This window comes from Hypanus sabinus, chromosome 8, assembly GCF_030144855.1.
Source record: "Hypanus sabinus isolate sHypSab1 chromosome 8, sHypSab1.hap1, whole genome shotgun sequence".
In the NCBI taxonomy this organism is placed as follows: Eukaryota; Metazoa; Chordata; class Chondrichthyes; order Myliobatiformes; family Dasyatidae; genus Hypanus; species Hypanus sabinus.
In genome coordinates this window covers 70,474,086-70,618,264 of record NC_082713.1, presented here as the reverse complement: position 1 = coordinate 70,618,264, position 144,179 = coordinate 70,474,086, and positions in this window count along the sequence as shown.

Below are 144,179 nucleotides of genomic sequence, written 5' to 3'. Positions count from 1 at the left end.
TCCATGAAATAAGGGTGTATAAGATCGGGGTAATATGCTCATTTGGTGACTGGACAGAAAACAGTACAAATAAGCAGGACAAGTTGGTAAATTGGTTTATTATTATCTCGTGTACCCAGGTACAGAGAAAAATTGGTTTTGCTAGCCACCCATTCAGACCATTTCATCACATCAGTACATTAAGTAACTACAAGGGAAAAAGCTGTAACAAAATACAGAATGTACAGAGAAAATGCAATCCTGGCAGATAATAATGTTCCAGGTCACGATGAAGTAGATTGTGAAGGCAAGAGTTCATGCTATCATATTGGAGGTCTATTTATTAATCTTATAACAGTGGGAGAGAAGCTATTCTTGTGCCTGGTGGCAGACACTGTCAGACTTCTGCATTTTCTGCTCGAGAGAAGGGGTAGAAATAGGAAATACCAAGGTGGGTGGGGTCTTCGATTCTGTTGGCTGCTTTGCTGAGGCAGAGAGAATTTTCTGCAGGTTTTTTAAATCTTGCGCACAGTATTTGACTTACAAAGCTGTGCTTTGTCTGGATAGGGTGCTTTCTATGGTGCATTGTTAAAAATTAGTGATGGTCAAAGGGGACATGTTGAATTTCTCTAGCCCTCCACCTCCCACACCACAAGGAAGTAAAGTCAATGGTGGGCTTTCTTGGCCCTCCTCAATATGATGGGACCAGGGCAAGCTTTTGGTGATGTTCACTCCTTGGAACTTGATGCACTCAACCATTTTGGCCTCATCACTATTGATGAGTGGGGCTGGAGCATGTGCATCACCTCCTTTTCTGAAGTCAAAGTCCAACTTACTTGTTTTGCCGACATCAAGTCTGTTGCCATGATACCACTGTGGTGGGCCATAACTCAGATAACAGTGAGTCCAAGGACACTTCCTGCATTCTGACGTTGTTATTTGAAATATGACCCACTATATTGGCATCATCTTTAAACTTGTCAATGGAACCAGTGCAGAATCTGGCCACCCAGTCATAGGGAGAAGAGGATGCAGCCTCTTGGGGCACTATGTTGAGTATAATCATGGCCTATTCTTTCTGATTGTAGTTTGATAGTCAGGAAGTCAAGGATCCAGTTGCAAAGGGAGGTCTTGAGTCCCAGGTCCAGGAGATGAATCTGCTTGGATTTGTAGTATAGAAGGTGCTGCAGTAGCCAATAAACAATAGTCTACCATGGGTATCCTTACTATACATATACATCATGGGTGAGTGTAGGGCTAGAGAGAGGGTGTCTACCATAGAACTCTTTCAATGGTAGGTGAATTGACGTAGGTTGAGGTCGCCTAGGAGTCACAATTAAGGCACTTACCTTGTTTTTCTTTGGTACCCAAATGATAGTGGTCTTCTTAAAGCAGGTGGGGACCTCAGATTGAAGGAGAGACAGGTCAAAAATATCTGCCAAAGTTCAAAGTTCAAAATAAATTTATTATCAATGAACATATGTATCAGCATATACAACACTGAGATCCATTTATTTTCTTGCAGACATTCTTAGTAAATAGAAACACAACAGAATTAATGAAGAACTGTACATGACAGAAACAGACTGACACAAGGATCTCTTCCTGTGGTCAATAATCAGCTCTTTGGTTTTGCAGATATTGAATGGCATCATTCAACCAAATTCTCAATCTCCCTCCTACATACTGATATGTCATGAGTTTTGATTTGGCCTACCACAGTTCTGTCATTAGCAAACTTAACTATGGCATTGGAGCTGTACTTTGCTTCTCAGTTGTAAGTATAAATTAAGCAAAGTAGAATGATTAGCACACAAACCTGTGCTGCTGTTGATTGTGGAGGAGATGTTGTTGCCAATCTGAATGGACTGGTGTTTACAAGTGGGGCAGTTGTGGATCCAGTTGCATTCAGTATTCAGGGCTAGGTCTTGGAGCTTATTAATTAGTTTTGAGGGAATGATAATATTGAATGCAGAGCTGTAGTCAATGAAGAACATCCTTATGCATCTTCACTGTCCAGAAGTTTCAGAGTTGAGTGGAGAACTGATGAAGTGGCATCTGTGTTGACCTGTTGTATATTGGAGCATAACCAAGCAACTCTTCAAGCTGGAATTGACATGCTTCATCGTTAACTGTAAGAGCAAACTGAAAGATCACATGAAGTTTGTGTTTGAACTAACAGGCAATTTTTATTAAACTGAGCATGAATTTGGTAGAGCTTTTACATTTTCAGTTGTTGAGATTACCAGTGAGTCTACATTTTGATAACAGAATGGTGGCTACAGGAAGACTTAATTCAGTAACTGATCAGGTCCTGATTATAGAGTAAAATGACGGCCCACATGTCCAACAGTAAGTCCAATTTTCTATTACAACACCAGGTGCATGCTATAACATAACTAGCAAAGCTCCTGAACCTTGGACATCATCAGTTCCACATTCCATATCTTTACTTTTAGGCTTTGTCTGTGGTTCCATTGCCACATTAACACAGTCCACCTCCCTATTTACTAGTTACCACCCCTCACTGTTCTTTCCCCTGCAAAAGTCCTCTCCCCTCTAAAATGGCCAATAGAATTAGATCCCTAACAGTCCCCTTGTTTGGCCTACCAAATGACACTGCCCCTAACACCAATGCTTTGTCTGCCATAATAGTGCGTCCACTAATATAATAATGGTCATTAAAACAATCTCCTGTATAACATTAATAAAATTATAGATTAAGTTGAATGCAGGGGTGGATTTGTAGATTCAAAGCTCAATTCCAAATACTGTCCCAAATGGAGGGGTTCTTGAGAGCCACCTCATTTCCATTCTCATGATACATTATCCTTTTCGACAGTGCATCCCATTTCTCAATGACTTCCTTATCCTCTCAGATGATCTTTTCCCAATCCGTGGTGAAGTGCCAAATGGGTGGTAATTTTGTGGCTACACACGTGTGCAATCCTTTGTGTCACTACCATAATCAGTAAACTACAGCTCCTGCATCCCTTCTGCAGCTGGCTTAGGCAAGCTGCGCTCACAATCATGACTTCAGTTGAAATGTCACTGACTGCTATATTAAAGACAGTCAGACTGCATTGCCTCTGCCCTTTGTAATATTCCCTTGCTGGTATTGCGATATGGTAAATGTCGTTCATCCAAGTATACTTCAAAAGGGTTTTGTTATGAACTGGCAATATGGACATGGAACGATTATATGGTCAGGTGTCAGATCTCTCAGTGCAAAAGCATTTTGGAGATAGTGATCACAATTCTATCTCCTTTACCATAGCATTAGAGAAAGATAGGAACAGATGTAACACAAGCATTTAATTGGAGTAAGGGGAAATATGAGGCTATCAGGCATGAACTTGAAAGTATAAATTGGGAACAGATGTTCTCAGGAAACTGTATGGAAGAAATGTGGCAAATGTTCAAGGGATATTTCCGTGGATTTCTGCATAGGTACTTTCCAATGAAACGGGGGAAGGATGGTAGGGTACAGGAACCATGGTGTATAAAAGCTGTTGTAAATCTAGTCAAGAAGAAAAGAAAAGCTTACAAAAGTTTCAAAAAAACAGGTAATGATAGAGATCTAAAAGGTTATAAGGCGAGCAGGAAGGAGCTTAAGAATGAAATTAGGAGAGCCAGATGGGGCCATGAAAAGGCCTTGGTGGACAGGATTAAGGAAAACCCCAAGGCATTCTACAGTATGTGAAGAGCAAGAGGATAAGATGTGAGAGAATAGGACCAATCAAGTGTGACAGTGGAAAAGTGTGTATGGAAATGGAGATAGTAGAGGTACTTAATGTATACTTTGCTTCAGTATTCATTACGGAAAAGGATCTTGGTGATTGTAGGGATGACTTACAGCAGACTGAAAAGCTTGAGCATATAGATATTAAGAAAGAGGATGTGCTGGAGCTTTTGGAAAGCATCAAGTTGGATAAGTCACCAGGATTGGCCGGGACGTACCCTAGGCTACTGTCGGAGTTGAGAGAGGAAATTGCTGAGCCTCTGGCGATGATCTTTGCATCAAATGAGGACAGGAGAGTTTTCAGAAGATTGGAGAGTTACGGCTGTTGTTCCCGTATTCAAGAAAGGGAGTAAAGATAGCCCAGGAAATTATAGACCAGTGAGTCTTACTTCAGTGGTTATTAAGTTGACAGAAAAGATCCTGAGAAGAAGGATTTATGAACATTTGGAGAGGCATAGTATGATTAGGAACAGTCAGCATGGCTTTGTCAAAGGTAGGCCATGCCTTACAAACCTGATTGAATTTTTTGACGATGTGACTAAACATATTAATGACGGAAGGTAGTAGATGTAGTGTATATGGATTTCAGAAAGGCATTTGATAAGGTACCCCTTCCAAGGCTTATTGAGAAAGTAAGGAGGCATGGGATCCAAGGGGACATTGCTTTGTGGATCCAGAACTGATTTGCCCACATAAGGCAAAGAGTGGTTGTAGATGAGTCATATTCTGCATGGAGGTTGGTGATCAGTGGTGTGCCTCAGGGATCTGTTCTGGGACCCCTTCTCTTTGTGATTTTTTAAAATGACTTGAATGAGGAAGTGGAGGGATGAGTTAGTAAATTTGCTAATGACACAAAGTTGAGGATGTTGTGGATAGTGTGGGGAGCTGTCAGAGGTTACAGCGGGACATCATTAGTATGCAAAACTGGGCTGAGAAGTGGCAGATGGAGTTCAACCCAGATAAGTATGAAGTGGTTCATTTTGGTAGGTCAAATATGTTGGCAGAATATAGTATTAATGGTAAGATTCTAGGCAGTGTGGAGGATCAGAGGGATCTTGGGGTCCGAGTCCATCGGACGCTCAAAGCTGCTGCGCAGGTTGACTCTGTAGTTAAGAAAGCATATGGTGCATTGGCCTTCATCAATCGTGGGATTGAGTTTAAGAGCTGAGTGGTAATGTTGAAGCTATAGAGGACCCTGGTCAGACCCCACTTGGAGTACTGAGCTCAGTTCTGGTCACCTCACTACAGGTAGGATGTGGAAACCATAGAAAGGGTGCCAAGGAGATTTTCAAAGATGTTGCCTGGAATGGAGAGCAGGCCTTATGAGAATAGGTTGAGTGAACTTGACCTTTTCTCTTTGGAGCAATGGAGGATGAGAGGGGACCTGATAGAGTTGTAGAAGATGATGCGAGGTATTGATCGTCTGGATAGTCGGAGGCTTTTTCCCAGGGCTGAAATGGCTTACACGAGAGGGCTCAGGTTTAAGCTGGAGATACAGAGGAGATATCAGGGCTATGTTTTTTATGCAGGGAGTTGTGAGTGTGTGGAATGGGCTGCCGGTGACGGTGGTGGACGCAGATATAATAGGATTTTTTAAGAGACTCCTGGACACGTACATGGAGCTTAGAAAAATAGAGGGCTAGGTAATTTCTAAGGTATGGGCATGTTCGGTACAGTTCGGTGGGCCGAAGGGCCTGTATTGTGCTGTAGGTTTTCTATGTTTCTATATAGCAAAACCATATTCCATCAGGCTTCTTCACAACCTCTTCTGGACATTCCCAACGATTCCCACTTTGGAGACATTACATCAAGTTCACACTCCTCTTAGATTTGTGTAGGCCAGTGGGTTGCTTAGTTATCCAAGTTCCCTTATGGTATTTTCTGGCATTGTGTGATTGTCACCATGTTGGGGAATGTGGAGGAATGCTGCAACATACAGTGGGCTCATCTCATTTTCGCTGCCTCCCAGGACATGGTTAGCCAGAGTGAAGCCTTAAATGTGTCCCACGGGGGCATCTTCACCCATCTATTCTATTAGCTGGTTGTTTGTCATCTTGTCCGGGATTCTGTGGGTTTCTAACTGCAGAATGCTTGTCCAGACTACAGACTAAAGCCAGCAGCATTTGTGGTATGGACTGCATTTTTGTCACAGGGTGGATGTCATTGTTCATTCTATCAATAATCTCGTTAGTTATATCCTTTAATGGCTGCAGGATCTGGATAGCTTCCAGTTCCACTTCTGTCCCCTGATTCCCTATTCTAGCTTGCCCCAAGTCACCATAATTTTGTTTCCAATGCCCTTCAACTTCTACCAGAGAAACTGATTAACATATTTATTTCTGCCATATCTAAATTAAGATGGTGGAGACCCTCGCTGAATATCCTGCTCCTTACAACTGTATCAGATCTCTTTCCCTTCTCTGCCTTTCTGTCCTAAACTCACTAGGAATAACTTCCCTATGGAGTAAATGCAGTTTGGACATTCACTCAAAAGAAAAACTCAGGAGTCTTAAAGCAGTCAGGTTAAAGACTATGTGCATGTGTCTGTAGTCTGCTACTAGAGTAACCCTTTCACCCACATCTTCCAGTACTAACCCTATATCTCCCACCACTCATGTCTCTCAGGCCCTCGCTACGCTGCAGTGCTTTTGTGGTAACAGAGGCTCGCAGTGACTGATTCCAGAATGGAGCAGCTCTGTTGTGTCGTTACCATACAAGTTTCATTACCACACTTAAGTACCAAGAGCTCATTAGTCCAGTGCCTCAGGATGACAAATATAAAAGTGGGATCCCTTTCCCATGCATTCCCCCTCCCCACCATATATCCACTGAGCACTGTGCAGTTTTCAAATGTCCAGTTCACAGCACCACATGTCATTGCATCCCCCATGCCAAATCGCATACCATTGGTACACCCCACAGCCTCGTGCTCTTCACTATTCTCTCAGCTTACAGTCTGCACTTTGCCTGCTCTCACCAGATAGCTTAAAAGAATGGCACACTCAATTATCCAAAATCTTCTGAGCATAGTCTATTGGGTGCCATGTTTACCGTTCTTGTGGAAATATGACTGTATGGTTAAATCATTCCTACCCAAGGTATCTTTTCAGGTGGGATCACTTTGGCCCTTCCTTAGTTTCCACTAGGGCATATGTCACTTCAGTCAAGATTATCATAAATAGTCTCTTCCATCTGGGTTATAGTCCCAGGTTTGCTGCTACAAATTTAACCAGTCCATTACCTCCTGCTGGTAGGTCCCCCTTCACTTTGACATTCTCATGCTCCCAGTCCTGTACTCTCTGTCTATCGATGACTTTCCCTGCAAAAGAGGGCTAACAGTCGTAGAAACTGGGCAATCCTGTCCTTACCATTGCAACTCTGCGGTCCTCCTGTGATCACATCCTTTGGTAGTTGCATAGCCCATCCTGTCACTAATTCAAAAGAAGAAAATCCTGCCCCACAAGCAGGGCTCACTTGCAGTTTCATCAGACTGCTGGTAAGACCCTGGACCAATTTTCCCCACCCTCCAGTAGGTCCTCCATAAAAGGGTGAGGTTCATTCTCTCAGCCATGCAAGAGGTCTGAGATCAATATGGAATGTAAAACTTCTGTTTGACGCCCAGCACCATGCAACCTGTCTTGACTATATTCCTAACAAAGTGGGTCCACTGATCTGAATCAAGTCTGGCCAGTAATCCTCAACTGGGTACTTCGCCCTCAGCTAGCACAGGGGCTACCGTCTTGGTGGAGTACCTCCACCCAGCTGGTGAAGCTATCAGCGATCACTAAACAATGCTGTTTACCTCTAGACTAGTATAATGACCCTGTGAAACCCATCTGAAGTTGCTCCCTCGGAGCTTTAAGCTGTGGCCAGTGCCCTAGTTGGAACTAAACTGCTTTCCCTGTATCACACTGGACTCATGTTTATCCTGCTGGCAGAATTTAACAATACCCCTCCCCTTCCCCGACCACTGCCAGCATCCTGTTAGCTGGGTCCTGATCTTATCCCACCATATGTGACCTAAACCATGATAGGTTTTTAGCAATGTAAATTTGTTGCACTCTGGGGTTACCACACAATCACCTTCTCACCACATCCCATCTTTTTTTTGTACTGCTCTTGCCTGTTCCCAAATTTGCTTTTCCCTCTGAAGCCATCCCCTCTTATATCACTTTAAATCTTCCTCCTTAACCTCACTAATTGACACTATCTTTACTGGGACTGGACTAGATTCCTCCACAATGGCCTTAGTTGTCTGACAAGTGAAAGTATTTCCTTTTCCTCAGGAGTGTCCACCCTTCTGTGCATCTTAATCCTTATGATACCACTGCAGCTTCCTGGGGCAGTTTAGCAGTTTCAACTAACTCCTTCACCCTTTCTTCATGATGTACATCCTGATGAGGTTACATGCCATCACCTTGCCCAAGCTGCCATGTAATTAAATTCCAAGTGTGTATATGTTGTCTGTGAAAGTGTTGACCTCTGTCCCTCACCAAATTTAAGGGCCTCTGTTAGTCCTACCGCATCTGCTGACCTGTGGTCTGAGAATTTTCCTCTTGCTATTAAGTTCTCTCCTTTATCTACAACAGCTCATCCTGTTTGTAGACTACTGTCATAGTAGTTGTTTGACCCATCTACAAAACAGGTCAACACTTCACTCCTCTCTAAGAGTATTTCTCCTCCAATTGACTTGTCAGGTCATTGCAACAGCTCATAGACTCATGAGGGAGATCCATTCTGCCGTCGTTGAAGTGTCTGGGTTAATGAAACTATCCCTTATTATCTGTACCTGTTTGTCAGCACATAACAATACAGCCTCCCATTTCGCTCACCTGCTGTTATATATTGCCCATAGTTTCCCTGCCTCTACGAGAGTGAGATGTGTTCCAGACTATCTGACCCATCAGAGCAATAGCTTGCGTCACTTCAACAGCCCGAGTCACACAGTTTATTGCTTACGTACACCGATAGATTCCCACCTCGGGTCTCATGACAGAATAATATTCTGCAGGCCATAACTTGTCATATGTTCTTGACCTGCAATAGTTGTATAAAACTCCCTCTGGTTGTCACAAAAAAGATGGTGTTGTGGCGACCCATTTCCTGGCACATCCGAACCGGCTCACAATTAGCCAGCTTTCCGGCTAAGGCAGATAGCCTACGGGGGTGTGCGAGCACAGAGCTTTGGAGCCTCTGCGCCACGGGGGGCAGGTTGAGGGAGGCTTAAAAGTGAGGCTGAGGATTTCGAATAAAGTTTTTCCTTCGACTGCAGTTACCGACTCCATGTCGTAATTTTAGCGCTGCATGTAGCACACCGCTACAATTGGTGACCCCGACGGTCCAAACGATTTTTGGACCAGAAATGACCGACGCCGCCTCTGTTCATGCGGTTTCGTTGAAACTGCCGGGTTTCTGGACACAGCGCCCGGACCTATGGTTCCAGCAAGCCGAAGCCCAATTCCACGTTCGCCAGATCACCTCAGAAGACACCTGCTACTACTACGTGGTGAGCTCCCTCGACCAGGACACAGCGGCCCAGGTCGCGGAGTTTGTACAGTCGCACCCGGCAGACGGCAAGTACACGGAATTCAAAGCCCTGCTCCTCAGGACTTTCGGACTCTCACGGCGCGAGCGGGCTGCCCGGTTACTGTACCTGGATGGCTTGGGCGACAGACCTCCTTCGGCTTTAATGAATGAGATGTTGTCTCTGGCCGACGGACACACACCCTGCCTCCTGTTTGAGCAGGCATTCCTGGAGCAGCTGCCCGAGGACATACGCCTGCTGCTGTCTGACGCGGATTTCAGTGTCCCCCGGAAGGTGGCAGCCCGGGCGGACTTGCTGTGGAACGCCAAAAAGGTGAGTGGGGCGTCCACTGCACAGATCTCCCAGCCACGCAAACCAGCCCAGGCCCAGCCGCAGAGCCCGCCAACCCCCGGCCCAATGAACACTGGTGCTTCTACCACCAGCAGTGGGGTGCAGAAGCCCGCAGTTGTTGCCCGCCCTGCAAGTTCCCGGGAAACGCCAGGGCCAGCCGCCGCTGATGGCTACGGCGGCTGGCCATCGGGATAGCCTCCTGTATGTGTGGGACAGAAGGTCGGGACGCCGGTTTTTGGTCGACACTGGTGCCGAGATTAGCGTTTTACCTCTGACGAGTTACGACACCCGCAGCAGGGCACCGGGGTCCCCCCTAAGGGCCGTGAACAGCAGCACCTATGGCACCCGTCAGGTGAAGCTACAGTTCGGCTCCAGCCAGTTCATGTGGGACTTTACACTGGCCGCCGTAGCCCAACCGCTTCTGGGTGCGGATTTTTTGCGGGCTCACAGCCTACTGGTCGACCTGCCCAGGAAGAGACTGGTACACGCCGAGACCTTTCAGACGTTCTCCCTGGGTGCGGCCCAGTTGCCAGCCCCTCACCTCGGCTCCATCACGCTGTCCGACAACGACTTCACCAGGGTCCTGGCAGATTTCCCATCGGTTCTGGCACCGCAGTTCACAGCGGCCATGCCCCGACACGGCGTACAGCACCACATCCCGACCCAGGGACCACCCCTCCACGCCCGCGCTCGGCGGCTTCCCCCAGACAAGCTCCGACTGGCGAAGGAGGAGTTCCAGAGGATGGAGGAATTGGGGATCATCCGGCGGTTCGACAGCCCATGGGCCTCCCCCCTGCACATGGTGCCCAAAGCGACGGGAGGCTGGAGACCATGCAGCGACTACCGCAGGCTGAAGGAGGCTACCACACCGGACCTCTACCCTGTGCCACACATTCAGGACTTTGCAGCGAACCTGCACGGCACACGGATCTTCTCCAAGGTAGACCTCGTCCGAGGGTACCATCAAATCCCGATGCATCCTGACGACGTCCCCAAAACGGCTCTCATCACCCTGTTTGGCCTTTTTGAATTCCTCCGCATGCCGTTCGGCCTGAAGAATGCCGCACAGACGTTCCAGCGGTTAATGGACGCGGTGGGACAGGACCTGGACATTGCGTTCATCTATTTGGACGATATCCTCATAGCCAGCAGCAGTCGTCAGGAGCATCTGTCCCACCTCCGTCAACTCTGCGCCCGACTGAGTGAGTACGGTCTTACAATCAACCCCGCCAAATGCCAGTTCGGACTCAATACCATTGACTTCCTGGGCCACAGGATTACTAAAGACGGGGCAACCCCTCTGCCCGCTAAGGTAGATGCAGTCTGCCACTTCCCCCGACCCACCACAATCGAAGGCCTTCAGGAATTCGTAGGTATGGTCAATTACTACCACCGCTTCCTCCCTTCAGCTGCCCAGATCATGCGCCCCCTGTTCGCCCTGATGTCGGGTCCGAGCAAGGACATTACCTGGGACAAGGAGTCCGCCGCCGCTTTCGTTCAAACGAAGGAAGCTTTGGCGAACGCCGCAATGCTAGTACATCCCAGAATGGACGCCCCTACCACCCTCACAGTGGACGCATCTAACACGGCAGTCGGTGGGGTGCTGGAGCAGCTCATCGCAGGTCGCTGGCAACCCCTGGCGTTTTTCAGCAAACACCTGCGGCCACCCGAGCTCAAGTACAGTGCTTTCGACCGGGAACTGTTGGCGCTCTACCTGGCAATCCGGCATTTCAGGTACTTCCTAGAAGGTTGGACCTTCACCGCGTTCACGGACCACAAACCGCTTACCTTTGCGTTTACGAAAGCGTCCGACCCCTGGTCGTCCTGCCAGCAACGCCACCTGTCCTACATCTCTGAATACACGACGGATGTCCGGCACGTCTCAGGTAAGGACAATGTCATGGCCGATGCGCTCTCTCGCCCTACCGTTCATGCCCTTTCCCAAGGGGTAGACTTTGAGGCACTGGCAGAGGCACAGCAGGCAGATGAGGAGATTCCGAGTTACAGAACCGCAGTCTCCGGTTTGCAGCTCCAGGACCTCCCCGTAGGCCCGGGTGAGAGGACCCTACTCTGTGACGTCGCCACCGGCCAGCCCCGTCCCGTCGTCCTGACAGCCTGGCGGCGCTGTGTTTTTGACTCCATTCATAACTTGGCACATCCCTCCATCCGGACGACTATCCGGATGATTTCCAGCAGGTTCGTTTGGCACGGACTCCGCAAACAGGTCAGTGAATGGGCCAAAACGTGCATGCACTGCCAGACGGCCGAGGTGCAGCGGCACACCAAAGCCCCACCGCAGCAGTTCCATCCCGCCCACTGGTGTTTCGACCACATTCATGTGGATATCATGGGCCCCCTGCCAGTGTCACGCGGAGCGTGGCACCTCCTGACTATCGTGGACCAGTTCACAAGATGGCCAGAGGCAGTCCCGCTCACCGATACCACCTCCAAGTCTTGCGCCCGAGCCCTGATCACCACCTGGATATCTCGCTTTGGTGTACCGGCCCACATTACCTCTGACAGAGGCGCCCAGTTCACCTCCAGCCTGTGGTCAGCTATGGCCAGCCTTTTGGGGACTCAGCTGCACCACACAACTGCCTACCACCCACAGTCGAACGGGCTAGTGGAGCGTTTCCACCGTCACCTGAAGTCGGCCCTCATGGCCCGCCTGCGAGGAGCCAACTGGGCGGATGAGCTTCCCTGGGTCCTACTCGGCATCTGCACAGCGCCCAAAGACGACCTGCACACCTCGTCGGCCGAGTTGGTATACGGCGCGCCCCTGGTCGTCCCCGGGGAGTTCCTACCAGCCCCAAGGGGGCAAGAGTAAGAACCCGCAGCAGTCCTGGGCAGACTACGCGAGAAGCTCGGTAACCTGGCCCCCATACACACTTCACAGCATGGGCGGCACCCGACCTGCGTACCCAAAGACCTACAGAACTGTAAGTTTGTGTTTGTACGAAGGGGCGGGCATCGGCCGCCGCTGCAGCGGCCATACGAGGGGCCGTTTATGGTGCTCTGGAACAACGGGTCCACGTTCGTGCTGGACGTTGGGGGGAAAGAGGAGGTTTTCACGGTGGACCGCCTCAAACCGGCCCATGTGGACCTGGCGCAACCGGCCGAGTTTCCGGCACCTCGGCGCAGAGGCCGACCTCCCAAGCAGGTTCCGGCCCAGACTGTGGACATTGGGGGGTGTATCGCTGGTTCTGGGGGGGGGGGGGGGGTTTATGTGGCGACCCATTTCCTGGCACATCCGAACCGGCTCACAATTAGATAGCCTACGGGGGTTTGCGAGCACAGAGCTTTGGAGCCTCTGCGCCATGGGGGGCAGGTTGAGGGAGGCTTAAAAGTGAGGCTGAGGATTTCGAATAAAGTTTTTCCTTCGACTGCAGTTACCAACTCCGTGTCGTAATTTTAGCGCTGCATGTAGCACACCGCTATAGTGTGTTCATGTCCAGCAAGCCCAAAGCCAGTGCTGCAGCTAGGGTTTGCTTTGTGAAAAGGCCTGATCTAACTCTGGTGTCCATTCCACCTGTTCTTTCCCCTGTTTTCCTCCTCTTATGAGAACTTGCAGCGGTTTTGCGAACTCAGAATAATTTTCCACGAAACTGTGACATTAATTTAGGAGTCTTAAACTCTGGCAGATTCCCTTCACTGTGTATGTGCAGGGGAGTTTAAGAATTGCTTCTTTACATTCCTCAGGCATTACTTTCTCACCCTTTCTAATTTTGTATCCCAATTACACCACTTCATACTGTCCACATTGTACCTGGGGTGGGGGGGTTGCCTTCAGTCCCTCATTTTCAATCACCTGTAAAGCCCTCAAAACCACCTAAGTATGCTTTTTCTCTCCCAGAGGTGCAATTAGAATGCCATCCACAAATTGCTGAATACCACTACTGGCATCTGCCCAGGGAATAGGGGTGATTATTTTAGCCACACGTCGATGGAAAGTGATGGGACTATTATGGAAACCCAGAGGCAGCCTTGTCCAAGTATACTGCTGTCCTTGGAGGATAAAAGCTAACTTCTCCTGTCTATTGGGTTGTGCTGGAATTGCCCAAAAAACATTCACAATATCGACGACAGTAAAAATATCCTATTCCAGCCTCAGCCCATTCAAATTGACGGAGGGTTCACTACTCAGATATTCTCAAGTGGTGTATTTTTTCAGATAGGAATAATCAATGGTTATCCGGTTGGACTCATCTGGCTCCTGTACCGGCTGTAATGGGGAATTCATATAGAAAATGGTTTCTCAGATCACTCCTTGTTCCTGTAGTTCTGCGATTATCTTTACCACTGCAATCTCTGCTTTGAATTTAATGGGGTGTTGTCTGTCATGTGGGTGTGATGGGCCTTATATCTGAACAGGTATCACCTCAACAAGGCCACAGCCTTGTTTGTGAGTGGCCCACACCCAGGGATATGTTTTTGCAATAATACTGCTACCATCAAGGTTGTCCATTAAGTTCCTGACTCATGGTATATACAAATCATCACCAGTCCCCTTCTGCCACCAAGGGTGAGTCTTGACTCCTTCTGTCACATATGTCGCTTGATTTCATTTTGCATTCAAGCCCTCCCACAGCTGTCAAGCATCCTTGAGTGATTCAGCTTTGATCTGGAATTGCCACATTGCATGTGAGATGGCTTTCCAGAGGTCATACCTCTTCTATTTTACTTGGTCACAAGACCTGAACGCCACTAATCTGGCCCTCAGCAAATTATGTATCTCTCGGTTCATCCAGGGTTTCTGGTTCGGGAAGACTCTGAATGATTTTGTAGGGACACACTTGTCTACAACTGTTTTTATAAAGTTTGTGACAACCATGGCATATCATTCAGCACTCCCACAGCTGCTCCTCTACTTCCCCTGACCACCCCTCTGTTGTCCTTGTCTTTGGAGCCATGCTCTTTAGCATCTGCCTGGAGGTAGGAGGTCAGCCAGATGATCAGATTTTCCAGTATATAGTCTAGGGATTGAAGGTTAGGCATTCCTAATCCTAGTGGTGGAGTGTGTTGGGATCCCTGGTGCTGCAGGTAATACCCTAAAAGCTGATCTGCGCAGGAACTAAGGGCTTGTCTGGGGAGACCATCCAGAGCAGATGCTATCTGTGGGTCCGCTCAATATGAGGTTGGACTAGGACAGGCTCCTGTTGATGTTTACCATCACAAACCGGAAGCTGTTAACCATCTTGATCTCAGCTACTGTAGACAAGAGTGTGAGTACTGCCTTGCTTCCTGAAGTAGATGACCAGCAATCAGCAATGAGCAGCTTTTTTATTTCACTGATATTGAGGGAATTGTTTTTGTCATGACACCATACAACCCAAATGCTTCTCAATTCAAGGGATGGACATAGTGGTGTTCACAGGCAATGAAGTCATTATTATGTTGGTGGGCTGTGGCAATTGGAGCAATACAGTGATTGTCCTTGAGATCCCAGTTTTTCACAATTAAGTTTAATAATTTGTTTGAGCAGGGAAATGTTAGTGTATAATGATGTAGTGGTGGGTGTCTGTGTGGGTTGTAAGGAGAATGTAGAGAGGCCCCAGGGCGATAAAGGCAACTGAGTGAATGGGTAAGGATGTGGTAGGTTGCATACAAATGTGGAAAAATATGAACTCATGTACAATGGCAGGGGAAAAAACAAACAGAAAAATAGTTTTAAATTTGTGAAATACTTTGGTGTTCAGGTGAAATAGGATATTGTATAAGAAATCTTGGAATTTAACCTGCAGCAAGCAATCATCAGATTAACCAATATAGTATGTTGGTCTTTATAGAGTCATAGAGCACAGCACAGAAACAGGCCCTTTGGCCCATCTAGTTCATGCCAAAACTATTTAAACTGCCTAGTCCCATTGACCTCCATACACCCACCATCCATGTACCTATCCAAACTTCACTGAAATGTTGAAATCGAGGTTACATGCATCACATGTGCTGGAAGCTCATTCCACACTCTCATGACCCTCTGAGTGAAGAGGTTTCTCCTCATGTTCACCTTAAACTTTTCACCTTTCACCCTTACCCCTTGACCTCTAGTTGTTGTCCCACCCAACCTCAGGGTAAATGCAAGCTGGCTTTTTCATTATCTCCAGCCCTCATAATTTTGTATACCTCTGCCAAATCTCCCCTGAATCCTGAACATTCTAAGGAATTAAATCTTAACCTATCCAATCTTTCCTTATAACTTAGGTTCTCCAGTAGGCTGATCCAGATCCCACTACAAGCCATAACAAACTTCCTTGCTGTCCACTACGCCTGTAATCTTGGGGTCATCTGCAAATTTGCTGATCCAGTTGACCACATTATCAGCCTGATCGCTGATATTGATGACAAACAATAATGGACCCTGCACTAGTCACAGGCCTCCAGTCAGAGAGGCCTACTCTACTACCACTCTCTGGCTTTGCCCACAAAGCCAATATCTAATCCAATTTACTACCTCATCTTGAATGCCAAGTGACTGAACCTTCTTGAACAACATCCTATGCCTTGCTGAAGTCCAAGTAGACAACACCCACCACCTTGCCTTCATCTACTTTTCTGGTATCTTACTGGAAAAACTATAAGATTGGTTAAATGTGACCTATCACACACAAAGCTATGCTGAATATCTTTAACTAGTCCATGTCTATCTAAATGCTTATATATCTGTCCCCTTAGAATGCCTTCCAATAGCAATCCCACAACTGATGTCAGAATCACTGGCCTTTAACTTCCTGGTTATGTTTAGAGCCTTTCTTAAGCAATGGGACAACATTAGCTATCCTCCAATCCTCTGGTACCTTTCCTGTTGCGAAGGATACTTTTAATATCTGTACTAGGGTGCCACCAATTTCTACACTTGCCTCCCATAGGGTCCGAGTGAACACTTTGTCAGCCCTGGGGATTTATCCACCTTGATTTGTCTCAGGAGAGCAAACACTTCCTACTCTGTAATCTGTACAGGATTCATGAAGTTGATGCTGCTTTGTTTCACTTCTGTAGATACTGTGTTCTCCTCCAGAGTAAATACAGATGCAAAAAATATATATATTTAAGATCTGCTCCATCTGTTTTGTCTCCATACATGGACTACCATTCCGGTCTCCCTGAGGATCAATTTTGTCCATTCCAATCCTTTTTTTCGTAACACACCTGTAGAATCCCTTAGGATTCTCCTTCACATTGCCTCCTAGCGAATTCCATGCCTTCTTTCAGCCCTCCTGATTTATTTCTTGTAGTCTCTTACATTTCTTATACTCCATAAGCACCTCATTTGTTCCTACTTGTCTATAACTGCTCTGCAATTCCTTTTTCCTTAAATTTGGCCTCAATATCCCTTGAAAACCGAGGTTACTTATGCTTGTTTACCTTTTATTTTGAAAGACCTATACAAACTTTGCACTCTTAAAATATCACTTTTGAAGGCCTCCCACTTACCAAGTACATCTTTGCCAGAGAACAGCCTGTCCCAACCCACACCTGCCAGATCACTTCTGGTCAAAACTGGACTTTCTCCAAGTTAAAATCTCAACCCAGAAACAAGTCCTGTCTTTTTCGGTATTTATTTTGAAACTTATGGTGTTATGATAACTAGATGCAAAGTGCTCTCCTACTCAAACTTTTGTCACCTGCCCTGTCTCATTCCATAATACGAGGCAAACAATTGCACACTCTCGTGTTGGGACCTACACGCACTGATTAAGGAAACTCTCCCGAACATATTCAGATTCAGTTTATCGTCATTTAGAAACCACAAATGCAATGCAGTTAAAAAATGAGACAACATTCGCCCAGAATGATATCACAAAAGCATATGACAAAGCAGACTACACTAGAAAATCCACATAACATTTGGCAGTCCCCAATCCAGAGTCCGGAGAGGCTGCTGTGTATTAATATCACGCTACTGTCTCAGCGCGTTCCCAGGAAAGGCGCTCCAAATCCACCAGACAAAAACAAGACCAAAAACTAAAGCTACAAGACCTGCACAAAACCACATAATTACAATATATAGTTACAACAGTGCAAACAATAGCATAATTGATAAAAAACAGACTATGGGCACAGTAAAAATAGTCCAAGATGTTAAAGGACTGTAAGTTCAAAAGAAAAAACAAGTCCCCAGGGTCCCAACAGACTCGCCATCCCACGCCGGCGGCAGAAGGGAGTACCCCCGCTATGGACTTCCAAGGCACCGCCCGACTCAGCCTCGCAGACGCAGCACACAATGGAAGCTCCGTCGAAACCAGCCTCACAGACACAGCGCACACCGAAAGCGACCTTTGTCCGTCGAATCTCCGAGCCGACGACCATCCCCTCCGGCACAGCTTCTCCGAGCACCATCCTCTGCCGAGCGTATTAAGATGCCCCCTCAAACGGCCATCGGCAACGCAACCCCGAGGACTGGGGGCCTGTTCTTCCCAGCAGAGTCCCGGACCTCACAGCAGCAGCAGCAATGAAGGTCTTCCTGGAATTTCCCGATGTTTCACCATGCTTCCACGCCCATTTTCAATCGATTATGATTGCACACAGCACCCCACTTCACAAATAACAGATAATCAGTTCCGGAGTGGCCACTGCAAGCTGCGTCGCGCCGCCATTTTGGATTTATATTTGACAAACTCTATCCCATTTAGTTCTTTTACAGAATGGTAGTCCCAGTCAACATATGGAACATTAAATTTGCCTAGCATAGCAACATAATGTTTCTTGTAACAGTCGGTGAACTCTTTAATAATTTACTTCTCTAAATCCCACAGATTGTTGGGTGGTCTGTAGTATAGTCCCATTAACGTGATCATAGATTTCTATTCCTCAGTTCCACGCTAGATGAGTTCTCCATTCTGTTGTGATGGATACTGCCTTGACATTTTCCCTGACTAGTAACACTACCCCTCCTCCTTTAATCCCTCCAGCCCAAAACAAGGGAACCTTGGAATATGGAACAGCCAGTCCTGCTCCTCCTGCAGCCAAGTCTCACTAATGGCTACAATATCATAATTCTAGGTACTTATCCATCCATCCGCTGAGCTCATCTGCCTTTCCTACAATACTCCTTGCATTGAAATATACACAGCTCAGGACACTAGTCGCACCAGGTTCAACCTTTTGATTCCTGACTGTCTGAGGTCTTTGCGACATCTGTCTCCACAACCTCTCCATTAACTGCTCTGGCATTTTGGTTTCCATCCCTTGCAACTCTAGTTTAAACCCCACCATGCAGCATTAACAAATCTTCCTGCTAGATATTAATCTCCCTCTAGTTCTGGTGCAATCTGTTCCTTCTGTACAGGTCCCACTTTCCCTGGAAGAGAGCCCAATGATCCAAATATCCTGTGCCCTCCCTCCCACACCAACTCCTTTGCCATGTATTAAACTGTATAATCTACCTAGTTCTGGCCTCACTAGCACATAGCACAGGTAGCGATCCTGAGATCACAACCCTGGAGGTCCTGCCCTTGAAATCAGCGCCTAACTCCCTGAACTCCCTTTGCAGAACCTTATCATTCTTCCTATCTATGTCATTGGTACCACAACATCTGGCTATTCACCATCCCATTTAAGACTGCCAAGCAGACGTGGACCCTGGCACTAGGGTGGCAACATACCATTCATGATTGTTTTCACCCAAAAAAGCCTCCTTTCTTTTCCCCTAACTAACAAATCCCTGAACACCATAGTTTGTCTCTTCTCTCCTCTTCCTTTCTGAATTGCAAAGTCAGATTCAGTGCCAGAGACCCAGCCACTGTGACTTTCCTCTTCTGAGTCATACTCCCAACAGTATCCAATGTGAGGGGAATGGCCACAAGAGTACTTTGCACAGGCTGTTTAACCCTTTTTCTCTTCCTGACTGTCATCCAGTTTCCTGTGTCTGGTTTTACTATTATTAAAAAGAAAAGAATTTTCCACTCAGGAGCAATGATGTCCTATCTATCACCACCCTAGCCTCTCGAATAATCTGGAGTTTATCCAGTTCCAGCTTCAATTCCTTAACACAGATTGGTGGAAGCTGCAGCTGGATGTACTTCTCGCAGTTGTAGTTGTCCAGGACACTTGAGGTCTCCCTGCCTTCCCATATCCTGCAAGAGGAGCATTCCACTATCCTGCCTGGCATCTCGACTGTTCTAACTGAGCAAGTGTAAAAGGAGTTGGACACAGAAGGAAAGATCTTTCACTGGAACTTATTGCCCTGGTAAGTTGCAATGTTGCTTCCCTGCCTCAGAAAAGATATACAGTTGATTCTGGTTAATTGGGACACAATGGCACCAGTACATTTTGCCCTAATTGGGTGTCCCAATTAGCCAAAATTTCAAAGAAATAGTTAAAATGAAAAAAAAGACAAATTACTGCTTAACTGAGTAACAATTAATGCATTTAAATGAATTGCAGAGCAAATTAGAACACTGAGGAATAAGAGAGGTATGACCACGCTAATGGGTCTATATCAAAGTCCGCAGAATTTAATGGAACAGATTTGGAGAGAGATCACAGAACATTGCAAGAAACATAAATTTGATATAGTAGGTAATACTAATTTTCCATATTTTGACTGTAAATCTCATACTGTAAAGGCACTAGATGGGATAGAGTTTGTCAAATGTATTCAGCAATGTTTACTTAATCATTGTATAGAAATTCCAATGAGAGAGTGTACGATACCTGATCTGCGATTAGGGAATGAGATAGGGCAGGTGATAGAAGTTTGTGTAGGGAAACACTTTGCATCTAGTGATCATAATGCCATTTCCTTCAAAGTAAAATGGAAAAAGATAGGTTTGGTCTGCAGGTTGAGATTTTAATTTGTAATGTTATGATCCCAGCCCCCTCCTTTGTGAGAATCACAAGAGCACCCGTCGAAAGGGGGGGGGGGGTCAGTAGACCCAGTCGGAGAGAGAGAGAGAGACGTGCCAAATTGCAGGTACCACCAGGGATACAGAATAAAGACAACAGCGACTATTGTCTCATGGAGACCACGTGAAAAGCCCTCGGGCAAGGTGGGCTGGTTGAGAGAGAGATTGCATCATCACAACCTGATTGACACCTGCGACCCCGTGAGGAAGTATAAAGGAGAGTCTCAGGGGGACAGCCCCTCAGACGCACCCAGAAGACATGAGATTGTTCCTGCAGCAGCGGGAAGCCGTTCTGAAGGAAGCCATGTGCGTTAGATTCCGGGATTGGAATCTGTGGCTGGAATCACAGAAATCTGCTTTTAACTAACATCGGGGAGAGGAAACCAACGCTCCCCCGATTTCACGGAAGATTCATCGAGACTCGGCAAGTTCTTTCTCTTCTCCCCCAATCTCTCTCTCTCGGTCGCCCCACGTGAAACCCAGCGATTTTCAAAGGGCTGAGGCCTGCAGACTTTCAGAGTGACTTTTATATTTCCAACGGACAATCTATTAACCCCTAGACACCAGCAGAGCTCACTTCTTAATGATGATTATTACTATACCCGCGCTTTAGATTGAATGTTGACGATGTGCACTATCTGAATGTATGTATTAACCCTACTTTTGTGTCCCTTTATAAATAAAAACATTTGAAAATAGTGACAACAGACTTCAACAGACCTCTCTATTGTTGCTGGTAAGTTATCCAGTTACGGGATTCGTAACAGTAAAAAGGCCAATTTTGATGATATCACAATTAATCTAGCAACTATGGATTGGGACAGGCTGTTTTCTGGAAAATATGTGCTATACTTGGTAAGTGAGATGCCTTCCAAAGTGAAATTTTGAGAGTACAAGGCTTGCATGTGCCTGTCAGAATAAAAGGTAAAGGTAACAGATGTAGGGAACCTCGGTTTCCAAGAGATATTAAGGCCCTGATTAAGAAAAAAAAAAGTGCAAAATAGGTGTAGCAGGTATACATAGATAGGAACAAAAGAGAATAAGAATTGCAATAGAACAGTTCTGGTTGCACCACTGCAGGAAGGATGTTGAGGTTTTGGAGAGAGTGCAGAAGAGGTTTACCAGGATGCTGCCTGGTTTAGAGGGCACGTGCTACCACGAGAGGCTGGATACACATGAATTGTTTTCTCTAGAGTGGCAGAGACTGAGGGGAGATCTGATAGAGGTTTACAAAATTATCAGAGGTACAGATAGAGTGGACAGGAAGTTTCTGTTTCCTCGGATTGAAATGCCTAATATGAGAGGGAATGCATTGAAGGTGAGTGGGGTAGGTTCAAGTGGGATGTGAGGGGTAACATTTTGATATGAGAATCATGGATGCCTGGAATGTGCTGCCTGGTATGCTGGCAGAGGAAAATACTTCAGAGGTTTTTAAAAAGATGCTCAGATAGGCTCATGGATGTAAGGAGGATGGAGGGATATGGAAATTATGTAAGCAGGAGCAATTAGTGTTTGAGGTATTTTTGATTTGCTTCATAGCTGGTTCAGAGCAACATTGAGGACTGAATGGCCTCTTCCTGTGCTGTTCTGTTCTGTGTTCTGTCCTAAAGAAATCAGGAGGGCTAAAAGAAGTCATGGTGAAGGAGAATCCTAAGGGATTCTACAGATACGTTTAGAGCAAAAGGATTACAAGGGACAAAATAGGTCCTCTGGAAGATCAGAATAGGAAACAATGCGTGGAGCCAAATGAGATGGAGGGGATCTGAAATGGATTTCCTACGTCTGTATTTACTCAGGAGATGGACACAGCGTCTATAAAAATGAGGTAAAACAGCAGCAAGGTCATGGACCCTATACAGATGACAGAGGTCGAGGTATTTGCTGTCTTGAGGCAAATAAATGAGTTTGGATGAATTGCTAGGACCTGACAAGGAATTTCTTCAGACACTTTGGGAGGCAAGTACAGAAATTGTAGGGGGCTAGCAGAGATATTTAAATCATCCTTAGTGACAGCTGAGACACTGGAGGATTGGATGATAGCCAAAGTTGTTCTGGTGTTTAAAAAAGTCTCTGAAATAAACCAGAGAAAGATAGGCCCGTGACCCTGACACCAGTAGAAATATTATTTGAAATTATTGTAAGGGACTGGATATATGGGTATTTGGACAGGTACTCTTTAGAGTTTGTCAGCATGGTTTTGTGTGTGATAGATGGCGGCTAACTAATATTATAGAGATTTTCAAGGAAGTTATCAGGAAAGTTGATGAAGGCAAGGTAGCGTATTTGTCTACATGAACTTTAGCAAGACATTTGACAAGGTACTGCATGGGAAGTTGGTCAAGAAATTTCAGTCTCTTGGCATTCAAGATGAGGTAGTAAATTGGATTAGACATTGGTTTTGTGGGGAAAACTGGAGAGTGGTATTGGATGGTTGCCTTTTTGGAGGCCTATAACTAGTGGAGTGCCACAGGGATTAGTGTTGGGTCCTTTGTTATTTGTCATCTATATCAATGATTTGCATGATTGTGTTGTTAACTGGATGAGCAAGTTTGTCGATGACACCAAATTGGGGGTGTAGCAAACAGCGAGAAAGGCTATTAGAGCTTGCAGAGGATCTGGACCAGCTGGAAAAATGGCCTGAAAAATGGCAGCTGGAATTTAATGCAGACAAGTGTGAGATGTTGTACTTCACAGTTAATGGTAGGGCACTGTGGCACAGGTAGATAGGATTGTAAAGAAAGCTTTTGGCACATTGGCTTTCATAAATCAAAATACTGAGTACAGGAGATGGATTGTGATGTTGAAGTTGTGTAAGACGTTGGTGAGGCCTCATTTGGAGTATTGTGTGCAGATTTGGTCACCTACCTACAGGAAAGATGTAAGTAAAGTTGTAAGTGTACAAAGAAAATTTACAAGGATATTGCAGGGACTGGAGGACCTGTGCAATAGGGAAAGACTGAATAGTTTTGGACTTTATTTCTGGAATATAGAAGATATAAGGGAAATTTGACAGAGGAATACAAAATTATGAGAGGTATAGATAGGGTAAATGCAAGCAGCCTTTTTCCACAAAGGTTGGGTGAAGGATGAAAGGTGAAAAGTTTAAGAGGAATATGAGGGGAATTTTCTTCACTCAGAGGGTTGTTAGAGTGTGGAGTGAGCTGCCAGTACAAGTGGTGCATGTGTGTTTCATTTCAATGTTTAAGAGAAGTTTGGATAGGTACATGAATGGTAGGGGTATGGAGCTATAGTCCAGGTGCAGGTCGATGGGACTAGGCAGCTTAAATGCTTTGGCGTGGACTAGATGGGCTGAAGGGACTGTTACTGTGATGTAGTTTTCTATGACCCTATGACTACCAATATCTCAACTAAAAAACTGTGTATTAGTTCGTAAAAGTTATTGACAGAGGTATTCATCTCCAGTGTACCCTTGATTGACTGGAGATGAACCATGTCAGCACAAACACCTAGTGCAGATAATGGACTGCCTTCATACAATGTTTTAGATGACTGCATCCTCCAAATCATTTTCATTGTAACATTCAAGATGATTGTTGAAAACCTTCATAACTCCTAACTTGTTGAAGTAGTGAAATCATTTTACTTTAACTCCCTGTCATTACTGACATCCCTATGCCTGAATGATTGAAACTGCAGTGAGTGAAACAGTTCTGAATTGTCTTACTGCTTATTTCTCACCAACCATCACAAAGAAAAATCAGTACTTTTCGAACACAAACACACACAGTTGTTGCTATTTAAAAACTGATCGCCCTAAGCATAGATTAGTGTCTAACAGCCATACAAGTGCATGCGACTGATGCTAGTTCGAGACTGTTTAACAGCAGCCTCCTGCACCAATGAAGCAGCATAGTGTCCCAAATAAATGAAAGGAATCCCAGCTGTTCTCTTGATTTAGTTTTTGTTCTTTATGAATTGTCCCAAATTAACGGCTGCCACAACTAACTGATGGCCCAATTAACTGGACTCAAAGGTACTTGCAATCGATGGAGTGCAAAGAAACTATGCCAAGTTTATTCCTAGGATGATGGCTTTGTGTTGTGATGGGAGATTAAGCAGATTGAAGAGTGAAAGTTGAAGCCCAGGATTAAATACTATTGTATTTGGAAGAAGGAAAGGTGATTGTATTGAAGTATACAAAATTCTAATGTGCTGGACAGGAAAGATGGAGTGTGACTGGAATCAAGAATCACACTAGGAATAGAAATTAACCATGCAGGACAAAAATAGAAGAGATTGTGGAATTTTTGGAATTCCTTCCTCGTAGACCAGCAACAATTTTATTGAATTCTGAAGTGCACATGTGGTGTGAATGATCTATTCCTGCTCCTGCTCTATGTGTTCCTTCTCTTTTTCTTCTGGTAGTCTCCAGAACAATCTTGAAATCAGCACAATTCTGAAAATAAACAGCAATTCATTCAGAACAGTCATTTGAATAAAATAGTGACATATTTAGTATTCTTTATGTAAATATGTTTCAACAAGAAACATACACTCAAAAGCAGCAAAGCCAAAGAGCTGATTATCAACAGCATGAAGGTAAAACTGGAGGTCCATGAGCCAGTTTTCATTAGAGCAGGGGTTCCTAACTTATTTTATGCCATGGAGTAATGTCATTAAGTAAGCAGTCCGTGGACCACATGTTGGGAACCCCTGCATTAGAGGAACAGAGATGGAAAGGATCAATAGTTTTAAATTCTTTGACTTTAAAAAATCAGAGGACCTGTTCTGGGACCAGCATACAAGCACCATCACAAAGAATTCCCAACAGCACCTCTGCTTTCTTAGAAATTTGTGTAGAGTTGTCATGCCACCAAAATCTTCTATAGATGCACCTCTGCTCTTATTACAGCCTGGTATGGAAACACCAATGTCCAGGAATGGAAATGGCTACTGAAAATGGTGAATGCGGCCTAGTTCTCAGAAGCAAAGCCCTACCCAACATTGAGTCACTGACAATGCACACAAAATGCTGGTGGAGCACAGCAGGCCAGGCAGCATCTATAAGGAGGAGGAAGCAACCTCCATCATCAATGACTCCCACCATCCAGACCACCTTCTCTCTGCTACTATTGTAGCCTTAGGTCCCACACCACCAGGTTCGGGAACAGTTATTACCCTGCAACCAACAGCCTCCTGAACCAACTTGGACAACTTCAATCACCACAACTCTGAACTGATTCTAAATCCAACAGATTTACTTTCAAGGACTCTTTACGACTCTTGTTCTCAGTATTTTTTTATTTGCACAGTCTGTCTTCTTCCGAACATTGACTATTTGTCAGTCAGTGTCCATGTACATTTTGCTCTGTGAAGTTCTATTGTATTACTCTTGTTTCCTATAAATACCTATAGAAAATTTACCTTAAGACAGGAACATATACATGCATTACAATAAATTTACTTTAAATATTTAACATTGAAATGTATAATATTCCCTATCACTATAAGAGACGGAGTAACAAATTAAGAAATGTTGATTATATTACTGAACTGTATCCATTTGTGAGTGATATATTTCGTATTACTGCTTTGCTGTGTGCAATTGGACAGTTGAAACTTCGATTTTATTTTCATTCAAAGGTCTTACTACAGGCTGAAGGCTTCCTTCTGATAGTCAAAGGTATATGTAATACTAAATGTGGATTTGATGTCATTTACACAAAATGCTCTAATCTCAAAATTATTTTTATGACAAAATATCATAAGTTACGTCAGTGGCAGACGGCCTGGCTATCTGGCTGCAGACTTCTCTGCCAATTACTGGAAACACAGTGCAGTACTCTCATTCTTTATAACAAGGGTGACTGGTCAGGTTGATTGTATATTATTAACTGTTGTAATTCTTTTTTCTTCACCAAGTTAGAGAGATGATGGAATGAAAAATGAATCAAGGTTATGTAAGGCTTTTAACTCAAGATTCTGGAGCTGGTTAACACTTCAAAATCCTTAACGTGGAATTGAGGAGTGTGAGATCTTCACAGTCACCACCCTGTGAAGAGAATTAGAACAGTGTCATGTTTCTAGATTTTAAAATTGGCAATGGTGGAAGAAGACAATGGAAGGATAGGAAAACACCATTGTTGAAATTTATTTAAAGAATTCACAAATAACTTAGAAAGGATCAAAGACGTGGATGGATGTTGCGGCAGAAATCTGATTGTGATTGTGTAATATATTAAAAACATCAGCATTACAGTTTTGAAAATACACCTTGGAGGGAAATATGCTGCCTACTATCTTTAAGCCATACTGAATTTTTGTCGCGTACAGCCAGATACTTTCTGCTCTGTGAACTGCTGTTACAATTTGGCATGGTTTGAGTATTAAACGTGCCTAGCGACATCATACTGGAGCATAAAAAAGAAATAAATAAGCATCATCAAGCACATATGACCCAGGTCAAAGGTGGCTACATAACACTGCATCAGTCTGGAGTCTATGGTAGAAACAAGTCTGAGCCACCTGTCATAGCATCTGACATGACTGATGAGACCAATATTGGATCTGTAGAATGTGCTACTGCTAGGCTGGGCATCAGCTGCCCAAGTTTAATGGTGTGTTTGGGATATTATGTGCTTCTGCTGTCTGTACATGATCTCTGTGTAGTAGAGGCTTGAAGTAGTCAGTACCTTCTTGGAGGCTCCTTCTGCATTTAGAGCAGTTATAAGACCGGGATTTCCATGAATTGGTGAGGACATTACACTTTTCAAAGAGATTTTGAAAATGTTCTTGAAAGTACACTTTTAGCATGCATCTGAAACTTTCGTGCTGAAGTAGAAAAGATTGCTTGTTTCAAGAGTGTTGGTGTCAGGTATGTAGACAATAGGACATCCCCTGGGAGCTGTCTTAGCTATGGCAGAGTCTTGAAGCTGGATTTGTTGTTCTGTGAATGGGCACTAACATTATCCCTTCAGCCGATGGGGTGCTTACTGTGGACTATCCAAGTTTCAACAAGATGCCAGCTGTTTTATAAACCAGTTTTTGTCAGATTTGAGGTCTTGGTCTTCAAACACTCTCCCCCCTTGATCATCATGTGGCAGATCACAGGGAGGCTGTTTCATCATACCTGCTTTTGAACTTATCTTCATTCTGGAAGATAGTCACTTTACAACATATCTGAGATGAGTGAAGTGAAGACATGAATTCTCAACAGACATACTTTTTTCAACAATTGCCTTGGAAGTAGGTATGCTCCAGGGGCCTTTTTTTCTGCTTTCAACTTCTGTATGAACTTTCTTTCCTATTACTGGCCTGGGGCTAGATTCAGCAGATAACGTCCTATGCAATGAGTAAGGGATGCAGAAGGGCAGACATTCACTTTAAGAAGATCTTTGGAGTGTTCGCTCCTGCAAATAATGAGGTCTTGTCCAGTCTTGACACTCTGAAGGTTGGGTTGTTGGGTGCTTAGACTGTAGATGGTCTTGACAGCACAGTGGAATCTTCACATTTAAAAGAAAACTATTTTAAGGATACAGTGCAGAACAGGCTATTCCAGCTCACTTTGTTTAGCCACCTTCCTATTTAACCCCAGGACAATATCCAATGACCAATTAACCTACTAACCAGTATGTCTTTGGAGAAAACCAGAGCACTCAAAAAAACCCCACAAGCTCACGGGAATAACGTACAAACTTTCTTACAGATAATGCCAGAATGAACTCTGAACTCTGACGCCCTGTGCTGTAGTGGCATCATGCTAACCACTGTCCTACAGTGGCGCCAGCAGTCCTAATTGTAGACATTGACTAATTGTTAGATCTCCTGCCATCATTCTAGCTCTTGAGCTCAGGAGATTATTTTTGGGCAGCAGCCTTCAGATACTTGCAGTCCCAGAACAGCTTGTGTTCATGATAAATTAAGTGCTGGATTTCATTAGCATTCTCACTATGCAAGCCAGGAAAAGCCAGGAGTCTTTTTTCACAGGTGAGATTTCAGGGCTGACCAGGCACTGGGAACAATTTGCAGCTCTGGTTGGATGTCTGTGAGCTACAGATTTATCATTTTTGCAGGGTTTCTAAGTCTTTTGCCATTCCTCCTGTTTTCTCTTGCTGTTTCAGTTACATAGAAGGGTGATCGAGATGTCTGAAAGGAATTGTCTGTGGCCAGACAGCGGATATTGAAACCTGTGATGGTCATTCTGACTTGGACAATAATGACATCAAACAAGTACCGGTGCCTGCCATATGCCAAGTAACAACAGTGGGGAGAAAAGTGTGAGACCAATTAGAGAATTTAAAGAGCTGGTACAGCCAAAGCTGGAAACCTAATTGTAATTTTTATCTTCATTCCAAAGAAAGGATGTATACTTGCTTGTTAGCTTGTTGCTTGTTAAATAAGTTGATTTATTGAGCAAGAAGGAGACGTGAAAGAACATATGGGGGTAGTGGGAAAATCAAGGTCATTTTCACAGTGGCAAACTATGACTAGTGGATTCCACAGGGATTGTTCCTAGGCCTTCAGCTTTTCATAATTTATATTACTTACTTAGATTAAATTAATTACCTAATTAATTACTTGGATGAAAAGATATAGCCAAGTGTGCTGAGGATACAAAGATAGGTGTGAATGTGAGTTGTGAGGAGATAAAGAAGCTGCAGACATGTGGAAAGATTAAACTGACAGGCAAGGAAGTGTCAATTTGACTCTATTGAGGAAAAATGTGAGGTCAGATGATTTGATAGGAAGAATAAAAGATCAGATATTTTTCAGTGGCAAGAAAAAAAGTAAAGATTTTTGTATGGAACAATCTAAAATGTTGTTTCAAGAGATGCAGCAGTTAAGAAAGGAGGATGGCTAATGGTATTCTAGTCTTATTGAAAGAGCATTCAATTGTATAAGTGAGGAAGTTGGGCTGAGGTTGTTCTGGGATTTCACCTTTATTCCTGAAGGAAGATGTGCTTACATTGGAGTCACTGCAACTTAGCTTTACTTGGATGATTCCTGAGTTGAGGACTTGTCCTATGAGAAGAGGTTGAATGAATTCAGCTGGACTTTAGAAAAAAGAGAGGCCATCTCATTGAGACACAAGATTCTAAGAGGGATTAATGGGGCAAATGAATGATTGGAGGCTGGATTGTCTGAAATAAGGCATAATGTATTGATGAGGGAGAGAGGTAAAAGACCATTTAGGGGCTGAGATGAGAAGATTTTTCACACATCATGTTACAAATGTTCAGAATGCTTTGGGAGATTAGTCACAGTATATCCAGACCTAAGTTTGATTTTTTGATTCTGTATGAAGTACGGAATATAGAGAATGGATGATGGACTGACTGAGTCACAGGATCAGCTGTGATCTTGCTGTACATTGAAGGATCCCTTTTGTTGTAACGTGAGTATTATTAAAAGTAAGTTAATACTAATTGGGAAGCTGGTGGTAGCAAGAGGCGGGATCCGGGGTTGGTGGGGTCTTTACTTCCGCTCTTTTTACTCCCAGAATGCATTGTATATAGTTCCTCCACCCAGGCCGCACGAGGTACCTGGAAGCCTTGGTATTGTAAATCTCATTTGCCGTCCCAGATAAAGAGGCTCTTTTGGCCATCAAGTTGTCGAGTGGTCTTTTTGTAAAGTAGAAGTTACCATATATTTTTGGCGATGAGGTGAACTGGTTTTGTGGACGGGTTGGCCCCGTTTTCGATCAGGAGCTGTGAGCTGGCAAGGAGCCTCGTGTTTGGATGGCTGCGTTCAGAACGGTCGGTGTGTTCGAACAGCAAATCGAGGACTGGCTGGAGTACAAGGAAAGGTTGAGCCACTTTTTCTGTGCTAATGGAATTACTGAGGAGGCTAAGAAGCGCTCTATTCTCTTGAGTGTGTGTGGGGTAAAGACATACAAGCTGATATGGAACTTAGCTACACCGCGGAAACCGGGAGAAATTCCATACCATATAACCATATAACAATCACAGCACGGAAACAGGCCATCTTGGCCCTCCTAGTCCGTGCCGAACCCTTAATCTCACCTAGTCCCACCTACCCGCACTCAGCCCATAACCCTCCACTCCTTTCCTGTCCATATACCTATCCAATTTTACCTTAAATGACACATACGACGAACTGGTCAAGCTTGTGGGGAACCACCACTATCTGAAGCCTTCGGTGATAGTTCAACGGTTCAAGTTTCACAGCCACGTCCGAAAGCCAGGTCAGTCTGTGGGTGATTTTGTGTCCGACCTTCGGCAGCTGTTGGAGCATTGCGATTTCGGAGCCGTGTTGGATGACATGCTCCGTGATAGGTTAGTATGCGTCATTAATAATGACGCTGTACAATGCCGCTTGTTGGGGGGAAACCCCACCGTTGACTTCCAAGAAAGTCCTAGAGATTGCCCAAGGCACAGAGTTGGCTGCTGATAATGCCAAGGATATACAGAAAGGATATGGGGGGTCGCAGTCGGCAGCAGTGCTCCAAGTCAGGACGGAGACTGGTAGACAGGAAAAGTGGGTGGAATGTTTTCGGTGTGGAGGAACGCACCATGCAAGAGTTTGTAAATTCAACTGTCTGCCATGCTTGTGGCAAGAAGGGACATTTAGTTAAAAAGTACAGGAGCAGCTAAGGGGGCCAGCTTTCTCCCTAACTATCCTATTACTATTAAAATATCTATGGAAACTTTCAGAATTGTTCCTAGCCATTGCTGCCAGACCTTTTATGTATCATTCCTTTGCCGTCCTGATTTCTGTCTAGAGTATTTTTAATCCTTTTATAGACATCAGACACAAGTTTCAGTAAGACATTGGTAGGGGCAGTACGGAGAAGCTGTTTTCATGCTGGTGAATCTAAATTTTGAAGTATAGTCACTCTGAACACAGGATCTAATCTATTCTGAGAATATATTTTTCTCAGAATATTGTGAATCTTTGGATTCTGCCCCCAGGTCATTGCCTGTGCTGCTGTTGAGTATACTCAAGTTGAGAACTATAAATTTATGAACACCAAGGAAACTTAGTGGATTTTGGAGTAGATAGAAAAGAGATTATGGTGAAGGATCAGCTGTGTTGGTACTGAAAGGCACAGAAGGCTTGAAGATCCATATGGACTACCTTTGTTGCTGTTTACATAAAATGAACCAAAGATTCTCTTCTGCTCTATATTTCATTTATTACTACCTCAGTCTTCAAACAGCGCATTAGGAGTTGGATGTCAGAAGGTGCATATAAAGTAAGTGTAGCTTAACGTAAGGATATTCTGTGCAGCACCTTTTCAATCTAAGGGAAGCCATGCCAAGCAGTGACGATCAGCCAACAAATCTAGCTGCTGGTCTGCCTTTAACAAAATAAATTTTAAGTGCAGAAAGGAGAGTGTCTTGCAATAAATAGTTATTTCTATTATTAATTTACTCAAAATTTTCAGTGTAGTTTGGCTGACATTGGATAGCAATGTTAGGAATCAAACAGTATGTTATGTTTCTGGATAGTTGCAGTCCTAATAGCAGTGGCATGTCAGTGTAATAGCAATACACAATAAATTGCATCATCTCTGATTAATAAAATTGGCAACACTAGAATTCAAACTGACTTTATTTGCTTATGATAAATGATATTAAGTGAACCTTCACACTCTGACAAATTAACTCTAGGCATGGAGAATTTCTTTTATTGCTTTGAAGTTCTTTACTTATTTGGAAGAGAAGAAATCCATTCAAGGAAATTCATCAAAAGACTAACAGAAAGCTTCATGTGCCAGATTGTTAAAAGATGGCTGAAGGTAGGGTCAAGGTCGGATGAGGTTATGCAGAAGTTTCATGTTAAAGGAAGGACATAGAGGTTAAACTCTTGCCGGAAATTGAGATTGGCACGCTGCCTTCAGATTGGATGACAGGTTAACTCTAAGGTCAACAAAAGCCATGCTCTCACATGCCATCAAGAAGGCAAAGTGAGACCACTCGCAGAAATTCAAGACACATTTGTGACACCAGGGACACGTGGCACATGCGGCAAGGTATACAGACTGTAACAGACTACAAGTCTGCCCGGCATGTCAACGACGGCGACACCTACCTTCCTGATGGGCTGAATGCCTTTTATGTATGATTTGACACAATGAATAATGTGACATCAAGGAAAGCTCCCTCTCCTCAGAGGAAAAGGCACCCTGTCTGGTTGCAGCTGAGGTGAGCAGGATCCTAGCCAGGGTAAACCCACGCAAAATTGAATGCTGAGGGATTGTGTAGCCCAGCTAACAGAGGTCTCAATGGACATCTTTAATATCTCTTTGCAACAGTCCACTCTTCTTGTGGGCTTCAAGTTAGCTGCTATCCTTCTGGTGCCAAGAGAGCGACGGTAACTGGCCTAAATGATTAGTGCCTAGTGGTGCTGTTCTCAGCAAATGTGAAGTGACTTGACCTGCTGGTAGTGGATCATATAAACTACCACTTTTCAGCTATAAAATATAAAGTCTAACCAAGCAGAGTCCACTGCCAAGAAGGCCCACCAGCGCCTTTACTTCCTGAGAAAGCTGAAGAAATTTGGCCTGTCCCCTAAAACCCTCACTAATTTTTATAGGTGCACCATAGAAAGCATTCTTCTAGGGTGCATCACAACCTGGTATGGAAGTTGTCCTGTCCAAGACCGGAAGAAGCTGCAGAAGATAGTGAATCACAGCACATCACACATCACACAAACCAATCTTCCATCCTTGGACTCACTTTACACCGCACGCTGTTGGAGCAGTGCTGCCAGGATAATCAAGGACACAGCCCACCCAGCCAACACACTTTTTGTCCCTCTTCCCTCCGGGAGAAGGTTCAGGAGCATGAAGATTCGTACGGCCAGATTTGGGATCAGCTTCTTTCCAACTGTGATAAGACTGCTGAACGGATCCTGACCCGGATCTGGGCCACACCTTCCAAATATCTGGATCAGGCTTGCACTACCTTACTTTCCCTTTTCTATTTTATAGTTATGATTTATAATTTAAAATTTTATTATATTTACTTTGATTTGTACTTCAGTGAGTGCAAAGTGCAGAAATAAATATCACTGTGATGATTGTATGCTCTAGTATCGATTGTTCGGTGAAAATAAAGTAAAGTATCTAGTATATTGGTTTCTTTTCAGTTTGGCTACCACTCAATCTGGTACACTGATGATTTGATCTCCTCGGCCCTTCTGTCCGCCTTGTCCCATCTAGAAAATAGTTCCTCATAGTCCAGGCTGTTGTTCATCAACTTCAGCTCAGCACTTAACACAATCATCCTTTAGTGGCAGGTGTGTAAATTACCCTAGTTGGGACTCAAGACCCCTCTCTGTAAGTGGATCCTTGATAGAAAGATCTCAGTCAGTCTGAGCCGGCAGCAGTATCTCAAGCCCCGTCATACTGAGTACTAGTGCCCCCCAGGTCTATGGACTCAGCCTGCTGCTGTTCACACTGCTGATTCACACCTGTACTACCAGATCCATCTCAAACTGCATCAAGTTCAAAGTTCAAAGTAAAATTGATCAGCTGAGAGCATACATGTCAACACTTACAACACTGAGATCCTCTGAGTCTCTTAAAACACTGAGTCTCCCCAGCTCCATTCTAACAACTTCCAACAGGAACACCATTGAGACTGTCCTGTCTGGCTGCATCACTGTGTGGGATAGAAGCTGTAAGGCATTGGACTGCTAGGCGATTATAAAAATTATGGAGAGGATCACCAGGGTCTTGCTTCCCACTACTTGAGACATTTACTGGGAGCATTGTTGAGGATCCCTCACACCATCCCATAATGTCTTTGACCCACTACCTTCAGGAAGGAGGTGCAGGAGCATCAGGACCAGGACTGCTAGACTGCATAACAGCTTCTTCCCTCAGGCTGTGAGACTAATGAATACCCTGCCACCACTGAGGTCTCGTCACTGGGACAGCGAGCTGTTCACTGCTTACAGTTTACCTGTGCTATGTGGGTACATGTATTTTGAATTATATTTTATTAACTTATTTGTGGTAGATTTTTGATTTTTGTGGTGTGTACTTTATATGTTTTGTTTTATAAATATACAGAACACACATAGTCTGTTGATAATAAACTTGAACTTGTACTTTCAATCTTTGAACTTGTATGCTGCTTGGACTGACTCATCACCTCAGTAAATCTGTCTTATTTCCCCCTTTGGGCAATACCTCGATTATACAGTAATCTCTTGCATTTAAAAAAATAATAATGCACCTCTGTTTCCTAAGACAACTATCTTAAATTAGACTTTTATAATTGGAAATAGTTTCTATTCACTTACTATATCAAAATACTTCATAATTATGAATTTCTTTCGATCAATTTCTCTCTCTACTGCATTCAGTTATTCATGAAGCCTTTTAGGGCACATCTGTTTGAGAAACTTGGTAAGTTGCTATTTACATGAAAGCTTTTCTTTCATCATTCACAGCAGATATAGTTATTCAGAATGACAAGTGTTTCCACTTTGCCACTGATGAACCAGGCATGGCTATTTTTGCCCCTAGTTTCAGTCTTGATGGGGATATTAATTGAAAAGCTTCAACATGCAGGGACAATATTAGTTACAGAAATATGCGCTTCAATGCCCATTCATTCAAATCACCTAAATTGTCATTGATTCTTCAGTGTGTTAACAAATTTTCTTCTTCAGATAGCCATTAAATACAGAAAAAAACATGGGAGTTGTTGAAAACCAACACTCCCCCACCCAACATGTAAAAATATAAACGTAACTCGCAAAGACCAAAACCCCCTCCCTCACAAAAAACAGTGATGATAACATCAAAATCCTGAGGTCCCTCCCGCAGGAAAAAAAATAGCAATGATATCATCAAATCTGCAGTCTCCTCCTCGCAGAAAAAAACTACAACAGTAACATCAAATTCCCAGCCCACTCCTTGTAGAGAAGAACAGTGACAATAGCATCTAAACTCCCAAACCCCTCTCCACACACAAAAACTAATAGATTTGCCCACACTGACAAACACCAACAAGAATATCAAACATTGGACCCCAAATCCCCAATAACTCCCTCTCATTAAAAAGTAACATACCGCCAACCTAATCTGAAAAATAACTTGAAAAGATGGCTGGGTAGATGTGACTGCAATAAAAAACAGAAAGGTGCCTAGTATGATATCCAGTAACCCGGAAGAGGGAAACAGAGTTAATTTTTCTGGTTTATAATCTTTTATCAGAACACTCAACTCAGTTGATCTCTGCACAGATACTGTACCAAATCATTATCTCCAACACTTTTTGCAGTTACTTCAATTACCTGCTGTTGTTTTCAGGTGTGATCGTATTTCTTCATCCATTTCTCAAGGCTGTTGAGTGCAGCTTCCATATTTGAGGCTGTCTGAAGATACAAAAAGACAATCCATTGCTCATCAAATCTTTGAGCTTTTAAGTCTGAGTATCCGAAGATAGAATTGGTCTGGGAAAAGAAGTCTTGCATTAGTTGTCCATGAAAGGGAATGTTATAATAACTCTTGGCATTTTGCGGGATTAAGGATGTTTTCAATTTTGAAGATTGGCAAGTATAGCCAATAGTTAAAAGTGATTAGTTCAAAAATAGAAGAGTTTATCATTAGCCTAATTGTGTGCACAGGTGTCAATGTGTATTCTTGAATGCACTTCTGTAATCTTTTCAGCAAATGAATCTAGTTTGTACTCATATCGATTTCAACACTTGGCCTCTTGTCCAAGTGCACTATGTGGAGGAAAAAGTTGAATTATTTTTGTTCTCTACATCCAGAACAACAATTTTGGGTGGTAAACAGCTGTACATTTCTATCGATTTGGGACTCAGTGGTGGCAGAACCAAAGCATTCCATTGTAACATAGAAGGAGGTTATTCAAATCATCTGGTCTTTTCTGGCTCATAGAGCAATCTCCAATCTCAATAGAAATTGACTGTGAGCATTTAACCCACGTTCCCATCAGCTCCCCTCAGACTCAACCATGTGCCAACACAGTAGAGACAATTTATGGTGACCAATTAATCTACCAACCTATAAATCTTAGGGGAATGGGAGGAAATTGGAGCATTTAGGGAAAACCCACTTGAAGAATGTGTAAACTCCACACAGACTTGATTCCAGATCACTGGAGCTATGAGTTAACAACCCTAATATGAACCAAAGGTCTTGCTCTGTCTTTGCCAATGGCATCAGATTCCTTCATTTCATGACCATCTTCTCAGATTTTCCTTTCTTACTTTATATGAAAATTACTTCCAAGACAGCGAGGATCACTACAGATACCGTCCAACTGTCTGGCTCCTGGGGCAAAAGAGGTGCTGTAACTAGGGCAAACCAACAATTGGAAAGACCTCAGATTAATACAACCAGAACAGAGAGTCAAGAACAAAACATGCAAATTGAAGAGACATATGCATGGAAACTGAAAAGACATACTGTATATACATTTATATGCCTTTCATGAGATCAGTGTTCCAAAAAGCTCCATAGGCAATTGCAGACAACATTGTAATTTAGGATCTTGGCAGCCATTTTAGGCACAACATGGCCCGCACAAAATTTATTCTTAAAGGATATTTAGGGAAGGTTCCTTGTTGACCAGGACATTCCCACCTTTTTCTATCTAGCTTGTGATATGGGATCTTTTATATCTATCTGACAGAGTACAGGGTCCTCATCTGAAAGGTAACCTTTTCAACAGTCCACCTTACCTCAATACTGGTCAGGGTGTTGTTCTAGTCCCTAGAATGGTCTTTGCCACCAAGAACTACACAGATATATACCCCTTACAAGATACACACAATGGGCAAAATCTTGCTGCCTTCTCCCCCAATGTAGAATTGCTGCTGAAATCAGTCTATACTCTGGATATGTGAACCAATTCTGTGATCCAGCAGTATAGTTGCTTAAGGACAAAGCCTTTAGCAATGCAGTTAGGAGACTCCTCTACTGAAATCCCCTCAACAGACAACAAAGGTGATTTGCTGCATCTAAAAGCAAAAAATTATTTTTGAAAATTCTTTTTAAGTTAAACAAAATAATATTTTAATAAAAGTAACTTAGTTTGACCTTTTCCCTCATAATCCTTGAGTTTAATTTAAAATCATTGTGGTCTCAAATCTCATGCAAGGTCTTAACTGGAGTGAGAGAAGGCTTATCACTGAGGGATCTCTGCAAAGTTCAGCTCTGCTATTGGATTGTGTTGGGTGTCCAGAGTTGAGGCACATTGACAAGTTAATCCTTTTGGCTCTTTTAAAACACTCTCGACTTCTGCTGTAAAGTGTTCTTAATAATTTAAACCATGATGCAGAGTTTCAGTACAAAGCATTGACAAGTCCTTTCCTCTCACAAATGCTGCTCAACCTACTGATTTCCTGTTCTCTTTCCAATAATTTTGTCCAATTTTGTGAGTATTTGCAGCACGTTCTCTTTTACTCTCAATGTGTGCCGAAGTCCAGAGCTCATTTCGTTAAAACGATGAATACAGGTGATCATGAATGGAACTGCTATCAGCAGCCAGCAAGATGTAGTCCATGACAACATTAAATAGCTCCATAAACTGCAGTGCACAAGAAGACATTTTAGATCTTACACTTGTAAATATGAAAATGAACAGCCATGAATAGCTCCATCCATTTCTGAATTAACATATAGCTATAATTGCTTACTTATTTTATTTCCTATCTTTTGACCTTCCCTTGTTATTATAAATAGTATGGGGGGAAAAGGCAAATGAAAAGGAAGAAGTAAGGACACACTTGCTTATATTGATATTTATTACGGAGTCTGCTTCATTCAGCCCTTGACAGTCTGTGACTTTATTGCTCATAAACTGCATGTAGAACATCTAAGGTGATTGCTGCTGCAGTGTTTCTCATTCCACACACGGAGTCCAGGGACTGGCATCTAGCTCTGATTTGAATCCTATTTGATTCACGGCTGGCAGAATGCAGAATTCCTGATCTCTTTTTTTGCGTAAGTTTGATATTTTACTGAGGTAGGAATAAGAAAGTAGGTGGTGGTAAAATCATCTTTAAAAATAATGATACCATAGCCATTGTGGTCTAATTAGCTTACATTTTTAAGCAGTAGAATATTTTATATATGGCTCAATGCACTCAAATAATGTAAATGAAAGTTCCTTTGCATTCTGCAGTACATCATGTGGATACCAGGTGGAGCCGAATCCTCACTGCTGTTCTGTTATAAATTTATGTATTTCTTTCTTTTCCCAGAGCTTCTACCATGTGATATCATAAAAGACTTGTGGCAGTGCTGTATTGTAGCCATCAGGCTGCCTGTCTTTCTCCACAGAAAAGAGTATTTTAACAGGGAATTTTTCATCAAAGCAAATCATTTGCACTTTGAATGAGACTCCCCAGAAACCAGGTCCCATAGTGTGGATATATATATAAAAACAGATGAAACAGAGTGGTAACTGTTGAATTCCATCTCCCAATAGGTGACCAATATCTTCAGCTTTCTCTGCAGTAAAATGGCAGATATTGATAATGAAAAATGAACACTTTTCAGAGCAATTAAAAAATGAAAGAACTGAGATAGCTGATAAAATGTTCATTATGGCATTGAAACTCAAGAGCATTTTTAAATGGTGTGCAAATATTACATTGGTCTTGTTATTAAGAAAAATATATGCATTTTGCATTATGCATTTTAATAATATAGTCCAATAACATAATGAGATGTGAGCCAATTAAATTTGACACATTGTTATACGGCAAGAAAGCAAAATTACTGTAACTGTGTAATTGATATGTCGTGTTATAGATAGGGTTAATTCCCTCTGGAGTATTTACATTTGATAGTAATCTGATCAACTTCCAATGTTCCTTTCAAACAGAGATATTACCAGGGCTGCTAATCGGTTATGGGTGATGCACAAAGGAATTATTTCTTCAATGAAAATAGAATAGTACAATAGTACTATTCATTATTATCAGGCTACTTAATCACTGAATCAATGCAAACCAACAGTTCCTATTTATGTCATGCCTTTAATATTGTTAGATATCCTGTTGGACTTCAGAGAAACAAGTTATGAAATTTGTCACTATTCTTTCAGGTAATTTGTTCCAGATCATAACAATTCCAGATATAAAAATACTTCTTTTGCTAATTGCTTCTAACCTTGTCATTACACCCTCTGTCAGCGGAAATAGTTGTTCTCAATACTAAAACCTTCATAATTTTGAACACCTCCATCAAATCTGCCTGTGAACCTCAATGGAAGTTCTTTACATCCTTGTTCCCCATGAAGAAAATTTTCATCCCTGAGTTCTTCTTTTTGGTAAATAACTCCAGTTCTTTTAATCTTAACATCTTTCTTTATGTGTGATATCCGGAACTAACCTCTGTCCAAACAATGTTTTATACATTTTTAACATATCATTCATGTTCATATACTTTACCTTTCTTTTATGAAAGATGATTTTTAATTCATCTTTAAAAACCTACCAACCCATCCTGCAATTTTCCACAAATCTACACCTCCAGATTTTATTAGTTTTGCTCCCACTTTACGTTTTTACATCAGTTTGTATTGACTTCTCTAATTACTCCCAAAATGCATCCCTTTACCTATCTTACAACATTTCTTAGTCCATGTGAATATTGGGCTTTAAAACTATATTGTATTCTCAAGTCCAGGGCAATAATATTCCTCTGAATGTCGCCACTGTAGAAACCTTTCAAGTCTGAAAAAATAATTGTTCATCACTACCCTTCGCTCTGACTGTTTGTCAAAGAATTATTTGTACCTCCACTGCCCCCTTATTCCCATAGGAGTTCATTTTGCTAACAAGTTTTTATAGTAAACTTTATCAAAAGCCTTTTAATACCACTTTCACACCTTCTATTCCAGTACCTATGCAACTGTCTCACTTACTAGGAATTCAAATAGTCAATCACAAATTACCTTAAACATACTGGAAATCATTTATTGACCTATATTTTTCAATATTACAATTAATATTATTTTAGATTGACATCTAAGAAGTTTCCCCTCTTAACTGTTAAGTTGGAAGCTCATGGTTGTTCAGTTCGATCTCCCTTTTTGAATTTGCTACTTCTATAGCTCTCTAAAGCCACTCACAAACTAAAGGAGGATACAAGGATATGAGTAGAGCAATGGTTTTCAAAACATTTTGGGCTATCGTCCCTTGGCTCCCAAATCACATCCCTAGTGCCGTCCTCTCCATTTCCGGTCATTTCAGCAAAAACTAACAAGAATTTTAATTTACAATGCACCACGAAAGCAAATGATTCAAAGTAATGGCATATAATTTTTGAACCTAGGCTTCCGCTCACAATCATATGTAATGAGTTAATTTCTTCCTCCATCATTTCTGTTAATTCCTCATTCTGGAATTTTGGATGGAGAGAAGACCCTGAAGATTCTCTGACATGTGCTTATGCAGATCCCCAAGATGGGCACAGTATACTTAAGGACCATCATCTGATATTCTTTTTCTTCCAACTCAGAGTGGCTCAGAAATTAGAAAAGGTCGCGATGGCCAGTGTTGTATTTAAAGAGTGTTAACTTGGACAGAAATGTGGAAACAACCGATTTAACTTTGACAAGTCAATTGAAGATTGATTCCATTAGACTTTGTGAATAATTCTGAGAAGCAATGCCATGCATAATATTCTTGAGTTGATTACTGAATGAAGTATTTAACTCTTCAAAAGATTTTATTACAGTTTCAAAAAACACATAAAAGCATCTCAGGCAGTTTGCTTTTGAGAGCCATCTGACTTCTGTGAGCAACAGCAAGCATTCAAACTGGTCATCATTCTCAATACAAAGCTCTTGAAAAGTCATATTTGAGAGTATGGGGCTTGATTTTACTTACCCCTGTGATAATAGGATTTAGTGATTTCTACAGCTGATTGCTTAATTTTTTTTATGACAAGGTGTTGTCTGTGAATAGTAAATATGTTAGGTATAGCTTTTTTCAAGAAGGTAATAACCCCACAGTGGTGTCTTGTCATTGATAATGCCTCAATTGTTACACAAACAAGACATTTAGTGAGTGCAATGTCCTTTGCTTTGAAAAATTCCTCTACAGTCTGAAATAATGACTCCTTCTTCCTATTGTTCATACCAGTTTTCATAGTTGTCTTGAAAATATAATTTTTTGAACCATTCTTTCATCCTTTATGAAGCAAACATACTGAAGAAGTAAAAGTTCTTCTGAGTGTGAAATGGCACATGGAGTTTAACCTAGCCAAATGTGAAGTGTTGCATCTTTTTAAGTCAAATACAAAGAGACAGTGCATTGTTAAAGGCAAGATGGTCAGCAGTGTTGATGAACAGAGGGATCTTGGAGTCCAAGTTCTTAGCTGTTTGAAAGTGGCTGCACAGGTTGATAGGGAGGTTAAGAAGGCATATGATGCTTGCCTTTCTTAGTTGAGGCATTGAGTTCAAAAGTCTGAAATTATGCCGCAACTTTTGAGGCTTTGGAGAGGGTGCAGAAGAGATTCACCAGGATTTTGCCTGGATTGGAGGGCATGTGCTATAAACAGGAAGTTGGACAAACATAGGTTGCTTTCTCTAGAGTGCTGAAGGCTGAGGGGCGATTTGATGGAGGATCATATTTTTATGAGAGGTATAGATAGAGTAGAGAGACAATATCTTTTTCCCAGGGTTGATATGTCTAATACCATGCATTTAAGGTGAGGGGATAATTTCAAAGAAGATTTGAAGGACATGTTTATCTACACAGGGAATGGTGGGTGTAAGGAATGCACTGCTTGGGATGATGGTAGAGGCAGAAGCACTAAAAACTTTTAAGAGATATTTAGATGGGCACATGAAATTATGGAGAATGTAAGGATATGGACATAGTGTAGGCAAAAAAGATCTGTTTAGTTAGCCATTTAATTACTAAGTTAATTGGTCTGGCACAAAGTTGTGGCCAATGGGTCTGTTCTCTGTTCTATGTTCTACTTGTTGTCTGGCAAAGTTGACTCATCCAAATTTAGAGCAAATTCTGCTGTCCTTAGTACATTACACAAAGTGTCTTCTAAATTTGCAGACACTTAATTTATTTGTCTTTGAACAGAGTTGTCACAGAGCGGAATTGCTTTAATTATTTAGTATGCAGATTTATACAAACCTGTACTCAGAACTGCCCGTACTGCTGGCAGAATCAGTTCTCCAATTGTCTGTGGCTTTCCCAATTTAGCAATGAACAATGAGATGTATGAAACATGCAAACTATTACTGTTTTGTTGTGAAGTGTTAGCAAACAGGTTTTGAAGCATTTGCCATTTCTGAAATTTTTCACTAAGTGACTAAAAATAAGCCTAGTTCTTGTTTACTTTATCAGAGAGCATTCTCTTCAAAAGTTCAAGGAGTCCTGACCATTTCATTGCCTTACAAAAAAAAACTTTTCCACACAACAGGCACATTGGCTGCTGTTGGTTGCCTGCTGCTTTATGAATCCATATGACAGAAACTACTTACTATACTGTCTACACTTCTTTTTTGATGGTCTTCTTCTGCCATTTTCATTATGGATTAACGACCATGGTGAATCATCTATTGTTTAAGTCCAACCTTAAGTGCCGTGATCAATAAAGGGGAAAGCTTTGACATCATAGTAGCTCAGGCAAAACCTGACTCTGCCTGCAGGCACATAGAGTGGGGCAGTGATATCTAGGTTGGGCCACAGGCTAGAGAAATGTGGCCAAGATCATTTCAAAGGGCAGATTCTGAACTTTACCCCTTTGAACAACATATGCTAATTCACGGGAAATGCATAACTGCAAGATTAGAGTGTAAGAATCATACTAGGTAACACTGTACTAAAGTAGTCAATGGTAATAATGCATGGGCCAGGCCCGGAAATATTTTATTCAGTCCAGATTTCTCATGATCTGCCAACTACAAGTGTCACTTTGCATTTCAACAACTAAATTGCATGTTGAGCAAAGTCTAAATTGGGTTAGTAAGTGATGGAGTGACTGTGTGATTGTAATCAATTATGAGGCTTTGAGGATCAAATCCTTAAAATAAAGTAATTCAATTCATAAATTAAGCTTGTAATCACTCAGAGGACCTGCTTGCTACTGAGTGCTCCCCCCATTGTCCCCTCTATCTCTATCATCGCCACCACTTAGAAATTCCTATCACCCCTGTGGGGAGACAATATCCCACCCTGGGCTGGTGCCCACCACCTCTGCCCTTGTTTCCCTCTGTAATTTCTGATAGGTCCTATCTGAACTAGGTAACAATTCCACTTTGAATTTTGCCAACTTGCTCTTTTTCTTTACTTTTATTCTATCAATTGTCTCTCCCTATTTTTTCATGAAGGGATCAAGGGCAACCTTGCCTTTCATGATGATATAAAGTATTCATTTGCTATCTCAGCCTTTCATAAAAAGATCTCTTTCTTGGTTCTCAAACAGCACAGCCCTTACTTTGACTTTATATTTTCACAAAGAAAATCTTTTATATTCTCTTTTGGTTTCTTTGTTACCTATTCTCATAGAATATTGTCTATTCTTTTATATACATGTTGCATTCTGCTTTCTTCCCTACAGAGCCTAACATTTATCAAAAACTGTCTTTATTTCATTTTAATCTTTGTAGCTTTGATCATGCAATGACCTGAAGCTTTGGATGCAATTCCTTTTTGCCTGGGATTTTCATCCACGCCGAGAAGAACCTATCTCCACTTTGAAATCTGTCCTTTGCTCAAGTCCTTTATATTTCACCTACCATTCTTAAATTACAATCCATATTGGTCAGATATTTATTATTCCACTTGCTGAAATCAGCTTTCTTATATTTGATCATTTTCTCATTATTATCCATTACTAAATGGGTTTGGCATTTGAAATAATTAATCTGATTTCTCCACTTCCCTGCAGAGAGTAGTGAACTGAATTACACTGATATTTTTCCTGAATTTGAGGATAGGAATGATGAATGAAAAATTTCTAAAGCAGGTGCGTGTATCTTCATTTTTGTTACAGCATTGAATCATATTTACCGTAGGTAGCCAACTATACAGGATAACTCTGTAGGGTTTTGGCTTTAACATGAAAATTAGTCAGCTTTATCATGAGCACTTCATCCAGGCCATCTTCAAGGAGCGACGCTTTAAAAAGGTGGCGTCCAACTTTAAGAACCCCCGTCACCCCGGTCATGATCTGTTTTTATTGCTATCATCAGGAAAGAGTTACAGAAGCCTGAAGACACACAGTCAGTGACTCAGGAAAACCTTCTTCCCATCTACCATCTGATTTCTGAATGGAATTTGAAACCATGAATATTGCCTGCATTTACTCTAATTTATATTTTTCTTTTCTCTCCATTATTATGTATCACATTGTTATGCTGCCGCAAAGTCAACAAATTTCATGACAAATGCCAATGATATTAAAACCTGATTTTGATCTGATGTTGGTTCATACACAGTGAATATTAATGTCAAAGAAACATACAGCACTTTGACTCTCTGGGCCTGCACCAGTCATCAACCACACATTACATTACACTAATCCTACAGGAACACTATTATTTTATAAAGACACACAAAAAAGGGAATATCTGTTACATTAAAGCTCCATGGAATGAGAAACTCCACATACTGGATTAAAGCAAAATGCCAATTTTGTCTCTTTAGATGGAATATCTGCTAATTGTGTCCTCATCCATGTAATTGGAGTCATAGAATTATATACCACAGACAGAGGTCATTTGGCTAATTTTGTATGTGATGGCCTTTGATGAAGTTATCCAATTAGCCCCAGTCATTTGCTCTTCTCCATAGCCATAAAACATTTCTTCCATTCAAGTACATATTCAGTTCCCACAGAAGAATTATTATTTATTTACTTATCTATTTATGTATTGAGAAACCGTGTTGAATAGGCCCTTCTAACCCTTTGAAACTTGCTACGCAGCAATGCCAGATTTAACCCTAGCCTAATCACTGGACAATTCTCAATGACTAATTAACCTACCAGCCAATATGTCTTTGGATTGTGGAAGGAAACTGGAGCACCTCGAGGAATCCTATGCAGTCATGGGGAGAAAGTGCAATATCATTACAGACAGCAGTGGGATTTGAACTCAGGTTGCTGATGCTGTAAAGCATCATGCTGTCAAGCCCCCCACCCCACAGTATTTGAAAGCAAATTTACAGGACTGTAAAATGCTACTCAACTTAGGCACACTCTGTTCCTTTGTAGGTAAAACTGGTGACCCACTGATGCAGCTAATTAAAATAAACCATGAAAGGAATATGCAAAAGCATTGGAGAGTGGGCCCAAATCTCTGGCCGTTATCTCATTTCATTATAGCTCACACAAAATTATAATTATAGACAGAAAACTATAATTACCAAATGCATGAGCAAAAATATTGGCACAACACAAAACTTCTGGTGCATGAATCAATGATAATGATCTAATCCACAGTAATTCAGGATTAGTTTTGCAAATACTAATGAAGATATTTGTTTCTGGGAATTTCATTTGTGAAGGAGAAATGATGTCAATCGGATTTGCATGTACTTTTGTGACCAATCTATAATTCAGTAACCTTGTGTTGGCCATTCTGTTGACAATTGCTCTTGCAAATTAAGGGTCTCTGCACTCCTAAGAGACAAGTGTACACATATTGATTGTTGTTTTAGCAATTTTAATTTTGGACAGGCTAAACTGACTTTACAAATTAAATAAGAGTAACAATTAATAAAAACAGAAAGAAACTTTGTTGTACCTATGTAAAAACTCTTTGAAAAATTATTTCTCGAAGTAACTAGGCATCTAAGTTAGTTAGATTGTTAATTAGAATTTATCACATTGACATTTATGGGATCTAGCTACGCACAAAAATAAGCTGTCACATATCCTTGTTTGCAACAATTTCTGTCCTTCAAAACTCCCCAATAGCTTGTAAAATCCTTAGAGGCATTCTGCAGATGCGAAAGGCACAATGTAAATGCAACTCATCGATTCTTTGAGCAGTCATTACTCATTTACTGCTCTCCAATGTTTGGATGTAATTGACCCCAAAGATATATAAACAGAAAGCAGACCACTCAGTCCTTTGAACCTGTTCTGTTTTCAACAAGATTTCACCTGTTCTAATTTTAACTCTTTTGACCTCAGCCCTAATCTGATGAAAATCTACAAGTTTCAAATGATACAACTGATTCATTCAGCCAGAACACATTTCTGAGGAAGTGTTTAGTGGCCTCTGCATGCTTATAACCCTAGACATGTAGTAAGGGTATGGCTATTTCCCACAGAAAAAAAGAGGCATAAGGTTGGTGGCTAGCCTTTTCACAGTTGCATGAACACAGATCCACATTGAAATAGATGGCTTCTTTCTTTGTCTATGGTGCACTGATTCTAATAAGTACAAACTGCACAGCAGACTGTCATGGAAGAGAGGTTGAATTTCTGCTGCCATTATATATTTCATTGAGCTGCCAATGTAACAGCAAGAGAATGGAATCCCCACAGAGATCACCACAACCTGAACAATTGACTTCAACATCTTGCCAATGATTGAGGTCAGACTAACTGCCCTATACTTTCCTCCTCTCCCTTCTTGAAGAGTGGAGCGACATTTTCAATATTCCGGTCCTCTGGAATCATCCCAAAAAGTATTGATTCTTGAAAGACACCTCCACAATCTCTTCAGCCACCACTTTCAAAACCACGGGGGTGTGGACCATAAGGTCCAGATGATGTATCTAATTTCAGACCTTTCAGTTTCCCAAGCACCTTCTCCCTAGTAGTGGCAACTTCATTCACTTGTCTCTGCTGACACTCTCGAATTTCCACCATACTGCTAGTGTCTTCTACAGGGAAGACTGATGTAAAACACTTTTTCACTTCATCTGCCATTTCCTTGTTCCCTTTACTATCTCTCCTGCATCATTTTCCAGGTGTCTGATATCTACTCTCACCTCTCTTTTACTCTTAAGCTATCCTCAGAAAGTTTTGGTATCCTCTTTAATATTATTGGCCAGCTTATCTTCATAGTCCATCTTTTCCCTCCTTATGACTTTTTAGTTGTTTTAGTTGTCTTATGTTAGCTTTTCTAACTTCCCACTACTTTTTGCTCTATTACATGCACTCTCTTTAACTTTTTTGTTGGCTTTGACTTCCCTTGTCAGCCTCGGTTGTGTTATCCTGACTTTAGAATACTTCTTCCTCTTTGGGATGTATCTACCCTGTGCCTTCCAAATTGCTCCCAGAATTTCCATCAATTGCTGCTCTGCTGTCATCCCTGCTAATGTTCCCTTCTAATCAATATTGGCCAGCTCCTCCCTCAATCTTTTGTAATTTCATTTATTCCACTGCAATATTGATACATCTGACCTGAAATTCTCCTTCTCAAATTGTAGGGTGAAGTCTATCATATTATGATCACCGCATCTTAAGGGTTCCTTTACCTTAAGCTCCCTAATCAATTTTGTTTCATTGCAACACACCCGCTCCAGAATAGCTGATCCCCTAGTATGCTCAACCACAAGCTGCTGTAAAAAGCCATCTCATAAGCATTCTACAAATTTTCCCTCTGCAGATCCAGCACCAACCTGATTTTCCCAATGAAATCCCCCATGACTATTGCGACTTTGAGCTTGTGACATGCCCTTTCTATCTCCTGTGGGAGTTTGTAGCATATATCTTTGAAACTGTTCAAAGACCAGTATGTAACTCTCATCAGGATCTTTTTATCATTGCTGCTTCTTGTCTCTACCCAAAAGGATTCTACACCTTCCAATCCTATATCACCGTTCTAAGGATTAGATTTCATCTTTTACCAACAGAGCCACCCACCCTCTCTGCTTACTTGCCTTTTCTTTTGATACAATGTGTATCCTGGATATTAAGATTTTTATACCACCTAATATTGATAGTATGTTCTCTCCACCAATTTCAGGCTAACCCTGTTTTCTTCTTACATGTGTTTTAATAAATTCTATAATGTTCCTGACTTCTATTTTCCACATACTGGAAGGATTTGAAACATAATTTACCACAGAATATCCAGCCTCAGATCTGATTTTGTAGCTGTGGTATTCATATGGCATGTGCAGCTGAGTTGCAGGTCGAAGTTGACTCCCAACACGTGACATTTGAAGACACATGACATCATCCATTTTCCTCCTCCTTCCAGCAGCTTGCCTGGATCTGCTTATTCTCCCTGTCATGTGCACTCCTAGAGTATGCTAACTCACAAATCCATGTTTTAAAGCAATTGGAGAGATCTTCTAGTCTGAAAAAAAAGTATTGTTATATTGCAAGCATATTAATAACTATAGACTTTAGAACCATCAGGAAAAATTAATCTATTGTGGCTGAATGCTAAGTGATTCTAATCAACAACCAATTGACTTTGCTCAGCAACCTGTCTTGAATCTTTACAGAACACTGACTAGACATCCTTCTTGCTGCTTAATCTATATTCATCTGTGTAAGGTTAACATAGCTGGAGTGCTGCATTTCACTTCTGTTGCTTAATATCAAATCATCACTACACTCAGACTGGGATCACATCTTTGCAACCCTGTGTGACTCTGTTGATGTTAGCAGGTTTACGTTACCATCTTTCCTCGCCACACCTGAAGACACATGTATTACGAGGCTATTGTTCTCCATATAGTGACCAATTTGGCCTCCAAAGAATATATACAATGGATGACATGCAACCAAGTTGTGTAGGAAACAAGTATACATCAGCCTTTTAGATTAATTTTAAGGCATATCAGATTTTATATATGGATCCCACAATCTCTCTACTTCTTCATTATTCTTCTGTTAAAGTAATCTGATCTCTGCACTTCAGGACCAAAATGGGCAACTTCATACATGGGAGAAGTTGACACTTCTCTATGTTTATTTTCCTTTTCTGGCATTTAATCTATCAATCTCCCTTTGCTATATTGCTTTTATCCAGATAACTTATTTTGCCAACTGACTTGACATCATCAATAAATGTGAACATATGGCTTCTTATTCCTACATCTGGGATTATAAATATTATTAAAGAAATCTGTCAGAAGTTTTCAGCAAAGGGGTAGAACTGCCAAATCTAGAGCCCCCTAAAAGTCAACATGCATAGATGAAGCCAAAAAAAAATGGAAACTCATGGCAGACATATGACAATCTAAGAAGAGTGTAGAATATATAGTATCTTCAAAGTCATCTATGAAACTGCTTAAATACTTTCTTTAATGTCACTTTTTTCCATTTCAAGGTGGCTGGGGTCCTGTCAGAGTCCGTCATCTACAGCTACACTCAAACTGAGGTTCATGGTGGTGGAGAGTTCGCCAACCAGCTGTTCTTAATATCTCCTGGAGCAGCCTGGAAGATGTGTGCCTTTGGGGGGGGGGGGGGAGGGTGCAGCCTCAGAAATACCCAGTGGTCTCAATTCCTTACCAATGTTGCCAACAGGAACGTCATGGGAGATCGGAACATTGAGACTGGGTGTGGCTATGAGAGGTTCTCTGTCTGTCTGTCTGTGTGGCGGGTGCGAGAGGAGGGGAGGCGGTAGAGATTCTGCTGGTTCTCAAGTCAGGTGACTTCAAATAAGTGTTGCTTCAGAATGTTCTATCGAAACAGCAATCTGTTGGTTGCCCTCTCGCTATGGAAAGGGTGACACTTCTCTGTTGTTGGTGAGAAATAAAGACTGTAGCACGTCAGAGTGATGTGTGGTGGACTGGAGTTCTTGAAGGAAATAGACCATGGTCTCTTTGGGGGCTTTAGTATTGCTTGCTTGGTGGGTGGTAGGTGCTGATGCTTTCTGCTGGAACAAGTGGGGGGAGGGTTGATGCTTTGCTGCTGCTTGTGTATGGAAGGGGGTGGGGGACTTTGGGGTTCTAACAATTTTCTATTATTCATTCTTTGGGGTTTTCTTCTGTTTCATGGATGTCTGCAAAGAGTGGGAATTTCAGGCTGTATACTATATAAATTCTCTGATATTAAATGAAACCATTGAAAGCACTAGGGGTTAAATTACAAATGGAAATCAAAATTCAAATTAGATCAAAGTAATTTATTATCAAAGTACATATATGTAAACTTGAGATTTGTTTTCTTGTGGGCATACTCAGTAAATCCAAGAAAGACAATAGAATGTGATAGATAATGATAGTAATAGAAAGGCTGCAACCAATGTAAAATAGATGAATGAATGAATGAATGAATGAATGAATGAATGAATAAATAAATAAATAAGCAATAACTATTGAGTGCTTGAGATGAAGTGTCCTTGATAGTGATTCCATAGTTTGCACAAACAGTTCGGTGATGGGGCAAGTGAAGATGATTGAAATTATCCCCACTGGTTCAAGATCCTAATGGTTGAGGTGAAATAACAGTTCCTGAACATGGTGGTGTGTGTCCGAAGGCTCCTATACCATTTTCCTGATGGCAGTAGTGAGAAGAGAGCATGGCCTGGGTGGTGGGGGTACTTGATGATGAATGGTGCTTTCCTGCAATAGTGCTCCATGTGGATGTGCTCAGAGGTGGGTTGGGACTTACCCATGATGGACTTTTTGTTCAAGGGCATTGGTATTTCCATACCAGGCTGTGATGGGAGCAGTTAATATACTCTCCACCATACATCTGTAGAAGTTTGTCAAAACTTTAGATGCCATGCTGAATCTGCAGAGACTTCTAAGGATGTAAAGGTGTTGCTGTGTTTTCACCAAAGAAGTTAAAGTCAATGGCCCTTGTCACCTCTGATCTCCTGATGAGGACTGGCTCATGGACTTCCGGTTTCCTCCTCCTAAAGTCAATAATCAGGTCCCTGGTCTTGCTGACATTGAGTGAGAGGTTGTTGTTATGAAACCACTCAGCCACATTTTCAATCTCCCTTCTTTATGCTGATTTCTCACCACATTTGATTTGGCCAATAGCAGTGTTGTCATCAGCAAACTTAAATATGTATTGGAGCTGTGCTTAGCCACACAGTCAGAAGTATAAACTGAGTAGAACAGAGGATTAAGCCTTGTGCTGATGGTGATTGTGGAGGAGATGTTGTTGCCAATTTGAACTGATAAGGCCCACAGCGAGGAAACTGAGGATCCAATTACACAGGGAGGTATCGAGGCCAAGGTCTTGAAGTTAAGTGAATATTTTGAGGGGATGATAGGATTGAATGCAGAGCTGTGGTCGATAAAGAGCATCCTGATGTATATACCTTTGCTGGTTATATGTTCCAGGGTTGACTGAAGAGCCGATGAAATGGCATCTGCTGAGGAGCTGTTGTACCAGTAGGCAAAATGAAGTGTATCCAAGTAGCTTCTCAGACAGGAGTTGATGTATTTCATCAGCAACCTCTTCATCACAGTGGATGTAAGTGCTACTGGATGATGATCATTGAGACAGGTTACTATGTTCATCTTAGGCCTGCTTGAAGCAGGTAGGTACCTTAGACTACCAAAGTGAGATGTTAGAGATATCAGTGTACACTCCAGCCAGTTGATCAGCACAGGTATTTAGCAATTGGCCAGGTACCCTGTCTGGATTGGATGTTTTCCATGGGTTCACCCTGCAGAGAATGAAATCACAGGGTCATCAGGGACTGTGGGAGGTCATGAAGTTTTCTCCATGTTGGTCAAAGCAAGCATTGAGCTCATCTGGGAGTGAAGCCTTGTTGTCACCTGTGTTACTTTATTTCACTTTGTAAGATGCAGTAGCATCCATGCCTTGCTACAGCTGTCAAGCATCCTTCATTGATTCAGATTTGGTCCAGAATTGCCAATTCACTTGTGAGATGGTCTTCCGGAATTTGTATCAATACCATTGCCATTCCTCTGCCTCCCACAACAAATACTTTGTTATCCTTATCTGTGGAGCCTTGCACTTTAGCCTCTTCATGTATGCAGATAGGAGGACAGCCAAGTGATCAGTTTTCCCGAAATGCCATCTGGGTTTGGAACGAAAGGCATTCCTTATCGTAGAATGGTAGTGGTCTAGTGTGTTCAGACCCCTGGTGCTGGAGGTTACATGCTGATGATAACCGAGTAGAGATTTCTTCAAGCAAGCCTGACTGAAGCCCCTGACTATGATTTGAAATGCACTGGGGTGGACTGTTACTTATTTAGTGAAAGCAGCATTCAATTTCCCAAGTGCCTGATTTATGTTGGCTTTTGGTTGTAGATAAACTACAGTCATGATCACGGAGGAGAAAGTCTTGGTAAGTAGAGTGGTTGGCACTTAATCGTTCAATGTTCCAGATTGTGGGGTACAAGAGGACGGCAAAGCCTCCATGTTCAAATCCCACAAAGAATTTATCATGAAACACAGACCCACACCTTTTTGCCTTCTCTGAATCAGCAGTTCAGTCCATCCTGTGAATTGAGAAGCACTCATCAGGAAAGCAAAGAGAGAGTATGAAACATATTGGCAAGGAAACAAAAGAAATTACAAAGATTACTTAATAAGTATATAGAAATCAAAAGAGCAAGTAGAATATGTAGGATTTTAGGGACCAGAAAAATAACCTATATGCAGAGACAGAAAGAAGTTTGAAAAGTTCTTGATGAATATGTTGCTACTCTGTTCAGAAAAAGTGAGAGGATCCTGATGCTGCATTTCAGTATGATGAGTGTGGAATACCGGATGTTTCAAGCATAGTAAGAGAAGTATTAAAGAAGTTAGTAGCTTTGAAAGTAAATGAAGTATTAGACCAAGATGTTAAATGATGTAAGAGAGGAAACCACAGAGGCTGACTGTCATTTGTCTACTGTCCTGGCTGCAGGAGCACTGCTGGTCAGGAAGTGAATAGCTGAATGGATTGCCAGTTGGTTTCAGGATAGGGAGTCATCCAACTCCCTCCAATGGTAGAATGGGCAAAGGAAATCCCTGAGTCTTGCTCATTAACACATGGTAGTCTGGTTCTTATGTGCCAATGAGTTTCCTAGTACTGTGCCCTTGAACAGAACATTTATTGGTCACACTACATGAATGTTTAATGCACTTGCTGAAACAACATATCATTCCCAGCCTGCTGTGCTTATTTCAAAGATTCAAAGTGTATTTATTATCAAAGAATGTATGCAGTATACAACCCTGTGATTCATCTCCCCACAGACAGCTCTGAAACAAAGAAAACCATGGGACGTATTTAAAGGAAAACATCAAACCTCTCAATGCACAAAAAAAGACACATCGTGCAAGTGGCAAAATAAACAAAAAAAACCCCAGAATACAAAATACCAAATCACAAAGATGTTGAAAGAGTCCAGGCACATTCAGTTCAGCTCAGTTCAGTTCAATCCTGCACTGCATCCCTCGTTGTCTGCTGACCACAGTGTTAGTCTGTCCTGCTCAAAATCGCACAAGACTGCAACAAAAAAAAAGTGGCCAGAACCAGAAACACATCACAACGTGAGCTACAGAGTCCAGTGTGTCAATTAAACCTTGCCAAAGACCCATGAACACTGGCTTAATGAGTGACAGGGAGCGAGAGAGACCATTCAAACTGATGCACCATCAATAACTCACACTGAGACGTAGGCGAGATATCGGCTTTTATTGACTGGAAGAAGGAACCAGGAGTGAGTGTCTATCATACAAGGTCCTGGAGACTGAGGCCGATCTTCAGGCCGCAGGTCTCCTTTATACAGGGGCCTGTGGGAGGAGCCACAGGAGCAGTCAGCAGGGGCGTGTCCCGACAGGCACATAGTTCACCACATTCACCCCCCCCTTCGTTTGAAAAAGTCCTCATGTAGCGAAGGTTCTTACAAGTCAAGCCGATCAGGCGGTCGAATCTGTCGCTGCGATCTACGTAGCACCGGCTGTGACCGCATAGGTGCCGGCAACATTGGCGATTGCACAGGGGACGGGGGTTGCGCGTGTTCTTGCCCACTAGGCGCCGGTGATCCCTCATGCATGTGCGAGGCGCCTGGTATAAATGCGTACGAAACGCCCGGTATACAAGTGTCGTGAGGAGTCTGTGTAGGGCCTGGTGAGTACGGTGTCACCTCTGGTGCAGGGTTCACAGTTACCGGAGAGCCTTCAGGGTAGTGGTCTGCTGCACCTGCGGGTGCCAGGTCGCGGATGGAGACTGTGTCCTCCCGCCCATCAGGTAAGACCACGTAAGCATACTGGGGGTTCGCATGGAGAAGGTGAACCCTCTCCACCAGCGGGGAGTATTTATTGCTCCTCACATGTTTCCGGAGCAGCACTGGCCCCGGGGACGTCAGCCAAACTGGTAGGGTGGTCCCAGTGACAGACTTCCTGGGAAAAGAGAATAGGCGTTCGTGAGGGGTGGCATTGGTGGACGTACATAACAGAGAGCGGATAGAGTGCAGTGCCTCAGGGAGGACCTCCTGCCATCGAGAGACCGGCAACCCTTTGGACTTAAGGGCTAAAAGTGTGGCCTTCCACACTGTGGCATTCTCCCGCTCTATCTGGCCATTACCCCGGGGATTATAACTCGTGGTCCGACTGGTAGCAATGCCCCTAGCTAGCAAGTACTGGCGCAGCTCCTCACTCATAAAGGAGGACCCTCTATCACTGTGGATATAGCAGGGATACCCGAACAGAGTGAAGAGCTGGCGCAGGGCTTTTATGACGGACGTGGCAGTGGTGTCGGGGCAGGGGATGGCAAAGGGGAACCGTGAGAACTCGTCAATAACACTGAGAAAATAGACATTGCGGTCAGTGGAGGGAAGGGGGCCCTTAAAGTCAACACTCAGGCGTTCAAAAGGGCGGGTGGCCTTGACAAGTTGTGCCGTGTCAGGACAGTAGAAGTGCGGTTTGCACTCGGCACAAATTTGGCAGTCCCTGGTCATCGTCCTGATGTCCTCCAGGGAGTACGGCAGGTTCCGAGCTTTCACAAAATGGTAAAATCGGGTGACCCCCGGATGGCAAAGTTGTGCATGAAGGGCGTACAGCTGGTCGAGCTGTGTGCTAGCACATGTTCCCCGGGATAGGGCATCAGGGGGCTCATTGAGTCTGCCAGGCCGGTACAGGATATCATAGGTGTAGGTGGAGAGTTCTATCCTCCACCGCAAAATCTTATCATTTTTGATCTTGCCCCGCTGTTGGTTGCTGAACAGGAACGCAACCGAGCGCTGGTCGGTCAGCACAGTGAATCTTTTGCCAGCAAGATAGTGCCTCCAGTGCCTAACAGCCTCCACTATGGCCTGGGCTTCTTTCTCCACCGCGGAGTGCCGAATTTCAGAGCCTTGGAGGGTGCGAGAAAAGAATGCTACTGGTCTGCCTTCCTGATTAAGGGTAGCAGCCAGAGCGAAATCGGAGGCATCACACTCCACTTGAAAGGGAGCGGTCTCGTCCACTGCATGCATCGTAGCTTTGGCAATGTCCGCTTTAATGCAGTTGAAGGCCGCGCAGGCCTCAGCAGAGAGGGGAAACGAGGTAGACTTGACCAGGGGGCGAGCCTTGTCTGCGTAATGGGGGACCCATTGGGCGTAATAGGAAAAAAACCCCAGGCACCGTCTGAGGGCCTTGAGAGTGGTGGGAAGAGGGAGCTCTAACAGGGGGCGCATACGTTCGGGATCAGGCCCAATAACCCCGTTTTCCACGACATACCCAAGTATAGCAAGGCGGGTGGTACCAAAAACACACTTGTCCCTGTTATAAGTAAGGTTCAGAGCTGCAGCCACTTGGAGAAACCGTTGGAGGTTGGCGTCGTGATCTGGCCTGTCATGACCACAGATGGTGATGTTATCCAGATAGGGAAATGTGGCCTGCAGTTGGTACTGGTCCACCATCCGGTCCATTTCCCTCTGGAAGACAGAGACACCATTCGTGACACCGAAAGGGACGCGCAGGAAGTGATAGAGCCGGCCGCCCGCCTCGAAGGCGGTGTAGGGGCGGTCCTCTGGGCAGATGGGGAGCTGGTGATAAGCGGATTTCAGATCTATTGTCGAGTACACCTTATACTGAGCAATCTGGTTGACCATATCCGCGATGCGGGGTAGGGGGTATGCGTCAAGCTGCGTAAACCTATTGATGGTTTGACTATAGTCCACCACCATCCTATTTTTCTGCCCAGTCCGAACAACAACCACCTGGGCCCTCCAAGGGCTTGTGCTCGGCTCAATGATCCCCTCCCTGAGCAGCCGCTGCACCTCCGACTGAATGAAGGCCCGGTCCCCCGCGCTGTACCTCCTGCTTTTGGTTGCCACAGGTTTACAGTCGGGGGTCAGGTTGGCGAACAGCGGTGGGGGAGGGATCTTGAGAGTGGAGAGGCTGCGTCGGTAGCGCAGCTGTTGGCCTGGTTCTGGATGGGATGTGTGTGTCCGTGTGTGTGTGTGGTCAGTAGCGGGGTATGTGAAGAAGTCCCACAAAACTGAGGATTCTTGACAGTGAGTGGTGGGAGGGGCCCGTCGTATACCATAGTCACACTTTCGAGATGGCTCTGGAAGTCCAGCCCCAATAGCACAGGTGCGCACAGATTAGGCATGACCAGCAGTTCAAAGTCCCGATATTCTGTGCCTTGCACCACCAAAGTCGCTACACAACCCGCCCGGATGTCTGCGGACTGCGACCCAGAGGCCAAATGGAACCTCCGACTGACCGGCCGCGTTGCAAGTCCGCAGCGTTGCACTGTGTCCGGGTGAATAAAACTCCCAGTGCTGCCCGTGTCAAACAGGCATCCAGTCCAATGCCCCTCCACCTGGATGTCCATCATGGATCTTGCAAGCTGGTGTGGGGCGCTTTGGTCGAGGGTCACAGTGGCCAGAGTTGGATCGCCATCGGGGTACCCGGTCAGCATCGGAGGGTCGGGGGCGGGGCATGCTGACGTCGACAAAGATGGCCGCTCACATCCGGGGTACCCGGTCAGCATCCGAGGATCGGGGGCGGGGCGTGCTGACGTCGACAAAGATGGCCGCCCACATCCCGGCATGCAAGATGGCGGCCCCCACGTTTCACCCGCAGCGCTGCACTCCGCTCGAGGTTGAGACTTACAGACCTTGGCGAAGTGGCCCCGCTTTCCGCAGCTGGAGCAGGTCGCTTCTCGCGCTGGACAGCGTTGTCGAGGATGTTTCTTTTGGCCACAGAAATAACAAAGCACGAGTTTCTTACGGGCCACAGCCGTGGTCTGGGTCGGGGAGCTCGTGGAATCGCGACTGGCGGCGGCGTTGGCGAATTCGCTCCCGGGAGCCGGCGGTGGCGGGGTCTGAGGCGTCCACGAAACCGGCGGGGAATCGCGCGACTGGACAGCGTCGGCGTTATGCCGCGCAGCTTCTAGAGCGTTGGCCTTCTCTATCGCCGAGCTTAAGGTAAGATCCGAGTTCTCCAGCAGCCGCTGGCGCATGTACACTGACCTCAGTCCCGTCACAAAGGCGTCTCGCACCAGCAGCTCCGCATGCTGTTCTGCCGTGAGCGTCTTGCAGTCACAAGCTCGGACTAGTGTCTGTAGTGCTCAGAGAAACTCAGCGCACGATTCGCCAGGCCGCTGTTGCCGGGTAGCTAAGCGATGTCTTGCGTAGACGGTGTTCACCGGCCGCAGGTACTGTCGTTTGAGGGCGTCCAGTGCCCCTTCGTAGGTCGGCAGGTCCCGGATAAAGGAGTAAACTTTGGAGCAGACCCTCGAGAGTAGGATTCTGTGCATAACGGCGGGTTCAGTCGCACGAAGCTCCGCCAAGTACGATTGGAAGCATGCAAGCCAGTGTTCAAAAGCAAGAGCTGCGTCAGGGTCTTGAGGGTCCAAATCCAACCGGTCCGGACGCAAAACGGGTTCCATGTTTTAAAACTTCCAGTCAATAAAATTGATGCACCATCAATAACTCACACTGAGACGTAGGCGAGATATCGGCTTTTATTGACTGGAAGAAGGAACCAGGAGTGAGTGTCTATCATACAAGGTCCTGGAGACTGAGGCCGATCTTCAGGCCGCAGGTCTCCTTTATACAGGGGCCTGTGGGAGGAGCCACAGGAGCAGTCAGCAGGGGCGTGTCCCGACAGGCACATAGTTCACCACACAAACATAGGCAACTTCCTCTGCGGGGGGGGGGGAGGGTAGAGGGAGAGAGGGAAATAGAGAGAGAGAGAGAGAGAGAGAGAGAGAGAGAGAGAGAGAGAGTGAGAGAGAGAGAGAGGAGAGAGAGAGAGACAGAGACAGAGAGAGACAGAGACAGAGACAGAGACAGAGAGAGAGAGAGAGACAGAGAGAGAGAGAGAGACAGAGAGAGAGAGAGAGAGACAGAGACAGAGAGAGAGAGAGAGGGAGAGAGAGAGACAGAGACAGAGAGACAGAGAGAGAGAGGGGGAGAGAGAGACAGAGAGAGAGAGAGAGACAGAGAGAGAGAGAGACAGAGAGAGAGAGAGAGAGAGAGAGAGAGGGAGCATCCACATGGAGGTGGATGGTGATGAACACTTGTTCACCTTATGCTCTTGTCCTCACTGATTTATCTTCCTCAACATTTTAATCGGTGAGATGGATGAGAACTGGGGACAATGTTCACACATTGTTTCTGGCTCCTTGTCTTCCAGGCTGCACGCTTTGCTCAAAACCTTGTCGAACTCCCTTGGAATCACACCACAAAGATGTAGCACACAGGCTACAACAGTAGCGAACCACATTTGAAATAAAAATATAAGTAAATGAAGTGAAAGACCTAGTTTCATGAACCGTCTGAAGGATAACGCCCTTGGTCACCTTGTTCACTGGCGCAAAGCTTTTCTGGAGTGATGATGATGGCATCCGTTAGTCTCTTGAGACCATGGATCTGTGCCTGGAAAGTCTTGTTTCAGCCTCTCCAGGGTGCAGGCCTGGGCAAGGTTGTATGGAAGACCGGCAGTTGCCCATGCAACAAGTCTCCCTTCTCCACACCACCAATGTTGTCCAAGGGAAGGGCAAGAGCTGATACGGCTTGGCACCAGTGATGTCGCAGGAGTTGCCCGAACGAGGTTGAAAACAATGTCCGACCGCCTTATGGACTCCAGCTCTGGATTTGTCCTCATGATTTACTCCCGAAGCCTTTCCCATAAGTGGGTAGAGCCACAAGGCAGCGAAGGTTTGAAATCAGAGTTTTTCCTCTCTTGGATGGACTGCCTTCCCAGGCTGACGAGTTCCATCTACCTAAGTGTTATTGGCTTAAAAATAAACTTTGCTACATCTTACTTAGTGCTGCAGATACTTAAAGTTGTCTTTTATAAGGTAGCTGGTGAGTTTAGAAACTGTCTAAGATATTATCTCACATTTCGAAGTGCAACAGCCCCACAAGTAAATCTTAACAAACTAAGACCATGTATGCAGAGACTATTTAATATTACATCCAAGGGAAGACAAAGTGATCATAATTTCCATGTCCATTCTATCAGTGGGCTTGGAACCAGGTGGCCAAAGAGTTATTGTATTTGAAAATAGTTGGAAAGCACATTGTGCGGAAATTGAATTGAGGTCACCTATGTTAAAAGTATTTGTATGGCGTGCTTGCTTATAAAAATGTTCTTTATTTTCATTATTGTGCAGAGCAAAAGAGGAGAAATTTCAGTCCATTATTTCATATTTCAAGCTAACAATTACGTCTGTATTCAGACTGTCAACCCTCAGATACATGGATAGGGAAGGTTTAGAGAGACATGGGCTAAAAGTAGACAAATGTGAGTAGCTTAGATAGGCAAATTGGTCAGCATGGATGAGCTGAGCCAATGAGTCGGGTCTGTTTCCTTGCTATGTTATTGTATGAACCTATGAATCAGCAGCCACTCTTAACTACTGCCACTTTGATATGGTGTGCATTTATCAATGACCCCTGGAAGCGTACAGTCCTCATAAAGTCACCCATGTGAGCGAGTCAAAGATATGGTACCAAACTACTGGTAGTTCAACATAATAAGAGATCTCAACAGTAATGCAATGTATGAAGAAAGTAAACTCTTAAGTAGCATCAAGGCAGTTCAAGGCTGCAGTCATGAAAAAAAAGGCCCCTTTGCCATGGATACAGATTATTTTTCTGTTTAGATCTGTATGGTTGCTATGCACAGCAGTCCTCCCATTCACATACAGGTTTCCTCTACTGGGATTCTGGATAATCTGGGTTTATTGTTATTGTATTTAGTACAGTTTAATTAGATGTACCTTAGAACATATTGTGTATAAATTACTCTGATATATGTGAAGAATTGCACATATAACAATTCTTCAATAAAAAAAGCTTCTACTATGGACCACATATTAGTGAAGGTTATGCACTAGAAATCAACATTATTCTCTAAAAGTTGGCAAAGAACTGGCATTGAGTTTGTTGCAGAGTGTATGATGCATCTAAACAGCTACAGTATATTTCACATTTCAAAGTTGCAAAGGTTCAAAGAATGTATAAATTATTCATAGACCACCACCACAGAACCCACCTGACCTGGAGCCTGGAGGCCCACTCAACATCAATATAGGTGAATCACCAAGCAAGAAATTCGAAAAGCCCTGAAAAGCCTGAAGAACAGCAAGGCTTCTGGAGAAGACAACATTCCTGCAGAAGCATTGAAAGAGGGTGGAGAGGTTATGGTGGACCATTTGCATATACTGCTGAATTTGATATGGAGAACAGGAGAGATTTCATCAGATTGGAAGAAGGGCCTCCTTGTGGAGCTGCCAAAATCTGGAGATCTTTCACTGTGTGGCAAGTGGAGGGGGATCACGTTGTTGTCCATTCGTAGCAATGTTCTCACCAGGGTCATCTTGGAGCAGATGAAAGACGCCATTGACTAGAGACTTAGAGATGAGCAGGCAGGGTTCAGGAAAGAGAGATCATGCATTGACCAGATAGCTACACTTAGAGTCATTGTGGAGCAGACAATAGAATGGCAAACTCCACTATATGTGTGTTTTATTGATTTTGAGAAGGCATTTGACAGCCTGGACAGAAAGACAATGTGGAGCATCTTACGACACTGTGGTGTACCGGAAGAGATGGTGAATATCATCAAGCAGCTTTATGATGGTTCTCATGCAGGGTCATCCACAATGGGAGACTTGGAAGAATTCCTGGACACTACTGAAGTCAGACAGGGATGCCTGCTGTCGCCTCCACTTTTTCTTGTGGTACTCGACTGGGCTACAAGAACAGCCTATGCTGGCTCAGAGAGAGACATCCAGTGGACATTAACAGGGAAATTGGACGACCTGGCATTTGCAGATGATCTCGCTCTTCTCTCACACTGGCTTCAAGGAATGCAGAAGAAAGTAGATTCCTTGGGAGAGACCTCACAGCAAGTAGGCCTTAAGATCAGTCAGGAGAAGACCATAGTTCTACGCATTAATAACATACAAGAGGAGCCATTATGGATTGAAGGACAAATAGTTGAAGATGTAGACAAATTCACCTACCTCGGAAGCAAAATCAGTAAATCAGGAGGTACAGATGAGGACATCAGAGCAAGGATTGGTAAGGCCCAACATGCCTTCACAACCTTGCAAACTGTTTGGAGATCTATGGCCATCTCTGTCAAAACTAAGCTCCATATATTCAGCTCCAATGTGAAAGCCATCCTACTATATGGATCCGAAACATGGAGAATCACTAACACCAGCTGCAACAAGATCCAGACCTTTCTCAACAAATGCCTCTGGCAGATCCTCCACCTCAAGTGGAATGACAGAGTGTCAAACCTAGACCTAGGGAAGAGAGCAAACCAAGAGCCCATTGTATTCCAGATGAGGAGGAGAAAGTGGAGATGCGTCGGCCACACCTTGAGGAAGAGCCAGTCGAATGACACTCGACAATCACTCGAATGGAATCCACAAGGGAAGAGAAGAAGAGGTCGACCAAAGCAAACCTGGAGGCGTAGGCTTTTGGATGAACTGAAAGCCACCGGCCAAACTTGGGAGACTGCAAAAACATCTGCTAGAGATCGCAGAAAGTGGAGGACTTTTGTTGAGGCCCTACGCTCCATAAGGAGCGAAAAGGATTAAAGAAGATAAATTATTCACCCTTGAGATCTATCTGCTTACAGGCAGTGACATAACAAGAAACCCAAGAGAAATCAAAATTAAAAAATTAAATAAAGACCAAGCCCTGACACAGAGAAAAGGGAAAAAAACACCACAGATCATGCAAACAATAGAAGCAAGAAACAAATTCTGAACCAAAATGAATCCTTAGATCTGAACCCCAGAGTAGGCCCAAAGCCTCAGTACCTTTCCATCAAAATAGCAGGCATGGAGCAAAGCAACCAGGGCAATCCTCATAGCCTCAGCACTATAGAACATAGTGCTCTCTCCTCTGATCCCAGAGCCCTTTCTTTCCAGTTTATCTGGGTCAGCACTTAAATTGTCCAAACAGCATATTGTAACTTCCACTAGAATCTAGGCACCACTGTAGCGAAAGGCTCTGGGCCTAGACTATGCTGCCCAGTGACTCGTTCCGGGCCCAAATTTCAGTGCCTGGCCTGAAGCTTCTCTCGTTTTCTCCAAATTCAACCTCACACCCAGGCCAGTTTGTAGGCATCAGAAATCCTCTGCCTCAACTTCTCCTCCCTGAATGACTCACTCCAACTGTATCTACTCTGCAATACTGTTCATCTCTCAAAATCATTTCACCTTTGCTCGGCTCTTCATTGTTTGCAGTGATAATTTAGCAAAATTTACTTCAGAAAAGATGTAATTAGTAACGTTATTAAACATTGCCTTGGAGTTAAAGTTTCACAAATTTTGTATAAAAGTATTTCTAGTCATCATATTAGGGGTCAGGGCAGATTTTCCCAACAGTCATCAAAACAGTTGTATCAAATTAATCCTCTTGTTTACTACTCATGTTACCAGTAACTCTGCTGATAATACTCTCTACAAACAACTGCTATGGGGATTTCAAATGTACCAGTACATACTCTTGTCCAGCCTAAAACTGGAACAAAAAGACAAAGTCTGGAAGACAAAAAAATGTTTACACATAATAGTGCCAGTGCCATTGAAACTTCACAAGTAATGTTTCCAACCTAACATCACTCCATCACACAGAAAAGGAACTGAGTTAATTCCTTATTACATGTATCGACTTTTTGCGTGCACATGCGCACGCACCCCCCCCCCCCCCCCACAGAACGGCATGCTGTACGTTGTACAGAAAGAGTGGAAAATTTCTAAAGTCGTTTCAGTATAAAAAGGTTATGAGAAATAAACTAGGAAATGATAGGCCCATTAGTCTAATGTCTGTTGTGGGGATATTACAGAAATCTGTTGCTGTGGATAGTGTAACTAAGCATTTGGACAAGTATGAATAAATCAGAAAGAACCTCATGGATTTATAGAGTGCAAGTCATGCTTAACAAAACTTGTTGAGTTTTCTGGGAAAGTGGAGGATACAGCTATTATTTATTTGGAATTGCTGAAGGTATTTGAAAAGGTTCCTAATATGGAATCATGTTGACAAATGTAAGAGTGTGGAACTGAAGGCAAGCTTTGGATTTGTTGAGCTGAACTGGATAAGATACAGAAAGCAGAACATAAGGACAATGGGTCAGAACTCCAATAGGCAAGATTAAGATTAGTTTCATTTGTCACATGTATATCAAGGCATTGAAACATACAGTGAAATGCTTTGTTTGGATCGTTGACCAACACAGTCCAGAGAAACACATGCTTCCAATGCCAACATAGCTTTCCCACAACTTACTATTCCTAACCTGTATGTCTTTGGATTGGCAAGGAAACCAGAGCACTCAGAGGAAACCCACATAGAAATGGGTTGAATGTACAAACTCCTTACAAGCAGTGGTGGGAATACAATCCTGATCATTGGCTCCATAAAGCATTGCACTAATCACTGCCTATGCAACTGACAGAACACTTTGTGGTGTCACCCAATCACCTTTAGATATATAAAGGTTAGCAACAGAGAAGGAAACCACTCTGTTCCTTGTCTGAGCTTCACAGTTCATCTAACTCACCTTCTAGGGCTAATTCTATACCTCTGTAAGTCATATTTTTTCAAGTGTATATCCAAGTATATTGCAAATGTGTTGTACCTTCTCAAATCTATCACCTCATTCTTCTTTGGTTTAATTCCCATTTGTCAAGTTTATGTCCAGTTGAATGGATCATCTCTATCTTCCTGCTCTCTAAACCTTTTCTTCTCACTGTCGAATATTTGGGCCATTTTTATAATGTTAGAAAGTTCAGTTATCAAGCCTCTTACATTTAAGTCACCATTGATAGAAAGTCAAAAGACCCCATGAAACCCATAGGTAACAGTTTTCTAGTTGCAACAACTCCTGTCAACTTTGCTGTCTGCCACTGATCAAATCACAGACCTAATTTATCACTCTCTGTTGAGGCTACTGGCTTAGACTGTTAAGGGGTACTGCATAAAAGCATTTCTGAAGACCCTTCATTGTTCTGTTCTGAAAAGAACCCAAGTAATCAGAAGTTCATTGTTTGTAGCATTATTGACTCCAACTGCTATTCCCCCATTTCCCTGTACTCACTGGATGTCACATATTTGGAGGACAATTTTAACATCCACAATATTTGTTCTACATCCACAATTCTCCATGATTCTGCCCTTTCCTATCTCTCTAATCTCCTTCAGCCCAACAAATCTATGTTATGTCTATATTACTTCAGTTCAGGATCCCTCCTTAGGATTCCTGATTCTGCTTTATTACCATTTGTGGGCCATGCTGTTGGCTGCCAAGTCCCTACTCTGGAGTTCTAACATAATCCTTTCTTGCCTCTCCACCTTTCATATTTCCCTTAAGATCATTGATAAAGTTTAGCTTTCACTGTTATTAGTCATCAGTCCTAATTTCATGTTATGCCATATTTTCCTTTTAGCATTCTATGAAATACCTTGAGAAATTTTATCACATTATAAGTGCTGTTGAAAACCTGATGGAGAAAAGGAAGTTGGAGATCAAATGTGTTGAATATAAACTAGTCAGCTTATGCTTCAGATAAGTTGCTGTTTATCAACTACAGCTCGGCATTCAACACAATCATCCGGTCATTACTATTCAACTAGCCTCAAAAATGGGCTGCTCTACCTCACTCTGCAACTGGATACTTATTTTCCTTATTAGGAGATCACATTCAATGCAGATCAGTAATAACATCTCTTTAATACAGGCTGACTTCACAGAAGGTGCTTAGCCCACTGCACTACTCTCCGTACACTCATGAATGTGTGGCTAGGAACAGCTCAAATGGCAGCTATAAATTTGCAGATGACATCACTGTTGTTGGCAGAATCACAGATAGTGACAAGGAGGTGTACAGGAGTGAGATAGATCAGCTAGTTGAACGGTGTCACAACAACAGCCTCTCACTCAACGTCAGTAAGACCAAAAGCAACATTCACAAAATGCTGGAGGAAGTCAACGAGTCAGGAGCATCGAAAGAGGGGAATAATCCGTCGATGTTTCATGCCGCGACCATTCACCAGGATCAAGAATTGATTGTGGACTTCATTTTTGAATCTTCTCTGTATTTCAGATATATTTAAATCAAAGTAAAAGCCTTTAAGCCTTCTTAGAGCCAGTGAGATTTCAAAGACAGCCAACACAACACAAGTGCACGAATTTAGCACGCTGCCTGTGATGAACTCAAGGAAGACATTTTTACAGGGTCAGAGTTTAAACCTCCTCATGGAGTAAGCACTGGTTGGTGGGGAAATTGCCATGCAAGTTCAGGCAGCAGGTGAATAACGATCATTTTACCCCATAGTAACAGTAAGATATCGGGATATTCTTCTATCAAAAGTGCCATGCCAACTATGGCTCTGCATAAAACAGGATGCAGAGTGCCCTCCAGAACACTGCTCCATAGGAGTGAACAACACCAAACACATTGCAACTTTTGAGTAAATGAGTGGCAGAGATACCACATAGAAACAGGTCCCTGTCTCCACCAAAGCCATTTTGCAGCCATATTTGCACTAATCTTATCCTAATCCATTTTGTTTTCACTTTAACTGCACCCAGATACCTACATATCAGGAGCAAAGTACAATGGCTAATTGACCAATATGTCTTTGATTGTGCAATGAAACTAGAGCATGTGGAGGCTAATCACCTGCTCACAGAGTGAATGCACAAGCTTAAACACCTCAGGCCAGGATTGAATCCAGGTCATTGGAGCTGTCAGGCAGCTGTTTCACTGGCTGCATCACTGTGTCTGGAGATAGAAGCACATACATCTAAATCACACAGAAATCTCATTTTGAAAGATGACCTCAAAAAAATCAAAAACTGGATTCACTCTAATGTGACAGTAAAAATGCTGACACTCCATGTAACATGAACTTCAACTCATCACCTACTGTCTTATCATTAGCTGTTACCTATATTATGTTCTTTAGTATTCTTTGCTTCTCACTGTCTAAATATTTCATGGTGCGTGTCTCTGGACAGGCAATTGTGTGGTTGAAGATGCTGCTGAGTGAATAGTTTCTCATCTTTTTGACAGGACTCCCTACTGGGTCCCAATTCTTCCAAAATAAGAAAAAAAAAGTCTGGGTTTCATTGTTAACTATCTTTCTGCAGTATTCAAATAACATATAACCAAATGTTGAAGCTACAGTGACTGTTTTGAGTTCAGCTTTTAATCAATTCTACCAGCAAATGCTGTTGTGGTCACCAAAAGAGGCCAACCTCATGAATGAGATCTCTCAGTGAAGTCTGTCTTTAAAATAGGATCTAAAACCAATATTCTGAATGTGGTTCTAATTACTGTAGGCTAATAACAATTGGGATTGATATTGGTTTATTATCACCATGTACCAAAATAAGGTGAAATAAACTTAATTTTGCAAGCTATTCCCACAGATCATTTTAAAACATAAAACATAGTTAAAGGAAATAGCAATAAATGAATGTAAAATATTGTGTTATAATTAGACAAAAGTGCAGTGGAGGTATGACCATCAGATACAAGGTAGATTGTGAAAATAAGAGCATATCTTTAATTTTATAGAGGTCCATTCCAGTGGAATGATGAATGAAGAGAAGTTGTCTTTGAATGTGTGGTGGGCTTTCAAGCTTTTGCATCTTCTTCTTCCCAATGGAAGGGGGAGAAGAGAGAGTGACTGGAGAAGGAGGTATATTTGTTAACGCTTGCTACTTTTCTGAAAGAGTGAATAGACAGAGTCCATGGAGGTGAGGCAGATTTCTGTAAAGGACGAGCTGTGCCCACATCTCTGTAATTGCTTTCAGCCTTGGGCAGAGCAGTTGCCATTTGAAGCTGTGATGCATCCAGATAGGATGCTTTCAATGGTGCATGTATAAATGTTGTTGAAGTTCAATGGGAACATGCCAAATAATTTTAAAAGACTGGTTATGTTATAGTATTATATCAGAGGTAAAAAGGCCATATGATTATTTTGACTTACCCAGTCAGTTACAAATCCCCAGACAGCTCCTATACATTTTACTCACCCTTTTCAAGTATTAGCAGAATTCAAGGATTGAGCCTTGCTAATCATTTCTGGCAACACCTTCACACTTAATCCTTTCCCTCTGCTTTGAAACTTCCCACTATAACTAAAAGATCCGACTTGGGCACCATGAAAACTAATGAGGGGCTTGGTCCAATTTGCCATTCTGATCTAATTCTGTGGGTCCAAAGAACACTGAGGAACATTCCACCAGCAACTACATCTGATTTAGATGGTGGTTCACTCAAGCCCTGTTCTGCCCATTGGGGGTTGTGACAGGAGATAATAATTGCCTTGCAGCTGTAGAATGTACTGTTGCATTGTTCTGGGCAAAAAGGTCAAGATGCACATGGTGGTTCAAAGAGCCCATTTCTATGCTGTACAACTCTATGACTCTGTTTTCTTGCAATTGGATTGGCTGGATCAAATAACATTTGTGTTTTATGTCAACAGCACCATCTGATCACAGTTGGAGTTCAACATTTTTCTGAATACTGTATCTCAATAGACATTTATAAGATTGCAACAAAGTACAACACAACATTTAAAGGGAAATTTTGCTCCTGACCTGTTGAGTTTCTCCAGCATTTTGTGGAATCCTGGTGGAGAATCTCGGCCTGAAACATTGACTATATATTCCTTTCCATAGACTCTGCCTGACTTGCTGAGTTCCTCCAGAATTCTGTACGCGTTGCTTTGGTACTTTGTATAAAAAGCAATTGTGATTTGTGACTGGCTGATAATTTTGGTTTCATGTTGCCTTAAACACAATTGTGGTCCAGACACTACCCTTCACTTTAATAATCCTTTGACTGGAACTCCTTAGGAAAGCTGCAGAAATATAATTAATATTGTACTATTGTCCCAGATTAAACTGTAAGTCATAGTTTTTAGACACAGGAGAAAATATTATTTTACAACTAATTATTTGATTTGTCGCATAGTTTTGATTCAGTCACAATGAAGGACGGGTTAATACAAATCAAAATAGTACCTGTCTTGAGAATTTGAAACTATTGGTTTTCTTCTGTGCTTTCTGTCTATGTACTCCAGGTGGAGAGGTTTCAGGGTTTAGAGATGACTTCAATGAGTTGCTATATTGTATAGAATCGCTGTATGTTTTCAAAGGCAATGGAGAGTGCTTCCCAAAGTATTTTGAAAATGTGGAAATGCTCCAGGGTATTCTATCTCTCTGATATATCCTCTTTCACCACTAGCTTGTTCTTGCAGCCTCAGTATTTACAAATACACAAAAAGCTGCAGATGCTGGAGATTCAAGCAACACACACAAACTGCTGGAGGAGCTCAGCAGGCCCAGCAGCATCTGTGGAAAATAGTACAGGCGACGGTTCGGGCTGCGACCCTTCATCAGGACTGGAGAAAAAGATGAGGAGTCAGAGTAAGAAAGTGGCTGGAGGGGAGGTGTTAAATTAAAATGGGAGGGGGAGGGGTGAAGTAAAGAGCTGGGAAGTTGATTGGCGAAAGTGATAGAGGGCTGGAGAAGGGGGAATCCGATAGGCGAGGACAGAAGGCCATGGAAAAGAGGGAGCAGCACCAGAGGGAGGTGATAGGCAGGTAAGGAGATTAGGTGAGAGAGGGAACTGGAAACAAGGAATGGTGAAAGTAGGGGGCATTACCAGAAGTTCAAACAACTGATCTTCATGCCATCAGGTTGGAGGCTACCCAAAAGGAATATAAGTTGTTACTCCTCTAACCTGTGTGTGGCCTCATTGCGACAGTAGAGGAGGCCTTGGACTGACTCGTAGGAATGGGAATGGGAAGTGGCGTTAAAATGGGTGGCCACTGGGAGATCCTGCTCTTTCTGGTGGACGGAGTGTAGGTCTCCAGTATATAAAGGAGTGTGGCCTCCTGCATATCAGTGAGACCCATCACAGATTGGGAGAGGACACCTATGTTCTATTGGCCAGTAAAAGCAGCTTGATGGCATGAACATCAATTTTTTGAACTACTGGTAACTCCCCTCACCTCCTCCACCATTCCCCATCCCATTTTCCTTCTCTCACCTACTGCCTCCTTGTTTTCCCCTTTTCTTTCTTCCATGGCTTTTTGTCTTCTACAAATTCCCCCTTTTCCAGCCCAGATCTCTTTCACCAGTTAACCTTCCAGCTACTTACTTCAGCCCTCCCCCTCCCCCTCCCTGTTTCACCCATCACCTTGTGGTTCTCCCTCCCCTCCCCCACTTTCTTACTCTGACTCTTCATCTTTTTCTTTCCAGTCCTAATGATAGGTCTTAGCCCAAAATATTGACTGTACTGTTTTCCATAGATGGTGCCTGGCCAGACCCAGTATTTATTCAGCACTTCACTTACCAGTGCTAAAAGGTAATAACAAGTGGATGCACTTGAACTCTCTTGTTTGAAGTGGTTATTGGCAGATGTGCAGTATAGATATTCCATGTTCTTTAGCAGTCCATATCTGAATCTTATCTGAGCATAACGGATCACATTGTAGTTGAAGGTGAGCAAAGCAGGTAGGTCAGGTAAGTCTACTGGAGAGAATGTTAAGTGTCTTCCCAAGCATAAAGGAAGATGGATGTCAATCATCCCAGCCTAACAATATCACAACAGAAGTTCCTCAGGCAGAGCCTAGGCTGACCATCTTAAGCTTCTGCATCAATGACATTCCTTCCATCATAAGGTCATAAATAACAATGTTCATCGATGGCACAATATTAATTTTCATTCACAGTTCTTGAACTAATGAGGCAGTCTGGAGTTTTATTAGACAAGACCTGAAATCCAGTCACAGGTTAGTACTGGCTGGTGGTATAAAGGAGCACCACCACAATTGACTTCCAATTGATTAACACACAGAATCCCACAATCAACAACAATCAACAGGTTTCCATTGACCAGCAACTACTTTGGACAAGCCACAAAAAAAATGTCACTATATGAGCTAGGCATCTCGTGCTGAGTGACCTTTCTCCTGATCCTCCACCATCTTCACGTCACAGGTTAAAAGTGGGAAGGAATAGTCTCCACTTGCCTGGATGATTGAACCTCCAACGACATTCAAGTAGTTTGATTGTATCACGTCAAATCAGCCTACTTCATTAGCAACCCTTCAACCACTCTCCACCAACAACTTTGCGCAGTCCATAGTGGATGAAAATCAAAGCAAAACTATGGATGTTGGAAATTTTAAATAAAACACAAAAAAAAGTTGTCAAAATTCAGCAGGCCTGGCAGCATCAGTACAAAGAGAAATGGAGTTAATGTTTCCAGTCAAATTTCCCTCATCAGTACTGCGACTGAGAGAGAGAAAGGTTAGTTTTAAGTTGCAGAGAGGGTGAGGGAAAGGTTGAGCAGGGCAACACAAATATTAGTCTAAAGATGGGGTCAGAGTTTTGTGGAAGTGACCTGTTCAAGGTCAGAAAAGAGTTTGTTATGTTTCACCAGATGTAGGGTAGCTGGGGGTTGTGGCTTGACTGTACTGGATATCCCCACCGAATTGATAGAACATACAGAAACCTGAGAACATATACCAACAGGATTAAGGACAACTTCTATCCTGCTGTTACAAGACAATTGAATGGTCCCCTAGTATGATAGATGGACTCTCACCATCATTATCTACTTCACTATGATCTTATGGTCAACCTGCACTACACTTATACTCACACTGTAACATCTTACTCTGTGTTCTGTTATCGTTCTACCTCAATGCACTGTTCTAATGAATTGATCGCATGAATGGTATGCAAGACAAATATTCACTCTATAGCCAGTGGATATGTCAATAATAATCCAAGTTAACAAATTAAATAGCTGCCAGATTGGGCTCGAGAGGGACACATGAGGATAAAACCTACTAAAATTCATCCTGCCTAACTTACAGCTGTAGATGAATGCATCCATGAATATCACAGGTAGAAATAATTGCCATGCAGTTCTTTTGGAGACAAACTCCGATTGTGTTGGGTGGCAGTAATGTTGACTTGACATAAATCTGGAAGTTCAAAACTGACCATACATCCACTCCCCATGAGTCATCATCGGCAGCAGAATTATATACCAGAACAATCGAGACTATCAAAGCCCAGCATTATCCTTCAATCAGTCTTCAGCATCAGGCCAGGGGAGCAACCCTGGGAAATGAGTGAAGTAAGTACCAGGTGTATATGAACTGAGGTTCGAGGCTAGTGAAGCCACAACACAGAACCATGTGTGAAGAAGTAGGAAAAGCAGCAGGAATGGGCTATTGCATAGTCCAAACAACATACCAGTGCTTTGAATTCTTGCCACACCAAATCATGAATTATGGTAACAGCTTATCAGAGTAGAACATTTTAACTCAAAGTTCAAAATACATTTATTATCAAAGTATGCATGCATTATACAAATTTGAAATTGGTCTCCTAACAAGTAGCCACAAAACAAAGAAACCCAAAAGAACCCATTTTTAAAAAAAGACTGTCAAAGACCCAATGTGCAGGAAAAAAAATGAATCATGCTAACAATAATCTCAAATAAATAAACTGAAGTCCACAAAGAGAGACACTTAATTCAGTGCAGAACCGAGTAAACGTCACGGAACAGCGAGCTGAATCAGCCCATCACTTGTCTCGGTCACCGAATCCCTGACATTTTCAAACTGGCCCAGCGCCTAAATCGTCATCCAAATATCAAGTTTGGTCCTCTTCTCTTTCTGCTTTGGATTGCCAGTACCTTTATTTTATTTTACATTTGGTGATGTTATTGACAAAGTATTTGATAAGGGAAAGATTTAGTGGCTATCTTCAGTAAGATCCAAGGCTATCTTCAGCAACCACACTTTTCTCCAATGCAATATTAAAAACAAATAATTAGCAGCTTGCTTCCTTAATCTTCAGTGACAGTTACAACTGAATGCAAATATTTAAATGGATGCAGACATTTGGCATTTAGCTCTTGTCTCCACGGCAAGATCTATTTGATCAATGAGCAGTGTTAGGCGTTTGATCCAAATGGTGACCCTGCCATTTTAAACATCTCTCCCTCGTCCAATAGGTGCCTGTATGGTTTGAAGCTAGGCTTCTTTTGTGTGTGTGGTTGGCTGAATTTCAGCATGTCATGCAAATTGATTTAAAAAAAGTATTGGTTAGGGTCAGTTGGTAATTACCTTTTCTCCAAGTCAGGAAGTTGTAAGTTGGTTTTCATACTAGGGATTTAAATAATTGACAGGAATTCCAGCAGAATACTGGGGAGGTGGTGCATTGTTGGAAAGGTTAAGTGACAGCTGAAATATTGAATATTTTTAACAGTCTCTCCAGGATGTTAAAAGCCCAAAGTTGAGATTTTTAAAATGTGGAGTTTATCCATTTTCTGCTGGGAGACTTACATCATTGCCATCCGCAGCACCCAAAGCTGCACACTATGGTTTTCTTCTGTTCCTTGCTTCTTGTGGTAATGAAGATCGCTGATGATGCAGGCATTATTGTCTATCCCCTATTTCTCTTGAAATAAAGATACAGTTAAGAATCAACACTTTGGAGGGTGCAGAGTCACGTATAGGCTGGATCAGCAAGGAAGATGGGCTTCCTTCCCTGAAGGATGATTAGTGAATCAGATGGATTCTTAATGACAATCTAATGGTTTCATAATTGCTATCCTCTAGATAAGATTTCTTTTTTATATTTCAGATTTAGTTAATTACTTGAATTTGAATTCCCCAGCTGCCACAGGAGGATTCAAACTCATGTTTTTGGATCAATGGTCCAGAATATTGTCAATTTGACCCAAAGGTACTTCAGCACTTAAGAGCCTTTCAAGTTATATCTGAAATATTTAGAGATATCTAAATGTGATGTGTTAAAGTGATGTATCAACTTTTGAAAGTACCAACTCCAATATAACATATGTATTGGCCTGTGTTTTCTAACAGCATCTGATTTTAATGCTAGTTTACTCTTCATTCTGATTTAATGCCCTTGACACATAATAAATAGGGAGTTAAAAGATGCTCACCTTATAAAAAAAGTACCAAACCCAAACATGGTAAATAAGCAGATAAAAGCAGAAACAGGAGATGACAAGCAATAGATTAACAAGGCATGTTGAACATAGAATTACAAATTAGAGCATTCATGGAGGAAGAAAGCACTTGGATCCAGTGTAGGGAGCCAGCAGGTCTTTAAGTATGGAGATCATTGGATGGCTTATCATAGAAACAACTCACATTGATCAAAGAAACTTGAATCGAAACAAAAAAATGTAATTAAACAGTTGTAAGATTCGAAGGCACCAATGTGATAATTGCAGGATACAGTATTGGGTGTTAATTAAATAAAACCGACATAAGGATCATGACTAGTTAGACCACAGTGTAGTCAGGATGCTAGGTTAGTGCTGCTTGAGCATTTCCATGATGTGTGCAGCCATTGCTATCTGTGATGTTCATTGACTTTCTGTGCTTTAAGAAGACTTTCCATTGATTGCAAATGACCTTGATGATCGAAGGCATTGAGAGACAGAAGTAGTAGAATTGTTTATTTCAGGCTATTGAAAGGTTGTAAAAAATATACGTTAGTTTACTAAATTTTAAATTCAAATAATTAATTACAGGCGTAAGAAAGACCTGGTTGAGAGTGGTCAGGAAAGATTGCTTAGTGTTCCAAGGTATTTATACTTCAGAAATGTTAGAGAAGGAGGTAAGGGGATTGCATTTTCACTCAAAATAATGGATGGTTCATCCATGGGAGCTACATGGATAGAACTTAAAAATAAGAAGGTACAATCACTCTAATGTGATTATTCTACAGCCACCCCTTTAGCCACCAGAACATCAAGGAAGAGATATTCAGGTAGATCAGGGAAAGGTGTAAAAGCAAATTTGTTGTAATGGATGACTTCACTTCCATACTATTGACTAGACCTCCATAGTGCAAGAGGTTTGGATGGGGCAGAAATTGTTAGGTGCATCTGAAAGCATTCTTAAAACAATATGTAGATAGCCCAACAAGAGGAGGTGCCATACTGTATCTGATATTGGGAATGAGACTTTTCAGATGACTGGTCTTTCGGGAGAGAATAGTTAGGGAATCAGGACCATAATTTTTAAGTCTTAAGATAGATATAGATAAGGGAAGGCATGGATCTTGCAGGAGAATATTATCTTGGAGCAGGGCAAATTATCAGAGTATTAGGTGGATATCACAGAGAGTTAATTGATAACATCTGTTTATGGGCAAGTCTGCATTTGACATTTAGAGGGTGCTTAAAGACCAAAGTCATACAAATCAAAATCATACCCGGTAGGTGTATACCATCCTTGTGTATAACACAAGGGTGGTAAGGTCAGAGAACCTTGGATGTCGAGAGAGATGGTGAATTTAGTCAAGGTAACATGTGACCATATTTTCTAAAACTTTAATTCTCTAACCCACTACCAGGAAGTTACCTTTTTCTTTAGTTGCCTATATTGCTCTAGCGAGGTCCAACATAAGTTTAACAAACCACTTAGCATTTTCTGAATATATATTCTTCTGAATAGGTAGATTGTGGGTAGTGAATTAATTTAAACTTAAATTGATTTTATTGAAATACAGTGAGGAGTAGGCCATTCTGTCCCTTCAAACTGCTTCACTCAGCAGCCCCCAATTTAATGTAGCTTAATCACGGGATAATTTACAATGACCAGTTATCCTACCAACTGGTACATCTTTGGACATCTCGAGGAAACTGGAGCAGCTGGAGGAAACTCACATGGTTATGTGAAGAACATTCATAATCCTTACAGGCAGCAGCGGGGAACTGAACCTGAGTTGCTGGTATTGTAAAATGTTGTGCTGTATTGAATTTAATGACTGCATGTAAACCACCTTTTGTCTTACTCTACAGTGATGTTGTTATGCATTTGTTTCATTGCTATCTTTTTTGGTTCCAGCTGCAGGTATTTATGACAATTGTTATAATTAACTCTCTATGGTTTGTCTTGAAGACAATCTCTCTCTTCTCTCCAATCTTTCACCTTTCTGCAGCTTAGAATGTTTTAGTCTTCTCACTTTTCTGGTTCTGATGAAAAATCCTTGATCTAAAATACTGAAATTATTCCTCTCCTTACTGACACTCCCTGAACTGCTGAATACTTTCAGCATTTTACATTTCAAATATTAATCTAGTAAACTTTCTCTGATCTGCTTCCAAAACATTAACATCCTCCTTGAAGTAAAATGTCAGTACTGTAGATAGATGTACCAGATATGGACTCTCTAATGCTTCTATAACTGAAGCACAGCCTCCTTACTTCTAAATTCCTTAATTCCTCAATTCCCATAAGAAAATAACAATAGTCGAACTTTATCAATTACTTTTAGGTCTCTGCATACCAACATTTTGTGAATGATGCACTGTGGCACCTCAGAGCCTTGCAATCTCTTCAAGTTTAGAATAATAGACTGGTTTTTAAATCTTCATGTTTAAATGGACAATTTCACGCTTCCCACACTGTATATTCCAGTTGCTGTGTCTCTATCCATTCAGCTAACCTGTCACAAACAAGAGAAAGTTTGCAGGCGCTGGATGTTCAAGCAACACACACAAAATGTTGGAGGAACTCAACAGGCCAGGCAGCATTAAAGGAAAAAAGTACAGTCGACATTTTGGGCCTGGCCTGGCCTGCTGAGTTCCTCCAGCATTTTCTGTGTGTTGCTTGGATTCCCAGCACCTGCAGATTTTTTATTATTTGTGAGTCCTGCCAAAAGGCCTAGGCCCAAAACATAGACTACTTTTTTCCACTGCTGCTGCCTGACCTGCTGAGTTCCTCCAGCATTCTGTGGTGTCTATAGTATGCTCCTCATTACATTTTCTCATGTTACCATAGTACCTATCCTTTTGTCACCAGCAATGATTTTAATTTATTTAATGTGATCCAGCACAGAAAAGGTCCTTCTGGCCTTTCGAGCCTTGCTGCCTAGTAAACCCCAATTAATCCTAGCCTAATCATGGGATAATTTACGATGACCAATTAACTTACCAAAAGGTACTTCTTTGGACTGTGGGAAGAAAGCAGAGCACCCCGAGGAAATCCACTGGGTCATGAGGAGAAGGTACAAACTCCTTATGAGAATAGAATCTGGATGACTTGTACTGTAAAGCATTGTGCTAATCACTACACTACCATGCTCCCCCTTGGTTGCCTTAATCCTATTAGTTCACTGAACTGCAAAAAGCTGAGATACCAACACCAATCTTCTGATATATCATGTTTCCTCAAGAAGAGAAAGTACACATTAATGCTTACTATTTTTTATTTTCTGTAGCCAGCTAATATATTTGTCCACATGAATATGAATAGTGTTAATGAGTGCTTGTGGGCTGGCTTGGACTTGATCAGCTGATGAAGTTGTTTTTGTGACTCTGTATCCCTACATTTGTGAAGATAAAAAACAAATGGCTGAGATTCTCACCCACTAAAGCTGTCAGTGCAGTTCTTGAAACTGTGTCTGGAGATAGAATACAGAACAGAGTGCCGTATGGCACAAGAACAGGTCCTTCGATGTTGTGTCGAACCAATTAATCTAATGATGCCTAATTACACTAATCCTTTCTGCCTGCAGATGATCCTTATCCTTCCATTCTCTGCAGATTCTGGTGTCTAAGAGCTTTTTAAAAGCTTCTATAATATCTGCCTCCACCACCACCCTGCCAGCGAATTCTCTGTATAAAACAGAAGTTGTCTTTCACTCATCCTTTGAACTTCCCTCCTCTCACCATAACTGCTCACCCTCAGGTATTAGACATTTCAACACCCTGCAACAAGTTACTGGTTGTCAAATCCAGTTAATGCCTCTCAGAATTTTATAGATTTCTATCAGGTATCCTTTCATTCCCTGCCACTCCAGAGAAAACAGCCCTAGTTTGTTCAGCCTGGCATAGCATATGCCATCTAATTTAGGCAGTATCCTGGTAAATCTATTCTGTACCTTATCCAAAACTTTGACACCCTTTATACAATGGGGTGACCAGAATTAAATGGAATGCTCCATATGCAGCCTAACAGTGCTTTCTGAAGCTGCAACATAACTTCCTGACCATTGAGCTCAGTGGTTCGAACAATAAAGGCAATCATGTCATACACACGTCTTTACCACATATCAACCTATACGGGTACTTTTGGGAACCTATTGACTTGGACCTCAAGAACCTTCTGTAAATGAATGCTGTTAAAGACCCTTCCACTAACTGTGTATATTCCCTGGGAATTCTCAAGATTTACTCCAGTATGAAGCATTTTAGCATCAGGCGATATGTGTGTGTGTATAAAAGATTTCCATGCCCATGCCATTGCCCTGTAACCCCAACCTGAGCCTTTCTCAACTTCAGTTCCTTCTCAGACTCGCTATCATTTTCCACCCCCCATCTCTACCCCTCTCTCTCTCTACCCTTCTCCCTCTACCCTTTCCCTCTAGCCCTTCCCCCTCTCCCTACCCCCTCTATCTCTCTCTCTCTAACCCCTCCCTTTCTCTCGATCCCCTTCCTCTCTCTTTCTTTCCTACCCCTCTCTCTCCCCTCTCCCTCACTCTCCTCCTTCTTACCCCACACTCTGTCTCTACCATTGCCCTCTCTGTCTTGCCCCACTCTCTCCCCTTCCCTCTTAACCAATCCTTCTTCTCCTCTCTCCCTCTTCTCTTCCACCCTCTCTTCACCCCTCCTCTCTTCACCTCCCCTTCCTTCCTCTCTCTCTTTCTCTTCACCCCTACCTTCCCCTCTGCCTCTCACACTTCCTCGCTCTCTCACACTCTCTCCCTCACTCTCTCTCCATCTCCCTGTCCCAAACTACTCTCAGCCCCCTGTCCCCCACTCTACGCTACTGTCAAAGCTCTCTCCCTTACTCTTACCCCTCCTCTCCTCTCAACTCTCTTTTCCCTTTCCCTCTCCCTCTCTCTCTTTCTCCCTTCATCTATTTCTTCCTCTCCCGATTTCTGTCTCTCCATTAGTCCCTTTCCCCTACTCTTCCCTTACTCTCCAACTCTTCCTACTCTCAACCTCCTCTTCTCCCTCTCTTCCCCATTCCCCCTTTTCCCACTGACCCCCTTCCACCCCACCCTCCTCTCCCCATCCCCACTTCTCCCTCTCTCCTTCTCCCCCTCTCCTTCTCTGTTTCTCCTTCTGTTTCTCGTTCCCTCTCTCCCTCCCTCTCCCTTCCTCACAAGCCTCTGTCACCTTCAGTCCTGAAACCCACAGACTTTTAGGTGCACACTGCCCTTCATACCATCACTACACACCAAGTAGATTCAGAATTAGTTCAGAAAGTTAACTCTCTGCATCCATTAGCTAGTCTTTTCCAATTATTTGGCAAGCACTGGTTTATATGCCACAGTCATCTGAAAGTCCATGACCTGTATTACCTTACATTTAACATCAGTCTTTGGTATAACTCGAGGTCTGTGAGGAATATTAAAAAGCCTGTTAGGGAAATTACTAGGTGTTCCAATGAAATTGGAGTCAGCATGGTCAAGCTACAGAGCAGGAGAACATAGATGGTAAAGTTCAAGGCACTGTGCTTTACAATCCAACAACCATCAGAACAAGTCCATGTGCATCAGTTCTGTCAGGTCCAAGCATGGGACGAGTCAGTGCCAATATGCCCCAATCATGAAGGTGGCTGTGCCCAACACCTGACTGAAAAGGTGAGACTGGTGCATTCACATCTATCCTAACCCAAAAGTACTGCGTTGATCTGTCTCATTACCCCCAAAAGTCCCCTATCAGCATGGAAGCAGATTTTCAGCCAAGTTAGTTAACTCCACAAGACACCATTGAGAATGTGGTTGCAATAATTATTCTGAAATCATGGCATATCCCTCTTTGGTGCTAAAGATTCCTGCTCCAGAATTAGCTCCCCATGTAGACCCACCACAGTATTATTGATTTGACACTGTCAAAAATTGCCCAGGCATGTCCTATTCACAGAAAGGACAAAATCTGTTTGATCAATTACAGCTACATCTGTCTCCTCACAATCGTCATCAAGGTGATGGGAGGTGTTGTTGACAGCATGATCACACTGCTTCTAGTTATGAGTGACCTACTGATTGATTCCTGTTAGATCAGCCAAGATCATTCAGCTCTTGTATCATTGTAGCCTGGACCAAAGGGACCAGAGACAAGCTGAAAATTACTATTCACACCTTCACACCACCATTTGATCTGCTGCAAAATAAAGCAGCTCTAGTAATAGAACTCAGGGCAAATGGCTGAATGGATTTTGGTTATTGAAGCTCAGTCATCTTGTCTCCTAGATATCACTATAGAAAGACCACTTGGCCCAACTTTTTAAGCTGTTTTCCCCCCCTTTCATTATAAGGTCAGAGGTGATGATATGGCATTCAATTCCATTCACAACTTCTTATGCTATGAAACATTCTGTTGTTGGGTACAGGATATTCAGTTGATAAGGGAATTACAAAATATAGCTGGACTACAATGTTTTCAATAGTTCAATTGTTTCAATTAGTATCAGAGAATGTATTCAATGTACAACTTAAAATTCTTGTTCTTCACAGACATCCACAAAAACAAAAGAATGCCCAAAGAATGAGTGACAGTAAAAATGTTAGAAACCCAAAGCCCCCTTACTCCCTCTCCCATGCACAAACAACAGCAAAACAATGACCCTTCCCACCCTCACTTATTTCAGCAAAAAGGAAGCATCAGTGCCTTCCACCCACTGAGCCAGCAATCGCAAAGCCCCCATGAAAGACCACAACAACTGATCTTCACCCAACAATTTGACAGGTCACAGGCTCCCTCTCTCCTTCATAAAGGGACATAGAAGGGTCACCTGTTCACTAGGAGAGGGGAGACCAATGAAGACAAACGACTCTCTGATTTATGTTGTTAAAGTCTGCTGCATTGCTTTTTTCCCCTGAGTTCTCCAATTTGAGAATTGCAAACAGACTTTCCCCCACCTATGACAGAAAGGGAGAGAATGCACAGAGCCCCTGAAAACTGATCCGCTGTTCCTGATATTCCCTTGCAATACTTCCGTCAGCAGCACCAGCCTCAGGGCCAAAAAACCTCGGAAGCCAGAATCCACATTTGTCTTCTAGGATGCGTCCTTGGATTATCGAAAAACAGCTGGTCGGTGAGTCCCGGGAGCAGGTCCCATTACTGCAAAGAACTGAAGTTTAAATGTAGCTCTAAGACAGACCAATCAAATATAATACCTAATGTCGTGTGACCAAAATCACTGGAGAGAAGTAGCTGGTAGATATTAAGTAATTTTTTATTCACCAAAATGGGACACACCAGGCATCATAGTGAGACCCTTTTGGAGGAAGAAGGCTGCTTGACCCAACATTGCATGACATTTTATATGCTAAATATCAAAGGACAATTCTATATTTACAATGTGCCTACAATGCTTCCTTTGAATTACTTATAAATTTCACACTTCCTTCTCTGCAACCACACTACAGACACCCAAAGTGAATGCTAATTCAGTATTCTCTAGTTTTCCAATGAACTGCGGTTCACAGCATTTAGGGATCCCACTGTACAGAGCTGCATTTTAAATCTAATTTACAGTCCATATTCAGATCGGAAGATTGATGCTTGAAGTTCATTGCTGAAGTGAATAGTTAATATTTTGTTGGATGTACTAACCTTAAAAGTGTCTTAACAATACCCTTTGTTTAACATACAGCACTGTAAAATCTCTAATTTCCTACCATTAGTGTCCTAGGATTGGGGAAAGATACCATTGATCAGCAGCTAGACTAACCAGCTTACCTGAGGAAATACTGCTTTTGTTGCTGTTGACCTAGAAGAGGAAAGCCATAGCAGTCAGGTCTCTGACACTGAGTCTGGCGCCATGGTTCAGAAGAGAAGTGGAGGAAAAAGTCATACTCTATGATAGGGGTTTTGTTGGTTAGGGGAATAGAAAGAAAATTATGTAGATGAGAAGACTCCAGATGGTATGTTGTCTCATGGGTGCCAGGGTCAGGGGCATCTCGGATCGAGTCCTCCTCATTCTTATGTAGGACCGTGAACAGCCAGTTGTTGTGGTCCATGGCTAAGAGGGGTGACAAGGTCCTGCAAAGTGAGTTAAGGGAGGTAGGGGCTTAGTTGAACCATTGGTCCTCCAGGATTGTGAGGTCAGGATTTCTACCCCTGCCACATGCTCGGCAGATCAGAAATAGGAAGATCATACAGTTTAACACATAGCCAAGGAGATGATACAGGAATGAAGGGTTTAGATTGTATCATTGGCCTCTCTTCCAGGGAAGGAGGGACCTGTACAGAATAGATGGTTGGCACATGAACTGGAGGGGTACTAATATCCTACCAGGAAGGTTTACTAGTGCTGCATGAGATGAGGTGGCAATTAAACTAGAGTTGCAGGAGGAATAGGAACCAAAGCACCTGAACAAATAATAGAGAGGTTTTGGAGAAAGATGTTATTAAGCCTACATACAAAGTCAGGAATCAAAAGGTTGAGCATGGTGGAACTAACGCTCTGAGCAACGTACAGTTCAATGCAAGGTGTATTGTCAGAAAGGCGGATGAACTTAGAACATGAATCAGAAAAAAGGAGGGCCAGGAATGCCAGCTGAATATGCCAGGGTTCCGTTTTAGACATAAGAGAGCAGGAGGGATTAAAGGAGGAAGGGTGACATTACCAGTCAGGGAAAATGTCATGGCAGTGCTCAGACAGGGCAGACTGGAGAACTCATCTAGTGAAGCTTTATGGTAGAACGGAGAAATAAGGAAAGTATGACCACATTAATGGGATTATATTATTGACTATCCAACAGCCTGTGACATGTAGAGGAGCAAATTTGTAGAGCGATCACAGACTGTTGTAAGAAACATAATGTTGTGATAGTAGCTGATTTTAAATTTCCACATATTGACTGGAACTCCCATAATATAAAAAGGCTGGATGGGAAAGAGTTTGCAAAATGTGTTCAGGAAAGTTTCCTTAATCGATACGTAGAGATCCCAACTAGAGAGAGTGTGATATTAGATCTCCTGTAGGGAATGAGTAGGGTCAGTGACAGAAGTTTGTGTAGGGGAACACTTTGCACCTAGTGACCGTAATGCCATTAGTTTTAAAGTAAGTATGGAAAATGATCGGTCTGGCTCTCATTGAGATTCTAAATTGGAGAAAGGCCAATTTTGATAGTACCAGAAAGGACCTAGCAAATGTGCATTGGGGTAGGTTGTTTTCTTGTAAAGGTGTACTTGGTAAGTTGGGGACCTTCAGAAATGAAATTTTGATAGTTCATGTTTCTGTCAGAATTAAAGGCATGGATAACAGATTTAGAGAACCATAGTTTTTGAGAGATATTAAGTCCCTGTTTAAGAAAATAAAGGAGATGCATAACAGATATAAGCAGACAGGAAAAAAATAGGTACTTGAAGAGTGTAGGAAATGCAAGAAAACACTAAAGAAGGAAATCATGAGGGCTAAAAGAAAGCATGAGGTTATTCTAACAGACTAGGTGAAGGACATCTGTAAGGGCTTCTACAGATACCATGTATGAAGTGCAAAAGAATTGCTAGGGACAAAAATGGTCTTCTAGAAGTTCAGACTGGTAATATATGTGTGGAGATGAAAGAGATGGAGCAGACCTTAAATGGATTTTGTACATCTGTATTTATTTCGGAAATGTACACAGAGGTTTTAGAAGAGAGGCCAACCAGCAGAAAGATATTTGTTGTCCAGGGCCTGACGAGCTTCTCCATCGGACTCGATCGGAGGCATGTGCTGAAATTGCAGGGGCCCTTGTGGAGATATTTGAAACATCTTTAGCCCTGGGTGAAGTGCCGGAGAATTGGAGGATAACTGATGTCATTCCGTTTTGTTAAGAAAGGCTCTAAGAATAAGCTAGGAAATTTTAAGCCAGTGAGAATGACATCAGTAGTGGGAAAGTTGAAGGTATTCTGAGGGACCAGATATATAAGTATTTGATATAAAAGTATTTAAGTATTTAACTATAAACCAATCTTATAGTTTTTGAGGAAATAACCAAAAAGGTTGATGAAGGCATGTTTTATACATGGACATCAGCAAGGCACTTGGCAAGATCTTGTATGGGAGGTTGGTCACAAAGGTTCAGTTGCTTGGCGTTCAAGATGAGGTTTTAAATTGGATGAGACATCAGCTTCGTAGGAGAAGCCAGGGAGTGATAGTAATAGAGGCCTCTCTGACTGGATGTGCTTGTACTGGAGTGCCACAGGGATCAGTGCTGGATCTGATGTTGTATGTCAATGATCTGGATGATAACGTGGTAAACTGGATCAGCAAATTTGCGGACGACACTGAGATTGAGGGTGTAGTGGACAGTGATGAAGTTTATCATGGCTTGTGGTGGGATTCAGAGCACCTGGAAAAAATTGGGCTGAAAAATGGCAGCTGGGATTTTATTGCAGACAAGTGTGAGGTGTTGCAGTTTGGGAGGACCAACCAGGGTAGGTCTTACACAGTGAGCAGCAGGGCACTAAGGAGTCAGTCAAAAAGATCTGGGAATGTAGATTTTTAACTCGTTGAAAGTGGCATCACAGGTAGATAGGGTTTTAAAGAAACTTTTTGCCTCATTGACCTTCATCAACATATTGAGCACTGGAGTTGGAATGTTATTTTGTAATTGTATAAGACATAAGCCTAATTTAGAATACGGTGTGCAGTTTTGGTCAGCTTCTTACAGAAAAGATGTAAATAAGATTGAAAGAGTGCAGAGAAAATTTCCGAAGATGTTGCCAGGTCTTGAGGACCTGAGTTATATGGAAAGGTTCAATAAGTTAAGAATTTATTCCCTAAAATGTAGAAGATGGAAGAGATATTTGATAGAAGTATACAAAATCATGAGGGGTATAGATAGGGTAAATGGAAGTAGGCTTTTTCCATTGTTGTTGTGTGAGAATACAACGAAAGGTCATGTATGAAATGATTTTTAGCGGAATATGACAGGGAAAGTTCTTCACTCAGAGGGTGATGAGACTGTGAAACAAGCTGCCAGCTCAAGTGGTAGATGTGAGTTTGATTTCAATGTTAAAGAGAAATTTGGATTGGTATATAGATGGGAGGGGTATGGAGAGCTATAGGCAGGGTGCACGTCAATGGGACTAAGCAGATTAATGGTTCGACACAGACTAGATAGGCAAAGGTCCTGTTTCTGTGCTGTAGTGTTCCATAACTCTGACTCTATGAAATTTCTACTCCAGTTTAAGAGTGAGCTCAGTGGGTAGGTTATCAGTGAATATAAACAGCCAAACAGTTTGCAGAAGACTCCAGCCGTCAAGGAATAAAACCTTGAAGAGATGTTAAAAGGAAGGACAAAAATTAACAGGCAACCCACAAATCACCCATGTCAAAGTAAAATCATCAGAAGACAGATTAGCATATCTGAGTGTCAATAGAAGGATTAAGTCATATCTTATAAATGTATCACACTCTGGGATACAGATAAGCACGTCTATCAAACTGATGGTTTGCATTTTATTACATCTGCTGAAGTTTGAAATAGCTTTCTAAACCACACTATTAGAGGTAGGAAGTGGATCCAAATGATTTGCATTTCTACAAAGGACATAAATATCTGGCTTTAAATTATGTTGTTAAGTTAATATGACAAGTGATGAATGATATTTTTTCTATCTTTGTTCAAGCTGAATGCAGCTTTTAGCTAATAACTTTTTGTCCTGGCAGTTGCTTGGATTCTGCATGCCACAGCAATTGTCTTAACGCTGAGCTATGCCTGGTTTCCAAATGGAATCAGACGTTTCAACAACTGAATAACTGAGTCAACGGTAACTCTGCTACTTTGGCACTCTGGTAGTCTGATCTTTTGAGAAGATGTCAAAAGTAAGTATGTACCTATAAGCAGTAAAGCTGTATGCAAATTTGCTAGACTGATGGATGTTAGTAACATAATATTTACAAGTAATTTTCTTCCCATCAAAAACTCTGTTTAAAGGCCCACAATAGTCAATAATCAGGTTTATTGTCATATGCACAAATACAGGTATGCATAGGTGCAATGAAACACATACACTCTGCAGTATCAAGGACAGATGTATCATATAAACAACATTCACAAGAAAAGTATAAATTAGACATGAATTATACCCAATTTTTACAAGAAAGAAAACAATTACAACAAATAAACACGGTCTATTTTACTGCAAAGTGGTCATTGTGATCGTACAATTTAAAGTTGTGCCAGTTGATTCAAGAACCAAGTGGTTGAAGGAAAGTAGCTGATCTTGAGCTTGGTGATGTGGGACTTCAGGCTAAAAGATGTTTGTTTTTGTTAGAACCTAGTAAAATTCAACAGAGATACATGTTTTAAACCTGGAAAACTCTGAACTGTTTTTCCTTTGGACATTCTTTTAGCATTTGGAAACGGGTGGTGACTCTTTAAGTGGTTACAGAAGAGCTTCCAAAAAGGTGAAGTGAATCCAGGGGAAGCTGTTTCTAAATGAGCTTTGACCAGCGGCCGATTTGGACATTGGAAGTTTTGAGAGGAGAGGACTTCAATCAGGTCTGCTGCACAAGGATGAAAGGCAGCTGTGGGGTAGTACAGTGAAAATGAGCTTTGACTTGCAGCCGATCCAGACATTGGAAGATTTGAGAGGAGTGGACTTCAATGAGGTCCACTGCCCGAGGGTAAAATGCAGCAGCAGGTCAGCACAGTGAAAAAGGCCTTTGACCAGTGACCATTCAATGTTTGGAATTGGTCAGCAAGAACAAATTAAAGGAAGGCAGGGCAAATGCAGTGACCATCGTCTGAGTGGACAGAGTCAGGGTGGTGATCTTGAAGCTTTGGCTCTTCGAGGCTTCAGTCAGAGAAAGCAAAGGAAAGAAAAGCACAAGTTTTTTTTATTCTCTTCTTTATATCTGCTCAGCTAGGACAGTAGGAATGACCGGCAGGATATTGGAGTGCTCCTCTTGCGGGAGGTGGAAAGGCAGAAAGACCTCCAGTGCCCCTGATGACTACAACTGCAAGAAGTGCATTCAGCTACAGCTTCTAACAATCCACATTAAAGGAGTTGGGGCTGAAACTGGATGAACTGGAGGACATATAGTGACATATAGTGACAAGGTGAAGGTCACTGGAAACTGCTTGACAGTCAGGAAGGTGAAAGGGGTTAAGGAGGTAGTGCAGAGTACCCCTGTGGCCAACCCCTCAACAACAGGTATGTCACTCTGGACACTGTTGGGCGGATGACCTACCAGGAGAGAGTCACAGTGGTTGAGTCTCTGGAACTGAGTATGCCTCTGTTTCTCAGAAGTAAACTGGAGAGAAGAGACACACTGTGGTGATAGGGGAGTGGTTAGTTAGAGCAGTAGACAGGAGCTTCTGTGGGTGAGTAAGAGATTCCTGAATGGTATATTGTCTCCCAGGTGCCAGGATCCGATACATCTCAGATCAAGTTTTAAGCATTCTTAAGTGGGAGGGTGAACAGCCAGAAATTGTGGTCCCTGTAGGTACCAATGACTTGGGTAGGATGAGTGATGAGGTTCTGTAGGATGTTCAGGGAGTTAGGTGCTAAGTTAAAGGGCAGGACCTCCAGGGTTGTGATCTCGGGATTGCTACCCATGTTACATGCTAGTGAGGCCAGAGCTAGGAAGATTATACAGTCTAATACATGAATAAGGAGTTGGTGTAGGAGAGAGGGCATAAGGCTTTTGGATCATTCTGCTGTCTGTACAGAAGAGATGGTTTGAACCTGAACTGGTGGAGAACTAATATCCTAGCAGGAAGGTTTGTTAATGCCAGTGGGACTTAAAATAGAGTTGCAGGGGGATGGGAAACAGAGTGCTAGAACAGTTAGTGGAAAGATTATGTAAGCAGATGTTAGTAGGACCTCAGACAAAGTTTGGAATCAAAAGGTTGAGCCTGGTGCAGATAATGTCCTGAGATGTGTATATTTCAATGCAAGAGGTATCGCATTAAAGGCAGATAATAGCACTGAAAATGAGGTAGCTAGTTTACTAACAGTGGCAATGTAATGAAGAGGGGCTGTTGATAAGGCAAAATTGCAGTCAACAAGATGAGTTGCAATGTGAAAGGTGGACAAAATTGAAAAGGATGAATATGGAATTGGAGGTGTTGTATTTGAATGCGCGCAGCATACCGAATAAGGTAGATGAACTTGCAGCACAGCTGGAGACTGGCATGTATGATATTGGCACCATCACTGAATCATGGCTGAAAGAAGAATATAGCTGGAAGCTTAATGTCCAAGGATACACATTGTACAGAAAAGATAGGCATGAAGGCAGATCGGTCAGCATTGCTCTTGTGGTAAAAAATGAAATAAAATCATTAAAAGGAGGTGACATAGGGTTGGAAGGTATTGAATCGATGTGGACAGAACTAAGAAACTGCAAGGATAAAAAGATGTTGATGGGAGTTGTATACAGGTCCCCAAACAGTTGTAAGGATATGCCCTACAAATTCAATGGAAGTTAGAAAGTGCATGACAAAAGGGCAATGTTACAACAGTCATGGGAGATTTCAATATGCAAGTAGATTTAGAAAATCAGATTGGGGCTGGATTCCAGTAGGGGGAGTTTCAAGAAAGCCTATGAGATGCCTTTTTAGAGCAGCATGTGGTTGAGCCCACTAGAGGATGAACTATTCTGTGTTGGTGTTGTGCAATAAACCAGAATTGATTAGAGAGCTTAATGTAAAAGAACACTTAGGGGAAGTGAGCATAAAATGTTTGAATTCACCCTGAAATTTGAGAAGGTGAAGCTAAAGTCAGTTGTATCAATAGTAAAGTGGAGTAAAGGGAATTACAGAGGCATGAGAGAAGAGTCAGCCAGAATTGATTGGAAAAGAACTATGGCCGGAATGATGGCAGAACAGCAATGGCTGGAATTTCTCGAAGCAATTCAGAAGGTATAGGATATATACATCCCGAAGAAGAAGAAGTATTCTCAAGGAAAAATAACATAATCATGGAAAGCAGGAGAAATTAAAACCAACATACAAACCAAAGAGAGAGCAACTAGTAGAGCAAAAATTAATGGGAAGTTAGAGAATTGGGAAACTTAAAAAGCAGTAGATGGCAACTGAAAAGGTCATTAAAAAGGTAAAGATGGAATATGAAACTAAGCTTACTAACAATATGAAAGATCTTAAAAGTTTCTACAGATACCTAAAATATAAAAGGGAGGTGAGAGTGGATATTGGTCTGCTGGAAAATGATGCTGGAGAGTTAGTAATGGGGGAAGTGAAATGGTGGAAGAACCGATTAAGTATTTTGTTTCGGTCTACACGGTGGAAGACACTAGCAGTGTAGTGGAAGCTTCAGGTGTCAGGGGTTATGAAGTGAGTGAAGTTACCATAATTAGAGAGAAGGTTCATGGGAAACTGAAAGGTCTGAAAGTAATTAAGTCAGCTGGACAAGATGGTGCACACTCCAGAGTTCTGAAAGGGGTGGCTGAAGAGATCATGGAGGCATTAGTAATGATCTTACAAGAATCACTAGATTCTGGAATGGTTGCAGAAGACTGGAAAATTGCAAATGTCACTCCACTCAAGAAGGGAGAGAGGCAGAAGAAAGAAAATTGTAGACCAGTTAGTCTAAACTCGATGCTTGGGAAATTTTGGAGTCTCAGAGCACGTGGAGGTAAGAGATAAAATAGGCTGTAGTCAGCATGGTTTCCTCGAGGGAAATTCTTGTCTGACAAATCTATTGGAACTCTTTGAAGGACTAACAAGCAGGATAGATGAAGGAGAATCAGTTGATGTTGTGTACTAGGATTTTCAGAAGGCCTTAGACAAGGTCCCACACATGAGGTTGCTAAACATCCTATGACCCAATGGTATTACAGGAGAGATTCTAACATAGATAAAGCAGTGGCTGATTGGTGGGAGGCAGAGTGGGAATAAAAGCGAGCCTTTTCTGACTGGTTGCCAGTGATTAGTGGTGTTCCACAGGGGTTTGTGTTGGGACCGATCTTTTTACGTTATATGTTTATTATTTGGATAATGGAATTGATAGCTATGTTGCAAAGTTTTCAGATGATTTGAAGATAGGTGAAGGGGCAGGTTATTTTGAGGAAGTAGAGAGGATACAGAAGGACCTGAACAGAATAGGAGATTGGGCAAAGGAATGGCAGCTAGACTATTGTGCCTGGAAGTGTAAGGTCATGCACTTTGTTAAAAGAAAGGATTGACAATTTTCAAACTTGGAGGGAAAATACAAAAGAATTGAGGCACAGAGGGACTTGGGAGTCCTTGTACATGATTCCATAAAGGTTGAGTTTGTGTTGAGGAAGCCAAATATGATGTTAGCATTCATTTCAAGTGGACCAGAATGTAAAAGCAAAGATGTAATGTTGAAACTCTATGAAGCACTGGTGATGCCTCACTTGGAGTATTGTGAGCAGTTTTGGGCCCCTTATCTTAGAAAGGATGTGCTGGAACTGGAGGGGGTTCAAAGGAGGTTCACAGAACTGATCCAGGATTGAATAGCTTATGATATGAAGAACGTTTAATGGCTCTGGGCCTGTATTCACTAGAATTCAAAAGATTGTGACCTCATTGAAACCTATCGAATGATGAAAGGCCTTGATGGAACATATGTGGAGAGGATGTTTCCTATATTGGGAGAGTCTAAGACCAGAGGACACAGCCTCAGAATAGTAGGGTGTCCTTTTAGAATGGAAATGAGGACAAATTTGTGTAGCCAGAGTACTGAATCGGTGGAATTCTTTGCCAAGGCAGCTGTGAAGGCCAAGTCTTTTTGTATATTTAAGGCAGAGGTTGATAGATCCTTGATTGGTCAGGGCATGAAGGGATATGGGGAGAAGGCAGGAGATTAAAACTGAGAGAAAAATTGGATTACTCATGATGAAATGGTGCGGCAGTTTTGATGGGGCAAAATGGCCTAATTCTGCTCTAATAATTATGGTCATGGTCTTGTGGTTTTAAAACAGGAAAGGGATGTGAATGTTTTCCATCTGAAACTCCTCAGAAATGAAATTTCCTACAATGTAATTGCATCTAAAGTAGCAAAACAATACATTCAGTGGCCACTTTATTAGATACCTCTTGTACCTAATAATGTGGCCACTGAGCGTATGTTCATAGTCTTCTGCTGCTGTAGTTCAACCTGTTGAGCATTAAGATATACTCCTTTACACACCACTGGTGTAATGTGTGGTTATTTAAGTTACTGTAGACTTCCTGTCAGCAGTCTCTGAGATATTTAACCCACCTCACCTGGCACCAACAATCATTCCACAGTCAAAGTCACTTGGATCACATCGCTTCCTGATACTGACATTTGGTCTGAACAACTGAATTTCTAGATCATGTCTGGATGCTCTTATGCATGGAGTTGCTGCCACATGATTGGCTGATTAAATATTTGCATTAATGAAGACCTGCATAGCTGTACCCAATAAAGTGGCCACCAAGTGTATATCCAGCTGCTTTTGACATAACTGCTTTCCTTGAGTGTATGGAACATAAAATCCAATAAACAATGGTACTGCTTAAGTAGCAGCATTAATGCAAGGATAGATGAGGTGGAATCAAGCTTGCAATGCACCTGAGTTTATTTCACCTTTTCATCTGGGCAAAGCAATTTTTTCCTCAAATTATGATGTGGCCTTGCCACTCATTTGAATCCTTGCATGGAAGTAAAGGAAAATGCATTAAACAAAGTATTACTTAAGGATACTTCATTGAGTAAGATTAAAAAAATATGCAACCAAATTCGCAAGATAAAATGCAGCTAAACTCATTCAGCAATTCTTTCAATTGTACTCATTAAGGCTTTATGCATTGATAATTTCTTGAAGCTTTGGTCCACCGGTGTATGCTATCTCTCAGAGCAATCTCATCAGCCCTAATTCCATACTTATTCATTCTCACACATCCATCAGCTCCTCTGAGTCTTCTACACCCCATTTCCAATGGGAGTGATTAATTTAATTTAAGCAAAGGACTGTATAAACATGAAAGAGAACCAGGGCATCGGGACCAGTCCCATGTGGTCACAGGGACCATATGTTAACTGTATCACTGTGCCACCAGACATATGCCAGTGTCGGTATTCGACTTTGTCTCTCTACACCCCTGCACACTTGGTTAAGTGAAATCATGCGCTTTGAAAATGAGTTATTGATGTTGTTACATATGCTGCATTTTACTCTAACTGTTCTCATTAAAATTTTAAATATTTCAAATGGCTCATGTTAGAACCAGATGGGGATGTGGGCCACGTAGACTGAGGTTGATCCAGGTTAAGCATTAATCTGTGTAGTGTCATGTAATTTTGTTGTTTTGTGGCAGCAGTGCAGTGCAAGGCATAGAAAGTGCCACAGGTTACAATAAAAATCAATCAATAAATAAATAGTGCACAAGAGGAACAATAAGGTAGTGTTCATTGATTCACGGAATACACAAAAATCTGATGGTATATGGGAAGAAGCTGTTCCTAAAATGTTGATTGTAATTCTTCAGGCTCCTAGACCTCCCGCTTGATGGTAGTGATGGGAAAAGTGTATCTCCCAAGAGATGGATACCAATTTCTCAAGGCAATGACTTTGGAAGATGTCCTCAATAGTGGGGAGGCTTGTGCCTGTGTTGGAGAAGGCTGAGTCTACAAACCCCTGCCAGAACTTCCTGGGGTAAATATATATCTTTGTCAGAGTTCAAATGTCAGGGTTTTGAGGGGGGAAGGAGGAATATAGTACTTGTACCTTACCTTTCTAGTGCATTTGACAATAAACTTGACTGGCCTTTAATGGCACAGACTGGAACCTTCTGAGAACCAGCATCAATCTGATGTGTTGAATACCTTCTTCCTATGCCATAAAAAAAAGCTTATCAGAAGAAGTGTATTCACTTTCAAGGACTCAATAACTCATCTTCTCAATATAGAGTCATTGAAAAGTGCAACACAGAAACTGACCCTTCAGCTCAACTAGTCCATGCCAAAACTATTTAGACTGCCTACTCCAATCGCCCTGCACCAAAGGAACCATAGTCCTTCATTCTTATTTATTACTCCATATTTATTATTATTATTATTATTATTATTATTATTATTATTATTATTATTATTATTATTATTATTATTATTATTATTATTATTATTATTATTATTATTATTATTGGATTTGCACAATTTGTTGTCTTTTGCACATTGGTTCTTTGTGCATCTTTGTTGTGTGCAGTTTTTCACTGATTCTATTGTGCTTCTTAGTATTTACTGTGAATACCTACAGAAAATGAATCTTGGGGCAATACGTAGTGGCATATGGTAGATGTACTTATTTAAAGCAGGAAATTCATTAATATTTGAGAGAATAAGATCTTAGTTTCTTGTTTTAATTCAGAATTTAAAAAGATAATTCAGTTTGGAAAGAAGACTCCAAGCCCATATGCAAATGTAAGCAAGGTTTCATTTCTTGTCATCAATCAGCTTGTTTAAGTCATGCTAATAGATGATAGTTGAAATCAAATAGTTTGTTCACACAGATCCCAGGCTCCACAGGAATTATTTCAGGAATGCTGAAGGAAGTTCACTCCGTACTCACTACCCACACAGCCCAGTAGGTTCGAGTCACACTTTCTCAGTAATTGGTATAGTGGTTGGTAGGCCACCCACAATAACAAGTGCAATGCTTCCGCACCTCCTGCTGCTGCCATGTCCTCCACACAGATTAAACTACCAAGGACATAAACTCCTGTTACAGCTTTATAAAATTCTTATTCCCCTAATTGGTTCTGCTGGTGCCAAATCCTTCACTCTCTCCCGAGTGTTGATAAGTCAGGTATTAATAAGGGCAGTAACTTCATTTCCGATTACTGGCTATCCGGTACTTGAACATCAATTGAGATTATTTCTGCTGCAGTCAGCCACACTGGAGCTGAAGTGACTGCAGGGAGAAATTGACATTCATTGCCTGCTGGGAAAAACAATAAGAATTAATAAACACACATAAAATAAGCATTTCACTACTGAACGCTAATTGCAAACACATTACAAATAGATGGCTGCTTATCTTCACTCATTTGGATCATTAATACAAGAACGTTGTTAACTTATACAGCAACATGTGACGCAGACCCCAGTCTATTTTTATTCTTTTCCATCACTGTTTAAATTGATTTTATTTCCTCCACTTTTTCTTCACTAAACGAAAATGCTTTTTCCACCAGACATTTATTTTAATGCTGATAATGGTTGCAATGGATTTATCCTTGGAGACTTAGTGGCACTCCAGGGTCTACATTTCTGTGGCTTCAGCATTCTGACAACAGAGTCAGAGTTGAAGAAGGCAGAGCACCGCACCAGTGCTGCAGTCTCTGTGTAGCCCATTCTGCATGCACTGTGACAATGTGATCTCCCGATCCACACTGAACCTTTGGAAACATCTGACTCATTACCAGATCATAAGACAGCCTTCCAATGGACTGGTGATTAGTTGCCATTTTTTCACCTGATTCGTTCACATTATATATCCATTATTGGCAAAGACAAACATTTGTTGTCCAGATATTGTTGACTTTGTAAAGGTGGAAGCAAATCATCCCCTGGAAAATCAACAGTTCATGCAGTGATGGTGTTTTAGGTGATCATATTCTTTCAAAGCAAATTCATGAGCACATGGAGTAAGATCACAGTCTGGTAGCCAGCTCAGTAATAGTGAAAAAGCACTGGTGCAAGATTAATTACATTAATAGTTGCAAATATATACAGTAAAAATCCATTGTGCTATCCTCTTCTATTTCCCCTTGCGTGCGTGCACACACACACACACACACACACACACACACACACTTCTAATCTCCTCTCCCACTAATCTCTTTCCTTCTCCCTGTCTTCTCTTTTGTCATCAAACCCCTCTCTCATGTCCTCCATGTGGTGTTCCCATATGCTCGCTGGCCCTGTTCTTGGTGAGAGGAAGTGCAGTTGAATTGCTTTGGCAAGTATTGTATCTTGCGACGGAACATAACTTTGGGACATAGACAGTGAAGGGAATGAATGTGTATCATGGAGAGTGACATACAATGGTCTATGGATCTTTGGATGATGGCCTTATTGCACATCTTCATATTCTCACTCATCTGTGCTTTTTCCCCTAGCTATACGACAAATGAAACACTGTTCCCCATCCTTTCATAAGCAACTAATTGGAAAAGTGTAAAAATTGCTCATGGCTTCAATGATGCATGACATTGTGGGTCATGTTAGTACTATGTAACAACAGGCTCGTGATGAGATACCTAGGTGAGGATGGACCCAAATGCTGGCATATCGAAGACTGCGATCCAGACATGATGTGAGGCTAAAATGAGAACAGAGTACTAGACTAAACACTAGACAATAATCCAAGTTGAATTGATGATAGAGCACTGAACCTTCGTTCAGGTGCCCCTTACTTATTGTAATCCTGGCACCAAAACATGGCTGCCAATTAGTGGGATGGTCTTGAATACCTAAAGGGGATGCGCTAGCTATCCATATTCTGATGAGTTATCATGTCTAAACCCCAGTAGCTGGCAGGTTGATGCATATAGTAACAGGGCCCATTTTAAAGTTTTTTGTTAGTGCTACCACTGTATATGTTTGAAACCTCTACCACCATCTAATATCTATTAATAGAACAATCTCAATTAGAGCTACATTCTGAATGTCCAGACTCACATTATATTTACCAGCACTGTCAGGTAATAAGTCAATGGCCAAGTTTTGAACAATAGGGCATTTTCCAGTGATGATGGGTAGTTAGCCACAGAATCCAGATGAAGAAGGAAGACCCGGAGGAGAGCTTCAAGCATTGCTGAAATGTCTGCAGGGGCAGAGGATTCAATAGGGAGCCAACACGAGATTTTAAGAGAATTATTTTTCAAGTATGAAATGACCCTTCCACCTTCTGGCAGAAGATACGGGAGCTTGGAAGTCTGGATGACTGGACAAGAACAATTTATTCCTCTTTGGTGAAACAATTATTTCTTACACATCCTCTCATTGGTTGTGTTGCTGCATTCTCACTTTACTCCATTTCTTTCACTTTATCAGTTTTTGTCACTTCAGTATTTCTGCTTCATATTGCATTCCAATCTTTAAGCATTCTGTTGTTTTGTGCTTGCTGTTGTAATTATTTCTGCACTTATTGTGTACTTTGTGGGCTTCACAAGCGCAAGGAATTTTAATGTGCCCTGGGGTATAACACAGTAAGCTAATCTAAGCTTCTACTTCCCTGGCTAGTAGACGGGACTCTGACTCCTTCTTCAATGTTGGCATTTAATTCAAGGGGAATAGAATAGGAAAGCAAGGAGATAATGCTGGGGCTTAACACAAGGTAGGCTGCACTTGCAGTATTGTCAACAGTTTTGGGCTGCACATCTCGGAAAGGATGTGTTGTATTGGAGAGACTCCAGAGAAGCTACACATGGATGATTCTGGGTATCAAGGGGTTAACATATGAAGAGTGTTTGCCAGCTTGGGGCCTGTACTGACTGGAATTTGGACGAATGCGGGAGGATCTCATGGAAACCTACCAAATGTTTAAAGGACTAGATAGGGTGGATGTGGAGAGAATATTTCCTCTGGAGGAGGTATCCAGAACTAGAGGGCACAGTCTCAAAATTGAAGGGTGACTTTTTAGAACAGAAGAAAGGAGGAACTTTCTTAGCCAGAGAGTGGTGAATCTGTGGAATGCTCTGCCACAGACTACAGTGGAAGCCAAGTCCATGGGTATATTTAAGGCAGAAGTTGATAGTTTCCTGATCAAAGGATGTGGTGAGAAGGCAGGTGTATGGGGTTGAGTGGGATCCAGGATCAAACATAATAGAATGGTGGAGCAGACTCGATGGGCAGGATGATCTAATTCTGCTCCTATGTCTTATGGTCTTAACTTTCAGGATAGCTATAGATAAGGGTAGGTATGGTTCTTGTGGGAGACTTTAAATTAGAGTAGGGCAAACTATGAGGACATTAGGCAGGAACTGTGAAATGATAATTGGGAACACCTTTTCTCAGGCAAGGCCACATCAGACATGTCAAGGTTGTTTAAAGACCAATTGCTGAAAGTACAGGAATTCCTGTTAGAATGAAAATTACAATCAAACGAAGCACAATGAGGGGTATAAAGAAGCCAGAAAGCAACTAAAAGAAGGATTTTAGGAAACCAGGAGGGGCCATGAAAAGTCCTTGGCAAGTAGGGTTAAGGTGAATCCCAAGGCATTCTATACATACATCAAGAGGAAGAGGATAACCAGGGAGAGTGGAACCACTCAAGGATAAAGGAGGGGAACATTTGCTTGGATGCAAAGAATGTAAGTGAGGTACTTAATGAGTACTTTGCTTCAATATTTACCAAGGAAAAGGAGATGGAGGACCAGGAGATGAACAGGAGTGTATAAATATATTAAGGTATTTAGAGGTCAAGGAGGAAGGAGTGTTGGGCTTCATAACCAGTATTAAGGTGGATCAGTCTTGATGGTATTTACCCCAGGTTATTGCAGGAGAGAAGGGACAAAATTTCTGGTTATTTTACCAGTATCTAGCCATAGATGAGGTCCTGGAAGAGTAGCAAGTGGTTAACGTTATAGCACTCTTTAGAACAGAAAAAGGAAAAATCCTGGGAACTATAGACTGGTGAGTTTCACGTCAGTTGTAGGGAAATTGCTGGAGACAATTCTTAGGAATAAGATATATGAGCATTTGGAAACCCATGGCCTAGTTAAGGAGAGCCAGCATGGCTTTGTGAGTGGTGGGTCGTGTTTTATCAGCTTGGTTGAGTTTTTTGATAAATTGACAAGAGAAATTGATGAAGGGAGGGCAATGGATGCTGCCTACATGGATTTTAGTAATGTCTTTGACAAAGTCCCTCATGGGAGGCTAATCTAGAAGATTAAGATGCATGGGTTCCATGGTGAATTGGCTGTTTGGATTCAGAATTGGCTTGTGCATAGATAGTGGTAGAAGCCACCTATCTGAGATGGAGGTCTGTTATTATTGGTGCTCTGCAGGGATCTGTGCTGGGACCTCAACTGTTTGTGTGTTTATAAATGACCTGGACAAAAATGCAGATGGGTGGTTTAGTAAATTTGTGGATGATACCAAGATTAGTAGAGTTGTGGTTAGTGTAGACAACTGGCGAAGATTACAACATGATATAGATATGGGCTGAGAAATGGCAGATGGAGTTTACCCCAGATAAACGTGAGGCGTTACACTATAGGTAGTAGACTGTTAAAGACAAGATCCTTAACAGTGTTGCTGAACAGAGAGATCTTGGGATCCAAGTTCGTAGTTTCTTGGAAGTGGCTACAAAGGTCAATAAGCTGGTTAAGAAGGCATATTGAATGCTTGCTTTTATTAGTTGAGGCACTGAGTTCAAAAATCAAGAGGATATGTTGCAACTTTACAAAACTCTGGTTAGGGCACATCAAGAGCACTGTGTACAGTTCTCATCTCCCCACTATAGGAAGGATGTTGAGGCTTTGGAGAGGGTGCAGAAGAAATTTACCAGGATGCTGCCTGATTTAGAGGACATGTGATATCACGAGATACTGGATAAGCTTGGGCTGTATTCTCTGGAGCACCAGAGACTGAGCGTAGATCAGATAGGCATTTACAGGATAGAGGTTTACAAGGCATAGATACAGTGGACAGTGAGTATCTATTTCCCAGGGCTCAAATATCTAATACCAGGGGGCATGCATTGAAGATGAGTGGAGGTAGTTTCAAGTGAGTTTTGAAGAGTAAATTTTTTACACAGAGTTGTGGCTGCCTCGTATGGTGGCAGAGGCAAACACATTAGAGGCCTATAAGTGGTGTTTGGAAAGGAATATGGATGTAAGGATGCTGGAGGGATATGGACATTATGTAGGCAGGAGGGATTAGTGTTTTTGATTTGTTTTTTTAGCAGGTTCAGCATTTAATTATGGGCTGAATGGCCTGTTCCTGTGCTGTTTTAACTTCCAGGTCTAGCCACATGACAGGCATCTAACCAAGAATCTTTTCTCTGCAGCTAAAAGAGTTTAAATTTAGTGTCTAGAGTATAAATTTTGCTGAAACTTTCAAAGGTGAAAATCAATCCCTGAATCAATCCAGTTCCAATTGTCTGCTAAATCACCATCCAGCTGTTATTATCTCCTTCCTCCTCAGAGTTCCCATTGACAATGGAATGGAAATGAAAGAAAGGAGAGAAAATATAGAAGGATAGCCAACATGGAGACACTTCCATTCCTACGAAGAGGACTGCAAAGTTCTTTCCTTTTTCTTTTAGGATACTATTTTGCTGATATAAGCTATATTTCTAAGGCCTGACTTTATCTCTCAGCTATGGCTCAGATATGGTACTTTACTGGATTGTAATTTCTGGATTTGTCCTACAGTTGTTACTTGAACATAATCATGACATATCAAAATGGCTACAGCACAGGAAGAGGTTATTCTTCCCACTAAGTCTGTACCAGCTGGATGCAAGAGGAATCCAGTTGATCTAACTTCTCCTTCCATGTAACCTTACAAATTCTTTGGTTTCAAATAGTTTACCAGTTGATCTTCAATGCTACAGTCTACTTCCTCGTATTTCTGACAGTGCATTCTCTACTTTGAGGAAATGTCCTTAATCCTGTCATTGACAGCTGGCATTTCCTTCAGAACTCATGCTTTTGGCTGTAGGGATCAGTGTCTATCCCCTAACTATCGAGACGGGCTCTCCAATCTAGTACTGACAGAATACTGTGGTACTGAAGGGTTGGAAGTGATATTCTTCAGTGAAGTTTCTGAATATTCCCTCAGGTAGATGCTGCAAGTTCCATTTCACTACTTTCATGAAGGTACAAGTGCTTCAGTACTCACACTACCAGGTTCAAGAACAGGTACTACTCCTCAACCATCAGGCTCTTGAACAAAAGAGGATAATGATACTCATCTATTGAGATGTTCCCACAACAAATAGTCTCACTTTAAGGACACTTTATCTTGTTATTTCAGGCTCTTTTTATTCATTGCTATTCATTTATATTTACATTTGTACAGTTTGTTATCTTCTGTGCTCTACTTGCTCTTTCATTGATCTTGTTTGTAGCTACTATTCTTTCAATTTGCAGAGTATGCCTGCAAGAGAAGAATCACAGGGTTGCCTGTGGTGACATGTATTACTCTGATAATAAATTTTACTTTGAACTTTGAAATTGGAAGTGTAAAGAAGTTGTTAACAGTGACATGGCCAACCTTCATCCCTTAATGACTTAAACAAATTATCTAGTCTGGGTGATTGTTGTAGATATGTTCCTTGATTACTTTTGGTAAATGGCTGGGATGCAATGCCGTGGTTGGTAGTAACGACAAGTACGACAGAAACATTCAAAACACTCCTGGATAGGTAGAAAAAAAAGTGCAGAGAATGGAGTGATATGAACATTGTGTAGACAGAAGGGATTAGTTAGTTAGGTCTTTAAATATTAGTTTAATTAGTTGGACACAACTTCTTGGGCCAAAGGGTGTGCTGCAATGTTCTATGTGTGACTATACTTCAAAATTATTTCACTGTTGGCCGGTATTTGAGTGTGTTATGAATAGTGCTATATAAATCTAAACTTTCATTTTTGTAAGGACCAGTCCTTGCAATATGATAAAGGTTTTGGTACCTTGATTATAATTGAAGAATGCATGATGCTTTTCTATTGTTAATTTACAATCTTGAATAAATCGTTTGAAATAAAGAATAAGATGACCTATCCAAGCACCACAGACAACATAAAAAATTAGGTACAAAACGATAACATTTGCTTCAGAAAACATTACAACAAAATGTAACATGGCAACATAAAGGATTACAGTTGACACTTGCAAGTATTATACTGCAGTGGAGCAAAAACTAAAAGGCATTCTTCATTCTGAATTAAACAGAATACCTGCCAGCTTTTCTTTTTAAATCACAAAAGAAATTTTCTGTGAATTTGATCTCTGCTTACTCCAAGGGAAAGTCACAAGTATTGACTGAAATTCATAACAAACAAACTGCCCTTGTGTCTTGGCATCCTTGAGAAATTTGCAAAGTCAAAAAATATATGAAATGTAAATAAAATAGGTGAGGGAATGAAGAAACAAGGCTACTAGTGATTTCTCTGAGGTTTTAACTGAGCAGCCTTGTAACAGAAACTAGCATGGGCCTTCCTTTTAAATAAATTGGCACTTGCTCTGCGTGACTTTGAATGAGATGGAATAGGGAACACAGGTAATTAGCTGATGAAGAGAGTCACCATGGCAAAGAATAACAAGAGTACAGAGTATTAGAAACACCTCCACAGGAGTCAATAATATGCTCATGGTAAGATCCCAAAGAAAATAAATTACAGGCATGTAGAACAAATGATCCAGGCAACATATTGCAGACAATTGTGAGACACTAGGGCCTCCAACAAGTGCAAACAAATTGCGATCTGTCCAAGCAAATTAGATGCAAAAAAAAAATCAGCTACAAAAGCTGACCCTTGAGAGCCTGTAGGATAAAATTATTGCTAAGTGACATTGCAAACAATACAGAAAACATTTAAAGCTTCAGCTTCAACTATCATTCAACAAGACAGCAAATCATCGGAATACTTCATGACACCAATATTCATCCCACGCAATAAAGAAACCAGGAAATGGTAAACAACTATAGTGTGAGGAACTCTAATTCTTGCACAGTCATTTTGAGCTGCCTGTTTGGAATCACATCCAGTGAAAATAACTGTGGAACTCAAGAATGAAGCAACGTTCAATGGCCTGGTTTTTCAAACTACAAGAAAAAAGTCCCAGACCCCTAAGTCTGGAAATATTTTTTAACCACTTACAATAGAAAATCTAAATTCATGACACTGCCTCCACCATGAAAATAAATCTTCATTCAGAAGCAGAGCAGCAACACCACAATGGCAAAACTGAACTCACTCTAAATAAACAACTAAGGCAAATCCCTGAAGACTAGTATTGCATATGGTAATTGGAGGCAGGGACTATCTGCTGAGCCATTCTTCACACTAGCTGTTCACACTATCTTGATATTTATTTCTTTGGACGTGACTATTATTGTCATCAAACATTTAGATGATAGGCTCTCCTCATGAATGGTATGTAAATCCCCAGTGATTTTTAGATGAATACCATTTAGATATCAGACAACCTATAATCCTACATATGTAAATATTCTTATTAAGCCAGAACGCCAATGTCTTTCCTGGATAATGGTGTCACCAGGACCTATTACCCATGATTTGTGTGATTATTTTACTTGGTGGAAAATGACATTTATAAGTTATAGTGGGGGGAGACTTGTAAATATTTTCAATTTCATAATTGGTATTGAAGAAAATACAGGTTGGAGGAACACCTTATATTCTGTCTGGATAGCCTCCAACCTGATGGCATGAACATTGATTTCTCTAACTTCTGTTAATACCCCTCCTCCCTTTCTTACCCAATCCCTTATTTATTTATTTACCTATCTATCTATTTATTTATTATTTTCCCCCTTTTTTCTCTCTCTTTTACTCTCTCCATCCTTCTCACTTTCTCTCCTTGCCTGCTCTCCATCTCCCTCTGGTGCTCCCCTCCCTCTTTCTTTCTCCTTAGGCCTCCCATCCCATGATCCTTTCCCTTCTCCAGCTCTGTATCACTTTTGCCAATCAACTGTCTAGCTCTTAGCTTCAGCCCTCCCCCTCCTGACTTTTCCTATCTTTTCAGATCTCCCCCTCCCCCTCCCACTATCAAATCTCTTACTATCTCTTCTTTCAGTTAGTCCTGATGAAGGGTCTCAGCTCAAAATGTCGACTGTACTTTTTCCTATAGATGCTGCCTGGCCTGCTGCTTTCCACCAGCATTTTGTATGTGTTGCTTAAAGAAAATACATTTCTCTCTCTAGTACAGTAAGATATTTTTATCAATACATTTCAAATAAACTTGCATTTTTACACACTTTCACTTCTGAATGCTTTTCTCGTTGGCTGAGTTTTGAGAATAATTGTTGACTTTTCCACTTTTCACTGGTGGTTAGTTTCACAGCCTGTGTCTGCCTGTTGCCCATGTAGCATTAACTTTTCAGTCTTTGTGAGTCAGGCATTGTCTGTGGGAAAAGAAACCATTTTATCATTTCAGGCCAAATGCCTTTATTTTAGATTCCAATGGTTCTGATGAATAGTCTTCACCTGATGTTTTAACTTTTCTTAGACACTGCCTGACCTGCTGGTGTGCTTCCAGAAATTTTAAAACTTCTGATTTCCAATGTGTATTGATTACAAATCTATATTATAAATGAAGATGGAATTAAGAAAATAGGGATTCTGTGGGGGTGAAAGGGATGGTAGAAGGAGATGGAGGTCGGTGCCAGATACTAACTGATACTGATAAGAGTGTTACTAAGATTAATTACTGCATTAGACCTTCTTAGGTAGGCACTTGAATGTTCTACATTTATCTCTGAGCAACCTAAAAAATGTGATTTATAGATTTATGTTCTAACATCATATTATTGATATGGGGCAGCACGGAAGCACAGTAGCTAGCATAACACTTTCCAGCACTTTCCTGCTGCTGTCTGTAAGGGGTTTGTATGTTCTCCCCATAATTCCTCTGGGTGGTCCATTTTCCTGCTACAAAGACAGATGGGTTAGTAACAGTTAATACGTCATGGTCATGTTACTTTGGTGCTGGACACATGGTGACAAATGCAGGCTGCCCCCAGTACCTCCTTGAACTGTTGATGCAAATTATGCATTTTATTGTATGTTTTGATGTTTCGATGTGCATGTGAAACATTAAGCTAATCTTTAATGCTGTACTGTTGCTGTATCTCCTGTTTAAAATATTCCTTAATAAGTTGAGTCATACTTCCAGCTACTGTGTACAATATCCGTTGTTTCTTGTTGATTCAGTAGTGCTTTGTAATGTGTTTGCTCATGAACATGTATTTTTTTGTCAATAATTTAAAATAGGTTTAGTGCATTGGTTTTGAATATGATCTCGAATAGGCCCAATTCTTTTGATAAATGTCTGTAAAATTGAAATACCCATACAGTCTTCAAATAAAAAAAAATCATGTACAGCTCTGTCATGTAAATCACATGAAATTCTTTAGCATTTATCATCTAAATTTACATTTACAATAGGATTAGAGTACTTAAATGCTAATGAAAGTTAAAAACTATTTTTACTGCTTGATTGATATTCATGCAATGTCAATGGGAAGCTGTATATCCCCAGCTGATGTTGTCAAAATCAGTGCATTTATAGCTTATATTAGGCCTGCAAATGAGCCATGAAACATATAGACCTTGTAAACTGAGGAGAAAGTGCTCGCAGTGCAGTATCAGTAGAAGTAACATATAAACACATTCAACCAATAAACTGTAAATCTTCTAGGACACATTTTCTATTCTTCTAAAGGTTAAAGTACTTTTCCTGAAATGTTGCCTGTGTTCTGAATTATTCTGATGCATATTTTAAAGTAGCTTGATAGAAAGTATGAAATCTCACTGCACAGAGGCGATTTGGTCCATCATTCCTGCGCCTACACTTTGAAAGAAACATCCACTCCCTACCCCTTTCCTATCTGTGAATCCGCTTCTGCCACTTATCCAGGGAAAGCATTCCAAATTTGTGCAGATAATATAAACAAATCTAACATCCTTGTTTAACGTAGTGAACTAAAAATAAATAGAGGTTTATCATTGTGGTAAGATTCTTGCATTATAGATGTTTGCAAAACATAGTTTAATAATCATTAGTGTTTATCATTTGTCAGCAAGGCCCAGATGCAAGAGCTAATCTAATCACTCAGGACCAGGCCACAAAATACTTGGAAAGCTGACACAGTTTTGTGGACAATGACCTGAAACTAAAACATGTCTATTTAATTCCATTGCCCTGCCAAGTAATCTCTTACTGAGCATTAATTCAATTCAGCTTAGTATCGATCTACCTGCATTTTTAATTTAATGTTGAAGATTTGGTGAGTTTCAAATTGGAGGTGTGAAGGCTAGTCTTTCCAAAGGGTTGAGCTCTCTTTAAACATAAGGAGTGGTATCTGTTAATCCCCTACTCCGGTAAAAAAAGGTTTAAATAAAAGAAAGGATTGTTTTATTGTTTCTCTTTCACACCCTAGCAATGATTAGATTCATTTCTTGAATAAAGGAGGATGACTGGTTGTTGGAGGTTGAACATCCCAACCATAGGACAGCACTGTTCCTTAGGGCAAAAGCATCTATTGTAGTCGCGTGCAAAGTGCTATGAAAGGAACACACGGAGGCAGAGAAAGCTGAACTCAGAATGACTTTACTGATTCAGACTCGCGCGCTTAAATCTCCCCTCCCATGGGTCCCTGTGACCAGCGGGGTGGACGTGACATCAGATTGTCCCCGGAAGGTCCGCCCCCAGTGGGCAGTGCGTCTGCCTGCGGCTCCCGATGGTGGTTCGAGTCCCATGTTTGAGGACTGCCACTACACCACCCCCCAGAAACGCCCATCAGGGGAGTGGAGCCCCCAGTCCGTCTGGCTTGCCTGGGTGGCCGGCCTCGCTGACGCGGTGCAGGTACCCTCACCGGTCACTCAATATCCAAGTGTGCCGGTTTGAGGCAGTTCACTGGAAAAGTCTCTTCCCGGCCACCCACCTCCACGACACACGTGGATCCGTTGTGCCAAACCACCTTGAAGGGTCCCTCGTTTGGCTACTGTAGAGGTGACCTGTGCATGCCCCTGTGAATAAAACATACTCACAGTCTCGGTGGTCTTTAGGGGTGAAGGATGGCGTGGGACCATGCCTGGAGGTCGGGACCGGTGCCAGGGTCCCTACCTTGTCCTGCAGCCTCGTTAGCACCACTGCTGGAGTTTCGTCTGAACCTCAGGCCTCTGGTACGAACTCACCTGGGACCGTCAGGGGGCGCCATAGTCCAATTCCGCCGAGGAAGTGTCCAGGTCCTCCTTGGGGGCTGTGCGGATGCCCAGTAGGACCCAGAGAAGCTCATCTGTCCATTTGGGGCCCCTGAGACGTGCCATCAGAGCCAACTTGAGATGCCGGTGGAATTGCTCTACCAAACTATTGGACTGGGGATGGTACGCTGTGGTGTGATACAGCTGGGTGCCCAGGAGCTGCGCCAGTGCTGTCCACAAACCAGACGTGAACTGCGCCCCTCTGTCGGAGGTGATGTCCGTTGGGAGGCCAAACCTGGTGATCCAGTTTGCAATGAGCGTCCTGGCGCAGGACTCAGTGGACGTGTCTGCGAGTGGTACGGCTTCCGGCCATCTGGTGAACCTGTCTACCATGGTAAAGATATACCTGGTGCCCCGGGAGACTGGCAGGGGGCTGACGATGTCCACATGGATGTGTTGGAACCTCCTGTGCATCGGCTGGAACTGCCGGAGGGGAACCTTCATGTCTCGCTGGACTTAGGTGGTCTGGCAGTGTACAGAGGTCCTGGCCCAGTGTCAGACCTGTTTGCACAAACTGTGCCAGATGAATCTGTCTGCTACCAGCTTGATGGTCGCCTGGATGGACGGATGGGTCAGGTCGTGCAGTGTGTAGAACACCCGGCACCTCCATGCCGCTGGTACCATGGGTCGGGGTTTACCGGTAGACACGTCACACAGGAGTCAATCCGCTGCTGGGCTGATGGAGACGTCCTCCAACTGGAGCCCCGAAACAGCGATGCGGTAAGCCAGGATCTCGGTGTCCGACCGTTGTGCTTCCGCCAGTGTTGCATAGTCTGTTCCTGAGGACGATATGCCTACTGAGTGGAGGATGGGGTGAGACAGTGTGTCGGCGACGATATTGTGCTTCCGTCCGTGATGAATTCTGAAATGAAGGACGGGTGCCTCTGCTGCCGAGCCGACCATGGGTACGATACCTTGGCCAATGCGAAGGTGAGGGAGTTGTGGTCCATATACACGGTGAACTCCCTTCCCTCGAGGAAGTACCGAAAATGCCGGACAGCCAGGTAGAGTGCTAGCAGCTCTCTGTCAAAAGTGCTGTACTTCGCCTCTGGGGGCCGTAGGAGCCGGCTAAAGAAAGCGAGTGGTCGCCACTGGCCCTCGACGAGCTGCTCCAGGACTCCGCCGACTGCCATGTCGGAAGTGTCGACTGTGAGTGCCGTGGGTACATCGACTCTCGGGTGCACTAGGAGGGCTGCCTTCACCAGCGCCTCCTTGGTCTGCTCGAATGCCTCCGTGGACTCCGCATCCCCTGCCACTTCTTTGGCTTTGCCGGCCATCAGGCGGAACAAGGGTCTCATGATGCAGGCTGCCTCCAGCACAAACCGATGATAAAAGTTGACCATCCCTACGAACTCCTGCAGACCCTTGACCGTGCTGGGCTTTGGGAACTGGCGGATGGCCTGGACCTTGTCCGGTAGGGGAACTGCGCCATGTCGGTTGACTCTGTGACCCAAGAAGTCGATCTCTGTCAGCCCTAACTGAAACTTCGCTGGATTGATTGCCAGTCCGTGGTTGCTCAGGCACTGGCAGAGCTGGTGCAAATGTGCCACGTGCTCTTGGTGCGAACTGCTGGTCACCATGATATCATCCAAGTAAATGAAAATGAAATCCAGGCTGTGTCCACCGAGTCCATGAGCCTTTGGAAAGTTTGGGCTGCATTCTTGAGATGGAAAGGCATCCTCAGGAATTCGGACAAGCCAAACGGGGTGATGAGGGCTGTCTTGGGCACGTCGTCGGGGTGCACTGGGATCTGATGGTATCCCCTGACCAGGTCGATTTTCGAGAATATGGTCGCTCTGTGCAGGTTCGCCGTGAAGTCCTGGATGTGGGGTAGCGGGTTTCTGTCGACGGTTATGGTGTCAATGAGCCTTCTGTAGTCTCTGCAGGGCCTCCATCCTCCTGCGGACTTGGGTACCATGTGCAGCAGGGATGTCCACGGGCTGTCTGAGCGGTATATGATTCCCAGCTCCTCCATCTTACGGAACTCCTTCTTGGTGAGGTGGAGCTTGTCGGGTGGGAGCCTGTAAGCTCGGGTGTGCAGCGGTGGTCCTTGCGTGCGAATATGATGCTGCTTGCTGTGCTTGGGGTCAGCTGTGGAGAACTGCGGGGTGACTATGGAGGGGAACTCCGCCAACACCCTGCTGAATTTGTTACCTGAGAGGGTCATGGAATCCAGGTGGAGGGCCGGTAGCTTGGCTTCTCGAAGCTGAAAAGTCTGGACCGTCTCGGCGTGGACCAAACATTGGCCTTTCAAGTCGATCAGGAGGCAGTTGGCTCATAGGAAGTCTGCCCCTAGTAGTGGCTGTGACACCGCTGCCAACGTTAAAGTCCAAGTGAAAGGGCTGGACCCAAAATGCAGTGTGATATTTCGCAGGCCATATGTCCGAATACTGGTGCCATTTGCGGCAGTGAATTCGGGGCCTGGGACCGCGTTTCAAGTGTCTGTGTTCGAGGGGGGGAGTACGGTGACTTCAGCCCCGGTGTCTACCAGGAAGTGCCGCCCGGAGTGTTGGTCCCAGAGGTACAGGAGGCTGTCTTGGTGATAATATAGAAGAGTAAGAATTAAATCTACAAATGAATTATACATACATAAACAAAGGAAAGTACATAAAGTAAATATTGTAAGGTATAGAGCAGATTAACCAGTGACACTTCAAATGCGATACAGCAGGGAATTCAGACGCCTAATGGCCTGGAGGAAGGAACTGTTTCCCATCTTGATCATTTTTTTCTTTATGCATCGGAGTCTCCTGCTTAGAATGTCATAGAGGATGCCGGATGGATGGGTGGGGTCCTTAATAATACTAAGAACCCTGTGTATGCAGCGCTCCTGATAAACATCCCTGGTGGATAGTATGGAGACCCCTAGGAGCCTCTTGACCATTCTTATAGTCCTTTGTAGGGACTTCCAGTCCGATGCTCTGCTGCACATATACCAGAGGGAGATGTAGCTGGTCAGGATGCTCCCAGTGGTGCTCCTATAAAATTCAGTTAAGATGGGCAGGGGAAGTCTCACTTGCCTCAATCTCCTAAGAAAGTGGAGGTGCCGCTGCGTCTTCCTATTCAGTGAGTGATATTGAGGGCCCAGGTGAGGTTATCTGTGATGTGAGCACTCAGGAATTTGATGTAAAAGAGACTCTAGCTATCTACCTTGACACTCAGTATTATAATTACGAAGTCTCCCACCACCGTATCTCAGTGTCAATATAGGCAAGTAAAACACAATTGGAACAGCCATACAAATGCGATGGTCACAAGAGCAGGTTGGAGACTTGCAGCTACTGAGTGTTTTCTTGACATCACAACACCATTTTTAGTGTCAAGAGGAGTGTGCGTGTGATAAAATATGCTGCCCCCCTTGATGAAAGTGAGTTTCAACAACTCTCAAGAAGTTTGACAGCATCCAGGACAAAGTAGCCCATTGCACTCGCAACTGATAATCCACGTCATTCATTCATCTCACTGGTACTTACACCAGTTGCACCAGTGTGTACTATGTATCTATCTTCTATAGACTAGTAGTGGAGAGTATATTGACCAGCTCTGTCAGACCCTGGTATGGAAAAAGTACAAATTCCTACAAAAAGTAGTGGAGTAGTGGACACAGCCCAGTTCATCATGCATAAAGCCCTCCCTCCCATTGAGCACATCTACACAATGCAAGAAAGTAGCATCCATCATTAGGGACTGCCACCATCCAGGTTATACTCCCTTCTTGCTGCTCCATTCAGGAAGCAGGTGCAACAGTCTCAGAACTCACACTACCAGGTTTAGGAACAGTTATTATCATTCAACCATCAGGCTCTTGAATCAAAAGGGAAAATGTCACTCAACTTCACTGGTCCCATCATAGAAGTTCCCCACTTTCAAGGATATTCATCTCATGTTCTCAATATTTATTGCTTATTTATTTATCTATCTATCTATTTATTTATTTATCTATCTATTTGTTTGCTTATTTATTTATTAATTATTGTTTATTTCTTTCTGCATTTGTGCAGTTTATTGTCTTTTACACTCTGGCTGAACACCCAAGTTGGGCAATCTTTCATCGCTTCTATTATGGTTATTATTCTATAAATTTTTGAGTATGCCCACAAGAAAATTGATCTCATAATTCTTTTTGATTGCATAGATATACTTCGATAATAAACATACTTTGAACTTTACACAAAATGTACTACCATTATTCACCCAGGCTACTATAATAGTACCATTCAAGCCTGCAACTTCTCCCACCAAGAAAGACAAGGACAGCAAGTAAAGGAAAACCATTACTTGAGGGTACTTTAATCTGCAGTTTAAGTTGGAAATACAATATCATAGATCCTTCATTGTTCCTGGGTTTAAATCTTGGAACACCTTATAAAAATCTTGGAGTAGCTTCAACAGAAGCAGCACTTGAAGGCAATGCAAAAATCACATTTTAGACGATAAGGCCATAAAATATAGGAGCAAAATTAGGCCATTTGGCCTATCGTGTCTGCTCCAACATTTCAGCATGGCTGATCAAATTTTCCTCTCAGACCCAATCTCCTGTCTTCTCCCCATATCCCTTCATATCTGACCAATCAAGAAACTAACAACTTCTGCCTTAAAAATACATAATGACTTGGCTTTACAACTCTTCCCTCAGAGTGTCAAACACCCTGAGCCAATAGGCTGGTCATGGACTTATTTCCACTTGGCATTATTTACTTGTTTTTATTTAATGGTTTTATATTGCTATATTTCTTAACTATTCTTGGTAGGTGTGACTGTAACGAAACCTAATTTCCCTCAGGATCAATAAAGTATGTCTGTCTGTTTGTCTGTCTGCTTCCACAGCTGACTGTGGCAACAAATCCCACAGATTCAGTGCTTTCTGGCTAAAGAAATTCCTCCTCATCTCAGTTCTAAAAGGACATCCCTCCATTCTGAAGCTGTGTCCTCTAGTCCTGGACTCTCCCATGTAGGAAACATCTTCTTGACATCTACTCTACCAAGGCCTTTCACCATTTGATAGGTTTCAATGAGATCACCCCTAATTCGTCTGAATTCAAATGAATACAAGCCCAGAGCCATCAAATATTCTTCATATGACAAGACTTTCAATCCTGGAATCATTTTTGTGAATCTCCTTTGAGTCGTCTTCAGTTTCAGCACATCCTTTCTAAGATTAGAGGTTCAAAACTGCTCACAATACTCCAAATGAGGCCTCACCAGTGCTTTAAAAAGTCTCAACATTACAGCCTTGCTTTTATATTCTAGTCCTTTTGAAATGAATGTTAATATTATATTTGCCAACCTCACCACAGACTCAACCCGCAAATTAACCTGTAGGGAATTCTGCATAAGGACTCCAAAGTCCCTTTGAGTCTCAGTTTTTTGTATTTTCTCTCCATTCAGAAAATTGTCTACCTTTCATTTCTTCTATCAAAGTGCATGACCATACACTTCCCAACACTGTATTCTATCTGCCACTTCTTTGCCCATTCTCCTAATCTGTCTGTCCTTCCATAGCCTCTCTACTTCCTCAAAACTACCTGTCCCTCCACCTATCTTCGTATCATCTGCAAACTTTGCAACAAAGCCATTAATTCCATCATCCAAATCATTGACATATAATGTAAAATGAACTGATCCCAACACAGACCCCTGTGGAACACCACTAGTCACAGTCAGACAACCAGAAAAGTCTCCCTTTATTCCCACTCTTTGCTTCCTGCCAATCAGCCACTGCTTTATTCATTCTAGAATCTTTACTGTAATACTATTGGCTCATGTCTTCTTCAACCTCATGAGTTGCACTTTGTCAAAGTCCTTCTGAAAATCCAAGCAAACAACATCAACAGATTCTCCTTTGTCTATCCTGCTTGTCATTTTTTCAAAGAATTCCAACAGATTGTCAGGAAAAATATTCCCTTAAGGGAAAATCCTTACTTATTTTATCATGATCCTCCATGTAGCCCAAAACCATATCCTTAACAATCAACTCAAATATCTTCCCAACCAATGAATTCAGACTAGCTGGACTAAAGTAACATCTATTCTGCCTCTCTCTCTTCTTGAAGAGTGGAGTGGCATCTGCAATTTTCCAGTATTCTAGAACCATTCCAGAATCTAGCAATTTTTGAAAGATTATTGCTAATGCTTCCACAATCTCTTCAGCCACCTCTTTCAGAACCCTGGGATGCACACCATCTGGTCCCAGTGACTTACTTACATTTAGGCTTTTCAGTTTCCAAAGAACCTTCTCTCTAGTAATGCTAACTTCACACACCTCATGACCCCTGACACCTGGAAATTCTACCACCCTGCTCGGGCCTTCTACAGTGAAGACTGGTGCAAAATATTTATTCAGTTCGTCCACCATTTCCTTGTCCAGCATTACTCCCTCTCCAGTTTTATTTTCTAGCGATTTGATATCCACTCTTGCCTCTCTTGTACATTTCATGTATCTGAAGAAACTTCTGGTATCCTCTTTAATATTATTGGCTAGCTTACTTCTGTATTCCATCTTTACTTTCTTAATGACTTTTAAGATGCCTTCTGTTGGCTTTTAAAAACTTCCCAATCCTCTAATTTCCCACTATTTTTTGTTCTAATATATGCCAACTCTTTGGCTTTTATGCTGGCTTTGACTTCTCTTGTTTGTCACAATTATGTCATCTTGCTTTTAGAATACTTCTTACTTTTTGGGATGTATATCCTATGCCTTCCAAACTGCTTCCAGAAATTCCTGTCATTACTGCTGTGTCATCAAGCCAGTATTATTTTCCAGTCAGTTCTGCCCAACTCCACTTTTATATGTCTGTAATGCCCTATATGCCACTATAATAGTGACAAATCTGACTTTAGCCTCCCCTTCTCAAATTTCAGGGTTAATTGAATCATATTATGATCACTTCCCCAAGGGTTCTTTTACCTTAAGCTCTCAAATCAATTCTTGTTAATTACACAACACCCAAGCCAGAATTTCTAATCCCCTAGTGGGCTCAACCATGACCTGCTCTAAAAAGTCATGTTGCCGGTGCAACCCTCTTACTGAGGCTTGGTTGGACAAGTTGGTAATAAACCAACTTGGTTTATTATCTGACTCTGCCGTAGTAGCTGACAGTAGCTTTACTCCCAGTGCTGAATTCTCTTCAGCTACCACAGACAGAACTTCTCTTCTTGGAATCCACTGCCTCACAATGCACTCCTCACACTAGGGTCTCCTCTTGGGATGGAATACTCCAAGTGTCTTCCCTGGTGATCTTCTCTCCACACCTCCTGGCAAAAAGCCCCAAACCAGGTTGCTGTCCCTTATAAAAATCTGTTCCTGCCTAACTCTCGAGTATGTTTCATACCATCCCACTCCTGATTGGCGGACACAAAACTCCCAAGTTGGACGACATGGCTCCTTAGCTTCAGCCAAAGCCAAAACAATCTTACCAGGAGGCCACACTGCTTTTACAGAAAACTGCTGAAATAGAATACCTCACAGTACAGCACTAGAAATATTAACCAGAACATTACACTCTCTTCCCACCAAAAATAGTCTCTTCCTCATGACTTTGGAACTTATTAAACCATAATTAATAACACAGTATTCAAATGAAGTTTGTGATTTCAAGATCATCAATCCATTTGTAAATGGCAGTAACATACTGTACCTCACTATTGGACTGTTTCCATTAACATAGGGATGCCTCACTCTGTCTATCACTCTTCCCTTCTGGCGACTCAGCTCCCCAGCCACTTGATGGAACTCAGCTTCACCCCAATTATATTGGAGCCCAGGTTCCCCTCACTGTCCATTACCATGTCTGCCAGTCCACTGCTAGTCCTCTCCATAATACCTGAGTCAGGGCTGGGAGATTCAGAAATCTCTTCATCAATTCTTGGAGAGTTTGCATAAGATAAAGCATACCACACTCCCATTTCCTCATCCTCTGAGTCTGCACAGTACTCAGTGGTTGGTCTTTACACTGAAATCACACTACTGTCAGTGAGTTTCCTTTCTGTTGTCCTCCTTCTGTGCTGAGTTTTTCGACTAGGTGTAGGCTCCGTGTCAGGCTCTGGATCAACATGTACTTCCTGACCTGGGGTAAAATTCTCCAATGGAGAATTTTGACAGGACCATATAACCATATAGCAATTAAAGCACGGAAACAGGCCATCTCGGCCCTTCTAGTCCATGCCGACGCTTACACTCACCTAGTCCCACTGACCCACACTCAGCCCATAACCCTCCATTCCTTTCCTGTCCATTTACCTATTCAATTTTACTTTAAATGTCAATACTGAACCTGCCTCTACCACTTCTACTGGAAGCTCAATCCACACAGCTACCACTCTCTGAGTAAAGAAATTCCCCCTCGTTTTACCCTTAAACTTTTGCCCCCCTAAATCTCAAATCATATCCTCTTGTTTGAATCTCCCCTACTCTCAATGGAAAAAGTCTATCCATGTCAACTCGATTTATCCCCCTCATTATCTTAAATACCTTCTACGCTCCAAAGAATAAAGACCTAACTTGTTCAGCCTTTCCCTGTAACTTAGGTGCTGAAACCCAGGTAATATTCTAGTAAATCTTCTCTGTACTCTCTCTGTTTTGTTGATATCTTTCCGATAATTCGGTGACCAGAACTGTACACAATACTCCAAATTTGGCCTTACCAATGCCTTGTACAATTTTACCTTTCCCATCCTATGGCTTCTCCTGGAAAACTGGCACATTTGCCATCTAACTCTCCTCTACGTAAGGCATAGACACCCAGCAGTTGGTCAGCTTATGCTTCCTCAGCAGACCCAAATTTTTTATTAAAACTGTCTCCCGGCATCAGTTGAGAGAACCTGATCTTTTGATCATGTCCCTTCTTGTTTCCTCTGTTTTGCTTGGTAGCAGAAACTACTGCTAGCTCATAAGCTTTTTGCAGTTCCTTCCTCCTGTCAGACCCATAATTGAGATACATCTTCTGCAGCAAGTCTTCACTGTCAGTTCCAAAACGGAGATCTACAGGTAACCTTGCTTTGCCTCTGAACACCAAATGCTATGGTGAGTATCCAATAGCTTCATTCAGTGTACAGTTGTAGCAGATTCATCAAATGCCCAATATTCTGACTCCACTTGTTCTTTTCATTAGTTTCCAGGGTTTGAAGCATGTCTAACAGTGTCCGGTTGAACTTTTCAGACTGAGGAACACCCTGAGGGTGATATGGCATCGTGTTTGACTTCTCAACTTCAAGCACACTCAAGCATACTCATGTATGAGCCGACTCTCAAAATCTCTTCCCTGATCCCTGTGTATTCTTCTTGGGAGGCCATAATGAATAAAATATTTCTCTCATAAGTTGGAAACTGTAGATTGCTCTCTGAACTTTTGTGAGGAAGCCTTGAGTATATCTGGTGTAGTGATCCATGATGACCAAGACATTTACGACATTACTGGATTCAAGCTCAATGGAAAGGAAATCCATGCACACTTAATTAAGTAGTCCCATACTTTGTAAATGAGATAATGGAGCAATTCTCATAGGCAGTAACTTGCTCAGAATAGATCAACCTCAGACTTCATCCGGGGCCGATTGAACTGGTCTCACACCAATCCAGAGATCTTGTCAAATCCCAAATGACCTGAATCATCATGAAGGACTTTAATACAATCCTTCAGTACTTCTCAGGCAAAGCCAACTGGGAACACACAGGTCTGTCTGGACCCTATATAAAACATTGTTCCTTAACCCCAATTCGTTCCATTCCCTCATCAGTGGGGAGTTTTGTCTTGCCATCTTGGGCCATAGCCCCTTTGGCAACAGATGACCATATAGACAATAGACAATAGACAATAGGTGCAGAAGTAGACCATTCGGCCCCTTGAGTCTGCACCGCCATTCTGAGATCATGGCTGATCATTCACTATCAATACCCAGTCCCTGCCTTGTCCCCATATCCCTTGATTCCCCTATCCATCAGATATCTATCTAGCTCCTTCTTGAAAGCATCCAGAGAATTGGCGTCCACCGTCTTCCGAGGCAGTGCATTCCACACCTCCACAACTCTCTGGGAGAAGAAGCTCTTCCTCAACTCTGTTTTAAATAACTGACCTCTTATTCTCAATCCATGCCCTCTGGTACTGGACTCTCCCAACATCTGGAACATATTTCCTGCCTCAATCCTATCAAATCCTTTAATTATCTTAAACGTTTCAATCAGATCCCCTCTCAATCTCCTCAATTCCAGCGTGTACAAGCCCAATCTCTCCAATCTCTCTGCGTAAGACAGCCCTGCTATCCCAGGAATCAACCTAGTGAATCTACGCTGCACTTCCTCAATTGCCAGAATGTCCTTCCTTAAACCTGGAGACCAAAACTGTACACAATATTCCAGGTGTGGTCTCACCAGGGCCCTGTACAAATGCAAAAGGACATCCTTGCTCTTGTACTCAATTCCCTTTGTAACAAAGGCCAACATTCCATTTGCCCTCTTTACTGCCTGTTGCACTTGCTCATTCACCTTCATTGACTGGTGAACTAGGACTCCTAGGTCTCTTTGCATTTCTCCCTTACCTAACTCTACACCGTTCAGACAATACTCTGCCCTCTTGTTCCTGCTTCCAAAGTGGATAACTTCACATTTATTCACATTGAATGACATCTGCCAAGTATCTGCCCACTCACCCAGCCTATCCAAGTCTCCCTGTATTCTCCTAACGTCCTCCTTGCATGTCACACTGCCACCCAGTTTAGTATCGTCAGCAAACTTGCTGATATAGTTTTCAATGCTCTCATCTAAATCGTTGACATAAATCGTAAAGAGCTGTGGTCCCAATACAGAGCCCTGTGGTACCCCACTAGTCACCTCCAGCCAGTCCGAGAAACACCCATTCACTGCTACCCTTTGTTTTCTTTCTGCCAACCAGTTTTCTATCCATGTTGAAACCCTGCCCCCAATGCCATGAGCTCTGATTTTACTCACCAATCTCCTATGTGGCACCTTATCGAATGCCTTCTGAAAATCTAGGTACACAACATCCACTGGCTTACCCTTATCTGACATCCTGGTTACACCCTCAAAAGACTCCAACAGATTAGTCAAGCATGATTTGCCCTTGGCAAATCCATGCTGGCTCGGCCTAATCCTATTTCTGCCATCAAGATGCGCCACTATTTCGGCCCTAATAATGGACTCAAGCATCTTCCCCACGACTGACGTTAGGCTAACAGGGCGATAGTTCTCCGTTTTCTGCTTCCCTCCCTTCTTGAAAAGTGGGATAACATTAGCCACTCTCCAATCTTCAGGAACTGATCCTGAATCTAAGGAACATTGGAAAATGATTACCAATGCATCTGCAATTTCCTGAGCCACCTCTTTTAGAACCCTCGGATGCAGACCATCTGGACCCGGGGATTTATTAGCCTTCAGTCCTACCAGTCTACTCATCACAGTTTCTTTCCTAATGTCAATCTGTCTCAATTCCTCTGATATCTTATGACCCTGGCCTATCCATACATCTGGGAGATTGCTTGTGTCCTCCCTGGTGAAGACAGATCTAAAGTACGCATTAAATTCTGTTGCCATTTCCCTGTTTCCCATAACAATTTCTCCCAATTCATTCTTCAAGGGGCCAACATTGTTCTTAACTATCTTCTTTCTCTTCACATAGCTAAAAAAGCTTTTGCTATCCCCTTTTATATTCCTGGCTAGACTGAGCTCATAGCTGATTTTTTCTCTCTGTATTGCTTTTTTAGTTAAGATCTGCTGTTCCTTAAAACTTTCCCAATCATCTGTATTCCCACTCATCTTAGCTCTGTCATACTTCTTTTTCTTTAATGCTATACAATCTCTGACTTCCTTTGTCAACCACTGTGGCCCCTTCCCCCTGTTTGAATCCTTCCTTCTCATTGGAATGAACTGCTTTTGCATCTTTTGTATTATGCCCAAGAATATCTGCCACTGCTGATCCACTGTCTTTCCTGCCAAGGCATCCACCCATTTAACTTTGGCCAGCTCTTCCCTCGTGGCTCCGTAGTCTTCTTTATTTAATTGCAACTCTAATACCTCTGATCTGCCCTTATCCCTCTCAAATTGTAGATAAAAACTTATCATATTATGATCACTACTTCCTAATGGCTCCTTTACTTCAAGATCACTTAACAATTCCTGTTCATTACACATCACCAAGTCCAAAATAGCCTCGTTCCTGGTTGGCTCAACCACAATCTGTTCCAAAAATACATCTCTTAGACACTCCACAAACTCCCTATCCTGGGGTCCAGCACCTACCTGATTCTCCCAGTTCACCTGCATGTTGAAATCTCCCATAACGACTGCATTACCTTTAGCACATGCCAATGTTAACTCCCTAATCAACTTGTACCCAATATCCACGCTACTGTTTGGGGGCCTGTACACAACACCCATTAGGGTCTTTTTACACTTACTGTTCTTCAGCTCAATCCACACAGACTCTACTTCCCCTGTTCCCAAGTCACCTCTTGCTAAGGACTGAATCTCATTCCTCACCAACAGGGCCACCCCACCCTCTCTTCCCATATTTCTGTCTCTACGATAGCACGTATACCCTGGTACACTCAATTCCCAGGCCTGATCCCCTTGCAGCCATGTCTCCGTTATCCCAACAATATCGTAGTTCCCCATTTTCATCTGAGCTGCAAGCTCATCTGTCTTATTTCTGACACTACGCACATTCAAGTATAGTATTCTTAGCCCATTCCTCCTCTCTTTGCTTAAAACACTGTCTACTGTACCTAACCCAGCTCCTTGAACTTCCATCGGGCTAATTGCACCCTGAATTTTGATGGCCTTCTCAAGATCACCCAAACCTTCTACACATTTAACCCCATGCTCCTTCTGACCAACCCTCTGGATCTGGATCCCTGCCCCCTGCAATCTAGTTTAAACCCCCCCGATTAGCACTGGCAAACACTCCTGCAAGAATGTTCGTACCCCTCCGGTTCAGATGTAGACCGTCCCTTCGAAACAGATCCCAATGTCCCTGGAACAAAGATCAATTATCCAAAAACCTGAACCCTTCCTTCCTGCACCATGCTCTCAGCCTCGTATTAATGTGCATAATCATTCTATTCTTCGCCTCACTCGCACGTGGCACAGGTAGCAATCCCGAGATTGTCATCCTGGAGGTCCTGCCTTTCAGCTTCACTCCTAACTCCCTGAACTCTCTAAGCAGGACCCCTTCACTCACCTTACCTACATCGTTGGTCCCTACATGGACCACTACATCTGGGTTCATGCCCTCGTTCTCAAGAATAGCCTGCACCCGATCTGAGATGTCCCGGACCCTGGCACCAGGAAGGCAACATACCATCCGAGACTCCCGATCTGCCCCACAAAATCTCCTATCTGCCCCCCTAACTATAGAATCCCCTAAAACTATCGCTCTCTTCTCTTCTCTCCTCCCCTTTCTAGTTGAGGGTTCAACCTCTGTGCCAGAGGCAGGACCACTACAACTCATTCCTGGTAGGTCATCCCCATCAACAGTATCCAGTATGGTATACTTATTGTTAATGGGAATGGCCGCAGGGGTGCTCTGCTCTCTCTGTCTGCTCCCCCTGCCTCTCTGGACCATCACCCATCTGCCTACTTCTTGGTTTTTTGGTGTGACTACCGTGACAAATGTGTGACAAATGGCACCGATGTAGGGTTCATCTCGCTGGGCTGCTGTGAATTCCACAGGTCTCAAGGCAGGCATCTACTTCATATTCAGAGCAGTCAAGTTTCAATGTGCTTGTGCAATGGCTTGGTTAGAAGCTCCCAAATGAATATAGCTCTATTAGGCTATATTCTTGGCTCCGATTTCCCAACTGTAGAAAACTGGCACATTACTTTAACACCAGAGGCAGGAGCAGTCTCCCACTCTCTGTCCATTTCTGGCATTGAATGTCAGGACAATGCATCCACATCAATGTTCCAACTCTCCAGCTGATACTTGATGCTGAAATCATAAGCAGGCAACCAGGGATGTCCTGTGGTATCCAACTTAGCCTCAGTCAGGATATAAGTCATAATATTGAAAGTCCTCACTTTGAACTTGGCACTATTTAAATAGTCACTTAACTTATCCTCTAGTGTGGACCCAAACACTATGAGATCGTCCAGGTACGCCAATACCTCAAGCCAAGTTCATGCTTCTCCATGACATGCAGAAAAGTAGCCGGTGCTTCTGATATGCCCTGGAACATTCTTTTGTACTGGAAGAGTCCAAGTGAACATATGAATGCCCTCTTCTCTTTATCCACTTCACTCATGAGTATCTGATAAGATCTGCTCCTTAGATCCACACACTGAACCAATTTCTCCACTCAGGCAGGCCAGACCATGCTTGATCCATGAAACAGTATATTGGACTGGGACTGTAAGCCTGTTCGGTGTCCAATAATCAACTCACTTGCATACATTCCTATTCATCTTCCTCACCACCATTATGGGTGGTGCATAGAGACTTCTCAACTCAGTGATAATTCCAGCTTCATTCAGTTTCAGCAGGTGCAGCCTAACATCTCCCACCTTTACCGGTGCAAACTGTATAGTCCTCTCTCTGAAGGGGATATCCTCTGTCTCTCTAATAGTATGGCAAGTACTCTTGGCGCAATCCACATCAAGCTCGTCAGTAGAAAAGACATCTTTGAGCTTCACTGTCTTCACAGTTAGTGTCTTTTTCCATACCTTGGCTATAGGGGGGTCACCAAAGTTGAACGACTTTGCTGTTAACTTTCCTGATCCAGGGAATGTCTCCCTCCCAATTTTTTCATTGGAAAACTAGACATGACTGTCACCGAGAAGTAATATGCAATCGACATACCATGTCTGAGGGTGACCTTTCTCTCTGGGGTACTCCTAACAATCACTATCATCCTGTTTGCATGTTCAGCCAAAGGTTTCCGCATTTCAGGTCTCAACAGCACCCCAGCAAGTAAGCATGACTCTTACTAGAGACCCTCCAGATCATCCACCAAGAGGGCCTTGGCATCAGGCATACTGGGGAATTTGAGTTTTCCCATCCACCTCCACAGGACATAACATAATGGGTTCGGACTGGGTGAAAGTTGCACCTTCTCAAAAGTCACTCTGAACACCGGGTGAATGGAATTTCTAAAGAATTCTCTCTGTTTCTCTCCTTGCATGCCCCCATGAGCTTTCTTACAATTGAAGCATGTGTTCCCACAATAATGGAAGCTCCACCTTGTTCAACAGGATCCAGACAGACCAACACTAATGTATCAAGGGTCTCAGCTACTCCAAAATCTGCTTCCGAAAGCTCCAGTTTCAATGAAAAGTAACGTTCATATGGGTAATCATCAGTACTAAGGCCTCGAATTTCTCAGGCACTGAGTGAGGTCAATGGTAAATTGAGGGGGGATCTTATGGAAACATATAAAATTCTAAAGGGATTGGACAGGCTAGATGCAGGAAGATTGTTTCCGATGTTGGGGAAGTCCAGAATGAGGGGTCACAGTTTAAGGATAAAGGGGAAGCCTTTTAGGATCGAGATGAGGAAAAACTTCTTCACACAGAGAGTGGTGAATCTGTGGAATTCTCTGCCACAGGAAAGAGTTGAGGCTGATTCATTGGCTGTATTTTAGAGGAAGTTACATATGGCCCTTGTGGCTAAAGGGATCGGGGGTATGGTAAGAAAGCAGGTAGAGGGTTCTGAGTTGGATGATCAGACATGATCATACTGAATGGTGGTGCAGGCTCAAAGGGCCAAATGGCCTACTCCTGCACCTATTTCCTGTGTTTCTATGTTTCTATCCTACAGGAGGGTCAGGCTTCCTATTGGACTTGTTATGCTTAGTGGCAGCACTAACCCACCTCAGCCGAGATACCTTGGCTTTCAGTGTTTTCACTTCATCTGTCAAAATTGCTGCTTGTGTGCCATCGGGGGTCTCATCAATAACAGAGGCTATTGCTGAGGCCATTGCTGGATTAGTGGAGGCCTCCCGCTCCTCCATCATATTTTCCTCCTCTCTTACTTCTCTGATCAGTTCAGCAAATGAGGGAGGGGGACGGGACACATCTTGTGAGTCAATTGAAAGCTTAAAGCAATCATGCATGTTGTGTGACAGTGAACCTTTCAAAGCTTGCCCCGTCCTTAATTGATTTATCTCAGCCAGAGGAGTGGCTTCTTTACGGCACAAGCAATGCAGCTGTCTCTCTAACCTGAAAATGTTTTTCCGTTTCTCCTGGAATGTGTGCCTAAACTTCATGATCAGATCAGCTGGGCTGTCTGTCATGTTAAAATGTTTTCTAATGCTTGTGTGTAGCCCATGGACATAACCAATGCCTGTAAGGACCTCACCACTTCAGCAGTAAGACGTTTTAAACACTTTACCAGTCACTGTTTGATGCACCATCAATAACTCTCGGAGACATGAGGTGAGATAGGCTTTTATTAGCTAGAAGAAAGCACTGTCAGCAGCAAGAGACCATCACACAACATCCTGGAGACAGAGGGTGGAGCAGTGCCTCCAATCGCCTTTATACAGGGGTCAGTGGGAGGAGCCACAGGAGCAGTCAGTGGGGGGGGGGGCATGTCCAGACAGGTATATGTAGTTCACCACACTGTTTTTGCATATTAGCTGAGCACTGGTGCGCATCCAGTAACTGAGATATCTGCTGCATCCAAGCCTCATATTCTTCTTCCCTATCAGGGGTGGGCTTGACTCCAGTGAACAGTTTCAGCGTATGATAAATTTGAGTCTCTGTAGGTACACCTTGGAATTTATCAACCAATGATGTAAGTCAGCTCAGAATTTACATCTTCTCTGAAGGATCCTGAAGGATGTTTCATATCAGTCGACTCCTTTCCCTCACTTTGCAGAAATGAGAACAACTTGTCTTTAAAGTCTTCACCCTCAGCTACATTCACCACTTCTCTAAAAATATAGGTAGCCCATGACCCCACCTCTCCAGGCTCCCCTATTGTAACAGGCAGTGCAACTTCAGTAATGTCACTGGTAACATGACATCTTTACCAGCTGATTGCTGAAAACATCATTCAACCAGCATTCACAGCTCAGAAATCTGAGTAGCAGTTCATTGGGAATTCTAATATCCACCCCCTCTCAAACACCAGCAGAACTATGGGCAACTGCTTTGAATTTCACCAAACCTTTTGAGTCCCCTTGACATCCACGGTAAAGTACCTTATTTACAACACACCTCACTTTCCCCAAAACTCTAGTTTTTACACTGCTTAAACACATAAGTTAAGCACACAATAACCAGCTTAACCAGTCCTTAAACAGAATTCACACAGCATCTGAACTCCAGGACGAACAGCGCACAACTGCAATCCTCTCACCAAGATACAGTATAGCAACTTGGCTCATTAACTAACTCTGCTGACAGCCACGAGACTCAGTGGTGAGAAGGTCTCCTTTCATAAGCAATACATGTCTAGCGTTGCCATGATTTTATGTTATTTCAACAAAATAGGAATATTGGGATGATCTGCTTAAAGGAACCTTAATTTGAGTGATTGTTATAGACCGGGGGTCGGCAACCCGTGGCTCCGGAGCCACATGTGGCTCTTTTACGTCTGTGCTGCGGCTCCCTGTTGCTTTGGGAAATAATTGGTTGTGGCGACCCTTTTCCTGGCACATCCGAACCGGCTCACAATTAGATAGCCTACGGGGGTTTGCGAGCACAGAGCTTTGGAGCCTCTGCGCCATGGGGGGGCGGTTGAGGGAGGCTTAAAAGTGAGGCTGAAGATTTCGAATAAAGTTTTTTCCTTCGACTGCAGTTATCGACTCCGTGTCGTAATTTTAGCGCTGCGTGTAGCACACCGCTACATGGTCAGTATTTAATTAAAATGTATTTTATGTTAGTTTGTTAGTTTTTGAAATGTAAATCTAAATTTGAAGATTATGGTGATCTTGTACAATCTAAATAAGACGTTGTGGCGACCCATTTCCTGACACATCCGAACCGGCTCACAATTAGCCAGCGTTCAGGCTAAGGGAGATAGCCTACGGGGGTTTGTGAGTACGTGTCTTTTGCAGCATCCGCGCCCATGGGGGGTGGGCGGGTTGAGGGAGGCTTAAAAGCAAGGTTGTTTAGTTCGAATAAAGCTATCTTTGACTGCAGTTTACTGACTGCATGTAGCACACCGCTACAACGTGTTTTTATCGCTGGCTGTCCAGAGGGGAGGTGCTGAAACGCTTTGTCGCATGTCTGGAAGAAGTGAAAACTTTCCTGGGCAGCAAAGGGCTCAACTTTCCTGAGCTGGAACAGCCAGAGTGGCTGGAAAAGCTACACTTCATGGTAGACATGACAGCGCACCTGAACACGCTGAACACAGCTCTTCAACGGGGTAAGGACGTACAGCCCTGCACATATTGGAGGATGTTTTGGCATTCGAGCGCAAGTTGACGTTGCTTGCCAGAGATTTACAGAAAGGCACATTGTCTCACTTCCCCAATTTGAGAGAGTTCAAACAAGGTCACGACATGATAAATTCGGAGTATTTACATTCTGCAATCATCGCAATGCAAACATCGTTTGGGAAACGCTTCTGTGAGTTCAGAGAGGAAAAAAACACATTATCCTTCCCGGTCAGTCCCCTAAGCATCGATCCATCCCTACTGAATACGACTGCATTGTCAGGTGTGAGTCAACCTGACCAAGTATGATAAATATTTTAATTGCCTATTATTTTATGTATATTCATATGTTTTCATTGTTCAGTGAAATAATCCTTTTATTTTTCAGGTTGACAGCTGGCTGACGTTATTTTTGGTTTGCTGCTGGCGGCAAATTTAAGTTTGGCGTTTTTCATAAATACAAGAAGGACTCAAATAGACGTTGAGTATTTTACTTAAATGTAACCTTCAACCCAACGTCTTTTTTTCGGAGTTCAAAATGTTTTTGTTGCATGCAGAAATGTAATTTCGTTTTCTCTGCAGGAGTTCATCAATTTCATAAATGCAACACATTATAGTTTGTTTATACATAGCATAAAGGCAAAACAAAACGTTGTATGCAGTGTTATTTCATTTTAAATGTCAAACGGGTTTTGCGGCTCCCAGTGTTTTCTTTTCTGTGGGAAACGGGTCCAAGTGGCTCTTTCAGTGGTAAAGGTTGCTGACCCCTGTTATAGACAATAGGTGCAGAAGTAGACCATTCGGCCCTTCGAGCCTGCTCCGCCATTCTGAGATCATGGCTGATTATCTACTATCAATATCTGGTTCTTGCCTTGTCCCCATATCCCTTGATTCCTCTATCCATAACATACCTATTAGCTCCTTCTTGAAAGCATCCAGAGAATTGGCCTCCACTGCCTTCCGAGGCAGTGCATTCCAGACACCCACAACTCTCTGGGAGAAGAAGTTTTTCCTTAACTCTGTCCTAAATGACCTACCCCTTATTCTCAAACCATGCCCTCTGGTACCGGACTCTCCCAGCATCTGGAACATATTTCCTGCCTCTATCTTGTCCAGTCCCTTAATAATCTTATATGTTGCAATCAGACCTCCTCTCAATCTCCTTAATTCCAGTGTGTACAAGCCCAGTCTCTCTGACCTCTCTGCGTAAGACAGTCCAGACATCCCAGGAATTAACTTTGTGAATTTACGCTACACTTCCTCTACAGCCAGGATGTCCTTCCTTAACCCTGGAGACCAAAACTGTACACAATACTCCAGGTGTGGTCTCACCAGGGCCCTGTACAAATGCAAAAGGATTTCCTTGCTTTTGTACTCAATTCCCTTTGTAATAAAGGCCAACATTCCATTAGCCTTCATCACTGCCTGCTGCACTTGCTCATTCACCTTCAGTGACTGATGAACAAGGACTCCTAGATCTCTTTGTATTTCTCCCTTACCTAACTCTACACCGTTCAGATAATAATCTGCCTTCCTGCTCTTACTCCCAAAGTGGATAACCTCACACTTATTCACATTAAACGTCATCTGCCAAGTATCTGCCCACTCACTCAGCCTATCCAAGTCACCCTGAATTCTCCTAACATCCTCATCACATGTCACACTGCCACCCAGCTTAGTATCATCAGCAAACTTGCTGATGTTATTCTCAATGCCTTCATCTAAATCGTTGATGTAAATTGTAAACAGCTGTGGTCCCAATACTGCGCCCTGTGGCACCCCACTAGTCACCTAGTTACACTAGTTGTGTAAATACTACCCATACAGTGCATATTGCAGTCCCAGATGACTATTGTAATATCACATTTTTAGCATACATTTCCTATCTCTCATTGTAATTTGTAGACCACATCCTTACTACAGTTTGGCAGTCTGTGTGCAACTCCCATCAGGGTCTTTTCACCCTTGCAGTTCCTTTGCTCTACCCACAATGATTCAACACCTTATCACGCTATATCAGCTCTTCCTAATGATTTTAGACCATAAGGCCATAAAATATAGGTACAGAATTAGGCAATTTGGTCCATTGCATCTAGTCCACTCATTCATCATGGCTGATCTATTTTCCCCTCAGTCCCAGTATCTAGCCTCCCCCCTCCACCTCCATTTCCCCTCATGCACTGACCAATCAAGAATCTATCAACCTCTGCCTTAAATAAAGACTTGACCATAAAGACTTAAATAAAGACTCAGCAACAAATTTCATAGATTCACCACTATCTAGCAAGAAATTCCTCCCCACCTCTGTTGTAGATGGATGGCTCTCTATTCTGAAGATGTGTCCTCTGGACTTAGACTCTCCTACCATAGGAAACGTCCTCTCCATTTCCACTCTATCAAAGCCTTTCACCATTTGATAGGTTTCAATTAGGTCACCTCCTCAGTCTTTTAAATCCCAGTGAATACAGGCCCAGAGCCATCAAATGCTCTTCATATGACAAGCCGTTTAATCTTGGAATAATTTTTGTGAACCCCCTTTGAACCCTCTTCAGTTTCAGCACATCCTTTCTCAGAAAAGGGCCCAAAACTGCTCACAATACTCACCAGTGCTTTACAAAGTCTGAACATTACATTATCGCTTTTATCTTCTAGTCCTCTTGAAATGAACAATAACATTGCATTTTCCTTCCTCAACACAGACTCAACCTGCAAACTTACCTTTACGGAATCCTGACCCAATTCCCCCAAATCCCTTTGCATCTCAGATTTTTGTACTTTCTCTCCATTTAGAAAACAGTGAACGCTTTCAGTTCTTCTACCAAAGTGCATGACCCTACATTTTCTGACACTGCATTTTGTCTGCCACTTTTTTGCTCATTCTCCTAATCTGTCTGTCTTTCAGTAGCCTCCCTATATCTTAAAAACTACTCGCCTTTCCTCTATCTTTGTGTCGTCTGCAAACTTTGCAACAAAGACATCAATTCCATTATCCAGATCATTGACATATAACATAAAAATTATCAGTCCCAGCACAAACCCCTGGGGAACACCACTAGTCACCAGCATTTTCAAGGTCTATTGTGGATAAACTTTTCCAGTATTATCTAATTCTCAGAAAAAGTAAATGAGTTTATGTTAAGAGTCTTCCTTATAAATACTGATGAGGTTTGAATAATCTTACCATGTTCTAGACTTCTAATTTAAGCTGGGACCTGATTGAGGAAGGAGTTTTCTTTAAACAGTATGTTAATGAAATTCAGCCATTAAACCTACACCTTTGCAAAGGCTTCCTGGTACTTTGCTAAGGCCATCATGTTACCATTTCAAGTGGAGTTGGACCTTCTGATGTCTTCTCCTGAATCTGAGGTAAAGCTCCACTAGAATGGTGTCAACGATAAGGAATTTCATTTGGATTAGATAGAAGAGAAGCTGGGGAAGTACTGGATCAGTTAATCTCAGGAGAGATTTACTTCAGTGAAGTTATTACTGAAGGATACAGTTTTAAAAGGATTGACGGAAGAATAAGAGAGGAAGTGAGCTTATTTTTTTCAACAGGTTCATGTGATATGGAATACCCTATCTGAAAATGTGAAAAGAGCAATCCAAGGGGAACTTCTGAAAACAAACTAAATTGAGAAAAATTGGTATTCTATTAACCTATAAGAAGTTAACAAGCTTCCTCTTTTAGCAGCAGTTTGTTACTGATCATTCAGCCAAACTGTGTTAGTGATCTTCTGCGAGAAACTCTTCAAGTATATCTGAGCAATTGAGTCTCTGTTTACATGGTCATTGCATTATTGAAAAACAGAATTCAATTTACAAATCATCTATAACAATTGATGAGAAGCTACCTTTTGATTCCTGGCACAGATACACATCTTGCTGCCTGCAGCACAATGGAAAACTGTGCAAAAGAGTAAAGGGTTCAAAATTAACTGACTATGCAAGTGCAAATGTAAGCTTAACTGTATTTAAAGGTCACAGAGTTATACAGCTTGGAAATAGGTCCACATCAACCATCAAGCACACACTCACACCGGTATTATTTTTATTCTCTCCAAACTCCCTTCAACTCTCTCAAAATTCTACCACTTACCTTCACAGAGGGTCATTTACAGTTGCCAATTAACCTACCAAACTACACTCAGTAGTCACTTTATTAGGTGCATCTGGACATTTGCTTATTAATGCAAGTAACTAAATGACTTAATGCATAAAGGCATGTAGGTACGGTGAGAGATTCAGTTGTTGTTCAGCCCAAATATCAGAAAGGGGTGAAAATGTGATCTAAGTGACTTTGACCATGGGATGATTGTTGGTGTTAGATGGGATGGTTTGAGTAGCTCAGATGCTGATCTCCTGGGTGCACAGCAGCCTCTAGAGCTTACAGAGAATGGTGTGGTAAACAATAAAAAAAAAATCCAGTGAGTGGCAGTTCTGTGGGCAAAAATGCTTTGTTAATGAGAGAGGTCAGAGGAGAATGGCTAGACTGGTACAAGTTGACAGGAAGGTGACAGTAAATCACATAACCAAGTGTTAAAACAATGGTGTGCAGAAGAGTATCTCAGAAAGCACAATACATTGGACCTTAGAGTGTCTGGGCTACAACAGTAGAAGACTACAAACATTTGCCATTTGTCTTTGTTTTGGTGTCTTTAGAAAGTGGGAGGAGAAAAAAGACTCCATACAGACAACATCTGAGGTCAGGATTAAAGCTTGGTCACTAGAACTGTGCTGAAGCAACTGTACCAGCTGCACCATTGTGCAGTTTCTCAAGGCTTTCAGTTAAACTTTGCACACAGAATTCTTAGCCTGTTGAATAATGTATATAGAATTCAAAGAGCTACAAAGTCATCTGAGAGTTTGACATTGACTGTAAGAACTAGACAACAGCCTGGCAGAAAATATTTGAGATAGTTAGACCAGAAACCATTTCTATAGTGAAATAAGGTGTAGGGAAGTCTTGCTTGTGCAAGTTCCTGTCTGTCCATTCTTTGGTTAAGCTGATAGTTACAGCACAGGCTGTGACTACCACCTGGACTACTGCAGGGCAATCATCCTCATTCCCAACACCATCAGTGAGGAGTTTGAGTCCCATGACTTTGCATTTCTTCAGCACAGAACTTTCCTACTTTCATGTTTGTTTTGCTATCAGTCTTATTTAGTCCAAATAAATCTACTCCAATTTAAGCATTGTTGAAGCGTAGTTATAGAGCAGTGCCTGTGCCAGGTAGATTTACTGCACTGTTCACTGCTGGGGTGTTAATGTAAGAAAGTCATCATTTTGGCAAGGATCATCCTTTGTATGTGACCACAGCTCTTCGACAAGGCAAATAACCAGAATTTAGCTTTGAAATAAATAACATTTATTAAAGGAAAATAATCATAAATGAACAGCCATGGCTGACGCCACAATGCATCAAAAGTCGAACTAGATGCTACGCTTAATTCTTAAAGGCATATGGACACACAATATATATCATACTGTTTTCTTCTTCAAAAAGTTGCAAGTTGCTCATTGGCAATTTAAATAAATGATTTTATGAATTAGGTGTCCCTGTGTGGGTAAAGTTATGCAATTAGCAAATTATTTGCAAAAACACACACAGCACAGCTGGGAGAGCAGCTGCCTCACAGCTGCAGTGACCCATGTTCAATCCTAATTGCAGGTACTGTCTGTATGGAGATTGCATGTTCCTTCTGTAACCATGTGCTTACATTCCAAAGCTCCACTCCATATAAAAGTGGAGTTGGCCTCCGTAAGTTGTCGCTGGTGTGTAAGTAAGGGTCAGAATCTGGGGGTAGTGATGGCGAAGTAGTGAGAATCAGATGGAATCAGTGCAGGATCAGGACTTGCCGGGCTGAAGGACCTGTTTTATTAGTTATATGACTGTGATTCTTTGATTCTGTGATATTTCTGTTAATAGATTTAGCTAAACATTTGTTTCCTAGTACTGCAAGCTTAATGCAACAAAATCCCATCAGCAATTCTATTCCAAAGGTTCATAATCCTAAAGATCACTTTTCCAACAGGCTTCATTTATAATTAATCACATTTGCTGTACCACCATTGTTATCTTGACTACATAATCATAATACCTGGTGTCTTATTCATTTCTGAAACAACACTAGTGAGACTAACTTGCACAAATAGATGATAACTACTATAGTAATTACAATTGTAGACTATTTTCAAAGTATTACTGTTTCCAAATTTTAGCTTAAAGTTAATTTTATTTTAGAGATACAGTATGGTAACAAGCCCTTCCGACTCAACGAGCCTGCACTACCCAATTGCACCCATACAACAAATTAACCTGCTAACCTGTACGTCTTTGGAATGTGTGAGGAAATGGAACACTTGGACGAAATCCACACAGTGATGGGGGGAATGTACAAGCTCATTGTAGACAATGGTGCAATTGTATCTTAGTTTCTAATGGTGTAATAACATCATATTTAATGCTTCCCCAATTCTTGCCTTTGAACAAACAATGTTTCACATTGTACTACTCATTTTGACTTTGTGGAGAACTTTTCAAAGGAAGCTAGAAAGTTATCACATCTGATTTTCTCTTTTTAACTGTTTTCCAAATCATGCGCAGAGTCATTATTGATCTCAACCTCAGTCTCTCTTGTGCACCTTGGCCAAGGTGAACAAAGCCAAGATCAGTAAGTCCATGCTGAGTCAACATAATATGACTCCAAGATAATCATCCCTCAAAGCATCCAGCTCACATAGAATCAGATTTGTGCTGGTTATCAGCTCCATAAAGAGGAACAGCCTGTGGATACCACAACATTTACCAATACATACATGGAGTTTCTTCCAATATGGCAGCACTCAACTTGACTAAAATAGCTTCACTACAATACCCCATATCAAACTCATCACCTTTTACGATCCCAATACACTGTAGATTGTCCTAACACTCCTGGTGAACTAACCTTTTAGTATCAACTAAAGAAGTAACAGAAGCCCTTTAACGCCCCTTGCACCTTCGATCGGGGAATACCAGATAAGCATGCTAGTGCAGCAGTTAGTGCTGCTGCTTCACAGCTTTACAGAGACCTGGGTTCAATCCTAATCTCGGGCTTTACCTTTGGATGCTCCCTCACATGTTAGTTCCAGTGATTTTAACCTCACCTCTATCAGTTCTGATCCCTAGGCACAAATGTATAACTTTTGAAAATCTCTGTAGATAGTAGATTCCAAAGTCCTTCAAGTTTTACGAAATTGTAACAGGAGACTGGGTGGATATTATGCTTTCCATGGTTCCAGCTCTACTGCCAGTGACAATATCTCCTTTCAATGTAGAACCTCAATAGGAAGAATAGAAATAGAAGCAGAAGTAGACAATTTGGCCCATCAAGCCTGCTCCGCTGTTCAATAAGATCATGGCTGATCTGACCATGGATGCTGCACTTTGTGTCCAGCCCATGGGATCTCGGTAATATTTATTCCATCATTTCCACATACAGAGCAATTGGTTGTGACCTCTCATACTTGTCCAGCTCACTGACATATCCAACATTACCATTCCATTTAGATCTCCCTTTCAGTTCACATTGAGTGTCTGCCTTGTTAACCTCCTCAGCAGCAATATTTCCAAATAATTGCATAGTAGCCTGCATTTGTTCTTTTATGTTGGGGTTTGTAAAACATGAAATAAGTACAGAGTCTCTAAATATATTTATTTTGTTGAAGGTAAACAACATCCAACCTTCAGCACTCATTGACAAAATAATTCATCAAAACTCTTATCACATGGCACAAATAGTTCTTAGAAGTATACAATTCAGCACTACAGTGTACTTCATAAATAACTGATTATTACATATTCACTGGCATTCAGAACAGAAATTCTTATATTTTTGAATATCAAAAGGATTGAGGGTTATGGCGGAAAATTGGGAAAAGATTGGATAAAAGATCTTGTTAAATGGCAAAAGGCTGAATCACTGACTTGCTTTATTTCTTATCCATTTTCTTATACTATATGAGTACCTTCATAATAAAAAGCTTTAATAATGGTGAATGGGCGGCAGGGTGGAGAAAAGGGTTGTAAGGCACTTCTTCTCTCTGCCAGCCGTCAGGCAAACTGTAGCACCTGTTCACCCCAAATCCCAAGCCCCAATCACGGTCTTGTGAAGCCATGGAAAAGGGTTGTACAAGCATTGGTGCATATAAGTCCTGTTTATGTGACCACTGACCCCAGAGTACTGATAATGGCTGGGGTCACCTGTCTGTGAAGACACTGCCCAAAAGAAGGCAATGTTAAACCTTTTCTATAGAACTTGCTGAGAACAATCATGACCCTAGACAATGTTTGCCCAGGTCACACAACGAGGCACATAATGATGATGATGATGATGAATGATAGTGAAGGAGTTGGAAGGGACAAATAAGTGGAGGAGCAGTTTTGCAGCATATTACATGGATAACTGCTTTGTAGATTTACCTGTCCACCGTGACAAACTGCACTCAGAAATAAAATGCTGATCCCCATTTAACTGACATCTTAGATCACCCTGTCATAGGCTATTGTTGCATAGCTGTGCAAACCAAGGTGGGGTGTTCAAATGATATTCGGTAATATTTAGGAAAGGACATTGCTGCATTGTTTATCACAGGCTCTGAAGGTCTTTTGAAGTGTCTCTCCCGTTAGTGCATTTGGTTGTTTTTAAAGTGTGAAAATAACGTGATGACAGACTGCTATAGACCAGCAATATAACCAAGAGTAAATCAGAGGCCTGTCACTGTTCTTCAGAGAAGCAGATTGCCTCAGTGCCTCAATTCTCTTGGGTTCTTCTATTCATGGCTTTTGGATGTCACACACTTCATGGTGCATTGCAGTTGTATAAATCTCCCTTGCACTGCTGCTGAGAGATCAGGAGTGCACTGCTCAACATTCTTCAACAACCTTTTCTGGATGCTCAATCCTGTCTCTAAAGCTGTCATGAAGGCCTCTTACTCATCATTCCATTCCCTTCTGAATGCAAGTGAAATATAGTACTGATCCCTTGTCACAGAAGTGTGCAATGTGCTATTTCCATTCACAGTTACCTCCATTTTTCTCTCCATTTATTATAAATGATTCACATAGTTCTGCCTCCCCAAAAGCACAGTGTCCTCCCCAACCACTCCCTACCCAATCTAATCAGGGCAGTTCACATCACTCACTTCCCAGCTTAGACTGAGAGGAAATGAGTGATGTGAATTGCTGTGGAGGTCTTGTGTACTGATTCCACCAGCTGACACACCACTTCGTCTTATACAGATATCAGTGTTAGTTTGAAGGGTGAGTAACATTTATAAGAGGTAAGTTGCTGACATGATGTTTGTCTCCCAGTACTGAGTATTTTTCACTTCTGTCCCACTACATTAGTAAAGTCACAATATAGGCAGATATTCAAAAGAAAAAATAAGCTCAAGTATATTTATGTGCATTGAACACTTTCATCTGCCATATTTTTTACCCAGCTTTAGGAAAGGACTTAGTGTTTGATGTAATTGGCCAGCAATAACCTTTAAAATCTCCCGCTCCAAGCTCTTGAACAAACTCAGTGCTAAAATACCAACACATTCAAACAAATTTCACTGATTCGAATCACCTCTTCTACAAAAGGCTTGCTTGTGCTCACAGTGGTGGTAAATAACATTCCTCTGAAAACACAAAGAACACTCACTAAAAGTACTGTGCATATACATCACCATATACAACTGTGAGATTCATTTTCTTGTGGGCATACTCAGTCAATCCAAAAGAGAATAATAACCATAAAAGAATTAATGAAAGACTGTATCAACTGGGCATTCAATCAGTGTGCAAAAGACAACAAACTGTGTAAATAAAAAAATTAAATAAATGTTAATAATAAAAAATAAGCAATAAGCATTGACAGCATGAGACGAAGAGTCCTTGAAAGTGAACCCATGGGTGTGGAAGCAATTCAATGATGGGGTAAGTGAAGTTGAGTGGAGTTTTTCACTTTGGTTTGACAGCCTCTTGCTTGAAGGGTAGTAACTGTTCCTAAACCTGGCAGTGTGAATCCTAAGGTTCCTGTAACTTTTTCCTGATGGCGGCAGTGAAATGAGAGCATGACCTGGGCAGTGGGGTTCCCTGAAGATGCATGCTGCTTTCCTACAACAATGCTCCATGTAGTTGTCCTCAATGGTGGTGAGGGTTTTACTTGTGATGGACTAGGCCATACCCACTACTTTTTTTAGGATTTATAAAAAGTTGTCAGAATCTTAGATGACATGCCAAATCTGTGCAAACTTCTAAGAAAGCAGAGATGCTTCTGTGCTGTCTTTGAAATGGCAATTACATATTGGTCTCAGGGCAGATCCTCTGATATGATAATGCCTAGGAATTGACCCTCTCCACCTCCGATCTCCTAATAAACACTGGCACACGGACCCCCAATTTCTTCCTCCTGTAGTCAGCAATTAGCTCTTCGGTTTTGTTTATGTAGAACAAAATGTTGATGTTGTGGCACCACTCAACTAGATTTTCGATTCTCCTTCTATATCCTGATTATTCATAACATTTGATTCAGCCAACAACAGTGGTGTCGTCAGTAAACTCAAATATGGCATTGGAACTGCACTTAGCCTCAGTCATAAGCATTAAACGAGTAGAGCAGTCGGGTAAGCACACAGCCTTTTGGTACACCTGTGCTGATAGAGATTGTAGAGGAAACGTTGCCAATCCAAACTGACTGGGGTTTACAAATGAGGAAATTGAGGATCCAGTTACACAAGGAGGTATCAAGGTCTAGGTCTTGGAGCTTATTGATTAGTTGATCATAATGTCGGGAATTATTTAAATAACATGCCACAGTTAATTGAAAGCCTGAGTAAAAGCGCAAACAAGCACTTGGAGGCCTTGGCTAGGACATTTAGCATGGGACACTGCCACAACTGGTAAAGCTGCTTTCTCACAGCTCCAGTGACCAAAGTTGATTCCTGACTGCATGTCCTGTCTGTATGGAGTTTGTAATCATATGAATTACCTTCAGGCACTCCTGTTTTCTCTCACACCCCAAATACTTGTGGAATGTTCCCTGTAAATTGCTCCTTGTGAGTAGATGAATGGTAGAATCTGGAAAGAGATTGTCAGAATGTGCGAAGAATAAAATAGGATACCTTCAGAATAAGTGTAAATGAGTGCTACATGGCCTGAGGGCCTGTTGCCATGATGTATAGCTCTATGATGCTAGTTGACTCATCTGATCCAAAGGAAGACCAATGTTTCTGATGAGATCCAGAAAAATACTTTTGGTGCACAAGAACAGCTGCAAAATAATATTAAAACCTCTCTGGTTGATCAATTCTAGTTTGAGCTCTACTTCCCACCTGGACTTTTGGACAATGAATCACCATAGAATCCTCCATAGAATAAATCTTCTGTTGTTTTGTTATGGTATGCAGGTAGATTAGGAAAATCAGGATCCTAAGGGGAGATTTCTAGAATGCTTACGGGAGGGCCTTCTAGAGCAGCTCACGGCTGAACTCACTTGGGGATCAGCAGTTCTGGATTCTGTGTTCTGCAAAGAACCAGAATTGATTAGAACACTAAAGGCAAACAATGCTTAGGGTGTTATGATCGTAATATGATACAATTTAGTCTGCAATTTGAGAAGAAGCTAAAATGAGATGTATCAGTAATACAGTGGAGTAAAGGGAATTACACAGCATGAGAAAGGAGGTGGCCAAAATAGATTGGAAAAGAACACTTGCAGAGCAGCAATGGCTGAAATTTCTGGGAGTAATTCAGAAGTTGCAGGACATATACATCATACAGGATATATACATTTAGAAGGTGTGCTCTAAAGACAGGATGATACAACCGTGGATGACAAGAGAGATCAACGCCAACATAAAAGCCAAAGTGAGGCCACATAATAGAGCAAAAATTAGTGGGAAGTTAGTTTTTAAAAGCTTCCCAATCCTCTAACAGATGGCAACTAACAAAGTCACAAGGAAGGAAAAGATGGAATGTGAAGGTAAGCTGGCCAGTAATGTTAAATAGGATCACAAAAGTTTCTTCAGATATATAAAGTGTAAAAGAGAGGCAAAAATAGACATCAGACCACTAAAAAATGATATGCTGGAGAGGCATTAATACCAGTCATGGAAATGATGGACAAAATGAATAAGTATTTTTCATCAGTTTTCACTGTGGAAGACACTAACAGTTGCCGGAGTTCGAGACTGTCAAGGGCAGAGGTGTTTGAAATTCTCAATACTAGGGGGAAGGTTCTTGGAAAACTGAAGGGTCTGAAGATTAGTAAGTTACCAAGACCAGATGATGTACACCCCAATGTTCTGAAAGGAATGGCTGAATAGTGGAGGCATCCGTAATAATCTTTCAAGAATAATTGGATTCTGGCATGGTTCTGAGGAATGGAAAATTGCACCTGTCACTCCACTCTTCAAGAAGGGAGGGGGCAGAAGAAAAGAAATTACAAGCAGTTAGTCTGACCTCAGTGGTTGGGAAGATGTTGGAGTCGATAGTTAAGGATGTTGTTTTATGGGTACTTGGAGGCACATGATAAAATAGGTCAAAGTCAGCATGGTTTCCTTAAGGGAAAATCTTGTCTGACAAATCTGTTGGAATTCGTTCAAGAAATAACAAGAAGGGTAGACAAAAGAAATTCAGCGGATGTTGTGTACTTGGATTTTCAGAAGGCCTTTAACAAGGTGCTACACAAGAGGCTCCATAACAAGTTAAGGCAATAGCATCGATAGAGCATTGGCTGATTGACAGGAGGCAGAGTGGGAATAAAGAGGGTCTCTTCTGTTTGGCTGCTGGTGACTATTGGTGTTCTACAGGAATCTGTGTCAGGACTGCTTCTTTTTACGTTATATTGCAAAGATTTAGAAGTAGGAATTGATGGTGTTGTGGCCAAGCTTGTGGATGATAAAAGATAGGTGAAGGGTCAGGTAGTGTTGAAGAAGCAGGGAGGGTACAGAAGGACTCAGATTAGGAGAAAGGACAAAGAAATTGCGGATGGAATACAGTGTCAGCAAGTGTACGTTCTTACACTTTGGTAGAAGGAATGAAAGCGTAGAAGATTTTCTAAAGGAGGAGAAATTCAAAAATCCAAGGTGCAAAGCATCTTGGGAGTGCTCGTACAGGATTCTCTAAAGCTTAACTTGCAGGTTGAGTCTGTGGTGAGGAAGGCAAATGTGATGTTAGCATTCGTTTCAGGAGAGCTAGAATCTAAAAGCAAGGATGTGATGCTGAGGATTTATAAAGCACCGGTGAGGCCTCACTTGGAGTATTGTGAGCAGTTCTAGGCCCCTTATCAAAGAAAGGATATGCTGACATTGCAGAGATTTTAAAGGAGGTACATGAAAATGATTCTAGGATTGAAAGGCTTGTTATATGAGGAATGTGTAATAGCTCTAGGCCTATATTCACTGGAATTCAGAAGAATGTGGGATGACTTCATTGAAACCTGTTGAATTTTGAAAGACTTTGATAGAGTGGGTGTGGAGAGGATGGTTCCTGTGGCGAAGGAGTCTAAGAATAAAGGATACAGCCCCAGAATAGAGGGGCATCCTTTTAGAATGGAGTTGAGGAGGAAGATTTTTAGACAGAGGGTGGTGAATCTGTAGAATTCATTGCCACAGGCAGTTGTGGAGGCCAAGTCAATGGGTATATTTAAGGCAGAGGTTAATAAATTCTTGATTAGTCAAGGCATAAAGAGATATGTGGAGAAGACAGGAGAATGGGACTGAGAGGGAAAATGGATCAGCCATGATGAAATGGCAGAGCAGACTCAATGGGCCAAACGTCTAATTCTCTTCCCATATCTTATGGTCTTTAAATCTCCGTTCCTTATTCCTGATACTAACGCTGCTTTCAACACAGACTTCCGTAGTGAGCCTGGCTCCTAATGTTTCTGTGTGATGGGAACACTGGGCCTGCATCAAATAGCTTGTTACACTCACAGAACAGCTTTGGTAGATGGTCCCATACTTAGGCTCACCAGCTGTAAAATGTAAAGGTGAAACTGTCCTCATCCCCGACTCTGCATTTCCTGAATATTAGCAGAATCCATCGGTTGGGAAAAATTGTTCAAGGCTCACAAACAGTACAACTCAATGTAGCATGTAGTTAATTGGCATTGGTTCTATTAGATCACTATTATGGTTTGCATATAATCATAGAACAGACATAAAATAGGGATGAATTTGTGTAGGCATCTATATCGTGGACGACTTCTGGCTAAATTCCACATATATAAGGGCCGGTGCTGCTTCCTGTATCTTTCATTCAGTTGTTAGACCAACTGTGCCTCTTGATGGAATTCATATTGTGATTTAGGGAGTTCAGAAGAAATGGACTCCTCTCTTTCCATGGTGGATGGAACAAACGTTTCAAAGATCTGTTTGAAAATACAACAGACCCATTGATGCCTACAATCCTTGGCCTATGACTGGAGGAAATGAAGAAAGAGCATTAAAATTTCACATACTTACATCAGGAAGGCCACGCAAGTGGCACAAGAAAAGCACCACCCACAAACAACTCCCAAGCTGCTCCCGTCAAGCACTTGCTGCGCTGCTGGCAAAAAAAAAGCTGCAATTATACATTGTCCTCATCAGCCACCCGTGAACCCACAAAACCACATCATTCTTGATCCTAAAGGATTACCTAGAAGAGTTTATTTTACCTGTGAATTATGCTAACACCGACAGGCTATCTCTCTAACAACTTGGCCCTTTAACTTTAAGCATACTATTTAACTCTGTGTTTGATTTTAAATATTGCTCCAAGAGATCTATTCTCATGTGTCCCAGAGATTGATTCTGACCATGGTTTCCCTAGCTAGTTGCTATGGTTTGCCCTAAATTGTTCTTTACCTCATAAATTAAAAATTACAGCTCTAGCAATTGATTAATGTGGCCAGCCTTACCACACTGCCCCATTTACCGGTCTTCGAAAATGCTGACAAAACTGGAACACATTCCCATAGAAACACCATTGCAAAATAATGTCAGGTTTAGCCACGTTTTAGAAGGCTAATGAAGAGATTTTACTCCAGCAACAACATAAGCATGGACATATCCAAAAGTTTTTTTTTGAAGGATCTAATTGTAAGTCGAACCATTATTTTTCCTCTGGATTTGACGTCTTTTGATAATCAGACCATAGGGGAGAGGTCAGAAAAGGACAGTTGCATTTAAATGGATGAAGTCAGATAGACATCTTAGTTAGTATGGATGAGTTGGGCCAAATGGCTTGTTTCCATGCTATATGATTCCAAATGAACATGCATAATTGTGTCACCTAATAAAGTCCATCCTGCCTTTGCCTCAACACGAATAACTTCTGCATTCGACTCTGATTGCATCGTGTTTTAAGTGATCTTTTAATGATTTAATTGGATCCCCACAGCATGCTCAGAAATGAACTTTGTGATGTTTTATGTGTGAGGCTCACAAAACCACCTTTACAGTCCAGCAAAAAAAGCAACTCTGGTGAAGGAACCCAGCAAGTCAAGCAGCATCTGTCAGGAACTGCCAACATTTTTGTTCCAAACCCTGCATCAGGACTGATCATTTGAGCAGTCTGACCACCTTTTGTGTTTAATTATACCTTGAATTAATTATAGTTCTGCTTGCAAAGATACCTGTGTTACCAGGTCCACCGAATTATTATGAAGGGACTTCGACATTCACAAATGTGCCTGTAGGTTGTACAATATTCTACTATATTGTTGTTTGGTAAAGCAAATAAACGAGGCAAAATATCTAAGCAAGCATCCTTTATTGATGGAAAACAACAGCCAAGCAATGTATCGTAAGTTACTTTACATGTGCATGCAGTTCTTAAAGGTCATACACACCCAATACAATACTTTCCTTTTAAAAATAGCAACATACTCAAAACAACAATAATTATCTATACCTGTTATATTATTCTAGAAATTAATTATTCACATACAATATTAAATCATGCTAGTAACTTTTTTTTATACACCATAAGACCATAAGATCCAAGACAATAATCAGGCCATTTGGCCCATCAATCTGCTCTGCCATTCCATCATGGCTGAATTTTTATCCCTCTCAACCCCATGCTCCTACTTTCTCCCCAGCACCTTTGATGCCTATTTAATCAAGAATCCACCTTAAATATACCCAATGGCTTAGCCTGCACAGTTGTCTGCTGCAAAAAATGTGACAGATTCACCACTCCCAGACTAAAGAAATTTTGCCTTATCTCTGTTTTAAATGGATGAACCTCAATTCTGAGGCTGTACCCGATGGTCTAAGACTCCCCAGCTATAGAAAGCATCCTCTCCACATCCACTCTATCCAGAACTTTCAATATTCGATAGGCTTCTGTGAGTCTCCCCTCATTCTTCTAAACTCCATCAAGTGCGGTCCCAGCACCAATAAACACTCTTCATATGTTATCTCTTTCATTCCATGAGTCATTCTCGTAGATGTCCTCAGGACTTTCCCCAATGCCAGCACATTCTTTCACAGATCAGGTGTCCGAAACTGCTCACAATACACCGAGTGCAAATCGGCCATTGCTTTCTAAAGCCACAATGTTGTATCCTTGCTTTTGTATTCTTGCCTTCTCCAAATGAATGCTACCATTGCAATTACCTTTCTTAATATCAACTCAACATACAAGTTAACCTTCAGTGAATCCTGCATAAGAACTCCCAAGTCCATCTGTCCCTCTGATCTTTGGATTTTCTGCCCACCTACAAAATAGTCTACATCTTTATTCCATCCTCCAAAGAGCTTGACCATGACCATGCATTTCCTTGCACAACAGTAAACTTTAATGTGAAATTATGTAGTTCCACTGAATTCCACAAAGTTTGGAATCCCTTTTTAAAGAGATACATCATGGTAACACGACCTTCCAATCCAAAAAGCCTGCCCAGTTACACCTATGTGCCCATTTACCCTACCAACCAGGACATCTTTATAATGTGGAAGGAAACCAGAACACCCAAAAAGAAACTCATGTGGTCATGGAGAGGATGTACAAACTCCTTACAGACAGAACCCGGGCTTCTGGTACTGGTGTTGGTTCTAACTGATACACTATTCTACCCAGCAACCAAAGCCCTGATTTTACTCCTCTTGCAAAATTGTGTTTACAGTTTGTTTATTTCATCTTAAAGCCAAAGCTGTGCTCTTCTCTCCAGGTGGGCTCTCCTCAGGCTCCATCTCCTCTTGCGCTGGTGGATTGATCACCATGCTCACCTTATGGAGACAACAGCCTGCCTTCCACATTCCCCTTCCCAGTCACATCTTCCCTTGATTTCCCAAACAGCTGCACAAGTTTTAATCCTCTGTGCTTGTACTACTAGACTTTTAGAAAATATCCTAACTGGCTGCAACAGAGAACCATGGACTTCAGCCGTACCTTGAACCTATGTGACCTGTGGATTCTTGGGCTGGGTCAGTGCACTAAGTGCTTTTGGGGTTCTAAATCTAATCAGTGAGGAGTGCAGGAAAGTCCGTGCAGGATGCATTGAAAAGATCCTCAATTCAAGCAACTCAATGCAATCAGTGTCTATACTTGGAAGTCAGTGCCGCTGGCCCATCTATAGGCAGCTGGACCTAACTGGAATACTAACATGACCAAGTAGCTACCTTTCTGAGGAACATGCATGCCCTTGAAAGTGCTCCATCTGGTGGCAACAGGCTCATCATAATGTTTTCAGGTGGGATGGAGGCTGTCATTGCGGAAATGTCATCCCGAATGCCTAGATCCATCGATCCATCCCTCTCTCTCCCCTTCTCCCCCCATCTCCCTCTGTGAATCCCCCTGATTCTACATCACTTCCTCTTGTCCAAAATGAAACAGAAAATACCATCCTAACCAGATCATAAACATCACAACATTTGCAGATGCTGGAAATCCAGAGTAACACACACAAAATACTGAAGAACTCAGCAAGTCAGGCAGCACCTATGGAGAGGAATAAACAGTTTTCATTTGAATTGAATTGAAGTGATTTTATTACTTATATCCTTCAACTACATCAGAAGTAAAAATGTTTGTGTTACATCTCTATTCAAATATGCATTGTGCAATTATAGTAATTTATAATAAAGATTATGTACAACAGGATAGTCAATATAACATAGAAATACAGTAGCGTCAGCATGAATTAAGCAGGCTGGTGGCCTGGTGGAAGAAGCAGCCCCGGACCTTTTGGTCCTGGCTTTTATGCTGTGGTACCGTTTCCTGGATGGTAGCATCTGGAGCAGGTTGTGGTTGGGGTGATTCGGATCTCCAATGATCCTTCAGGACCTTTTTACACTCCTGTCTTTGTAAATGTCCTGAATAGTGGGAAGTTCACATCAACAGTTGTACAGGACTGTCTGCACCACTTTTGGCAGAGTCCTCTAAATAAGAGAGGTACAGTTCCCAACTAGGCAGTGATGCAGCCAGTCAGGATGCTCCCAATCATACCACTATAGAAAGTACTTAGAATTTGGGGAGGCCAGACTAAACTTCTTCAACCATCTAAGGTGAAAGAGATGCTGTTGTGACTTTTTCACCACACAGCTGGTATGTACAGACCATGTGAGATCCTCAGTGATGTTTATGCTGAGGAACTTAAGGCTGTTCGCCCTCTCAACCCCAGATACATTGATGTCTATAGGCGTCAGCCTGTCTCCATTCCTCCTGTACTCCACAACCAGTTCCTTTGTTATTGTGACGTTGAGGGAGAGGTTGTGTAACCCCCTGGGTCGCCTCAGGCTCGCTCAGCTCATTCTCATCTCGGGGGAGCAGCCTTCGGCCCCGCCAAACTGGGTAATCATCTTGTGTGAATGCTGTGTGATGTCCCCACCTCGCCAAATAACAGACAGTACATTGTATGTGATTAAATGATTACAATTTATAAAGATTACTAGAACTAATTGATTAATAATGATACAGTATATATGAAGAAAAAAAAATAAAGAAAAGGTGCCAAACTTATCAAAGTCCAAACCACTTCGTGCACAACCGTTGGAGCTCAATTACTGAAGTCTTCTGGCTACCATTCGATCCCCTCCGAACTCCTCGACTCACAGCTCAGGACCACCCAAAGTGGTCAACCAAGCACATCTATCTTCGTCTCCTCTCCTCGGGGTACCTCCTGGCCTCGGAACACCATTTGGGGTCCGTTCCTCACCCAGTTTACAGCATCACGTCCTCTCTCTCTCACTCCTTCGCACCGATCTCCCCAAAAGCCCGCCAACAATAGCTTACAGACTCAGAAGAAAGAACAACATTAATCCCAATTGGTTAACAAAGGAATACAATTCTCGTTATCAGTAAATTTTAACCCAAACAAGCTTTCAGCACTCTCTCGCAACAAAGAAGCATTCCTGCTTTTAACAAAACAAAGAAGCTATTTTGATTGACATACGCAATAACAAAGAAAAAGAAGAAACCCCCTTTACGGTTGTTTTCTTATGTCAGGGAGATGACTTCCTCTCTGTAGGCTGCCTCATTATTATTTGAGATTAGGTCATTCAGGCTGAGACCCTTCATCTAGCCCTCAACTTGAAATGTCGACTGTTTTTTCCGCTGCATAGATGCTCTCTGACTTGTTGAGCTTCTCCAGCATTTTGTGTGTGTTATCCTATCCAGATGTTACCTTTTTAAGGGATCTGTGCATGCATTGTTTGCTGCCCAAGGATACTTTAGACATCAGAACATCTTGAAGGGGCACTCAGTCAGTGGTCTTCCACAATGATTATCACAGGGCCTTTCCACTCACATGACATATTCCTGGCACACATCCACTATATACTGTTATTTTTGGTGCTGATATTAACAGATGCATGACTTATTGACGTGAAAGAAGACCATAATCATCTTCGCCCTGAGAGAAACTAGCTTACCCTCATTTTTTCCACACCTGTTATTCTACACACTTCCTTCAATGCTAGAACTAGAATGTCAAAAAACAATGCCTGATTTTTTTCATGTTCAATTCTGCATGCCAGAGGACCTTATGGTACTCTGGAATGATTGTAAGTTCCGCAATTTAGCTGGTGTCTTTAACCAGTGGTAACGTTGTCAGTCATCATTTGATGTTTCTGGTTTGACCTTCCAAACCTCAAATTAGAGAACGTTTCTGAAAATGCACAATCAAAATGTCCTTTCAAAGGTTCTCTGTGAAAGACACTGTATGTGTTTCACATTGCGAATAAACTCA